This window comes from Lampris incognitus, chromosome 12 (assembly GCF_029633865.1).
Source record: "Lampris incognitus isolate fLamInc1 chromosome 12, fLamInc1.hap2, whole genome shotgun sequence".
Classification (NCBI taxonomy): Eukaryota; Metazoa; Chordata; class Actinopteri; order Lampriformes; family Lampridae; genus Lampris; species Lampris incognitus.
This window is the reverse complement of record NC_079222.1, coordinates 31,462,234-31,606,412: the sequence shown is the minus strand read 5'-3', so window position 1 is coordinate 31,606,412 and position 144,179 is coordinate 31,462,234. Positions and strand designations below refer to the sequence as shown.

Sequence of the window (144,179 nt, the reverse complement as noted above, 5' to 3'; positions counted from 1 at the left end):
CATCAACCTCGGCATGAAGTGAACTGCTTTGATTTCATTTCCTGGCTGTATCACCGGGTAGGAAACGCACATCCCGGGCGCCCGGCCTACCAACACGGGGATCGCCGGTTCGAATCCCCGTGTTACCGCCGGCTTGGTTAGGCGTTCCTACAGACACACTTGGCCGTGTCTGCGGGTGGGAAGCCGGATGTGGGTCTGTGTCCTGGTCGCTGCACTAGCGCCTCCTCTGGTCAGTCGGGGCGCCTGTTCGGGGGGGGGGGTAGCGTGATCCTCCCACGCGCTACATCCCCCTGGCGAAACTCCTCACTGTCAGGTGAAAAGAAGCAGCGGGCGACTCCACATGTATCAGAGGAGGCACGTGGTAGTCTGCAGCCCTCCCCGGATCAGCAGAGGGGGTGGAGCAGCGACCGGGACTGCTCGGAAGAGTGGGGTAATTGGGGGTCCGAATAAAGAAACGCCCTCTCAGACCACTAAGTTCCGCAGCTGGTTACTTGATGCCCCACAGTATTAAGATCCTCGTAGGGTCAAGACCACAACCTCTTGACCTTCTGCCTGTACGTCATGTCTTCATTGTCACGTTTGAGTCAAATCAGATTTATAGATGAGTCTCACCAGGCACCTCGCAGTTAAGAAACTTGCTGTTCATTTAAATTGCTGCTTAATTATTTTGCACATCTTCTATCTTTTCACTGCTGTATTTTGTGCACATAAAGTGATAGAAAATATTCATAATTTTGCAAATATATTCATCAAAACTATGTCTTAGGGGTTGCATTTTAATATTTCAATACTCTGAATTTCATGCACAAACAAATACTAGATTAAATGAGAACATTGTAGAAAATTCTACTGTAGTCCGTCTAAGCCTTATTACCAACGCCTCTATTGGTTTAACTTGCACGATTCTTCCATTCAGGTTCTGCTGTGCATGTACTATAAAAACAGTGCTTCTTTTCTCATTGGTCAGGAGGGTACTGTGCACGTCATCTACGGGTTTCTGGATCATTCAGTCTCCTCACTGGACCAACTGGACCTGTCTCAGATCCAGACTGGGGTGCAGAGGGTTTTAATGCTACGCCCTGACACTCCATCCCCATCACTGCCCCCAGACATAGAGATCCTGGAGGTCCTGGCTCCGAATGTCATCATACCAAGCCAGGAGACCACCTACTGGTGCTTTATCGTGGAGCTTCCTAAAAACATGCCCAAGAACCACATTGTCATGGTACAAACACTTAAAACCTAATGTCAAACATGTTCAAAATCATTTGATTTGATAAACTTCGAGCTAATTGATTTTCGTTTAACTCCATTCCGGTCTATTTAAAGATGCTCTGTGGGTGTGACTATCTGTGGCAGCATAATTGTGTGGGGAAAAAAAACAGGTGGAATAATTATTCTCGACTCACTCCCTTGGCTGCTGTCAGTATGAGTCAGCGGTAACCACAGGAAACGAGGCCATCGTGCACCACATGGAGGTATTTGAGTGTTCCCCAGAAATCCAGAATGTTCCACAGTACAGCGGCTCCTGCGATGACAAGATGAAGCCGGGCAAACTCAACCACTGTCGCCACGTGCTGGCTGCATGGGCCATGGGCGCTGAGGTACGGTACATGACAGAACACAATACAGATGTGCACGCAGATGGAGAGGGTCGGGGAGTTGGAGATGAACACAGATTTGGAGTGGTAGAGACGAACACAGACACACAAAACAGACAAACACCAGAAGAAAGTGGTGAAGCTACTGAAAGAATGAGAGAAAGTGGACTTCCTTTTTACGTCACCTTCTTGTGGTAGTATACCTATCATAAGTTATACCTGAGAGACACAACAATATTTCAAACAGCCATGCATGTATGCATGCAAACATAGATACAGGAACACACTCACTTTCACAGGCGCACAATCACATGCACAAATTATTTACGAGTACAGTGAGGTAGGTGAAGGACGCATGAGGCAGGAGGATGCTAGAGGCCCGAGCATAAGAGTCATCATAATTCATATTCCAATGCAGTTAAGCAACCCGCCAAAAGGAAAACCAGTCAGCTTACTAGCTAGCCAACTAGAGCGGGTCGTCTAGTAACCAGAGGGTTGCTGGTTCGATCCCCGGCTCCTGCGGAGAGCGTGTCAAAAGTGTCCTTGAGCAAGACACTGAACCCTTAACTGCTCCTGATGAGCGAGTTGGCGCCTTGCATGGCAGCCTCCGCCATCGGTGTATGAATGTGTGTGTGAATGGGTGAATGTGAGGCGTACACTGCGAGTGGTTGGTAGACCAGAAAAGTGCCGTATGAATACAGTCCATTTGCCATTTAAGCAAATCAGTTAGCCAGCCAACATATAGGCCAACCAAAAAACCAACCGGTGAAGAAATGGTCAACGAAGCCAGATAACAAAACAATACATGTAAACAGCCAGCCAGTCAATTGAGCGGCCAGCAAATTCAACCAGCAAGCATACAAAGAAAACAGTTAATCTGTTATGTAAAGCTATGGAAAGAGTGAATAGTCTCCATTTTGCTTTCTTATGTTGCCAACTGCATCACAACCAGCGTGGCTGCTCGTGGACTGAATTTCATGCCAGCCAAACCAAAACCAAGCAGGCTGCCTGGTGTGAGTTGTTAGGACAAGATGAGGTGGGAATTATGCAGGCCTCTTTCATCACCTCATAATGGTGTTGTTTCACTCTGCCTGGCACCACATTTTAACAGAAGCATGGCCTCACAGAAGACGGAGGGGCACAGGGAGAGAAAGAGCGAGAGAGAGAGAAATAGAACGAAAGAAACCGAAGGAACTGAGGGACAGAGAAAAGAGGGAGTGAATTTTTTTTTAATTTTGTAATTTTTGATCCACTTTATTAATGTCCGTGGGGAAATCCGTCTCTGCATTTAACCCATCCCAGCTGTGTAGCTAGCAGCAGTGGGAGGCCGCTGTGCAACGCCCGGGGACAAACTCCTGTTCTTGCCATGCCTCGGTCAGGGGCACAGACAGGAGTATTAACCCCAACATGCATGTCTTTTTGATGGTGGGGGAAACCGGAGCACCCGGAGAAACCCCACTGCAGACATGGGGAGAACATGCAAACTCCACACGGAGGAGGGCCTGGGATGAACCCCAAGGTTGGACGTTTGAACCCAGGACCTTTTTGCTGTGAGGTGACAGCGCTAACCACTGGGCCACCGTGCCACCCAATGAATACAGGAGTGTAAGAACAGTAATGTATTTCATTTTGGGCATAGTGAGAGAAGGAAACAACAAATGCAGAGAGAAGGAAAAGAGAGCGAGAAAGAGACAAAAACATAGAAACTAAAACCTCAAATACGGAAAACGGGATTATCTCGGAATTCTCTTTCATCCATACTGTCTACATCAGCAGAAATGGTTTGAGAGACATGTACGTAATAACCTAGAGGAAGTCAAACATGACAAAGAAAATCTAGATAGGGGACCATCAGGTCCAACGCCAGCTAAAGAATTGTTTTTTACTGGAATAAGAAAAACTTTGATTCAAATGTCAAAAAAATTGATCAGGGAAAAACCTCGGCACACAGTAAAGAAGCAGCATTATAGAATGATGGGCCAATTTCACATCTAACCATGTATATCCTCAGGTTCAACAACAGAAAACAGAATATTCAAGCCATTAGTGCACAGCCAAAATGCAGTGGATATAGCAGAAGTACTACATCTAGTAGAACATCTAGTAGAACACCTAGTATCACATCTAGTAGAACGTCTAGTAGAACATCTAGTAGAACACCTACTATCACATCTAGTAGAACATCTAGTAGAACACCTAGTAGAACACCTAGTAGAACATCTAGTAGAACACCTAGTATCACATCTAGTAGAACGTTTAGTAGAACGTCTAGTAGAACATCTAGTAGAACACCTAGTATCACATCTAGTAGAACATCTAGTAGAACACCTAGTAGAACATCTAGTAGAACACATAATAGAACACCTAGTATCACATATAGTAGAACACATAATAGAACTGTGTTTCTTAATTTGTGGGTCTGTGGGTCTTTTTAAAGAAAGACTTTCAGCGTGTGAAAGCTAACATGAGAATGTTAGATGTACTTTAAGGATGTAAAAGCTTTGTTTAGATTTGTAGCACCCGAGATCAGGATAAGCGGTTTGGATAATGGATGGATGTTTATGGTATAATATCCCTGTATTTTGCAATGCGATATTGTAACAATTTATACCATTTACGTACTTAGATGATTAGATTTAAATAAGAAAAAGCAAAGGTCACATAAAATAAATGCACTCACTGTTAATTACAAGAGCGATCTGGCACAACAAAGCAGTGTTTTGCTCAGAGAAACTGAATTCCCAGTTTTATTTGCGCTGTGGTAATGTATTTATACATTAGGTGTTATTCAGCTAACCTACATTAGATGTAAAAGTTTATTGTTGGCTGTATCGTAGGTAATCAATCAGACCGGCTCAGCATTAAAGGAAATTCATGTCATGACCTTTAACAAAAGACAAAGCCAGTCAAAGATGAGGCATAGAGTTGTACAGTACAGTAGGTCAGTGAGAAAATGAGTCAAACGAGTACATGAGCAGGTCTCTGAGACGGAAGACAAACACTGCAAGATTTTCTCCCCAACTCTTTCTCATCATAAAGCTTTCTCAGCTGCATCCAAGTGGTTGATGGCTGTTCTGCTTGGCCTGGTAATGTCTAGAGCACCATAGCTTGGCTCGGAAATTGCCCACTAAAGCCCTGATGCCCACCTCCACCTTGCCTCCCACGCCTTACATTAGCACTCTCCCAACTCCTGGCTTGAGCAATTCTCTTATGAAGGTGACTGTGGTGGTGGTGGTGGGGTAGACCTGCTTTCTGGTGCTAATCCCCTTGCTGATGGCTTCAGTTGTGGTCTGCAGGTCCTGATCGTGCCACCAATGAAAACATCCCTTTGCCAGATGTCCTCTTAGGTGACCTTCAACTCCATCTCCTTAGTGTATAACCCCTGGCTTTTGTGGCTACTGCTCTCCTTGTTCTTTCCTCTTTCTTCGTGGTCCAAACCTCCTCTATGAGCTTTGCCTCTTCTTCCCTAGAGTAGTGGCGATCCTGGATACCTTTCCCCAAGTTATTTACAGGCTTTTGAGTGATTGATGGAATCAGTTGTATCTGCTCAACCTGAGCTGAAATCTGACCGTCACCTTCCCTTTCTTGAGAACCAGAGAAAGGGACTTAGATGATTTGAAGCTCGTGTGCCAAAGCTGTCAGCTTCAGTAGTCCCTGCATGATCCATCAAGCACTCAGCACAAATAGAACTTTAGCGAGGTTCCAGTCATGAAGACTATCTTGTACATGCATGAGTCTGTAGTTATATTTCCCATTTGGCCCTACCATTCTCATCTCTCAAGCAGCGTCACACCTCCATCGTTAGCCTATCATCTTGCTGCTGTCTTTGTAAATGTTTCCTTTGCTGCCTTTAGTACGTTTGTACTGCTATTATGTACGCCCTTTCACCTCCCCTTCACTGCCTACTCCTTGCAGATCATCATTTTCATCTCTTCATCAGCCTTATCAATCTCAGCAGAAGTCATCAGCCACCACCACCGGTGTCTGGACTCCATTGGATTTATTATGTTGCTGCTCAGGGCTGATGCCTATCGATCAAAAAAAAAAAATCTTCCTGTGGAGTCTAAGCACCAAAGACTTTCTTGACTTAACTTAATTTCCACTAAATCGTCCATCCATCGCACCACTGTCCAAGCCGCTTATCCTAATCGGGGTCGCAGGGATGCTGCAGCCTATCCCAGCAGTCATTGGGCAGCAGGCAGAGAGACACCCTGGACAGGCCGCCAGTCCATCACAGGGCCGACACAGTCACACCTAGGGACAATTTATAGTATGGCCGAGTCACCTGACCTACATGTCTTTGGACTGTGGGAGGAATCCAGAGCACGTGGAGGAAACCCACGTGGACACGGGAAGAACATGCAACCTCCACACAGATGATGCCCCGGGATGACCCCCAAGGTTGGACAACCCTGGGGTTCGAACCCAGGCCCTTCTTTCTGTGAGGCGACCATGCTAACCACTGCGTCACCGTGCCATCCGCGCTAAATCATCTGTGATAGTAAACTTACCTTTACTTCTTTCACTATGTCCCCCCTGATGAAATGAAGTTGTCACAGTTGGGTCATCCATGAATGGTCTGATTGTTGGTTGCCTTACCCCAGACTATCTGAGAGTCCATAACACCACACTTCAGGAGACTTAACCAGCATCGTGCAATGACACTCACCAGCACTTTGATGTCACTGGGCCAGAGGAGTCCCACATCCAGAAGTTGTCATGATAGTCCAGGATGAGGCCTGGCACATTTAGGGGGACATGATGCTTCTTCAAATCAAGTTCTACTTGCTTGTGAGGAATCAAACCAAATGAACTAGAAAGATCAAACCATAAAAACTGCTGAATCCCCTTTTTCTTCTTGCCTCTGATACACCGAGTCACCAGTCTGGTGTTCTCCAAACAGCTAGGGACGCCTGGACAACCCTGTCCATGCACGAATGTGTCTTTATAGCTGCTACTCAGGAGGAAGGCTCACACTTGTTTTGCGGCACTGCTGGAGAAGGTCTTGCTGTCAACGCTGAGCAGGGAGCAAATTCAAAACTGCTCAGTGTTCTCGGAGTCCTCTTCTTTGGGGAGTCACATGAATCCGGCACATCTCATTTGCCATGGGAGCATCTCACTCCTCCAGATAATATCAGAGGCCTCCATGCTAGGTAGAGCAGCTTAGACCTCAGAAAGCTAAACCCACTGCTTAAATAAGGAGGTTTCATGCCAACAGCCATCCTCTGAAGATCACTTACTTATAAGTGGGTTGTGTTATTTGTAGAAAGTTATCCTCCACATGTTTCTATCGCTACGTTTAATGTGATTGGCCGTTGTACATTTCGTTTGTGTGTCACTTGTAGAGTCAGATCTTCTTGATGCCCCATTTTCAATTTCCTCCACACAGACAAATGTCAAAGCTTTGTGTTAGAGAGTCAGTAGGAAACAGACTAGAAAAATACTTTTTATCAAAACTGTGAGCTTGTATATATATATATATATATATATATATATATATATATATATATATATATATATATATATATATATGACACACTAATGACCCGTAGTCATTAGTGTGTATGTTCGTTTGCAGGCATTTTACTATCCTCCTGATGCAGGACTACCTCTGGGTGGGCCTGGATCTTCAAGGTTTCTCCGACTGGAGGTCCATTACCACAATCCCCTTCTGCTGTCTGGTATGCAGTCACACACACACACACACACACACACACACACACACACACACACACACACACACACACACACACACACACACACACACCTTTAAAGGTCCAATCTGTGATTTGTTTGGCCATATAAAATTGAGTTATTTACATAGTATATAATTATGAAATATGGGCTTGTTTTACTTCCATTTTTACAAACACCACCAATGTAATCAAACCATTTACAGCGTTTCAGGACCTTGTGTTTGGCTGTTGTTTAGCGTTAATTGTTGTATTGAAAGCCCTGTCAGACATTTTGGGAGGGATATCAGGTCCCAGTCCTGTGTTGTGTCATCAGGTAGCGGGTCTACTCTACCTTTAAACTCTTCATCACACATGTGCAGTCACACACTGGCATACAAACACACACACACACACACACACATCAGCAACTCCTCTCACTTTCTTCCCAGAGCCAAGGCCCAAGAGCATCACATGCTGCAGATCCATAACTTTAGGCCTAACTATACCATGCCACTGTATCGAACCCCATTGATATTCTTCTCTGTCCTCCACCTTCTCTCTCCGTCTGTCTGCCGCCTTCCGAACGAATACACAAATCCTGTATGTTTCTGGTGGACCTCTGCAAACATTTTGTTTGCCGTTATCTTTTCTGTTAAACCAAGTCATTTGTGTTGTGTAGCTCTTCTGCGTCCCCTTTTTTTCCCGTCAGTCTTTTTTCTGCCACCAGAAAACCTATTTCCTCTGCAGTTTAACGATGGCTGGATATCCCCATTTTCTTTAAAACTCTCAATTTGTTTTCCCTGCCTTCTTCCCCTTCTACCGCTGGCATCCACTTCTCTTCTCTCTTCTTTCCTCCCATCCTCCCATACATTACAAATGGTTCTGTTAGCCCACCTCTGGCAATGATAGAAAATAACATGGGGCGTCCGGGTAGCATGGCGGTCTATTCCGTTGCCTACCAACACGGGGATCGCCGGTTCGAATCCCCGTGTTACCTCCGGCTTGGTCGGGTGTCCCTATAGACACAATTGGCCGTGTCTGTGGGTGGGGGGATAATAAAAAAAGGTGTTTTCCACAGAACAATGTAGTTTTAACTTTGTCTTTCACAGAGCACAGTGCTCACACAACCAATGTTAACAAAGATGGGTTTTTTATGTTTACGTATACATATGTATGGGCCAACGAGGCCAGAATCCTAAAACCTAAAATGCCTCATTACCCCTTGATTACGTGACTGGAGGTCTGTGTTGCATATTTTCCCTTCAGGCCGGCAAGACTCATCAGGGATACGCTTGCTTTACACTCCAAGCCTGAGACGGTATGATGCAGGGATCATGGAGCTGGGTCTGGTCTATACTCCTGTTATGGCTGTCCCGCCCAAACAGCACAGCTTCCACCTCACCGGCTACTGCACATCCAAGTGCACACACACTGTAGGTACACTATTAGTGTGCAATGTAGTGCATGCACTCTATACTGTGGTTTAGCAATAAAAATGGCCTGTGAGACACTGGACACTGAATTTCTACTTTTTTTCTACTACTAGTACTACTACTACTACTACTAATAATTATTATTATTACTATTATTGTTTATCAATTATTACTACTAATTTCTATTAATTATTATTATTATTAATTGCTACTATTTACTTTTTTTAATTAGCCCCCACAGTAGAGCATGAAGACCTTATTTAGAAGTTGGATTGAAAAAGATTAAGAACTCTAGTCTTTCCTAGTCTGGATCCTACATACCAATAAATGTACCTAAACAATACACTCCTGAGTTCACATGAACCGTCAGTACACAATAACCAGATACATTTGAGTCAAAGTATAAAAGCTGTGGAAAAGCTAATTTTTGTAAAACGTGATCTTTTGCTTTGCTATTGTCCCATGAATATTATAAGAATGAGAATCAGAATGAGAATGAGAATCATCTTTATTTGGCCATGTATGTTGGCAGATAATGGAAATTGACTCCAGTTTAGTGACTCTCACAGTGTACTTAACATAGATTATATACATGGAATGAGTACATACAGGTGAAACAGGAAGTCAATAGTGCAGTGATGCAGAGTGCAAAGATGCTGAAATACTTACTTATTACTTACTTATACACATGAGGTAGGCGGACATGACAGAAAATGCATGTATACATACAATATACAATATAAACAGCGTGCTAAGATTTATCATGACAATGTTAAGTGTTCATAAGGGTGACAGCCTTTGGAAAGAAACTGTTTTTATATCTGGTTTTTTTGGGGTACAGTGCTTTGTAGCGCCCACCAGAGCGGAGGAGTTGGACCAGCTTGTGACCAGGGTGTGATGGGTCTGCAGTAATGTTGCCTGCTCATTTCCTGACTCCGGAGATGTATGTCTTGAATGGAGGGCAGGTTGGCACCGATGATTTTCTCTGCAGTCCTGACTGTCCGTTGTAGTCTGTCCCTGTCCTGTTTGGTGGCCGATCCAAACCAGACAGTGATGGATGTGCAGAGAACAGACTAAATTACTGCAGAGTAGAACTGCATCAGCAGTTCCTGAGGCAGGTGGAACTTTCTGTGCTGACAGAGAAAGTACATCCTCCGCTGGGCCTTTTTGATTATTGTATGTGCTGGACGCCCACCTTAGGTCCTGGGAGATTGTGGATCCCAGAAACCTGAAGGTATCCACAGCAGATACAATGCATTTAGGTATGGTGAGGGGGGCTGGGCAGTGTTCGGGGGGCTCCTCCTGAAGTTCACTGTCATACCCACAGTTTTGGATGTGTTCAGCTCCAGGTTATTATGCCCGCACCGGAGGGCCAGTTGTACAACCTCCCGTCGGTATCAGACTCGTCACTATCCTGGATGAGGCCGATGATTGTTGAGTCGTCTGCAAACTTCCGGAGTTTAACAGACAGGTCTTCTGAGAAGCAGTCGTTTGTGTAGAAGGAGAGCAGAGGGGGTAGCACATATCCCTGGGGGGCGCCAGAGCTGATTGTCTGGGTGCTGGATGTTATTTTCCCCAGCCTCACCCGCTGTCTCCTGTCTGTCAGGAAGTTTTTGATCCACTGACAAGCGGGGGCTGGTAGAGTGAGCTGGGTGAGTTTGGAGTGGGGGATGTCTGGGATAATGGGGTTGAACGCTGAGCTAAAGTCCACAAACAGGACCTTGCATATGTCCCTGGGGAGTTGAGGTGTTGCAAGATGTAGTGCAGTCCCATGATTACTGCATCATCCACTGATCTAGACAAACTGCAAGGGTCCAGTAGGGGGCCTGTAATGTCCTTCAGTTGGGCCAACACAAGTCTCTCAAAGGATTTCATCACCGCAGATGTCAGGGCGATGGACCTGTAGTCATTCAATCCTGAGTTACAGGGTTTCTTTGGGACCGGATGATAGTGGCACTTTTGACAAAGCTGCAATAATCTGTTGAAGATCAGTGTGAAGATGGGGGCCAGTTGGTCTGCACAGACTTTAAGGCAGGAGGATGACACACCATCCCGGCCTGGTGCCTTCCTGATCTTCTGTCTCTGGAAGAGCTGAAACACATCCTCTTCACAGATCCTGAGTACAGGTGGAGGGTCAGTGGGGGGGGGGGGGGTAAGTGGCTGGCAGGGGATGCAGTTGGCTGTATGATGTGGCTGGAGAGGGTGAGGGGTGTGAGAATGGGGCTTATCAAACCTGCAGTAAAACACATTCAGGTTGTCAGCCAGTTGATGGTTCTCTGTAGTGTGTGGGGGGGGGTCTCCTGTAGATGGTTATGTCCTGCAGACCTAGCCCCTTTCAGATACCCTGATCTCCTTTGTCAGTATTTCTGGCTTGATTGTACAGGATCCTATCTCCACTCCTGTAGGCCACTTCCTTGGCCTGACCAAGCTGCCTGAGTTTTGCTGTGAACCAGGGCTTACTGTTGTTAAATGTACAGCAGGTTTTGGTGGGCACACAAGTCTTCACAAAAGCTGATGTAAGATGTCACAGTGTCAGTAAGTTCATCCAGGTCTGTAGATGCAGCCTCAGAAACACCCCAGTCAGTGCAGTCGAGGCAGGCCCGGAGCTCCAGTTTTGACTCATCGGTCCATTTCCCGCAGTTTCAGCCACAGGCTTGGCAGATTTTAGCTACTGCCTGTAGGTTGGGAGAAGATGAATCAGACAGTGATCAGAGAATCCCAGGGCTGCACGGGGTACAGAGCGATGGGTGTCCTTTAATATTTCAGTAGTAACGATCCGGAGTGTTTTTGTCCCTGGTGGGACATTTAACATGCTGTCTGTACTTTGGCAGTTCGTGGCTGAGGTTCGCTCTGCTAAAAATCCCCAAGGACAATGAGAAGGGAGTCTGGATGTGTGCGCTCTGTTTATTATCTGGTCAGCCAGGTGTTTTAACGCCTCGCTCGCGAAGGCCTGGGGGTGCAATATAGACACCAGCCAGAATAAATGACCAACATTCCCGCGGTGAACAGAACGGTTTACAGTCAATGAAAATGGCCTCGAAGGGAGGGCCGCGTGATTTGTTCAACACCGCGGCAGCTGTACACCAACCTTTGTTTATACAGAAGCAGACCTCACCTCCCCACTTTCTCCCCATTAGCTCAATTTCACGAGCCGCACAGAGGAGCAGGAAGTGCGGCAGATGGAGTGAGCTGCCTGGAATACGCTCAGCAGGCCGGGTTTCAGTGAGGCACAGGGCTGCAGATCTGGAAAAGTCCACGTTGGTTCTGTTGAGGAGCAGCATTATTATATCTTGTTATATCTTATTTTATCTGACATAAGTATATATATATATATATATGCCTTATATACCGTTGCATTTTGGGGAGAGAAGTTGTGTACTTGTATGTGCACAATGCTAGCTCAATGGCTGGCTTGTACTGACACTGTCTATTACTGTCTGGCATCCCTGAAGCATAATGACTCCTGCTACCTGATGAGCAGCCACAGGAGTCATTATGCTCTGCACCCTCCCACCCCTCCAGTCTGCATATGGTTAGGGTGCAAACCACATTTTCCCCTGACTGCTAATTATTGTTACTATTTTATTCAGGATTAGACTGGTGGCCTTGTCCTAATCAGGGTGACACCATGGTTGTTTAACGAGACAGCACCTATTCATCACTATTGTGGGAGGGTGTTGGAAGGCCTGTGACGATGGTTGAATCAAGGGTTTCTTTTCATCATCAGTTCATATTTAGCATCTTCCTGTTTGTTTTTTTTCTGGAGGGAGGGGATGGGGCGAGGGCAATTGTACGTAGTACACGTTCATTCAAAACCCCGGATCCAGATTGAGGACAGATCTGGAACTCACACATTTCCAAACTAATAGTGTATGAAACCCTATATAGTGTTTGTAATTGTTCATTTTATCTGTGGATGACTGTAATATGTATCTATATAATCATTAAAATGTAGTTTGTGTTAGCTAACCGTCCCCCCCCCCCCCCACACACACACATACTCATCTCTTGAAGGCCTTGCCTCCGGGGGGAATCAATATCTTTGCGTCCCAGCTCCATACCCACTTGGCTGGGCGTGGCGTGAGGACCGTTCTGGTGAGGGAGGGGAGAGAAGTGGAGATCGTGCAGGAGGACCAACACTTCAGCACACATTACCAGGTAACTAATTGCTGGGCAGGATGTCCCAAAGGAAGAGCTAGATGAGATTACTGTAATTACTGTCACATGTTATGTCACTGGAATAATGATAATGCTCATGGCACGGTGGATATATTGTGCTACCTCAGAGCCTGCCGCTGCCACGGTTTAACGGCAACTGCTTCCTAGCTGGCACTGCAGCTTTTAAGATGGCGCACTGTCGCTGGAAATCTCAAACTTCTCTCTTTTTTAGGAGTCAGAAGAAAGAAGGATCTTGCAATCTAGCAATCATTTATGTTGAAAACATTTTATTAAAGGCCAGATCCCCAGATACATTTCTGTTGTTCCTATGTGCCTATTTTCAACCTGTTAAAAAGAGTAGGTTGGGCGTCTGGGTGGCGTGGCGGTCTACTCTGTTGCCTACCAACACGGGGATCACCGGTTCGAATCCCTGTGTTACCTCCGGCTTGGTGGGGCGTCCTTACTGACACAATTGGCTGTGGGTAGATGACCTGGTCACTGCACTAGTGCCCCCTCTGGTCGTTTGGGGCACCTTTTCAGGGGGGAGGGGGAACTGGGGAGAATAGCGTGATCCTCCCACGCGCTACGCCCCCCTGGAGAAACTCCTCGCTGTCGGGTGGAAAGAAGCGGCTGGCAACTCCACATGTATCTGAGGAGGCATGTGGTAGTCTGCAGCCCCCCCCCCCGCCTCGGCAAAGGGGGTGGAGCAGAGACCGGGATGGCTCGGTGGAGTGGGGTGATTGGCCAAGTACAATTGGGGTGAGAAATGGGGGGGGGGGGGGATCATATTCATTTGCCACGGTGGCGAAGTGGTTAGTGCGGTCGCCTCACAGCAAGAAGGTCCTGGGTTTGACCCTTGAGGTAGTCCAACCTTGAGGGTCGTCCCGGCCTGGCGGCCTGTCCAGGGTGTCTCCCGGCCTGCCGCCCAATGACTGCTGGGATAGGCTCCAGCATCCCCGCGACTCTGAGAGCAGGATAAGCGGTTCGGATAATGGATGGATGGGTGGCTTCATTTTGTCTGCTTTTCTTCTACAACATTTGGCTGCAAGCCGGGCTACCATAAAGCACCATTATGTGCATCACCCGGGCTTGATTTAAGAATACGCTAAGTAGTTTCAGTCTGTGTGACCGAGAATAGAATGTACTCCACCAACTGCAAATAACATCTGCTGTGACTTGTTCATGCTTCCTGAGGCAGATAAACACCACCCCAACTCTCCTACACACACATACTGAATAGAGGACAACATCTGTTTCAGTACCTGCTAACATCACGGGCAGCTGTTGATAGCAGATTAACTCGAGCGTGCGTATGAAACCTTGTTTAAAACATGCAGAGGCTCGCTGAAAATACGAGCACCGCATTAAAGTAATGTCAGAATACCATAGGCGTTTCACACCAAACTATTTACCCTAAACACTGCAAGGTAAATGTCAATTTCAATGTCTGATGCAGTGATTCTTGGGATAGGTCAGCAGAAGTCATCGTATGATGCATAAGAAATATTTATCAGGGAGTCCACACCGAAAGAGAGCTCACGTCTTCAGTGGTCCTGAATTTTATATTCTTGACATGTAAATATGAATAGTGTTTTGGTGTCTGTAGGACTTCTTCAAAAGACACCCTGACACTGCTCAGTTGACTCATGTGCCAAATCATATGTATTATGAATACAGTGATCATCCCCATTAGGTCTAGTATGAGGGTTTTAATGTGATGGATTTCTTTTCTGCAAAAAAAAGAGAAATAATTATAAAATGTAGTTAAACTTGATGTTTGACAGTCTACGACGTCCATTTACGGCATGGTGGCCCAGTGGTTAGCACTGTCGCCTCACAGCAAGAAGGTCCTGAGTTCAAACCCCAGGGTTGTCCAACCTTGGGGGTCATCTCAGGTCATCCTCTGCGTGGAGTTTGCATGTTCTCCCCGTGTCTGCGGTGGGTTTTCTCCGGGTGCTCCGGTTTCCCCCACCATCAAAAGAAACATGCATGTCAGGGTTTATACTCCTGTCTGACAGGGGCGTCAATTCACCAGAAGCCAAGGTATGGCAAAGTCAGATGACGTCACATCTGACATCACATGACATCAAATCAAGTCCCTCAAATTCTCATTCCAGCTCAACCATGTGGCTCTGTGCCGGTAGCTAGCTACAACCATTTATTTCATTTATACAGTCACATCCCCTAGACATTCCTCATCGCCCACAGCTGAATCTGTATCCCCCGCCACAGGTGTAACGCCTCGGCCCTGCTACAGATTACAATATGGCAAGTATGTATTATTGTTTTTCATGTTTTCAAAGTGAAACTTTTTTTCACATAATTAAAGATGGCTACTGAAAATAAAAAATGGTCACCGGTAAATGGACAAAACCCCCACTGGAGAAAACCACACAGTCAACAACTCATTTAAAACACTGAGAAATGTGTAATTGAAATATATTATTTCACACAGACCAGGCAGCCAAGGTATGCTGCCATACCTTGCCATACCCAATTGACGCCCCTGCTGTCTGAGTCCCTGGCTGAGGCAATGGGAAAAGAACTGGAGTTGGTCCCCAGGCGCAGCATGAAGGCGGCAGCCCACTGCTCCTAGCTACACAGATCACAGCCAGGATGGGTTAATTTGCACTAACTGAATTTCCCCAAGGGGATCAATAAAGGAAACTTAATTAATTGTCATTTCATTGCCAAGGTCGCACCCCTATAATTCCTCTGAATAATATCATAGTTTTGAGCCTTGCTCGAATTGTTTTAGTTGTAGCATTACAATACATCAGTTCATGTTCCCACATGTACAGAGAACATGCTAACAGGAAACAGAAAGTGTGTTTTTATTCGACTGATTGTTTGTTTTATGTTCCGTCATAGACAATCAGAGTTTTAAGGAAGATGGTGAATGTATTGCCTGTAAGTATGATTATGATTTTAATATGATTAAAAACATACACAGTCAAACAAAATGTGTGAGCCATGGCCTGTACTAGAAAGTTAAAACATATTATAAGTTTAATTTTACAACAATCAACGATACATGCAGACAAAGCATTGTATTCTATTGACTGATACTTTGGGCAACCGTAAAACTATTCCCGCTGGTCACAATGTACACAGATCTGATTCCAAATCGTTGAGAGTATGCATTACAATGTAAGTAGCATTACACAGACTGTGTAGTATTGCAAAAGCGAGTAGGCACTGAGATGGTAACATCAGTGCCGTACCAGTGATTTGCCTGCAAGCTAAATGCTTGCTAGCTAAATGCCTGCTAGCTAAATGCCTAATAGCTAAATGCCTGCTAACTAAAAGCCTGCTAGCTAGATAGTACAATACCACAGTAGGTGAGCTCCGCAAAGTACCCTTCTGTCCAACACTATACTGGCCAATGGCAGTCTTGAGAACTATTGTATCTGTAACCTTGAAAAACCTCAGTATTTTCAAATAAACCCAGAAAGTAATGTCAACTCTCTTCACTGCGTGTATGTTTCTGCCCTGCAGGGTGATGCCCTCGTAACACAATGCACCTACAACACAGAAGATAGGAATAAGCCTACAGTGGTAAGCAGCAAAAACAGCATTTCTTTCAGGTATTTCACCATACTTGCCCCTTGGCGATACAGTAAGAAACAAGGGATAGGCAGCATGATTGTTTCGTAGTTTATCCCTCAACCGAGGACTTTGTTTGCTCCTCTATGCAGCAACATCTGTTGCACTGATCTTCAAGCATACTCAGCCTGCACATGTTCATGGGGAGCTATGTTAGCAGGTTAACCCAAACCACAACCACATGGGAAGCATTTCCAGCTTGGGATCCATGGGACATAAACAAAAGTAGAAAACAAGAACTTTGTCCTCTTTCACATTTTAAAAACCATCTCCCCTCCCGGTGTCACAATTTCCATGAATCTCTTCATCCTCTCTTAACCTTTATCCTCTCGAACTCACAATCTCGCTCCCCTCTCTCTGCGCTAAATCTGTTTTCTTACTTATTCTCCTCTTTCCCTATCGTTCCCTATACTTCCCCAATGCTTTCAATCCATCTCTTCATCCTTTTCCTCACACCCTCCATGTATCTCCCCGTCTCTCTGTAGGGAGGATTTGGCATCATGGAGGAAATGTGTGTTAACTACATACACTACTACCCTCGCACTCAGCTGGAGCTCTGCAAGAGTCATGTCGACACCTCATACCTGCAGAAGTATTTCAGCTTCATAAACAGGTGGACCCATTAGTGCAAGCATGCATTCGCTTCACGTCTTTCTCTCTCTCTCTCTAGGATCTTTCATTTATTCTTCCCCCCTATTATTTCAGTGTCTGGATCTCTTTGCCTCAGTTCCTAGCTCTCTGCTTATCACTCCATCCCAGATACCACGTTGCCGACTGCACTTTGTCTCAGAAGCCAGGTACACTGTACTTGTACTGTACAATCCTGTGCTCATCCAAAACAAAATCAAAGGATATTGGGGGCGTCTGGGTGGCGTGGCGGTCTATTCCATTGCCTACCAACACGGGGATCGCCTGTTCGAATCCCCGTGTTACCTCCGTCTTGGTCGGGCGTCCCTACAGACGCAATTGGCCGTGTCTGTGGGTAGTAAGGCGGATGTGGGTATGTGTCCTGGTCGCTGCACTAGGGCCTCCTCTGGTCAGGCCTCCTCTGGTCGGGCCTCCTCTGGTCGGGCCTCCTCTGGTCGGGCCTCCTCTGGTCGGGACGCCTGTTCAAGGGGGAGGGGGAACTGGGGGGAATCGCATGATCCTCCCACACGCTACGCCCCCTGGCAAAACTTCTCAGTGTCAGGTGAAAAGAAGCGGCTGGTGACTCCACATGTATCGGAGGAGGCAGGTGGTGGTCCCCTCCCCGGATCGGCAGAGCGGGTGGAGCAGAGAGAGTGGGGTAATTGGCCAAGTACAGTTGGGGAGGGGAAAAAAGAACCCCCCCCGCCCAAAAGAAAGATATTTCCTAATTTTCCCTTTTTTCACCCGTCCTCCCTCTCAAACCTACTCTCTCACTTTGTACCCCAACCCCCTCTTTTTTCTCCTCCTTCTTCCCTCTTGTTTCCATCCTTCCATCTTTCTCTCTCTCTCCGTTTCTCCATCAAACTCCCTCTCTAGGTTCCAGGGTACCGATCAGTGTGTGTGTGCCGAGGTTAGCGTGACAGAGCAGTATTCAAAGCTACAGTGGGACTCATTCAGCGCTGAAGTCCTGGACTCGCTCTACAACACAGCACCCATCTCCATGCACTGCAACCAGTCTACTGCACGCCTCTTTCCTGTGAGTCCACAAGTACACACACACACACACACACACACACACACACACACACACACACACAAACATATTCTAGTATATTTCTCTATCCTTGTGGGGCCCCCTCATTGACTCCCATTCGTTTACATCCCTTCCCTAACCTTTAACTCTAACCTTAACCATGCAAACTACATGCCTAACCTTAACCCTTACCCTTACCCTCACCTAAACCTAACCCTAATTCTAAAACCAAGCACCAACCCTAAAAAAGTCCCTTTTCCTTGTGGGGTCAATAAAATGGCCCCACCAGGTAGGTGGTTTCTGGTTTTTCTATCCTGAAGGGGCTATTTGCCCCCCCACACACACACACATACACACAGCTTTAGCTCCCTATATTTGTGGGGACCCCTCACTGACCGACCCCGAGCCCCTAACCTTGAACAATTTAACCATCAGATTACACCCTTAACTCTTAGCCTAACCCAGTCCTAATTCTAACCTTAACCCTAAACCCATTTCTGATCCTAAAATGTCCTCTCTTAGGGCAAGGACCCTCATTTTCCCATACCTGTGGACTATATGGTCCTCACAAATATAGGAATATGAACCATGCACACACACTCAAACTCTCTCTCTCTCTCACACACACACACACACACACACTCTCTCTCTACAGGATCGAGCATGACAGAATGGTTACAAGCCCAACATGTACAAGGTTGATCAAGGTTCCCTTTGTTAGATCAGAAACCAAAAGCTTGATCAAAACATCAGCCTGATTAATATGTGGGCGCATGCCAGAACAAGATAGCAAAACAAACGAGATGTTGAGTAAGCGCTTTCAGACTCTGCCTACCGGCTTGATGAAGATTAATAGTCTACATTCAACTCCATTTCGGCAGTTAAGCAAACAAAGTTAACACGCAAATTCATCAGTGCAGACTTAGACAGATGACCGTCACACAGCCGGTGGGTGGAGGCAGGGTATCCAGAGGATGCAGAGCCCCCATACGGATGGCCCGCTCTTGCTCTACACAGACTCGGCTGTGACTGCCAACACTTCACCCTTGCCTCCTTTTCCGGTCAACGACCTGTTTCAGTCAGCAAGCGAGGTTAGGATGAGATATATTGGGTATGTTCAAATACATTTGACATTTGTACCACAGTAAAATCCGAGGTTGGTCTGGGTCGTTGTAACAGACGAACAGCACGTCCGTTGTACAAGGCTGTACGTCCAGTAAACATGAGGGCGAAGTTTCAACTTCATTTGTCGTACATGAAAGTAAGGTTACACTTATTCTCATAATGAAATGCTTGTTTCGTTGGCTCAACACACAACTTGGAAATAAAAGTTCTTACAACAGTAATTGAGAAAGGCGTCCGGGTAGTGTAGCGGTCTATTCCGCTGCCTACCAACATGGGGATCGCCGGTTCGAATCCCCGTGTTACCTCCGGCTTGGTCGGGCGTCCCTACAGACACAACTGGCCATGTCTGCGGGTGGGAAGCCGGATGTGGGTATGTGTCCTGGTCGCTGCACTAGCGCCCCCTCTGGTCGGTCGGGGCGCCTGTTCTGGGGGGAATAGCGTGATCCTGGCGACTCCACACGTATCGGAGGAGGCATGTGGTAGTCCGCAGCCCTGCCTGGATCGACGGCTGGGGTGGAGCAGCGACCGGGACGGCTCGGAGGAGCGGGGTAATTGGCCGGGTACAGTTGGGGAGAAAAAGGGGGACAATGTTAAAAAAAAAAAGCACTTGAGAAATTGGCCAGGAGCTGGCAAACGGCAGCCGTACACAGTCAGCATGTCAGCAAACATCCCTCATGACTGCTTCCCCAGGGTGTGTGGGACCATCAGCCTCTACCAGCGGTCACCTCGGTGCTCCAGAAACCCCGGTACCCCTGTGAGGGTGGACAACTCCCTGTGGGCAAACCCAGCCAGCCCACTTTGTCCCTCGTCCGGGCCAAACCAGGAGCCTGAGCCGTGATTCAGGCCCCTGGGAGAAAACCACTGAGAATCCTCCTTTGGGTTGGTGCTTGGAGAAATGAAGATGCGCCTAATTTTTCTGTCTGGCTTTCTAACATTGACCGTAATGATGCTGTGCGCATATTAGGAAATGTCTGCCTCTGTGTTTTCGTACACTAAAGTCAATGTTATACGTGAATACCCTCAACGGGAAACTTACTGATGTGCTAGAGATTAGCAACATTGCTAACGGTGGGGGGCTAGCATGAAATGGCGGCAAGATCAGCGGCCTTATTAGGACGGTCCGCGGTTACAAAGACAGCCGCCTCACAGGAAGCCGTCGAGTTCATTCCCACGGGTCCTGCCTGCCCAGCTGTTATAAATGCTCTTCACATGTATACGAGGTTCATAAGTAGCAAATGAGCTAAATCAACCAACAAATAAATAAACTCATGGGAAAACTGCCTGTATTGTAGCAACATTTCTACGTAATTCACGTTAACAGAGCTTGATTTTACCCCCCTGCATCGTCAGCCATGCTACCTCCTCCTAATCTCAAAACAAATACACCTTGATTAAGGAATATTAAGACAACTTAGCAAATTCAGCTTGTTATTTAACTCTTGTTTATGACTATTTACGTTCTAGACGTGTGTTTAGCCTCTGCTTTGCCTCGTACCCGGATCTCACACCCTGTTGTTCCTCGTCTCTACTTCTGTTTCTAATTTCTCTGTGCCGGTCAATAAATGTGTCACCAAAACAGAAAGCGTTTCAATGTGAATTTATTCAAAAATTGATTGTTTTTTGAACACGAGGGAAAACTGACACATCTATTGTCAAATATGTCCAACAGCCTTCCCTGAGTCATTTTGTTATTTGAAGTAATCACGGTTTTAAGGCAATAGTTACAAAGTTAGAACAACATATTTAAAAAGGGCAGCATTCACAACCAATCCTCCTGTCCGTTAAGACTACCAGCGCTCGTCTTGACGCATGCTCAATAATCCAGGTAAGAAAACCAGAGACGGTTGAATCAGTTCGTCTGGACTCAACGTGTATTGACAGAAACGTTTCATCACTCATCTAAGTGACCTCTTCAGTCTAAACTGACTGCAGGTACCCCCACCCTTATGAGCAATACAGTTACATAAAGACCGAAACCAACGACCAGTTTCATATGCAAATATGGGTGTGACCAATAATTAGAGTTTCGATGGCCATGGGTACTATTCACAGAGGATTTGGGAATGTTTTCAATCACAGCATTGTAAAGAATGGCACAACACAAGAGAGCTAAGGGCCCTGACCCACCAGGCCGACGGTTGGCCATTGGCCGATGGTGGGCTGTTGGTGAGCGTCTGTGACCCTAGTTTTTGTGGTATGTCCTGCACCATCGGCACTAGTTGGACCCCTGTTGGCAGCTTTTCAGCCGATTCAGCATGTTGACTCGGTGGAGCCCGTCAGTGAGAGAGATCACTCTGATTGGCTGCTCAGCTTAGTGAATCAGTACTATGCTAATGAATCAGGGCCATCGGCTGTAGTCTTTGCAGTGTGTTCAAGTGCTACTTTTTGGCCCAGACGGCGGGCGACATGAGGCAACGCAACAGTCGGCCTTCATCGCCGCTAGTCAGTTTGGTGTGTCTGGGCCCTAACATGTCAGGCCAGGACTCCGTAGTCTACACCCATCTACAGACCAGTGGTCACTCTTCCAAGGATGAGGATGTGCACATCCTTGATAGAGAGGAACGCAGGTTTGAACAGGGAGTCAAAGAGGCCATCTATGTGAAGAGGGAACGACCATCCCTGAATTGAGGGGGGGGCTAAGAGTACATCTGCCACCATCTTACAATGCTGTGATTGCAAACATTCCCAAATCCTCTGTGAATAGTACACATGGCCATGCAAACTCTAGGTAATGGTCACGCCTATTTGCATATGAAACCGGTTGTTGGTTTCCGTCGTTATGCCACTGTATTGTTCATAATGGTGGGGGTACCTGCAGTCAGTTTAGGCTGAAGAGGTCACTTACAGATGAGTAATGAAACGTTTCTGTCGATAAACGTTGTACCCAGATGAACTGGTTCAACCTTCTTTCACTATCAACTCTTATTTGGACTTGTATAAAACCTTTTTTTTTATTTGTTTCACATTATTCATATATATCAGATTAGAAGACTAAACAACCCCTGAAAAACATTTAAATGACTAATGGGCTTTCGGCCTGGGGGACTCGATCTTTCTAAAATAGCTGGCTAACATTTTGTGCAGACCTTGCATCAAAACTTTGTAGCCATTTATACTTGCTGCACCCAACAGCTATTCGTATTGTGTATTACAGGTTCAAGAATTATTATGAAGTGTATTAAGCGGATGTACACATGTGAGATTTTAACTCTTATTCATCTCCTGTTCAACGTGTCCAGGGTGGGAGCTATATTTTCTACTTAGCTCACATTTGAGCAGCTGGCGGGGACAGTTAACACAAAGAATTTACATTTAACAGCATCCTTAATCAAATAGCCTCCGTGCTTCGACACTGGCTCCGCAGATATAAATCAAAGCAATGAGTTTCTGTCTGTGATGCGTCTGTGATATCTTAGTCCAAATCTCTCTGCTGAACATGTTAAGCGGAGACAAACCATTTTTCATTATCAGAGTAATTTAAATATATCATGTATCCACTGATAAACCAGGGCAAGCCTTTTTCATACAGCTTTCTCACAAAAATGAACCATTTTATTCAACATGTTTCATACAAGCAATCTGATTGGTCAAGGAGATGGAGACGATTACCATGGTGCATGACAGTAGAAAAATAGCTCTGTTGTTTTTTATTCTCCACTTTACTTCATGTGTACTACCTTGCATGAAACGGAAACTACCAAAGTGTTGGTAGCCATTGCACTAAACAGTGCTCCTGCAAGTAAAACGACAGAAGTGTGTATTTTGCTCTTAATAAAGCAGATTAAAACACAATGGCTTACACGTTGCACCCATTGTACAACATTCTCCATATTTTACTTTTTTTAAATATCATCTGTTAGTTGTATAAAAAAAAAGAAGCTTATTAAGACTCAGTTAGAAGAGAATTTGCTAATGGTGGATTAGCGCTGCACCGGACGAGTCATTAATTACCCCCATGCTCGAGCCGGGTCCAAATGTATTTAACACCTCCTTCACATGCTGTTTGTGTACTTACGTTTGATGGACACAGTTTAAGGTGCTTCCAAACGCTTGCCCATAGTCTATCCATTAATGGTGGCATAAAAAAAAAAATAGTGTTTTGGAAAAGGATTTTTGTAAAAACATACCTAGACAAACAATTTCTGTAAGACAAATGTTAACATTAATGACAGCATTTCTACAACCGATCTCGGAGTGGATATGTAAACATGACGGCCGTGACCCATGGGTCAAATTCCATGTTTGTGCAAACCTACATGGCCAATAAACATGATTCTGATTTGGTTAACAGCCAGTAAGACAAAATACAACAGATTCTTATTCACGCCTCAAAAATCTAAGAAAGGCAGAGGTTAAATAGTAAATCACAAATCACCGTTTTTCAGCTTGCATGATTTTTCTTCTGGATTTCAGAATAGTGGTAGTGGATTAACAAAGAGAGGCTAAATTTGACCACACCTTCATGTCAAACTTTCTGCCACCTCTAAGCCTTATTCACAGACTGGACGTGTGCTCTCTAACATGCGTAGATCCCCTTGATACGCTGGTTCTCAGGATCGAAGGGGGACTTGAGGTGGGCCTTGGCCTTGTAGCTCACCCCCATCCTCTCCAGGGTGAAGTCGCCGCTCTTAATAAAAGCAGGACTCACCTAATAAAGACAGAGATGTGGGGATAGGAAAAGGGGGGGGGGACAGGAGGAATTTGAAAGATGGAGAGCAACAGAGAGAGAGAGAGAGAGAGAGAGAGAGAGAGAGAGAGAGAGAGAGAGAGAGAGAGAGAGAGAGAGAGAGAGAGAGAGAGAGAGAGAGAGAGAGAGAGAGAGAGAGAGAGAGAGAGAGACAAAAGAGGTAGAAGGGAAATGGGAGTAGTATTGGGGCAGAAATGGATTGAGACGGAGGAGATAAAACAGAGTGGGAAAATTAAATGACCACTTAATCAACATACTTGGTAACATTACTGTCCCACTAGACAGACATGTCAGGAGTGGATTTTATGGCGTTCATATCTGGAATGAACAGCAAAACAGAACAGACTGGCAAAGAGGTTATAAAATGCTGGAAGCAATTCGTCCATGAGTCATTGTCAGCTCCCTCGTAACCAAGAAATCTAATTTTCCGACTGACACTTCTTCCCTCCATCCCACTCTCTGCCTCCTTCTCTTTCTCGCTGTTCTCTGTCTTTCTCTCTCCCTCTTTCTATAGGGGGGGCGGGGGTTGGTATCATAAAGATGTGTGTTTACTACATACATGATACCCTTGTAGTCAACTGGAACCCCCCCCCACCCACCCACCCACCCCCTTTCTCTCATACACACCACACACACACCTTTCTCTCACTTTGCTTTCACTAATTACTTAGCTGCGGGCTGATGCAGGCCACAGTGATCCTATGCTCTCTACACCACTAATACCCCTAACAGCTTTATCCAAGCACAGTTAGTTACATCAATGACGTAACTGCCACAGTCATTCCAGCCTAAGAAACCAACATCCACAATATATGATGCTAAATGCTACAGCAAAACCTCGGTGATTAGCATAACGTCTTTGCTAAAAAGGGATCAGAAGATAAAGACAGAAGAGACTGGAAGCCAAGGAAGATGGAATGGAGGAAGTTCTGCTGTGTGTTTGAGGAACGGGTCAAGAGGTTTTGGATGTAGGGTGGAAACTGACTAAAAAATTTTACACAAATACACAAGTAGACACACTGACAACTACAGGGAGTGTGTGCATGATGTGGCCGTCCCTTGAAATAAGGTTCCTTGAAACTGTCTCAACTGACATGCAAGGTCACAACACTTGTAAGATGAAGCCCTCTTCCTGTGACCTTGATATATTTCCCACTAGATACCTCAAGGAACTATTTGATTTGGTCTATCCTTAGCAATAATCAACAGGATGCTCATCTCTGGAACTGGCCCCACCTTCTTGAATCAGATTAGATTCATTCTTTTTTTGTCCCCTATAGAGAAAATTTACTTTCCACAGTCTGTACACAAATAACACTCAAAACGGTGTAAACAAACAAGAATAGCACAATACAAGTCTGTTACAGTGTGCCAGGCTATTTAAGGCAGTGATAGATGAGGGCACAAAACTTCTCCCAAAGCGTGTTTTCTTGCAAAGTGGTTGTCTCTATCTGTGGCCAGAGGGGGTTACAGGAGTCACGTGCTATGGTCAGTGCTCTACGAGTGGTGGTAGTGTCGAGGGCTGGTAGGTTGGGGGTGTCTCCCCACATATCTTGATATGTTAGTGATTTTCAGGAACTTGTTTCTATTGGTGCGGGTGAGCATGGTGAAATAGCACATAGCGCAGTATGGGATGGGTTTAATAATACTTCCTTACAGAAGGAGCAGGGGGTGGGGTTTGACCGAGACAGCCCTAAGTTTGCGGATGGCAATGAGTCTTTGTTGGCAGCGTGTATGGATGTCTGTGATGTGGTGATTTAAGCTTGGTTTATTGTCTGGGATGATGCCGAGGTACTTAAAGCTCTCCACCATCTCCATCGGCTGACCACTGTGGGGCAATGAAGGGTGGTGAATTTATTGTGGGTATCAAAGATGATCTCCTTCATCTTGGTGATGTTCAGGAGGAGGTGACTGTCTGTACACCACTGGGTGAAGTGGGTAATGGGTTGTTGGTAGGCTGTGACTGAGTCCCTTTCTGTGAGGAGGGCGAATATGACTGTGTCATCAGAATATTTGAAGTATTTTATAATGGAGGAGGGGCTATGACAGTCATTGGTGTAGTGTAGAGTTTGTGTATACTAGAAAGGGACTCAGAACACAGCCTTGAGGGGATCCAGTGTTGACGGTGGTGATGGGGGTTGTAGTGCTACCCACCCTGACTCCCTGGGGTTTGTTATTGAGGAAACTGCGGATGAGGAGAGGTGGAACATGGAGACGGTGGAGTTTGTTGATCATCAGATGCCGTTGAATGGTGTTAAAGGTGGAGCTAAAATCTATGAAGAGGACCCTAGCATAGTGGTCAGGGGAATCCAGGGGTTGGAGGAGTGTGAAGAAGGCATGCCACAGTGTCCCTCTTTTGGCCTTGTAAGTGAACTTGTAGGGATTCAGCTGTGGGCTAACAACTGGGAGTATGGCATTCAGTGCCAGTTTCTCGCAATGATGGAAGTAAGTGCTACTGGTCTGTAGTGATTCAGTTCAGAGGTGGGTTTTCTTGGGGACAGGAATGATGGTAGATGTCCTCCAGAGAGTGGGGATGTTTGCAGTCTGGACTCTACACTAAAATGGAGAACAGGGGAGAGCTCCAAGGCACAGCTCTTGAGCATCCTTCCTGTGATCCTATCTGGGCTGGGGGACTTGCCAGCTTTACACCTCAAGAGCTGATGGTAGACGTCAACATCTGTGAAAGGGACAGAATGTGACTGCTCAGGGATGGGTAGGCTTTCAAGCAATCTCTCATGCTCAGTGGAGCAGTTGAGAGTGTCAGACCTGACATAGAAATAGTTCAGGTCTCTAGTGAACAAGGTGGGGTCAGTAGGTGTAGGAGTGCTGGTTTTTGAAGTTGACCCAGTGAGTGTTCTTACCTTCCGAAAGATATGCCTGGTATTCATGCTGCTAAATTCTGTTTTAATTTGTCCTTACATGCAACTTTTGCTTTCTTGATTTCATTTTTCACAGAGTGGTTAATGGCTCCGAGAGAAAGCCAGTCCTCGTGATGGAATGCTTGCTGTTTTTTCCTTAAGCCTAAGTTTTTTATTTGAGGAGTCATCCACAGTCTGGCTTGAACAAAATGCCATTGTTCAACCACTTATTGAAAAAAAACCTTCATTAGTCTTTAATTTCCAAAGCAATTACAGACCAACTTACAAACTTCTTTTTCTGTCTGAGGTCCTGAATAAAATGAAATAACGTGCTGACTGCTTTTATGAATGAAAACGCGTCATTAGAAAAGTTTAAATCTGGCTTAAGAGAGCTCCATATCACGTAAACCTGTTATGATCAGTAGAGGCGACCCAAATGCAGACACAGACAATGGAATTACGTAATGTAAAGGGGTTCATTATAGGAATAACAGGGGATGAGAATGGCAGGCAAGGCAGAAAGTAGAGACGCGATGGCAAATGGCAGAGGTAAACTGAGTTGAATGGTGGATGGCAAAGCTGAGCTGAGCATGATAGACAGATAAGAAAGTGAGCATGGCTGACAGAGGATAAGCAGGCAGGCAGGCAGGCATGCAGGCAGGCTGGCAGGGGAACCAGAGAGTAGTGATCCTGGAAGCACAAGGAGACACAGTAAATACAGGTAAAGCAAACAACACAAAGAAAAACTCTAAAATACAATTACAGCGTGACCAAGAATGAGAGACTACCACAGTGGTTGAAACAACGATCTGGTAATGAGTGGATGGAAAACTGTAGCTATACTGTTGAGTTGATGAGTTGATGGAAGGCAACATCCAGCTGAGTTCCTCTGGGCCATATTCTTCCAAGTCCATCAGGTACTGGTACCCACGGTGGCATACATCCAACAGCCACCAGACAGTGTAGGCTAGTTGGTCATCAATGATCCAGGTGGGAGGAGGGGAACAGCCAGAGGGCACAATGGACTGATAGAAACTGGGACTGGTTTCAACTGGGAGACATGTAAGGTGGTATGAATTTTCATGGAGGGAGGCAATTTGAGTTTAACAGCAGAGGGATTGATGCTAACGTCTATTTCATAAGGTCCAATATAATAGGGTGTACATTTTCTGGATTCGGTCAGTAACGGGATGTTTTTAACAGAAAGCCACATTTCTGAACTGGCTGGTAGTTGGGTGCTGGAGTCTGGTAACCATCAGTGATGCACTGGTTGTGGTCGGCTGAGCATATCAGAGTGGAGCGGGGATCCTTCCACATCTTGCAACAGCGGCAAAGACAGGCCTGGACCGAGGGTATGGCAATTTCATCCTCCTGAGCAGGAAACAGGTGTGGCTGATAACCCAGGGAGCATTCAAAAGGTGACATGCCTGTTGCAGCACTGGGCAAGGAATTGTGAGTATACTCAATCCAGGGAAGATCATTACTCCAGGAGGAGGGGTTCCAGGTTGTGACACAACGGAGCATAGCTCCCAGGCCCTGCTTGGCCCACTCCGACTGTCAACTGGTCTGCAGATTGTAACCTGATGAGACTCACAGTTGCTCCGAGTGCCTAAGAGAATGCCTTCCATACCTGGCATATAAATTGCCCACAGTCAAGAGATGAAATCAGCTGGGATCCTGTGAAGATGGACAACATTTTGGACAAGGAGGTCAGTGGGTTCTGAGGCTGTGGGAAGTTTGGGTAGGGTCACGAAATATACAGTCTTGGAAAATCAGGCTACAATGGTGAGTATGACAGTGTTACTTTGAGATTGTGGAAGGCCAGTTACAAAGTTGAGATCAACGTGGCTCTGTGGTCGATTTGGGACTGGAAGAGGACAGAGTAGGACGTTGGATGGCTGGTGAGATGACTTACTGCGAGCACATATAGCATGAAGCGAGCATGAAGGCATGGGTATCATTGTCCATGGAAGGCCACCAGAATGCCTTTTAAGAAGGGACAAGGTTTGGCTGATACCAGGGTGACAAGCAAACCTGAAGGTGTGAACCCATTGAAGGACCTGTGAGTTGATGAAATCAGGTACAAAAAGACAGTTATCGGGGCTGCTTTCTGGATCCAGTTGAGTCTTTTGAGTTTCCTTGATGAGGGACACAATTTCCCAGGCCACTGCGGCCACCACGCACAACGAGGGAAGGATGGTATCTGGTTTAGATGGATTGTTGTTGGGGACAAACTGTTGGGAGAGGGCATTGGGCTTGATGTTTCTGGAACTGGCTCGGTAAGTGAGAGTGAAACTGAATGGTCTGAAGAACAGCCCCAATGGGTCTGTCAGGAATTAAGTCGTTTGGCCTTCTGGATGTAGGCCAGGTTCTTGTGATCCGTCTAAACGATGAATGGGTGTTCTGCTCCCTCCTGCCAGTATCTCCATTCCTTCAAGATGAGCCTAACTCTTAGCCGTCCCCTGTTCCCAACATCATAGTTCTGCTCAGTGGGGGACAATCAGTGGGAGAAGAATGCACAGGGGTGGAGTTTATGGTTAGAAGCTGAGCGCTGGGAAAGAACAGCTCCAACCCCTGTATCTGAGGCATCAGCCTACACAGTGAACTGACGTGAGGGGTCTAGTTGGATGAGAGCAGGTACAGGAGCAAAGTGTCTCTTTAGTTTGGGGAAGGCAGGGGTCCAGGAAAAAGAGTTAGCTGAAGAAGTGAGTTTGGTAAGAGAAGAGGCGCATTCACATGGCTATAGACTCTGATGAACTTTCTATAAAAATTAGCAAAGCCCAGAAACCACTGAAGTTGTTTCAGGGATGTGGGTATGGGCCAGTCTGCCACTGAATGAATCTTCCCGGATCTGCCTTCATCTACCCACTCTCAATGATGTATCCTAAAACTGTAATGTCTAGAGAGATTAAAAAATTTAAGTTGCCTGAGTCACCCCAAGCCACTAACTCATCTTTGACTTAATCACATACCCCGTTGAGAAACACCCACTGAGGTGAAGCATCATTCCAACCTGAATCTGCAGCTATGGTCCTAAACTCAGCTGAATATTCAGCTACACTGTGGAAACCCTGACGTAGAAAGAGGAGGCATTTGGTAGCGTCCCTACCATTAACAGGGTGAAAAGGTGACTGACTATCCCACACAGCTGATGCCCAGGCTAAACCATTCCCCCTAAGTATCAGAATCAGAATCAGAATACTTTAACCCGATGATATAAGATGTTTTTGCCTTATTGGTTATGTAGGCAGAGGGTTGTTGCTCGACCACTAGGGAACACTGGATCAGAAAAGACCCGCACGTTCCCAAGTCTCCAGCATAGCTCTCTGGCGCTGGGATGGGAGATTCTTTGGGCTGGAGAGCTAGCTGGGCTGAAGGTTGTATCAGAGCAGGGGGGCTAGCCGGGGCTTTGGGGACTGGACAGGAAAGATGTGTGGAAACCTGGTTGATCTGGGCCAAGTTGGTGACTTGAGGGCTTCCAAGACTGAAGGGCCTGCTCGTGTTGTCCCATGAGGGCGCTCTGGGTGGCGACAGCTTGGCGGAAGTGCTCCGAGTCTGCTGGGTCTATGCTGGCCAGAACATTCTCTTATGATTAGTAGAGGCAGACCTCTACTAATCGCAGACACAGACAATGGAATTATAGGAATAATGGGGAAAGAGAATAGCAGGCACAGCAGAAAGTAGCGAGGCAATGACAGATGGCAGAGCTGGACTGAGCTGAATGATGGATGGCAAAGCTGAGCTGAGCAGGAGAGACGAACGAAGAAGTCAGCGTGGTGGGAAGAGGATAAGCAAGCAGGCGAGGCACGCAGGCAGGCAAGCAGGCAGGCAGGGGAACCAGAGAGTGATGAACCTGGAAGCCCAAGGATACACGGTAAATACAGGTAATGCAAAAAACATGAGCAATAACTCTAAATATACAATTGCAGAGCAGTTGAGAACAAGAGGCTACCACAGTGGTTGAAACAACGACCTGGTGATGTGTGAATGAGCCGCAAATCAGGAGTCAGCTTGAGAGTACCAGGAAAGGAAGCCACGTCCACAACACATACACAGAGACAGATAGGGGGAAACAGGAGACACCAGGAAAAACGGAAACTCATAGAAACATAGGGGAAACAATTGGAGAAACGGCCAGGGCTGTGACAACACAGCTCTTCTTAAGTTAGTGAATGATTTGCTTTAAGCCGCTGATGTGGGGAACTCTTCAGTTTTAGTTTTTTTAGACTTTGGTGCTGCCTTTGGTACTGTTGACCAACATATTTTGATTGAATAGCTTAAACAATGGGTTGGCATTTCTGGGACTGTTTTAGATTGGCTTTTTTTTTCTTCTCTTATCCGAAAGGAAAAAAAAAACTTTTAGTGCAACCATTGGTGATTCTGGATCATCTCCATAAAATATGACTCATGATGTATCTCAAGGGTCTGATCATGCTAGTTTTATTTGGTATCCATGTGTCGCCACTGAGACACATAATTTGTTAACAAATATCAATCGAATATAATATTTCCATCGTTATGCTGATGATACACTGTTCTACCTCTCAATGAATAAAAAAATAACTTGAAACTTCTAAACAGTGAATGCTCAAAAATATCAAATCATTGGTTCCTGTGTATATTAATGTTTTAATAATGTCAATTAGGACAACTGTCCTCAAATGTTACCCTAAATTGTAGTAATCTTGTTTGTTAAGACTGTGGTACAGTCTTGTTTATTACTATTTCGGAGAGTCTCTAAAATTTTTTTTTTTTTTACCCCTAAGGAACATGGAAACTGTTATTCATGCCTTAACCTCATCACATGTTGATGATTTGAAACACACGATAAGATTATTCCTTATCTTCCAGTTTAGTTTGACCCAGCAAAGTCTATCTAGATTAGAGCTCGTCCAAAATATCCATATAATATAAAGACAGAAAGGCGGGCAAAATTTGGGTTACATCTATGAGTTTAAACGGGTAAAGTGTGAGGTTCTCACCACTCCTCCATCAGGGTTACGAATATATCCATATCCAACTGTCTTGTCAATGAAGAAGCCGTAGTCAGAACGCCGCAGATGACCAACAGGAACACCGTTACGGAAGATCGCCTCCAGACCAAACATTGGAACTTTCCTGGCAGTCGCAGAGAAAAAGAAAGTAAGAGAATAATCCACTTTGCAGTTATTTGTTTAAAATAAACTGCCCTCATGATATATTCAACAAAAAAAAAGACCATGTCTCTCAGCGGATTTGACAGTTAAAATTTGTTTTTTCTTTCTTCATAAGGAAAACACACATTATGAACAACTCCCCTGATTTGCCTAAGTAATATGGGGGCATGAAAGACACTATGTGAAGTAGGCAACACACATGGGCCCAGTGTATTACATTAATAAAACAGTAGGTGAATAGAAAGGTGACATGCCAGCATTAGCCAACTACCCCCTTGTGACAGGCTGGGGTGTAGTGTTTTACTAAAACACTGCTGCCTTCAGCTCCCCCACGCCACCATCACTGTCCTCTTCATCTACGCCCCTTTCACTATCCTGCTTCAAAATTTAAGTGAGTGTAGACAGGCTGAAAAAGTGCTTATTTACTCTTTGATAACGACTTTCCATCATTATTTAGACTACAATACCTCAGACACCGAAGGAAATGTTCAGACATCTCAGCAAAGCTGTGGTGTCTGTTTGGGCCTATGTTCACTGAACAATACAAAACCTTTTAACTGACGCTACAGTATTTATAGACTTTACTTTACTCCATTCAAATTCAAGTTAGCTAAGTAAGCTTGAGGATACAAGAAACCGGACTAAGTGGGATGCTGAGGAAGGCACAGTAGGATATGAACAAACGTTTGTAAAGTGGATAAAAACCCTGGGGATTTCTATGAGACTTGAGCGTTTGTATCGTGCATTTAAAGTTTGAGCATTTGGTAGCCTGGAAAATGGCACAAGGGAACGTCATACCGAATCCTTGGTTTTGGTGGATGGCACTTTATTGGTGCCATAAGCTACCATTCAGCTGCTACTCCAAACCAGGGTCTCTATTCCACCTCTGTTCTACAGCCTCAATTCATTACCAGGTTACAGTCACCCTCAAATTCACGCCCTTTGGAGGATCTTGCAACTGTTATTTTCTTGTTCCCCTGTCTTGTCAAGGTTGTGACATAGTTTATGATCTTTTGATTAGAAACATACCATAGAAATAAAGTTAATGCTAATGTCCTATACTAAAACTTGGAAAGAAATAATCTCTCAAGACATTTACAGGTTAATAACTTGCACCTCATACATGGCGTTACTGATCTATTGTAACTGCACAGCGAAAAAAAATGGATGAAATTAAAATCGCAGAGCCTCAGAAGACATTTAAAAAAGTGGAGACGTAAGTTGGGCAAAGCATCTGAAAGAATTCGCTGCAAAAAGCATTTTTCATTTTCCCTTTGTGGTGCCTTCTGAAAACAACCCGTATGCCTGTTTTAGTCAGTAAGATCAAAACCTGTCATGTTTTTTTCTAAATTCGATCTCGCTTTCTACTGCTAAAACATGCCCATAAGCCAAGTCCTTTACTGACTCCTCGATGGTGAAGCAGACGATGCGTCTCTTAAGCCCCTCCTCCTTCTGTTTCTCTAGCCTATCACGGCCCTGGAACGGGATGGCCGTCTTCATTTTACAGGTGAAGGCCAGCCCCGCCTCAAGGGGCGTGTCATCTGGGCGAAGATCAGCATGCCAGTGTCTGTACCCTGATAGAGAGGGGCAGAAATGGACAAAAGGAGAAACATGGAGATGAGATTTTGGAAGACGAGCGACCAGTATCTGGAAGCTGATGGGGATCCAAATAAAGAACAAAGAGATTCTGGGAGGGAAAAAAAACCTGCTTGTGATTACTTGTGTATTAAGTGTATGATGTTAGCGTAAACTGCAGAGTTTATAAACTTGTTCCTCTTGTCTGCAAAACGTATTAAAATCTTTCCTTTTTTTAAGCAAAATGTTTTGGGAAATTTTCAAAATGTTGACTGTTCATTAGCTTTCAATTCTCTGTGCTGAATTTGAACCGATTATTCAACTGTGCATGGCACCTGTACAGTGGAAGAACTGTGGACTAAATTGGAGGACACTGCAGAAATGTGCATATCACATAAATAAAACATAACAAATAACGTAAATAACGTAATATAATGTACAATGAATGCATAATGTAAAGTGAGTGGAGCAGTGAATGGTGAATGTAGTGTACATATAGGTTTGCACAGAGTGAAGTAGTGTAAATAGGGGTTACTACATATGGAGTTAGGAGAATATGGTTTAAAGATAAATTACTGATGCAGGAAGTCACTTTTAACAATCTCCAACAGAAAACCTTGAGTGTGTATGTGCACGTGCAGGATTTTCACTGCCTGTCTATCAAATATGCAGTCAGCTAATGTAACTTTAGCCGCTGCCCAAATAGAATAAGTCTTAACCACACCTAAAATTCTTATACAGGAAGTCCACGGGTTAAGAACGAGGTCCGTTTATGTATATATAAAATCGAGTAAGTCAAGTAGATTATTTATGAGACAGTGCAAGCCTGTTTCAGGCCATAAGCAATCAGCTGTAGTTTTATTGACAACTGATGATTGCTTATGGCATGAAACAGGTTTGTACTGTCTCATAAACAATTTACTTGACCCACTGGATTATTTTGCTCCTTATTTGTTGAGCACTTTCCCTACAGTTGAGTGTTTCTTTTAACAAAGTTTTGTGTGTGTGTGTGTGTGTGTGTGTATATATATATATATATATATATATATATATATGCCTCTTTTTTTTTTGGGATCCCCCCCTATCTGGACAATTACCCCACTCCTCCAAGCAGTTTCGGTCGCTGCTCCACCCCCTCTGCTGATACGGGGAGGGCTGCAGACTACCACATGCCTCCTCCGATACATGTGGAGTCACCAGCCACTTCTTTTCACCTGACAGTGAGGAGCTTCACCAGGGGGATGTAGCGCATGGGAGGATCACGCTATTCTCCCCAGTTCCCCCTCCGCCCCCGAACAGGCGCCCCGACCTACCAGAGGAGGCGCTAGTGCAGCGACCAGGACACATACCCACATCCGGCTCCCCACCCACAGACACGGCCAATTGTGTGTGTAGGGACTCCCGACCAAGCCGGGGGTAGCACAGGGATTCGAATCGATGATCCTCATGTTGGTAGGCAACGGAATAGACTGCTACGCTATCCGGACGCCCAATTTTCTAAATATATTTAGCGATTAATTTTCTCAATGATAATGGGGTAAAAGAACATTCTGAGCTGGGTCGGTTTGTTATTTTGTATTTTTCAAACAATAACACTACCTTTTTCTATGCTAAGTGAGTCAATGGCCCTGTAGCCTGAGTTGATGATGCCGTGCTTGGCACCAGCAGCCATGACAGCATGGTAGACTGGAAGACAGGAGGCTTTGGGTATGTGCAACTCCCAACCAAGCTCCCCAACGAACGACAGACGCATGGCTCGCACCTGCAGAGAGAGAGAGAGAGAGAGAGAGAAAGAGAGAGAGAAAGAGAGAGAAGAGAGAAGAGACAGAGAGAGAGGAGACAGAGAGAGGAGAGAGAGAGTAGAGACAGATGAGAGACAGAGAGAGGAGAGAGAGGAGACAGAGAGGGGGGAGAGGGAGGGGAGAGAGAGGAGAGAAAACTGAACCTTCCAGACAGTGAAAGAGCAATGCCTCTTCTAAGTGCTCAGTAGCTCAAGTACACACACACACACACACACACACACACACACACACACACACACACACACAACACGAGGCCCATCTTGAAGGATAGGATCTACCCGTTATCCGTTTTAATGACAGCCGCAGTTTTGTCCTCCGTGCAGAGAAAGAGCAGAGGGCAAGAGAGAGGACAGAGATATGAGAATGATAAAAGAGGTGGGAAAGACACAAGCGGGGGGTGTGATCAGGAGCATGCTGTGTAAAAAAGACACAAGAGCACTGGACTCTTAAGTCAGCTGTAAAGGAAGTGTTCCAAAGACAAAAGGGCAGGGTCCAGAAAATGGGGGGGGGGGGGGCGACAAGGAAGATAGAAAGCTGAGTGTGAATAGAGAAGAGGATAGTAAAGACAGAGGAATAAAAAGGGTCTGAGACGAAAGGAGAGAAGACAAGTTCAGTGGAAAACCTGGAGCGGAGTGCTAGGTAAGCTACAGTATACACAGTGAGGGAATCAAACGATAAGAAGTTGTGGTTGGAACCAGTTGTGGAAGAAGTATTCAGAACTTTTACTTAAGTAAAAGTAGCAACACCACAGTGTGAAAATACTTTGTTACAAGTAAAAGTCCTGCATTCAAAATCCTACTTAAGTATAGTACAAAAGTATTAGCATCAACATATACTTAAAGTAGTAAAAGTAAAAATACTCATTATGCAGGATGGCCCATTTCAGAGTCACATATATTATTGGATGATAATTACTGATACAATAATGTGTTCATCACATTAATGTTGCAGCTGGTAAACGTGGAGCTAATTTCAATTACTTCATATACTGCTGGGTAGCTCCGCTTATAAAAATGTATTATTAATAGTTGATTTATACTTTGTTTTAATAATCTAAATCTGCAAATTAACTAGTAATTAAAGCGGTGAAATGTAATGGAGTAAAAAGTACCATATTTCCCTCTGATATGTAGTGGAGTAAAAGTATAAAGTAGCAGAAAATGGAAATACTCAAGTAAAGTACAAGTACCTCAAAGTTGTACTTAAGTACAGTGCTTGAGTAAATGTACTTAGTTACATTCCACCATTGGTTGGAACGAATTAAAAAATAGTGGAGAGGAGAGTTGAAAAGGATGACAGAAAGGACAGGAAGTGGAGAAAGCAAAAAAAAGAAAAGAAAAGGGGGGGACAAAAAAGAACATGGGAGAGCAGAGAAAGGACACTGAAGACGGAGAGAGATAAACATATCAGTCTAACTCTCAGACACGTTCCCCTGTGGGTGCTGTGTCAGCCACACCATCTGGCCAGCGAGGCCTCCGTCCTGCACATATGCACCTCACTGCACCCTGCAGAGCACGGCATAACAACACCTCCACCTCCTCACCGTATGCACACCTCCACATGTGGTGACCATGAACTCACACACACATCAGCAGGTACCCAAAATGATGTGTGAACGATTGTGTCTCTGTCTGTGTGTATGTGTATATGTGTATATGTGTATATGTGTGTGTGTGTGTGTGTGTGTGTGTGTGTGTGTGTGTGTGTGTGTGTGTGTGTTTGTGTGTGTTTACTTACATATCTGACCATATCCAAGATATGTGTGTGATAATATGTATGTGTGCCTGTGTGGGTGTATATACTACATGTATGTATGGGTGTGTGCGATAGAGTACGAGAGAGAGAGAGAGAGAGAGAGAGAGAGAGAGAGTGAGGGAGAGAGAGAGCATGAGGGAGAGAGAGAGTGAGGGAGAGGGAGGGAGGGTGAGTGAGGGAGGGAGGGAGAGAGAGAGTGAGGGAGAGAGAGAGAGAGAGAGAGAGGAATGGAGGGAGGAGAGGAGAGGAGAGGAGAGGAACAGAGATAACGATCGACAGCAAGAGACGGATAGTAATGAGCTATGAGAGGAGCAGAGGGCAGAGAGGGAGAGAGAGAGAACTCTGTTCTCACAGCAGTGCATCCATTAAAACATCACCCGCACACAGCCAGCTACCAGCTGGAACACAGCACACACACACACACACACACACACACACACACACACACACACACACACACAAACACACAAATGCAGAAAACTGGATTGCATAAATACACGCACGGGCATGGAGATCCTGCACCCACAGAAAAAAAAAACTTGCAAAAACATACAGACACAAAGCCAGACACATGGACGCACACAGACCTGACTGTGAAGTGAGGTGTACTCACCACAATGACTAAAGCCTCCACAGAGCACTGCACAGTTCTAACAGCCACACAGAAAATACACGTGGATACGTATGGCTGTGCATAATTGCGGGTGCATGTGCATGTCTGTGTATATGAATGTGTGTGAAGGTCTGAGTCTTTGCCTCGAGCCAGCGTAGGACTTTGCTCAGATACTGATGCTGAATACATTACCACCGCTCCACAATGCACTGTGAAACTGGAAAACACAGATCTTCAGATCTTCACGATCTTATCAGTCTCAAAATCTACAACTCAACCAAGGTTTGCACAACAACAGCAGTAGAAACTGGTTACAGTCATGGACCGAGAAACAACAGTGGTAGAGACTACGGTTCTGCTCATGGACCGAGAAACAACAGCGGTAGAGACTGTGGTTCAGGACATGGACCGAGAAACAACAGCAGTAGACACCGTGGTTCCGGTCACGGACCGAGAAACAACAGCGGTAGAGACTGTGGTTCAGGTCATGGACCCAGAAACAACAGCGGTAGAAACTGTGGTTCAGGTCATGGACCCAGAAACGACAGCGGTAGAGACTGTGGTTCAGGTCATGGACCGAGAAACAACAGCGGTAGAAACTGTGGTTCAGGTCATGGACCCAGAAACAACAGCGGTAGAGACTGTGGTTCAGGTCATGGACCCAGAAACAACAGCGGTAGAGACTGTGGTTCCGGGCATGGACCGAGAAACAACAGCGGTAGAAGCTGTGGTTCAGGTCATGAACCGAGAAACAACAGCAGTAGACACCGTGGTTCCGGTCACGGACCGAGAAACAACAGCGGTAGAGACTGTGGTTCCGGTCATAGGACGAGAAACAACAGCGGTAGAGACTGTGGTTCAGGTCATGGACCGAGAAAAAACAGCGGTAGAGACTGTGGTTCCGGTCATGGACCGAGAAACAACAGTGGTAGAGACTGTGGTTAAGGTCATGAACCGAGAAACAACAGCGGTAGAGACTGTGGTTCAGGTCATGAACCGAGAAAAAACAGCGGTAGAGACTTCGGTTAAGGTCATGGACCGAGAAACAACAGCGGTAGAGACTGTGGTTCCGGTCATGGACCGAGAAACAACAGCGGTAGAGACTGTGGTTAAGGTCATGGACCGAGAAAAAACAGCGGTAGAGACTTCGGTTAAGGTCATGGACCGAGAAACAACAGCGGTAGAGACTGTGGTTCCGGTCATGGACCGAGAAACAACAGCGGTAGAGACTGTGGTTAAGGTCATGGACCGAGAAACAACAGCGGTAGAGACTGTGGTTCCGGTCATGGACCGAGAAACAACAGTGGTAGAGACTGTGGTTAAGGTCATGAACCGAGAAACAACAGCGGTAGAGACTGTGGTTCAGGTCATGAACCGAGAAAAAACAGCGGTAGAGACTTCGGTTAAGGTCATGGACCGAGAAACAACAGCGGTAGAGACTGTGGTTCCGGTCATGGACCGAGAAACAACAGCGGTAGAGACTGTGGTTAAGGTCATGGACCGAGAAAAAACAGCGGTAGAGACTTCGGTTAAGGTCATGGACCGAGAAACAACAGCGGTAGAGACTGTGGTTCCGGTCATGGACCGAGAAACAACAGCGGTAGAGACTGTGGTTAAGGTCATGGACCGAGAAACAACAGCGGTAGAGACTGTGGTTCCGGTCATGGACCGAGAAACAACAGTGGTAGAGACTGTGGTTAAGGTCATGAACCGAGAAACAACAGCGGTAGAGACTGTGGTTCAGGTCATGGACCCAGAAAAAACAGCGGTAGAGACTTCGGTTAAGGTCATGGACCGAGAAACAACAGCGGTAGAGACTGTGGTTCCGGTCATGGACCGAGAAACAACAGCGGTAGAGACTGTGGTTAAGGTCATGAACCGAGAAACAACAGCGGTAGAGACTGTGGTTCAGGTCATGAACCGAGAAAAAACAGCGGTAGAGACTTCGGTTCAGGTCATGAACCGAGAAACAACAGCGGTAGAGACTGTGGTTCAGGTCATGAACCGAGAAAAAACAGCGGTAGAGACTTCGGTTAAGGTCATGGACCGAGAAACAACAGCGGTAGAGACTGTGGTTCCGGTCATGGACTGAGAAACAACAGCGGTAGAGACTGTGGTTAAGGTCATGAACCGAGAAACAACAGCGGTAGAGACTGTGGTTCAGGTCATGAACCGAGAAAAAACAGCGGTAGAGACTTCGGTTCAGGTCATGGACTGAGAAACAACAGCGGTAGAGACTGCGGTTCAGGTCATGGACTGAGAAACAACAGCGGTAGAGACTTCGGTTCAGGTCATGGACCCAGAAACAACAGCGGTAGAGACTGCGGTTAAGGTCATGAACCGAGAAACAACAGCGGTAGAAGCTGTGGTTCAGGTCATGGACCCAGAAACAACAGCGGTAGAGACTGTGGTTCAGGTCATGGACCCAGAAACAACAGCGGTAGAGACTGTGGTTCAGGTCATGGACCCAGAAACAACAGCGGTAGAGACTGTGGTTCAGGTCATGGACCCAGAAACTGTGGAGGCTGTGGTGAGAAAAGTGAGAGGAAGAAAAATGGAAATTGAAAATGTCCACAAAAAAAGTAAATAGTTAAAACGTCACATATTAGTAAGTCATAAGGATGCCCTGAGACATGCCATCTGTCACACACACACAGACACACACATCTCAGAGTGAACATTTGAAATAACAAACCTGGTTTCATTCAACAGCATGTGATTTGCATATACCAATTTTTAATTAACAAACTCATTATTTAGCCAAAGTTGACAAATGCACCATACCCAATTTCTGCAGAAATGTGAAATGCACTCTGTGAGCGAGTGTGTGTGTGTGTGTGTGTGTGTGTGTGTGTGTATTCCCACCTGATGTCCTGCAGCACTGACTACTTTGTGCGTAGAAAATGGGAAGGCTTCATTGCTCAGGTCTGTGTCCAGCACCTCTTGAAGTACATCACGACTGCACATACACAACACAAAAACACACCAAAGTAAGACACTCCACAAGTATACAGTGATTCTCATCTGCATCTCTCAAGGTATTTTGCTCTTTACTACATCATGCCCAATACTGAAGAGGAAGTATGTAATCCTCCATCACTGGTCTGGGTGAACAGAGAGACTTTCCCACCAACACGGTGCCGGGGCCTAATCCAGAAGTGGTTCCATGCATTTCCAACGAAAAAAGACCAGTACCCAAAAGCTGGCGCCGGCATGGCTCCCCAAAATTGCTGGTCCGAAAGTTGCAACCACTGACGTTAGTAGCTATGGGAGGGGCTGCCGCAAGAAATTCGCCGCCATTTTGATAAAACATAGGCGAAAGCAGCAGCAGCAGCGAGAGGCTTCTCAAAAGCAGCGAACTAAACGTACATTTATAAAAAGCAAGAAAAGCAAATGAGTTCGGGGATACCGGAGCCTATCCCAGCAGTCATTGGGCGGCAGACGGGGAGACACCCTGGACAGGCCTCCAGGCCATCACACACACACACACACACACACACACACACACTCATTCCTAGGGACAATTTAGTATGGCCAGCTCACCTGACCTACATGTCTTTGGACTGTGGGAGGAAACCGGAGGCCCCAGAGGAAACCCACGCAGACACGGGGAGAACATGCAAACTCCACACAGAGGACGACCCGGGACAACCCCCAAGGTTGGACTACCCCGGGGCTCGAACCCAAGACCTTCTTGCTGTGAGTTGACCGCACTAACCACTGCACCACTGTACCGTCTAATTAAGAAATTAATCATCAAATATAAATAGACAAACTCGATTTATTCAGTGGGGTTTGAGCCAAATCACACTTTACTTTTTAAGTCCTGTTGAAGAGCTTTAGCTTTAGCAAACTAGAAAAAAACCAGTCTGATAAGGAACCACATCACTCTCACCATCACACATACACACGCACAACAGGCTTACATAAAGATGACTCAACGACAAAAAAGACTAACTTTAGCTTGTCTGACTTGCACACTAGCATTCTTTCTATGTGTGTAGGCAGGTACAAAATGCAGTGTGCGAGGGTGTTTCTGCAGGATATATTGGTAACAGCATAGCATGCAGAAGATGGTGAAAACTGTTTAAGGTCATGGATTTGTCAACCCGTTTCTGTAATGTACTATTGATGTGCACTGAACACGTACTCACGTGTATTGATGTGCGTCATTACATACGCAGGTGTACACACACATAATAATAATAATAATGATGATGATAATAATAATCATCATCATCATCATTACATTTCTATAGCGCTTTTCTAGACACCCAAAGCGCTTCACATTGAAGGGGGTAACTCACTTCAACCACCACCAATGTGTAGCACCACCTGGGTGATGCACGGCAGCCATTTTGTGCCAGAACGCTCACCACACATCAGCTTGAGTTGGAGAGGGAGGAATCACTGAGCCAATTACATGGGGGGATGATTAGGTTGCCAGATGGAGAGAGCCAGATTGGGAATTTTGCCAGGACACCGGGGAACCCCCTACTCTTCGGGATAAGTGCCATGGGATCTTTAATGACCACAGTGAGTCAGGACCTCGGTTTAACGTCTCATCCGAAGGACGGCATCTCCTACAACAGTGTCCCCGTCACTGCACTGGGGCATTGGGATTTGATATTTGTTTTTTGTTTTTTATTCAGATCAGAGGGAAGACTGCCCCTTACTGGCCCACCAACACCACTTCGGCAGCAACTCAGTTTTCCTGGGACGTCTCCCATCCAAGTACTAGCCAAGCCCACACCTGCTTAGCTTCCCTCATTTGGCAGAGCCGGGGTACATGTTGGTACGGCTGCCGGCATATGCTACCTTGATGGAAAGACAAACATTTCTCTGAGGCTCATCTCTAAGTTCCTTCATCCTTATGCATTGTCTTGTTCACTGAACTGAAAAGTCCAACAGCCAGGCCAGCTTCATACACATACTAAGTGAATATGTGCATATGTGGGTGTAAATGTGGATGTCTATGTGTAAGCGTGGGCAGGGTCCGGTTACCACTCTGTCTTGCCACTTAAGCTGTAGACCGAAGGTTTGCGTGTGTGCATGCACGCATATGAAAAATATGCACAAATGCAAATATACAAACATACCCACAGAGCTGCTCTATTACAGAACAACAATTTGTTTCATGTTTCACAAATGTGGTTCATATTCACACCAAAAGCCACATTTCGCTATTTGAAATTAGTTACCCAATTGTTGAGTGGCCACAAATCGGTTGTGTAACTGGTGTAACTTTGTCTTCAAAATTTAAAATGGAACAAAACAACAACAACAAATCACAAGATTGTAAATTCATTCAAATTCCAGTTTTCCACGGAGCAGACTCAAACATGATGAGCTGACCATTATTAAATTAATATTTGGAGTTGGCCGAAATCATAACACACAGAAAACAGACATATTCACAACATGAGTGTAATTCCAATCGGATTAGATCAGATCAGATCAGAAACTAACGATCCTTGTGGGGATATCTGTAGTTGGCAGCAACAGGAAATAGATTAAGTACAGACAAAAATAGTGCTGTATGCAATGCACCAAATAGGATTACAGCATTCAAGAGGAACAAAGAGTTATCTTTGTTGACAAAAGGAAATATGTCTGACTTTCTTTATACGTGTTTGTTTGTATGCCGGTATCTATCATTCTGGCTATCTTTGTATATATGTATGTGAGGAATTTAAAGACGGCTTACATTTAAACGCTATTTTCTGGTTTGATGTCTATTATGAAAATAAAAAAGAAGGACAACCTTGAAGGGGAGCTGGGAAGGGGGATGAAGAGAACGTGAGCGATGATGTTAGCACGACAACTGAACGCTTCAAGCAATGCAGAAAGACCAAAACAAAGAAAAGAAAAGTTACAAGAAAACAAAATGAAGAATGCCTGGAGGAGGGTGGTGAGAAACAAATACAGCCTACACTGAGGGAACAGATCCAACCCTAAAGCTTGCGAGGAGGAACTAAAAGTGTTCAGAGGTTGAGAGCAGTCAATGTAAAGGTGGCCTATGACCATCTCTGTTAACTGAAGAACAAAGGCACTATTGTTGGAAGCAAGAACATCGAGAAATGCTCTAAAACTATAAACTCTCACAAGTCAGAATTCTGTATTTTAAAAATTATTGTAAATAATCTCTAGTCTTTGGATAGAATGAACACAGACACTATTGATGAGTGAGGGTAAAACATAAAAGGGAAATACCATGACATTTTGAATTTCTGTTTGTGTATTTTTTGACAGACAGACATAGATGGACAGACAGAAGAATCACAGGCAGACAGACAGAAAGAAAAGGACAGGCAGACAGATCATTCAAATTATGGCGCTAAATGGAAGAAAATGTGTTTGGATAAGAGAGGAGCAAAACACTGAAGATGCCCACTTTGTGGTGAAACTGAAAAGAAAAATTCAAAAACCACAGGCCAAGCAACACTTTGATGATTATTAGATTCCCATTTACATAATCTATTCTTGAAATATCAATGAAACACCTTTTACCATCTATTCTCTCATTTAATAGGCTATATCTTATGTAGAAGGCGCGATCAGAAAGGGACTGGAGACTGCAAGGTGGTGACAGGGGAGAACGTAGCTAGGCAACATCGGATGGTGGTCTGTAGGATGACTTTGGAGACCAAGGAGAGGAAGAGGGTGAAGGCAGAGACAAGGATCAAATGGTGGAAGTTGAAGAAGGAAGACTGTTGTGTGGAGTTCAGGCAGGAGTTAAGACAGGCACCGGGTGATAGTGAAGAGTTATCAGATGGCTGGGCAACTACTGCAAAAATAGTGACGGAGAACGCTAGGAAGGTACTTGGTGTGACATCTGGACAGAGGAAGGAAGACATGGAGATTTGGTGGTGGAATGAGGAAGTACAGCAAAGTATACAGAGGAAGAGGTTGGCAAAAGAGAAGTGGGATAATCAGAGAGATGAAGAAAGTGGACAGGAGTACAAGGACATGCGGCGTAAAGCAAAGAGAGAGGTGGCAAAGACAAAGGAAAAGGCATATGGTGAGTCATAGACACTACGGAATGAGAAAAGGACTTCTACCGATTGGCTCGACAGAGGGACCGAGCTGGGAAGGATGTGCTGCAAGTTAGAGCGATCAAGGACAGAGATGGAAATGTGCTGGCAAGCGAGGAGACTGAGTTGAGAAGGTGGAAAGAGCACTTTGAGGGGCTGATGAATGAAGAAATGGGAGAGAGAGAGAAGATTCGATGATGTGGAAATAGTAAATCAGGAAGTGCAGTGGATTAGCAATGAGGAAGTGAGGGCAGCTATGAAGAGGATGAAGAGTGGAAAGGCGGTTGGTCCAGATGACATACCTGTGGAGGCATGGAGATGTTTAGGAGAGATGGCAGTCGAGTTTTTAACTACAACGTTACCATGTTACAATTTCATTTAGTAGATGCTTTTCATCCAAAGTGACGTACAACTAACAGTTAATACAACACAAACAAGGATCTAGTCAGGAGGCGACGACGCAAATAAGTGCCAATAAACTAGGTTCAAGTCCGATAGGACATAGGTTTCAACAGGCAGTACACAAAGACAATGCATATGGTGCATAGAAGCAATTTTTTTATATCAATACGTACATTAAGGTTTTGAATTTGATGTGGGCAGCAACTGGGAGCCAGTGGAGGGATATGAACAGTGGAGTGACGTGTATTTTTAGGGTTGGTTGAAGACCAGACACGCCACCGCATTCTGGATCATTTGCAGAGGTTTGAAAGTACATGCAGGGAGACCTGCCAGTAAGGCGTTGCAGTAGTCAATGCGTGATATTAGAAGATACTGTGCCAGGAGTTGTGCTGCATGCTCAGACAGGTAGGGTCTAATTTTCCTGATGTTGTACAGGGCAAATTGGCATGACCAAGCAATCGAGGCCACATGAACCTTAAAGGTTAATTAGTCATCAATCATGTCACCCAGGTTTCGAAGAGACTTTGTGGGCATGAGTTGGGTTGATCCAAGCTGGATATTGCTCTGTTGTGGTAAGGATGGACTGGCTGGGATGACAAGGAGCTCAGTCTTAGATAGGTTAAGATGAAGGTGGTGTTCTTTCATCCATGCAGAGATATCAGCAAGGCAGGACAATATCCGTTCCGAGACTGTGAGATCATCAGGCGGGAATGATAGGAAGAGCTGGGTATCGTCAGCATAGCAATGGTATGAGAAACCATGGTAGCAGATGATTGCACCAAGTGAGGTGGTGTATATTGAGAAGAGAAGGGGACCAAGCACTGAACCTTGAGGTACCCCTGTGGATAAGCCGTGCAGTTTGGACAGATTCGATTGTTTAACTCAACCTTGGAAAGTGAGAGGATACCTGAAGAGTGGAGAAGAAGTATACTGGTCCCGGTTTTCAAGACTAAGGGTGATGTGCAGAGCTGTAGTAACTGCAGAGGTATAATAGATCAGCCACAGCATTAAGATATGGGAAAGGGTAATGGAAGCTAGGTTAAGAGGAGAGGTGATGATTAGCAAGCAGCAGTATGGTTTCATGTCATGAAAGAGCACCACAGATGCGATGTTTGCTTTGAGACTGTTGATGGAGAAGAATAGAGAAGGTCAAGAGTTACACTGTGTCTTTGTGGATTTAGAGAAAGTATATGACAGTGTGCTGAGAGAGGAGGTGTGGATGGGACAGGATTGGCAGAGAAATATGTAGGAGTGCTGCAGGATATGTAGGAGGGCAGTGTGACAGTCGTGAGGTGTGAAGTTGGAATGACAGATGAGTTCAAAGTGGAGGTGGGATTACATCAAGGATCGGCTCTGAGCCCTTTCTTGTTTGCAGTGGTGATGGACAGGGTGACGGATGAGATCAGATATGAGACTTCGTGGACTATGATGTTCGCCGATGACATTGTGATCTGTAGCGAGAGCAGGGAATAGGTTGAGGGGAGCCTGGAGATGTGGAGCTATGCACTGGAGAGAAGAGGAATGAAAGTCGGTACGAGAAAGATGGAACACATATGCATGAACATGAGCGAGGACAGCAGAATGGTGAAGATGCAAGGAGCAGAGGTGACAAAGGCATATGAGTTTAAATACTTGGGGTTAACTGTTCAAAGTAAAGGGGAGTGCAGAAGAGAGGTGAAGAAGAGAGTGCAGGAAGGGTGGAGTGGGTGGAGAAGAGTGTCAGGAGTGATTTGTGACAGAAGGGTACCAGTAAGAGTTAAAGGGAAGGTTTACAAGATTGCAGTGAGACCAGCTATGTTATATGGTTTGGAGACAGTAGCACTGATGAAAAGACACGAGGCAGAGCTGGAGGTGGCAGAGTTGAAGATGCTAAGATTTTCATTGGGAGTGATGAAGAAGGACAGGATTAGGAATGAGTATATTAGAGGGGCAGCTCAGGTTGGACGGTTTGGATACAAAGTAAGAGCGGCAAGATTGAGATGGTTTGGACATGTGTGGAGGAGGGACACTGGGTATATTGGGAGAAGGATGCTGAATATGGAGCTGCCAGGGAAGAGGAAAAGAGGAAGGCCAAAGAGGAGGTTTATGGATGTGGAGAGAGAGGACATGCACGTGGCTGGCGTGACAGAAAGATGCAGAGGACAGGAAGAGATGGAAATGGATGACCCACTGTGTTGACCCCCAACGGGAGCAGCCGGAAGTAGTAGTAGTAGTTGTAGTAGTAGACTCTAATTTAATGGGCTGTTTTGTCGTGTTAATAGTAGTAGTGACTTTTGACATGTGGACAAATTAATTTTGACATGTTATTCGCCAAACCATGAAACTGTAAGGGGCAAAATAAATTTTATAATATATTTCATAATGTAATCCTAAGAACAAAGAGTTGCCTCCTTCACTGCTCCTGTCTTCTCCCCTGCTCTTTGGCCTTGCTGCTTTCCTTCTCAGGGTTCCCACTCTTTTCAGGACCTCATTTTCCAGGAATTTTCAATGACATTTTCCATGACTTTTTCTTGGACTAAAGTGAAAAATGAAAAGTCATATTATTCAATATTAGGTATCAGTGGAAGCCTCACTACAAACACTACGGATGGACAGATGCACAAACTGACTGACTTTCTCTCTCTCTCTCTTGCTTGCTCTCTCTCTCTCTCTCCCTCTCTCTCTCTCTCTCTCTCTCTCTCTCTCTCTCTCTCTCTCTCTCTCTCTCTCTCTCTCTCTCTCTCTCTCTCTCTCTCTCTCTCTCTCTCTCTCACACACACACACACACACACACACACACACACGCATGCACACACCATTCCTCAAACAATTAGCATTCGATCATTCAGTCTTAACTGAAATAACACATTTTGTAACATTACATCTCTCACTGAGTCGGGAATGGAGACAGTGAACTTGGGGTACATTAATGCGGATACAACATCGTGACTTTGAAAACTTGCCAATCTTGCCTCAGCCTCGCGATGCCAGCCTAAATCTCGCAAGCTTGGTCCAGTTCACTACGAGATATTAGTCTGGAAGGATCCACTGAGAATCGATTGTGCCTGGCAACCGGAAGCTGGACAAATTGGTGGACTATGGGGAACGTTTTAGATGATGATGACAATGAGCAGTGGTGTGCTTTGAAACTGACAACAAATGGCTGCGCTAGGAAAGGTTAGCATTGATGCTGCCATAGAATTAGTTTTATCAAAGAGGAGAATTGCACACAGACATAACTATCTACTCGGACCGACCTGCTAGCCGTAGTGGGTTTAATAGCAGACCAGCAGGTTGGTAAATGTGGCATGCCGATTCAATGTCATGGGGTTTGCGGCTCTGACTGATTATAAAGGCTGATTCAAGTGGCTGCAAAGTCATTTTGATCTCCACCCACTAATGACATCCCTAACACAAAGGAATGCCTATTGAGCCTTGCCAGACCACAATGAGCAAAGCAAAATTTGTGTGCTGGCTTTGCAAGGCCAATTCTTCCTTTCCTCACCTTTTGGGTCCCTGGATGCTGATCATTCCCATGTCCTCTGAGTGGTCTGTCAGGTGGCAGTTGAAACCTTGGTCCTGTAAAACTGTTCTAATGTGGTTCCAGTTGTGCTCGGCTACACCGCCTCCTATCGCCAAGTAGTATGCCTCACCTGAAGGGCAGGAGAGAAAGCGAAAAACAGCAAGTGATGAAAAGGTTAATGGACAGAGATAGACAGACCGCCAGACACACACACACCCTTACCATTGGACTCTGGTGCCAAGGGCAGGTTTGCAGCACCTGGCTCCAGTCGGCTTACAGTCAGATCTGCCTCAGCTCCGCCCCTCTTATTCAGCATACAGGTATATACCGTAGAGCCTGAAATAAAAATATTTTTTAAGGTCACTATCATTTTATGGCACACCAGTCATTTGCAGCCAGCCTTAATGGGATCTCAATGATTAGAGGAAAAAAAAAAAAACAAAAACAAAAAAGAAAAAAAAATGGATTCTCAATGAGGACTGGGAATCTCATCTCATCTCATCATCAGTCACTTCGGGTTGTGGTGGCAGCAAGCTAAGTAGGGCAGTCCAGATGTCCCTCTCCCCAGCAACACTCTCCAGCTCCTCCTTGGGGATCCCAAGGCATTCCCAGGCCAGATTGGACATGTAGTCCCTCCAGCGAGTTCTGGGTCTACCTCGGGGTCTCCTCCCCATTGGAAGTGCCCAAAAGACCTCCAAAAGAAGATGCCCTGGAGGCATCCTAATCAGAACCACCTCAGCTGGCTTCTTCAGACGCTAAGGAGCAGCGGCTCTACTCCGAGCTCCTCGCTCTATCTCTAAGGCTGAGTCCAGACACCCTACAGAGGAAACTCATTTCAGCCGCTTGTAGCCACAATCTCACCCTTTCGGTCACCACCCACAGCTCATGACCATAGATGAGGGTTGGAACGAAGATTGACTGGTAAATTGAGAGCTTTGCCTGCCGGCTCAGCTCCCTCTTCACCACAACGGTCCGGTACGACGTCCGCATTACTGCTGATGCTGCTCCAATCTGCCTGTCAATCTCCCGCTCCATCCTACCCTCAATCGTGAACAAGACCCCAGGATACTTGAACTCCTTCACTTGAGGCAACAACTCATCCCCAACCCGGAGGGAACAATCCATCATTTTCCATTAGAGAACCATGGCCTCAGACTTGGAGGTGCTGACTCTCATCCCGGCCATTTCACACTCAGCTGCAAACCGCCCCAGTGTGCACTGGAGGTCACGTTCTGATGAAGCCAACAAAACCACATCATCTGTGAAGAGCAGAGATGCAATTCTGAGGTTCCCGAAATGGACACAATCCTCGCCTTGGCTGCGCCTTGAGATCCTGTCCATGAATATCACAAACAGAATCGGAGACAAGGGACAACCCTGGTGGAGTCCAACACCCATCTTTTTATATCTTTTTAAATAGTACACTTGAGCTATCAGAACATGAACGCTGACCATGTAAAATTACCGACCTACCAGAGGAGGCGCTAGTGCAGTGACCAAGACACATACCCACATCCAGCTTCCCACCTGCAGACACGGCCAATTTGTGTCTGCAGGGACGCCCGACCAAGCCACAGGTAACATGGGGATTCGAACCAGCGATCTCTGTGTTGGTAGGCAACAGAATAGACTGCCAGGCTACCCGGACACCCCCAGAACTATATGTTTATTCTGAAGCAAGTATGGCCCGTGTCATTATATTTAGTATGGAGATGCAGTATTTTGAGATGAGGGAAGGCAGAAAATAGGAGAGCGAGAGTAAGAGACCAAAATTTCTTAGTGTGACCAGAAGAGTAAATTCTCAATTTACATGTGTATTTGCATCACTTTGAGTCCATTGAAATAACTGTCCTTTAATTTAGTTTAATGTCAGTCTGCCTATGCATTAGTGTGAGCATATTTGTTCTTTTGTGTGCACATACACAAATACCCTTTCTTAGTTGTTCCTGGCTTGGAAGTGGGTAGGCATACCTGGCTTCTTGTTAACGTCAGCTGTGAACAGCCAATCAGCCGCCTTCTTGGCATCCGGTCCAGTAAGGTAAAACTTGCCAAAGTAGGACATGTCAAACACCGCCACACTGTGTCGACAGGTCAGGCACTCGTTTTTAATCTATGACATAAGCAGCCACCCGCCCACGTGCACGAAAACATACACACACGCACACACACACACACACACACACACACCCATGCACTCATACACACAGAGGGAGAATTTAGAGTTAATGACGGGGATCTGTTTTTGTGTGTTTATTTTAAGATGTTAATTGGTTAAGTGTTCTTCTGAAAATAGGTTTGTTCCCCTTGAAAATGTTGGTGTCAAGTCCATCTGCATATGACCGTTTAATGTCCATTTAATAATAATAATATGGCATTTGGAGTCTTTATCGGCCTTGGTTTGTGTTTTTTTTTTGTTTTTGTTTTTTTGCACAACTTTTTGCAGTTGTGGTTTGTAGTTGTAGGGTTGGAGGTAATTTTGATTCACATACATAGACATAATTTTTGACCAATTCCAAAATTGCTTTAATTGTAAAAGCTTTGATTTTTTTTTTGGGGGGGGGGGGGGGGATTTTGAGATACTTTATTGATCCACGTGGGGAAATTATGCTCTTCATTTAACCCATCCTAACTGTGTAGCTAGCAGCAGTGGGCAGCCGCCATGCAGCACCCGGGGACCAACTTCAGTTCTTCTTTCCATTGCCTTGCTCAGGGGCACAGACAGGAGTACTAACTCTAACATGCATGTCTTTTTGATTGTGGGAGGAAACCCGAGCACCCGGAGAAAACCCACCACAGACACGGGGAGAACATGCAAATTACACACAGAATATGACCTGGGATGACCCTCACGGTTGGACAACCCCGGGGTTCGAACACAGGACCTTCTTGCTGTGAGGCGACAGCACTCACCACTGGGCCAGCGTGCTGCCAATACTGATATTGATTTGATATTCATAGTGCAATACAGTGCACTTACAGGAACGCTGTCAGTGCATTTACATCATCGTGTTATTCTCTGGTGGTCTGATCAACAAGTTCAAATGATATTTCCATTCTATTTAGATGTCCATAGCTGTGAGGAATAGTTTCCAGCTGTAGAGGGCCACCACTGCTAAATGAATGATGCTGTCTGTGTGCCCTTTACTTTACCCATAACCAGCTCCGGAGACAATCTGAGGACGTGGCATGTGGAGGACTTCAGCACACAGAAAAACACATGCACACATGAGACTCTTACCACATCGTGATGCGGCGGGAAGCCAAACGTGTACTCTTTACCCAGCAGACTGTTGTATTTGTAGTTAACATTTTTCTCGGTGTCATATGCCCCATAGTAGTCATAGTTTAGCACCTGCAGACAAACAAACACAGACACAAAGAAGGAGTCAGTATGCAGTAAGAACCACCTTACTGTGCAGAGCAAGGCACTTGTAAAAAGTACAGGATAGAAAAGTTTCACCAGCGCATACAGAGACAGTGAGGGGGACACTGTGTGGGTGTTGTGTGTGTTGTGTGTGTGTGGGGGGGGGGGCAGGGAGGAGTTTCTAACATTTGGCAAGATGTTGTCTTGTTAAACCATTATTGGTGGTCTCTCATTGGCACCAAACCTGATCCACCGAGAACAGTGAGATATTTCCTCCTTAATTTGTAGTCATTGAGTCAGTGTGTGGACATTAATAAATTATTCAGTCCTGTACGACTGTGTCTCACAGGAGCAGGTCCATCTTTGTTGAACCAGCCGGGTCTCTCCCAACCATGTCTTTCTTGAAATACACAGCCGCTCTCTGTCAGCACCTAAAACAGAGAGAGACAGACAGAAAGACAGACAGACAGACAGACAGACAGACAGACAGACAGACAGACAGACAGACAGAGAATATGAATTTTTAAAACAAGTCTTTATTTAACAAAAAAAAATTATCAAAAGAAACCCTTGATATATTTTTAACAACATAAACAATAGTTGTCAAATTACAAACAAGCACTCAACATACATCTTTAACAGTCCAAATAATATTTCAACAATAATAATTCAACAACAGTTTAACACATGAAAAAAAGACCCCTTTTATCTGAGCTCTGCAGCAAAAAAAAAGAAGCTCATCCTGTGTGGTTGAACACAGCAGCCTTTTATAACACCAAATGGTTGTGAGTTTGTGCAGACACTTCATTGCTTTGTAATAATCAAAATCTAAAATCTACACTTATCCTGGCCTTGACCATCCAAGTAAACAACAGAGAGAGAGAGTGAGAGAGAGAGAGAAATCTTCCCATTAAAAATGTAATACTAAAGGATCAGTTGTTCAGATAGAATGTGTTCCAAAGTAAACTTGTCCGCCAAAGTTCTCCACCGAAAAATTTGATCACAAGCATGTTTCTCTAAGTTTAAGATTATTATTAATGTATTATTGTCCTTAAGTTGTAGAAGAAGATACATTCTAAGATACTGAATACATTACTGTGTTCCTTAACTATATAAATATATATATATATATGTCCCATTTGTCAAATTTTCAGCAACTGAAAAAAACATCTTTTTCTCCAAACTGAACAAAATGGGTCAGTTTCCCCTTATTAATGCAATTATTAATGATTAATATTATTATTAATCATTAATAATAATTATTAATTATTAAGCACTCTGGTTATCAATACAAAACACTATATAAATGTAATCTACTATTATTACTATTATTATCATTATTATTATTATTATTATTATATTTTCCAAAATATATACAAGGTTGACACGGTTGTAGGGTTATGTGACCTTTTTTGCACATGACAATGGTAATTTTAAATTATACTAAAGTTGAAATGTCTCAGAACATTGACATGGACACAAAGAAATCTCAATAATCCAACACTCATGTCAGTGCTGTATATAACAACCTGTAGTGCTCTGATTTTTTATTTTTCATTTTCTCAAAATAACTGTTCTCTTATGCGTAACAATTTACTCTGCAGGCCAGCATAATAGCAGAACTAAATGGTCAAGATGACAGTGAAGTTGGGCGCATCCGGGTAGCGTAGTGGTCTATTCCGTTGCCTAACAACACGGGATCACTGGTTCGAATCGCCACGTTACCTCCGGCTTGGTCGGGCGTCCCTCCAGACACAATTGACCGTGTCTGCGGGTGGTGATGTGTCCTGGTCGCTGCACTAGCGCCTCCTCTGGTCGGCCGGGGCACCTATGAGGGAAGGAGGGGGAACTGGGGGGAATAGCGTGATCCTCTCACGCTCTACATCCCCCTGGTGAAACTCCTGTCAGGTGAAAAGAAGCGGCTGGCGACTCCACATGTATCGGAGGAGACATGTGGTAGTCTTCAGCCCTCCCTGGATCGGCAGAGGGGGTGGAGCAGCGACCGGGACGGCTTGGAAGAGTGGGGTAATTGGCCGGGTACAAATGGGGAGAAAAAGGGGGAATATTCCAACAACAAAAAAAAGGATAACAGTGAAGTTGACCAAATATTTAAGAGACATCTGATTTCTGGTCACAGTGCTAAAATGGGGTAGGACATCATGTTGACTTGCAGTGTTTCTGGTTTTGCACGCCACATCTACCAGGTTCTTGGATTGCCATTTAATTTTTGTCAGTCTTTAAAGAGAGGTTGATGACAAGGACTTTAACCACAATCTAAGTTCAAATTGCTGCATCCACCCCACTTTTTATTCATAGACTTGAGGGAGATGTGTGTAGGGAGAAAAAAAAAGCTTTTTAAACTACTCACTATCCTCTTCATTGAACTGACAGTCGCCCACATGGGAAGGTAGGTTCTGCTATGTTCTCCTCCCAGCAGGCAGCTGCACCCTTCCAAAACTTCCCACACCGTGCTATATTTACCCTGCATGCTTCCAGGACGGATAAAAAGTGCAGGTCTGTGGTGTCACAGATGGCTTGTTTATGCTCCAAAAACACTGCTTACTCCTTAAGAGTAGACCATCTTATTATGTGAAGTTTTCCCCGAGAGATTAAAACCTTAAATAGCCCTCACTATAGTTAGCATTTCCCTATTACATATTATCCTGAAGATGAGTCCAGAGCCAAGATCTTGAGCAGGAGCTCATTTGCAGAGATAATGAAAACACTTTCCGTGGTTTTCGTCTTCCCCCCTCCATCCTCTCTTAAGTCGTATTAGTCTAAGGAGGCTGGTTGTAAAGGTCTTTACAGCAAAGAGACTGACCCCATGCCACAGGGACTATGTCGTGAGCATATCTGAAGCATCTCGACTTCAGAAATCAGTTATTTGTGTCCCAGAATAACTGAATCACTTCATCTGGACACAAGGTTTAGTGGGAGAAACATGGCAGGGTGCGCAATATCCCTTTTAGCTTTTAACATGATGATAGAATTGACCATAAAGGCATTAAAATGGATGGGGAGGGGGCGTCCGGTAGCATAGCGGTCCAGTCCATCGCCTACCAACATGGGGATCGCTGGTTCGAATCCCCGTGTTACCGCCGGCTTGGTCGAGCGTCCCTACATGGTTGCTGCACTAGCAAGTCAGTCGGGGTGCCTGGTCGGGGGAGAGGGGGAACTGGGGGGAATAGCGTGATCCTCTCACGCGCTACGTCCCCCTGGTGAGACTCCTCACTCTCAGCTGAAAAGAAGCGGCTGGTGACTCCACATGTACCGGAAGAGGAACGTGGTAGTCTGCAGCCCTTCCCGGATCGGCAGAGGGGCTGGAGCAGCGACCAGGACAGCTTGGAGAGCGGGGTTATTGGCCAGGTACAATTGGGGAGAAAAAGGGTGGGGGAAAAATGGATGGGGAGGAGGCAGCAGGGAGATCTGTGCCTCCAGCCTGTTAGTGTATTTATGGGTGATATGGCTTTGGTGACTGGCACAGCACCTTGTATCAAGAGGTTCTTGGACCGCATGTTGGATATTCTAGAATCTTGGATTACAATGAAAGATGAACTAAACAAATCTAGGGGTACTTCAAATGTTAATGGCAAAGCTGGGAGAGGGGATGTTTTACAGTAATAAGGAGGCAATTCCATAGTAGAGAAGCCTGTAAAAAGCTTAAGAATATGGTATGATGGGATGTTAAATGACAAGGAGCAGATTCAAAAGATAAGGCAGGAGTTCATAAAAGGCCATTATTTATTTTTATTTTTTTTTTATTTTGATTTTGATATACTTCATTACGGGGGACCAACTCCAGTTCATCTCGCCACGCCTTGGTCAGGGGCACAGACAGGAAGTATTAACCCTCCTAACATACATGTCTTTTTGATGGTGGGGGAAACTGGAGCACCCGGAGGAACCCCACCACAGACACAGGGAGAACATGCAAACTCTACACAGAGGATGACCTGGAATGACCTCTCCAAGGTTGGACTACCCCGGGGTTCGAACCTGGGACCTTCTTCCTGTGAGGCAACAGTGCTAACCACTGGGCCACTGTGCCACCATCATTGAGGCCAAAGCTACAAGGATAGAAAAAGTTGTGGTGCTTGCAGTTTGGTTCACTGCTTTGGTTAGTGTAGTCCATGAGAGTATGGGATTTTCTTATGCTGCAACATGAAAACTAGAAGATGGCTAGTTTATATATTGGCAGCATGGTGGCCCAGTGGTTAGCACTGTTGCCTCACAGCAAGAAGGTCCTGGGTTCAAACCCCAGGCCAGGTTCCAGGTCCTTTCTGTGTGGAGTTTGCATGTTCTCCCCATGTCTGTGTGGGTTTTCTCCGGGTGCTCCAGTTTCCTCCCACCATCAAAAAGACATGCATGTTAGGGTTACTACCCCTGTCTGTGCCCCTGACCGAGGCAATGGAAAGAAGAACTGGAGTTGGTCCCCGGGCGCTGTAGCGGCCCACTGCTCCTAGCTACACAGCTAGGATGGGTTAAATGCAGACAGTGAATTTCGGTATATGTATGTACAATGACAAATAAAGTGTCTCCTGTCTACTACTATATTGTGAAATGGATAAGAGCCCCATGTTGCCCCCAGCAGTGTGGCATTATATGGGAAAGGGCCATAGAATTACAGATATCTAGTCTGACTGAAGAGTCACAACATTCAAAGCTAAGAACGGAGATGACATTTGCTGAGTCCAAAGTTGTAATGACGAGGAATTCAGCTGCAAAAATATCAGCAGGGCGGAGATGGGACCTTAGCGAAGCCATTTAGCAGGCAAAGGGATAATGCAGGGGAGGTACTACAAGGGAGGGGTGGCTTAGGTTGGGCATTGGACAGTCATTATGGAGTACAGAAACTGTAAGGGAGATGATAATGACTATAAATCAAATATATAGACAGTATCCAAAGTAATTCAGGGTAAGTGGATGAATTTACAAACTAGCGGAAAAACTTAGCTCAAGAGAAATATAGAGTTTGAAGGCCCACCAAATTAAATTAATTATAGTATGTGATGAACAGCATGTGATGAGATTGGGCAACATAAGCTTGTGTACTTTGGGAAGGAGGTAGTGAAGCAAAAAAAGCACTTGCTGAGGCAAACTATTATTATTATTCTTATTATTATTATTATTAGTTGCCTAGAGACATTAACACAATATAGGGTTTGACATAGCCATTTGCCTGTTAGTCTAACAGTAGTTTCTAAAATAGTTTGACCAGCAAATATCAATTTTCAGCAGCCTGCCTGACCAGTGACTTGCCTCTGATATATCTTATATATAAGCTATCTCCATGATCCAAACCGCCCATACTTACTCAGGGTGGCAGGGATGCTGCCTATCCCAGCAGTCATTGGGCGGAGACACCCCGGACATGCCGCTAGGCCATCACAGGGCCCACACACACACACACACACACACACACTCACACCTAGGGACAATTTAGTTCATCTGATTCACCTGACCTACATGTCTTTGGACTGTGGGAGGAAACCGGAGCCCCCGGAGGAAACCCACGCAGACACGGGGAGAACATGCAAACTCCACACAGAGGACGACCCAGGACGACCCCGAAGGTCGGACTACCCTGGGGCTCAAACCCAGGACCTTCTTGCTGTGAGGCGACCGCGCTAACCACTGCGCCACCGTGCCGCCCCTATATAAGCTATATATTATGTAAAATTGCATTAAAGAGACACGTTCTCCTTTATGTTAATTGTGACCAATAATATATCACGATGTTACAAATACAGAAGAGTTAGCTAGCATGTTAGTTAAACTCGGCTATTCAGCCTTCATATTTGTTAAAGCTGGGGTAGGCAACTTTTTTTCAGTGTTATTTGGGGAAAAAATTCACATCTCTCTCACAGCTATAAGTAATTCAAATGTTGTGACAGAAAATCAAGCCTCTGTCTTTAACCCTGCATCTTTTTTCAGGCTCTCAGCATCTCACCTGAGTTCCCCTTATTGGCTGAGGCTCAACCTCTCCCATTAGGCCTAAACCAATCAGGGTGTCTCTCTATGACGTGGTGGTCTCACTGCACACGTGCACAGCCATTTTTCTCCCCCTCACCCCTTTTCTCCCCAACTGTATCCGGCCAATTAACCCACTCTGCCGAGCCATCTCAATTTCTGCTCCAACCACCTCTGCTGATCCGGGGAGGGCTGCAGACTACCACATGCCTCCTCCCATACATGTGGAGTCACCAGCCGCTTCTTTTCACCTGACAGTGAGGAGTTTCGCCAGGGGGACGTAGCGTGTGGGAGGATCACGCTATTCCCCCTACTTCCCCCTCCCTCATGAACAGGTGCCCTGACCGACCAGAGGAGGTGCTAGTGCAGTGACCAGGACACATACCCACATCCAGCTTCCCACCCGCAGACACGGCCAATTGTGTCTGTAGGGATGCCCGACTAAGCCAGAGGTAACACGGGGATTTGAACCGGCGATCCCCGTGTTGGTAGGCAACAGAATAGACCGCTACGCTACCTGGATGCCAGCTGCTATACATTTTATTCTCCATGGCACACAGATGTTGGACAGAGATCATCAAGCACCGTGCTTGAGATTTGGACATATTCATATACTTCACCTATAAGTAAACAAGGTGGTAGAAATGACTGTCCTTCATTACATTATTGTTCTTTGTTTTTTTTTTAAGATAAAATGAAAATTCATTACCAGTCTGACCTTCGTATCACAGTCAGTGATTTCATAATTTATTTTTGTATTGAATTAAATTCCTATGAATTACGGTGTTCAAAATTACAGAATAAATGGACAAAATTCCAGGACAAAATTCCAGGCCAGGAAATCTAAAAGCTCCCCGTCCCACGTGGCCAGTGGTAAACTGACCTGAATGTCAACCCCTCCAATGTAATACCGACTAATGAAATGATGGTATGTAATGAAGATAAATGACTGCAGCATCCGCCTACTTTCATGGTTTATGCTCATCATGCTAAACTATCCTTTATGCTCAGCTAGCTGTGCCTTTAGTGCAGGCTACTGTAGATGGCACAGCAGCTGTGCCTGTCCAACAAGACAGCTGATTTACAAATTATAATCCACATTGACACTTGTACATTGTTCTCAATACCAAGCAAGGGAGTGGAGAGCAAATCGAAGGATTACAGAGTCAAGGTCAGGCCGGTAAGCTGTTCATCTGATCCTGAGGAATGGCCACCAATTGATTTTCATTTACAGGATTGCATCTCTTTTAAGAGGTTAAAGAGCGAGTAAACCTATACCACTATTGTGTTTGCTATTATTTAAGGTTAGAAAAAAACATCTATAATTGCTTTGGCTGATTTGGGACCAAGTGATGTGAGCATAAAAGGATACATTTAATAAATTAATTAATTAGCCGGCATTGACAATAGTCAATACTTTTGTCAATGCCGGCTCATAAGCAGACTTAAATCAAACGGACCAATCCTTAATTTTATTATCTGCAGTTGTGTTTATCCTGCTATGCTTAAACTGGGTGCACATAACAGGACTTTACCAAACCTGGATTAAAACGGTGGGAGACCACACACAGGTTTTCTGTCTATCAGTCATCGGAACACACACATTAGACAATCTGGGCAAAGATGACACATGACACATTTAACGATTACACCAACGGTAACTTACAGTCCCGTTTCTCAGAACCGTTGGCCGGTGGTGACGCAACACTTTGGATACCAACTGCCATTAAAAATCGAAGAAGATGAAAAAGACTAGCGGAAACTCTTCTGATTTTAGAGCTGACCAAATATTGAGGTTGACACATCTCCTCAGGTTTGTTGTGTCCGTTGTTTTGTGGAAAAAATAGGAAAAAATTAAAATTGGTATTGTTTGGAGTTCTGAAATGGCAACTTCCCAGTCAGCCTGGCTCTCATTGGCTGTTGTGAGTTTCCGTTCCAGATTAAATATTGTTCCTGTCACTCTACAGGATTTCCATTCGTAAAGATAAAACCTGTTTGGTATTATCAGGGCAACCCCGGCTGGGTTGTGAGGCGATCAGGAGGCTAAAGACTGAATCTTAAACCCCTGACACGACAGGACCATCTGCAAAGATAGTCATGAGCAGCCTCAACATGCCCCCCCCCCTTCCCCGATGAACTAGAAGTACAAATCAGGCCTAAAATTGAGCAATTACCCTCTGGTGTGCAGCAGGCTTCCCATCATTTGGTTTGAAGATCAGCACTTAAAAGTTTTTCAAGATTATCAAACTCACGAAAGTGGTTTGGAGTTTAGTGACTCTTTAAAGTAGATCTGGGAGTACCTGGGGAATCCTGCAAATTACCAAATGCTGGGAGGATTTGTTTTAAGATTTGGGTATACTTTTTTTTTTTGGTCCCCCTTTTTCTCCTCATTTGTATCTGGCCAATTACCCCACTCTTCCGAGCCGCCCCAGTCGTTGCTCCACCCCCTCTGCCCGATTGGGGGAGGGCTGCAGACTACCACACACCTCCACCGATACATGTGGAGTCGCCGCTTCTTTTCACCTGACAGTAAGGAGTTTCGCCAGGGGGACGTAACGCATGGGAGGATCACTCTACCCCCCCCCCCCAGTTCCCCCTCCCCCCTGAACAAACGCCCCGACCGACCAGAGGAAGCGCTAGACTGCAGTGACCAGGACACATACCCACATCTGGCTTCCCACCCGCAGACACGGCCAATTGTGTATGTAGGGACGCCCGACCAAGCCGATACACGGAGACTCGAACCGGGATCCCCGTGTTGTTAGGCAACGGAATAGACTGCTACGCTACCCGGATGCCCAGCCAATCATATTTTAATGGGTTGTGATGGGCGGGACTTTTTTTGATGTTCCATGATCTACCAGGCGTCAATGAATACCTGTATTTGTGAAAGTGGTTGGTGACGTAGGAAAGCGCGGTCACCAGATATCAAGTTAAACATCCGAGTACACTGTAGGGGTTAAAATATTATAAAGTTGAGCAGATATTTTTGGTGCTTCTGTTCTTCGCAGAAAGTTGAACCAGTTCGTCTGGACACAACGTTTAGTGTTTTGGGTCACATACGTCACTGAAAGCCTTGTGTATCGGGGTCATGATTCACTAATGAAAACTACATTGTGTGCCATCACTGACACACAACATGTTTGAGAGAATACTACATCGGCACCTACAATACTAGGATTTACGAGCAAAGGGGAGGGAAATAGGGGTGGCACGGTGGCGTTAGCGCCGACGCCTCACAGCAAAAAGATCCTGGGTTCAAGCCCCGGGGTAGTCCAACCTTGGTGGGTCATGCCAGGTCGTCCTCTGTGTGGAGTTTGCATGTTCTCCCTGTGTCTGCGTGGGTTTACTCCGGGGGCTCCGGTTTCCTCCCACAGTCCAAAGACATGTAGGTCAGGTGAATCGGCCGTGCTAAATTGTCCCTAGGTATGAATGTGTGTGTGTGTGTGTGTGTTGACCCTGTGATGGCCTGGCGGCCTGTCCAGGGTGTCTCCCCGCCTGCCGCCCAATGAGTCCTCGAATAGGCTCCATCATCCCCGCGACCCTGAGAGCAGGATAAGCGGTTCAGTTAATGGATGGATGGATGGATGGGTGGATGGATGGGGGGGGGGGAATAGAAAAGTAAATGAAGCTTTCAAAAACAAATTGATTATTAAAGCAGAAAATAGGACGTAAAGCCGATTTAGTCGTAGCAGAGAGTGATTAACATGTATTCTGCTCTATTCTGTTCTAGCGTTAGCCATCCACAAAGCCCCCCAAGCAGTGGGCCTTTAGAATTGAGTATATTCAGATGAAAATGCATCCAATTATTGCATTTTAATTTTCCTCCAATACATGCATCTCCGCTGTCAAAATGGCAATTAATCTAAGCTGCATTTGAATATTCATAATGCACATTTGCTGACAATAGTGAAGCGTAAATTGAATATCTGACATTTCCTTTTTAAAGTCATGTCCTGCAAGGTTGATACTGACACAATTTATTTTGTTTCACATTTGAGAATCCATACGCAATGAAACAAACGCTCATTTATCAATGCTACATTTAAGTCGTAAATCAACATCAAATATTACTACTGCAGTTGCATTTTCATGCTTGTTCTGCTCATCGGTTGGTAAAAAATTAAATGTTAATTCAATTTGGAATGAGTCGAGAGTGCCACTGATTGCAACTGCATTTTCATGCCGACTCTTGCGTGACTGAATTCACATGAAAGCACAAATCCAGCCTCCTCACTAGGCCAACTTAAAACTGTATACACCCATCCATCATCTGAACCGCTTATTCTGCTCTCAGGGTCGCGGGGATGCTGCAGCCCATCCCAGCAGTCACTGGGCGGCAGGCGGGGAGACACCCTGGACAGGCCGCCAGTCCACCTTTGGGCCGACACACACACACATTCACACCTAGGGACAATGTAGAACAGCCGATTCCCCTGACCTACATGTCTTTGGGCTGTAGGAGGAAACCGGAGCCCCCAGAGGAAACCCACGCAGACACTAAGAGAACATGCAAACTCCACAAAGAGGACCGGGAGGACCCACCAAGGTTGGACTACCCCGGGGCTCGAACCCAGGACCTTCTTGCTGTGAGGCGACCGTGCTGACCACTGTGCCACCGTGCCACCCAACTGTATATATCTAACATCAAAATGTAATAACTGAATCGAATTTTCATTTGATTAAAGTCAATTCTAAACTTATATCCCAGGCTGCACCACAGACATTAGCAGAGTTTCACTAAAAGATCATAAATCTATGAACATGCAGATTTTGAAATTTTAGATAGTAAAGCAGAGGTCAAGCACCAAGACAGCAGCCTTGAATAAATACCGGGAGCTTTTATAATTAACACATGGTTCGCTTTTCAGGGGCTTTAAATCACAAACTCTAAAATAGTAATTAAAATCATGAGCACATGCACAAATTCTTCTTATTGTGATGGTTATAGCTGTATATATTTCTATTTGCAGCATAATTACAGATGTGATCTAGCTGCACAGCGTGGCGTCTGCGCTACTGTTAATTAACATAATGTCAACACAGCTGCATAATTCTACAAATAAGCTGTCTTAGAACTACACAATCACATGTTGATTTCATCTGTCTTAGCATTAGCCATCCATTATCCAAGCCGCTTATCCCAATTAGGGTGGCGGGGATGCTGGAGCCTATCCCAGCAGTCATTGGGCGGCAGGCGGGGAGACACCCTGGACAGGCTGCCAGTCCATCGCGGGGCCGACACAAACATTCACACCTAGGGACAATTTAGTGTGGCTGATTCACCTGACCTACATGTCTTTGGACTGTGGGAGGAAACCGGAGCCCCCAGAGGAAACCCACGCAGACACGGGGAGAACATGCAAACTCCACACAGAGGAGGCCCCGGGACTACCCCCCTGGTCGGACAACCCCGGGGCTCGAACCCAGGACCTTCTTGCTGTGAGGCGACCACGCTAACCACTGCGCCGCCGTAGCGCCTCATTAACTTAATAAACACAGTCAATAACTCGAGCTAGCACACGAACTGTACAGCCATTAGCCTAGCATAGAGCTCCAGAGCAATAAGCTGAAAAGTGAAACAAGTGACCGGCATGTGTAGCCTACATTCACCTGACAACTAAACAACGCTTTCCTTCCACAGAACAATCGGAAAGAAAATGGCATTGGGGGAAACTGTCTTGGCATTGCTGGCTCAATAATCAATTAATTTGCAATAACACAAACTCTGAAAGAGATACACGTTGCAGAACTCTGTGTGTGTTTGTGAGTATGTACACACAATTGCCTTTTTCTGCAGATACTGTTTCGCTTTATCATCGTGGTTACAAAATTGCTTGCCTGTCTCTATTTTGGTTAATCTGTCACACGTGGACAGCTCCACAAATGTGCATGATATGTCGGTGAGAACAAAGAGCACAGTAGCGACACAGAGGAAAAGAAAGAGACTGGAAAATTGTGCTACATGAATAGAGGAGCAGAAAATTGTGTTAGTGGGATGTCAGGAAGAGAGAATGTCAGATTAGAAAAAGATGAGTGAAGTAAGACAGGCGTGGGTAGAGGCAGAGGGAAAGGGAGCAGAATGAATGGATAGAAGAGGAGGAGGACACGTCGGTAAGGGAGGAGCAGGGTGAGTCATGGAGGCCAGGGCTGCTGCCCAAAACTTGTATGAGTTTGGGAAGTGAACAACGACAACTGGTCGGGGTGAATGACCATACAGACATAGTCTATTTTCAGATACCTAAATAAACTGCATCCAAAACTTTTCCGTGTTAATAGGAAAGATTCTCGGAAGCGAAAACATAAATGTCTGCCCCCCTTTTTCTCCCCACTTGTGTATTTGGCCAAATAATTACCCCATTCTTCCAAGCCGTCCCGGTCGCTTCTCCACCCCCACTGCCGAGTCACCAGCTGCTTCTTTTCACCTGACAGTGAGGAGTTTTGCCAGGGGGACGTGGCACGTGGGAGGATCACGCTACTCCCCCCCGCAGTCCCCCCTGAACAGGTGCCCCGACCGACCAGAGGAGGTGCTAGTGCAGCGACCAGGACACATACCAACATCCGGCTTCCCACCCGCAGACACGGCCAATTGTGTCTGTAGGGACGCCCGACCAAGCCGGAGGTAACACGGGGATTCGACCCGGAGATCCCCGTGTTGGTAGGCAAAGGAACAGACCGCTACGCCCCCTGGATGCCCCACCTTCACATCATTTTGGAGGGCTTTGCAACACTGTGCACCAAGCCCAGCTGGTATGAACAAACACACCCATGAAGATGGACTCATGTGATACTTGATATTTGGTGCAGTCCGTCCGTACATATTATGCTCCTCTGGAGAAATCAGATGAAAAGATGTGGTTGGCAACCACTCCCCAACCACTGTGCATGCTGTGCAGAGGCAGGACTTCAGGAGGTGATGAGATTGGGCGTATTACATCGTGGGGAAAGGCGGGGGAACGTTTGAAAACAACAAATAAGTCAGTAAACTGCAGTTTAGCTGTGGTCGGTTTGACAACGAATGCAGCGAAATAAGAGCGGCCCGGCTAATCTCCATTTGAAACGATCCAGTCTAACATGTTTCTGTTGAAGAGCCGGCATCCGGTTTACCTGATGGAAGGGGTCCTTCCTCATGTTCCTGCTGGCGAGGGGCTCGTCAAAGGGGAAGACGACAGAGTAGTTCTTGGCATAGGACTCATGGCTCCTCTCTCTGATCCAGCGGTTATCAGACGTCAGCGAGTTATGGAAACGCCTGCGACAGGTGGGAAGAAAAAATATTCCAAACGATTAATTAGCCAAGTTGATTACAAGAATATGAGTCGGTTAGACATACATTGAGTTTTCAGTTTATTTAATATTAATCAGTATTCTGTTAGCTGTTACAACTCATAAAAATGCAGAGATGGAAAACTCAAACAATGCCTCTGTATAGAGTGTGTGTGTGTGTGTGTGTGTGTGTGTGTGTGTGTGTGTGTGTGTGTGTGTGTGTGTGTGTGTGTGTGTATGCACCTAATGTCATATCCATACATATCCTTTTCCGGTCGCCCTCCTATGATCCAATGAGCCAGCTCCTTACCACAGCCTCCTCCCAGCATCATCCCTGCAAAAACACACAAACACAATTTTAGTATGCATACAACAATGACGTGAAAAAGACCACAGCACAGACTGATATACATAAACTACATCCAACATCTACATAGAAACCTTATACAAAAAAGACCAGAACATCCATGCTGATACTCACTATTTCCAGTGTTAAATGAGAACACCCAGTTGTTAATCTGCATCTCAGTTCATTGATGGTTAGCATAGTTAATATTTACATAGAAACCATGTTTACAGTGCTACCTGTATAGACAGAGACAACTTCCCTGTCTTGTTTTATTCTTTCTTGGTCTTATAATTCCCATGGTGCATTTTGCAAGCAACCACCAGCTTCACATGCACACACAGGCTATGTACAGTGAGACTCAGGCCAGTATTTACCATGCACCTGAGCAACGTTTTGTGCTCACCAGGACAATGAAATTGGGATTTTCATTATTCTCCCTCTCATTGTGTTTCACGTGTGAGGTGGAAAGATAAAACAGAATGATTTTTAGAAACATGCTATTGTCCTGCACTGTCTTGATGCAGTGTCGTGAAGAAGATAATAATAATAACAATGCTCCAATGCTACACTTTCAATGACTTTCACTGTTGCAAGCAAGAGCAATAAAACATAATTTGTATAATGGAAACAGCAGTAAATATGGATAACATATAGTATGTGGGTGTGCAAGATTGCATTTCACCCAGGCTGATTATGGCAGGAATGTGCAAAGCAGGAATTTTTTTTTTTTTGTGGATTTATTTCCCCCCTTTTCTCCCCAGTTGTACCTGCCCAATTACCCCACTCTTCCGAGCCATCCCTACCCCGGTCTCTGCTCCACCCCCTCGGACGATCCGGGGGGGGCTTCAGACTACCACATACCTCCTCCGATACATGTGAAGTCGCCAGCCGCTTCTTTTCACCGGACAGTGAGGAGTTTCACCAGGGGGGCATAGCGTGTGGGAGGATCGCGCTATTCCCCCCAGTTCAACCCCCACCAACCAGAGGAGGCGCTAGTGCAGCGACCAGGACACATACCCACACCCAGCATTCCCACCTGCAGACACGGCCAATTGTGTCTGTAGGGACGCCCGACCAAGTCGATGTTTGGAGAACCATCTACTCCAAACTCAACTTCAGCCTGTCTTTTTTTTTTCAATTTTTAATTTTTATCTCAAGCATATTTGCAAGACTGCCATAGTGCCCCTTTTATTGTCATCCACATGTTCTCTATTTTTGGCTGACTCCAAAGACAAGGCTATCACCATGGCAATGTTTCTACATGAAATTGTTGATTAGCCCTAAATCATTTCAAACGAGGGGATTGGTATATTTCTAATAATAATAATAACAATAATAATAATAATATTTTTGTACGACAAAAGCCTAGTGTGTCACACTGCTGATGTGTGTAGTGCAGCCACAGCCTGTCAGCTTCATGTGATTGATTGATTTGGTTCTGTATGAAAGGTGAATAAAAAACAAAACAAAACAGAAAACATGTTGAAATTCATCCCTTCTCATTGGCCCGCATCCCAAGATTCAATCAAGATTCAGTGGTTTATTTGTCACATGCTTTGCATACAAGTACAATAAGCACTGAAATGATTGGCAAATTGAGAAGTGAGCAACACAAGAGAAAAGGGAACAACAATGTCAAGAAAACTGAAAAACATTAAATTAAATTAAATGTTGAGTATACAGAAGGTATACCCTGATAAATATCTCTGTATAAAGTGCAGTTACTATAGAAATAAATATGTGTGCAAATAGTCTGAATGTGTACAGTGTGAGCATCTCAGGCAAAGTGGCCAAGTGTAGTGTGGTCGTGGTAGTGTTACGAATGTAATTATGTTGTGCTTATTATCCTCGTGGCCTTGGGGAGGAAACTCCTCTGAGTCTCTGTGTTGGCCTTGTGGCTGCGGAGGCGTCTGCCTGACCACGCCGGCTTAATCAGTCCATTATTGGGATGATGGAAATCCCTAATAATCCTTTTAGCCCTGGTCCAGCACTGCCAGGTGTATAAGTCCTATGGGGGGGGGGGGGGTGAATGTACTCTCAGCCGACCATACCACTCTCTCACGTTTGGTCTTAAGAGGTATAGTTCCCATACCAGACGGTGAGGCACCCTGCCAGGATGCTCTCCATGGCACCAGAGTGAAAGGTTTTCTAGATGTGTTGGGACATACTGAACTTCTTCAGTTGCCGCAGGTGATAAAGACGCTGCCTCGTCTTCCTCATGAAAGTGTCTGTGTGAAGTGTCCATGTTAGATCCTCAGTGATGAATGTTTTGTTCCAGTGGCCCATTTCTCATCAGGTTGTCCTGGTTCCCCAACATCTGAAGCAGATACGGGCAACATCCGAGCCAATATGACTCTATATCCGTGTTACTCTCGCTCATGTCTGAGCCACGGATTCTTATTGGATACTCGTCTCAACCAGGGTTTGAACCCCTCATCTCCGGCAGGAACACCAGCACTAATAGCCACACACATTTAGAGTGAAAATTATCAGCATCTTCAGAGAGTTGGTGGTAACTTAAGCACATTTATAAAGGGTGTCACACCCAGATTTTCCAGTGGCCATGGGCAGCAATGATTCTAGCTGGGTGATTATTTCATATAAAAAATAAATTGGCGCTATTTAACTCTATAAATATTCAGGGTTTGAAAACCTCTGTCCAGTACAGCCACTGTTCATGGAACCGATGTCAGAAACAGACGCTTTTTAAACAGTCGTGCAAAAACATCCATAAATTTATGCGACAATATTGCTATGGCACTGTAACTTGCAATGCTATCGTGGGTTTAAGTTGCTCGTGTAGCACGCATCTATTCACATAAATAATCTATGAAAATCGTCAGGTCAAAGACATTTTTGTGCTGACTTCACAAAAAACTGACTGCACATTTATGTTTCGGAGAATGGATCCTACAGGCACCGGTTCTTGTGCTCACAACTGAGTGCAACAATTAAGCCCTACTACTATCAGGTTGGCTCTCTTTGCCTAGGGATGAGTTTTGTTAACTGTGCAGGATGCCACACAAACTTTACCTGTATTTTCAATTTGTTTTTGACATATTTAATTATTTCATCCTTTTTCAAAAACATATGGATAACTTTTCCAATGCTTTCCAATGCAAACGCCCCCCCCCACCCATCCCCCTTTTTCTCCCCAATTGCAACTGGCCAATTTACATCACTCTTCCGAGCCGTCCCGGTTCCGAGCAGCCACCGGGACGGCTGCAGACTACCACATGCCTCCTCCGATACATGTGGAGTCCCCAGCTGCTTCTTTTCACCTGACAGTGAGGAGTTTCGCCAGGGAGACGTAGCGCGTGGGAGAATCACGCTATTCCCCCCAGAACAGGCACCCCTGACCGACCAGAGGAGGCGCTAGTGCAGTGACCAGGACACATACCCACATGCGGCTTCCCACCTGCAGACAATCGTGGCCAATTGTGTGACCAAGCCGGAAGTAACGCAGGGATTCTAACCGGTGATCCCCCTGTTGGTAGACAATGGAATAGACTGCCACTCCACCCAAATGCCCCAGAAATGAATATTTTAATTGTGCAGGATGCCACACAAACTTTTCAACAACTGTGTTTTCAATTGTTTTTTCACATATTCAATTATTTCATCCTTTTTCAAAAACATGGATAACTTTTCCAATGCTTTCCAATGCAAACTCAAGATTGTTTTCCCTAACACAATTCCAAACACTTCTTCCAGCTCCCCTCACCCTTGGAAGACCACTGCTGCCTGACAGCCAGAAATGGCATGTTAACATGGCCAGCATTACCTGTCAGGCTGCAAGTCACTTGTCACTCTTGTCTAAACTAACTGACACAGAGACAGACAGAATATGATGGGCGTTATCTGGCTTTCAGGAGAAGTTGACCATGCAGAGGTGGATTTATACAATTTAGTAAATCAAAATTATTTAAGTATGACCAACAACCTGGGACCAATTCTGACTGGCTTGTTTAGTCTGGTATTTATTTTTCTTCATGCAAGATCAGCGAAATGGGATGAAGCACGGCCTTCAAGATCATACTGCTCAACCAATGGCAAGACTAGGCAAGCCCTTTTTTTTCCTCTCAAATATTACACCTTTAAAATCCAAGGAAGAAAGAACATTGGCAATAAATCAAGACTATAAAGAACCAAGATCTTCTTCCAGATGAACAAATACGACAGGTGACTTTGTTCTGATTAAGTCATTAAAGAGGAAGAGGGAATGACAAAGGCTAAAGCCTCCCTTTTCTCTGAAAGATGCTAAGCTGGAGGACTGTGCATATCCCACCGGTTCAAAGAGGAGAAATGAAAAGCTAAAAGAGCGGTGGAAACAGAAGACAAACTGTGCAGGGCACTTTCTCCTCTTGACAAGATGTAGGTCAGAAGACCAAAACAAAATGTCTGACCCTCCTCTCATCCTTGGATTCTGCCCCTAAGGAGCTTGACCTCACCAGCCCCAAACGATGACTGCCACATCCTGTTAATATCTGAATAACACGGGCGATCCCATTTTCTATCTGTCCATCTGTCCGGTAAAAAAATAACACTGGGCTAATGAGTGGATGCCTTTTGGCGACCCCCTTGTGTTGAGTTGCTCTAAATGGCATCATATATGTACTGTATATATATATATATATATATATATATATATATGTGTGTGTGTGTGTGTGTGTGTGATACATGTGTTGAGAGAATATCAACACGCAGCAGCACAACCATCATGTCCTTGTATTCCTCCCTCATCCCTCTCTTTCCAGCCCTCTTGGCATGCCCTCTCTGTGTCTTATTGCCTCACTCGTCTGCTGGAGCTGTCGCTCTAGGCAAAGCCTGGGCTGGCACTCAAATGGAGGGAAGATTAGGAGGAGGGATAGAGAGAAAGGAGGAGAGAATGGGAGAAATGATGGAGTCCTCTCAACACAATGTTGAAACTACCAGCAAGGGATCATTTCCGCTCCCTGTGTGAGAAGATGGCGGCGCGAATTCGAGTTTGCGGCAGCCCCACCCAGTACCGCCCCTGCAGTGTCTTTGTCCACAGCTGCGTTTAAGCTTGTGTCTTCGTTTGATGACTGGGAGAGCTGCCACTGGATCGGCTGGGGGAGCCTGGTCTGCTGCGTCCGGTGGGCCCAAGGACCACCTCCCTGCCCGGAGCTGTGCCCAAGGAGGAAGCACCGAGGGCGGTCTGACGGGACGCAGAAGTGGGGCAGGCTAAGCTAACTGCTAGCCCATGCAGACCGGCAGTTCCGACGGACATCCTGGCTGGTGTTCGTTCCTTTGGACAGTCCATCCACCGCTTATCCTGCTCTCAGGGTCGCGGGGATGCTGTAGCCTATCCCAGCAGTCATTGGCCTGCAGGCGGGGAGGCCATCACAGGGCCCCCCCCCCCCACACACACACATATTCACACCTAGAGAGAATTTAGTACGGCCGATTCACCTGACCTACATGTCTTTGGACTGTGGGAGGAAACCGGAGCCCCCGGAGGAAACCCACGCAGAAACGGGGAGAACATGCAAACTTCACACAGAGGACGACCCGGGACGACCCACCAAGGTTGGGCTACCCCAGGGCTCGAACTTAGGACCTTCTTGCTGTGGGGCGACCGCGCTAACCACTGCGCCACCGTGCCGCCCCCTTGGACAGTGATTTTTTTTTAATTTTAGTTTAGATACATGTGTTAGTATGTGAGTTGTTGAAGCTCTTATAGGGTTTGGATATGTGTTTTTGTCTTTGTGCTGTGCTGCTGTGGGCTGGGGGGAAACGATGAAATGAAACCACAAATAAAGTGTTCCTGGATAAAGTGTTCGCGAAGGGATGTGACATTGGTAAATCTCACCCAGGATATTCCTGCTGGTGTGTGTGCAAATGAAATCTCTCTCCCACTCATTTCATCCATCTTTCTGAACTTACTCTCTCCCTGTTTCACCTCCCCTTTCCCTCTTTCAACATCTCTTTTTTGTTGTTCTCCTCTGTACCATAAATGGTTACTCTAAGCTATCCTTTCTAATTAGCAATCAATCCCTCTCCCCAGCACTCCACTCCTCTTCTATTCTCCTTCTCTCGCTCTAAAATTCTACTCGCTCTCTCCCCTGACATTTATAGACCGCCAGTGATTCAGAGCCTTCTTTCAAAGAGAACACACTTACACCCACTGTCCTTTTACCATCCCTCCATCCATCCCCCTTCGGCTTTTATCTACCATGATAGGTAGTCTTTGTCAGGCTCCAACCCTGTGCCTATTCTCCTTTATCCGTCCTTACCTCCTTTAACCTTCAATCTATCCCTCCTTTCTACCCCCCGCATCCTACCATTCCCTTCTTTTCTCTCTCTGGGACGAGAAGTGAGGGATGGGTGTCGTGCTGCTGCATGCAGAACTGACTCAAACCTGCAAAAAGAGTGAAATCACTGGGGCCTAAATAATCTCATATCTAGTTATGACTGCATGAAATATCCCCAATTGATTATGGTTTATTGTATGAAGCAAAGCAGCTATTTTAATATCTGATCAAGATTTTTTTTTTCTATTTTGTGCATAATCATGACAAAGAAAGGTAATAGGCCCAGCTCAGTATTGAGAGCAGCACCAAAATGCTAATAAACACAGCCAACTACTTCCTCAAGGGCATTATGTCCTTCGTCTAGTAGTATGGGGTAGGATAGTTGCTATGTAGAAGTTATTGTTGCCAGGCAACATAAACAAATTCTGCAGCTAAGGTGAGTTTTTGATTGCTTAGCAACCAAAGCTGGGTTCAGGAAATAGCGTTAAAGGTAGAGTGAATAGGGCCGCTCTGATGGCTGAGCAGAATAAACCGCCGTTCTTGGAACCCGCTCGTCATGTGGCTGGGAGGTTCGTATCCCAGACTCGCCGTAACCGGTCACGGCCAGAGCGTCCACGGGGTAAGGCGTTCATTAGGCCACCCTTACCCGAGGGATAGTGGGTGGAGATCGGTGTAGTGTTCGGGAACTCGTCGTTCTCCAGCGACCCCTCTGGCCCATCCGGGCGCCTGCAGCCAAGCGACCCAAAGCATTCTCCCTACGCCTCCTTCTCGGCCTGAAGGTGATGCAATCCATGCGAGGCTTCAGTGTGTAAAATAGCGAGAGCAGCCGACACCAGTTTGAAGGAAGCTGGTGTTACGACTATCTCCTTCCTGTGGCAACGTGAGCCAGGGGAGTTATTCGACAAGAGTTCCGGCCATATGCCATTGGGTTAATCGTGTGGGATAAGGGGAAAAACTACAAATAAATTAAAAAAAGAAAAAAACAAGATAGAGTGAATAGGATTCTAAACACAGGTTTCTAAACACATCATTCAAAGTTAGCCCCCCCCCCCCGGCTCAAGGACACCAGAAGGACACGCCCCCTGACCGCAGTGTCAAGGACACATGCCAGCGTACAGGCCAACTCCGCGTCGCTCTTCATCCCCATCCTCTCCTTCAGTGCTCGCCAGCGGGTGAAAGCCAACCGCATAGAGTCCCGCTGCCCAAAGGTTAACCTCCAGAAACATCCCATACACAGCAAAATAAAACAATACAGGCAGAGGACAGGGTCCCTGCAGATACAGACACCGCCACACACGCCCAGTGGGTCATAAGTGATGATTGAGAGGGATTATTTTTGCATCAGTCTATACATTGATTTTTAGGAAAATCCTACTCAGTCTACCTTTATTAAGGCTTAATCCAGTTCCAAACCAGTGCACTACGCTTCTTTTTTTTTCCAATGTGATTCTGTCAGCTTCCACTTGGGCCCTATGGCCTCTTAATCATCATCAAAAACAGCTAAACAACCTTGCCCTGTGTGTGTGTGTGTGTGTGTGTGTGTGTGTGTGTGTGTGTGTGTTTGTGTAAGGATCAATAAGGCAGAGTGTAAAAACGACTGAATAGGAGACCATGTCCCTGCTGCAGGAAGAGAGGAGTGGGGAGAATGAGGGAAAAAGATGAGAGAATGAGGTGAGGGACAGGTGTTAAATTAGGAAACGGGGCAAGGGAGGACGATGAGGCAAGGACAAAACAGGGAACAGTGGGCTTCAAGGATCAAGTCCCTGCTGTGTGGGGATTGGTGGCATTGAAAGCGAGAGAGAGAGGGAGAGAGAGGGAGAGAGAGAGGGAGAGAGAGAGGGAGAGAGAGAGAGAGAGAGAGAGTGTGTGTGTGTGTGTGTGTGTAGTGTGTGGTGTGAGAAAGACAAGCATCAGCCAGGGGGTAAGTGTTTGGCCAGTTCTTGCTGTGCCGTCACAGTGGGATATTCTTGTCGTAATTATCAAGTCACTGTCACCAGCGGTGCTACCAGCTCCTAGCTCACTGTGCCAAGGTCCAGGCCGGATACAAAGACACAGAGACTACTGGGTAGACTACTGGAACTTCTGTTCTACTACATTCCAAGGACGCAAATTTTGAATGTCTGGCATGCAACCTTTCTGAAGCAATACCAATTTCAGCTTGCACACTGGTGCCATACCGCAACTTAAACAATAACGAAAAGCTGTAAAAAGCTGTCATGAAGACCTTCTCCACTCAACACCCTTCTCCACTCAACACCCTGGCCGCCGATCCGCTTTTCTTGACAATGAGAGGAACCATAAGGGTGATGTTTCAGAAAAACATTTCGGTGACAAGGATATTGAGTGAGCTCTTGTAAAGATTGCTCAGCTTTGTGAAAGAAACCGGGATAGTGACCGACTAGGACAGGGCGGACGACTGGCTAGCAAGAGCACGAGAGGGAGACAAACGGTTCCACTGGAGAACCAGATGTTCTTGTGTCGGGAGAAAAGTGGCAGGTTGTGATAAGACTACAACCTTAACGTCAAGGCTCAGGTAAAGAAAGGCTGTAAACGGATCAAATTAAATCTAGCCCGTTTCAGATACACGGGAAAATACATGTTCACTGGGGCAGCCAAGATGTACTCTCGCGTGACTTCCTGTTTGACGAGATGGTCACGGGCCAACTACACCATACTGAAACCAGTACAGTCTTTGTATAAACAGACAGGTAAAAGTCTAGCGGAAAAACCAAATTATTTCCAAAATTGTGCAATCCCAGGGAAATATAGCCTCCTAAACCACAGAAAGTTGAATCAGTTCATCTCGACACAACCTTTATTGCGAGAGAAATGCTTCAGCACTCATCTAAGTGAGCTCTTCACATAGATGGAACGACCATCCCTGAACTGAGACGGGGGGGTTAAAGAGTACATCTGTCACCATCTTACAGTGCTGTGATTGCAAACATTCCCAAATCCTCTGTGAATAGTACACATGACCATTGAAACTGTAGTTAATGCTCACACCCATATCTGCATATGAAACTGGTCATTGGTTTTGGTCGTTATGCCACTGTATTGTTTATAAGGGTGGGGATACCTGCAGTCAGTTGAGACTGAAGAGGTCACTTAGATGAGAGATGACACGTATCTGACAATAAACATTGCATCCACATGAACTGATTCAACGTTCTTTGATTTTCTTACCTGGATTATTGAGCATGCATAATGACATAGCCTCCTAAACTGGGAAAACCTGATCAGGCATGTAAATGTGTGCCTTATCTACAAACATTCCAGTGTGGGAAGATGGCGGCGCGAACTCATGTTTGCGGTGGCCTCAACCAGTACCATCCATACAGTCTTTGTCCACGTCTGCATCTAAGCTTGTGTCTTCGTTTGATGGCTGGGAGAGCTAACATTGGATCGGCTGAGAGAGCTTGGTCTGCTGCGTCCTGTGGGCCCAGGGACCATGGCCCTGCCCGGAGCTGTGCCCGAAGAGGAAACAACAATGGCGGTCTGACAGGGATGCAGAAGTGGGGCAGGCTAAGCTAACTGCTAGCTCACGGCCCTGCCCGAGAGGAAACACCGAGGCGGTCTGGCGGCGGACTCCCCATCCACTGTGCAGTGTTTTGTCTACGTCTGTGTTTGTGTCGTCGTGTGGAGTGCGGGGGAGTTGTGTCAAAGGTGTCTGGCTGGGAGAGGTGGCGTTGGATCGGCTGAGGGAGCCTGGTCTACTGCATCCAATGGGCCCAAGGACCACGGCCCTGCCTGGAGTTGCGCCCGAAGAGGAAACACTGAGGGCAGGCTGGCAGGACGAGGAAGTGGGGCAGGCTAAGCTAACTGCTAGCTCGAGCAGACCAGCAGTTCCGACAGTCACCCTGGCTGGCGTTCGTTCTCTGGACGGTGGAGTTTTTGGAATGTGTTGCACTGGGTCAACTGTGTTGTTGGCTGTTTGTGTTTGTTTGTTTGTTTGTCTGTTTGGTTTTTTTGCTTTGTCATCTGTTCTTGTTTTTGGTGGAGCTGTTTTTAAAGGGTTTTGGATATGTGTTTTTGTCTTTTGTGTTGCACTGCCGTGGGCTGGGGAAACGGAATTCTGTTTCTTTTGTGTACGTAGTGCGTGAGATGAAATGACAAATAAATTGTTCCTGATTCCTGAAAATCATACATGGTATGCCCCCCCCCCCACCACCACCACTCACATATTTTGCTAGCACGAGAACAAACTCATATTGGATCAGGAGAGGCGTTACAAGAGGGGACTGCATTATTCCACTTAGGAGAAGTGTCTTTAGTCCGTCTGTCAGGGCCTCACAAGAGTGGGACTCAACACATACCTGCCATTTAGTCCTCGTTTAAAACAGTGGCTCACCGATAGTCGAATCTGTCAGCACTAGAAACCACTTCCTCTCTGCTGCTGCCACTTTGTAACGTCAGTCTGCCTGCAACACTTGTCTTTTTGTTTCTCCAAACACTGGACTTGCATGCGCTGTTTGCCGTGGCTTGTTTTTTGTGTTGTAGCTCTCTCAGTGTGATGCACGTGTTGTTTCCCATGTGCTGTGTGTATTTCTTGCATCATGTCCGACATGCCTCTGCACTGCCTGCATGCTTCCACTAATATTTGCTTAACGCTTCTTCATGTTGTCCTGTTGCGTGCTATGCTTCTGCAGGCTACTGCTCGCACGCTTCAACTAATACTTGCTTGACGTTGATTAATGCAGCCCTGTTGCTTCTTCATGAACTACATGCTCCTGTGCTGCACGCTTCATCTGTATTCACTTGACGCTGCTTAGCGCTGTGCTGTCAGTGTTGTCACGCCACATCAGCTGTATTAACACTAACATCCCCTCATGCGACACGGCAGTTTCATTCATGTTTTGTCATGAGTTCCTGCTTGCACGCCATGCCAGTAGTTGTGTTTTTAGCTTTACCTTTTTCCCATTCTTGTTTTTTGTTTTGTTTTTTTGTTTGTTTTTTTTACTTTTAGGGCGCATATTGTAACATCTGGCTACAGACTACTTGTGAAAATTAGCCTTTGGCTAACTCTGGCATATTTACAGCAATGTTCATTAATGTGCACTGTCCCAGTCGACTAAAGAAAGGAAGGAGGGAAAAAGGAAAAAAGGAAAAAAGAAAGAAAGGAAGAAAGAAAGGAAGGAAAAATAAAGAAAGGAAGGAAGGGAGGGAGGAAGGGAGGAAAAATAAAGCAAGAAAGAAAGAAAGGAAGGAAGGAAGAAAGGAAGGAAGGAAGGAAGGATGGCAGGAAGGCAGGAAGGAAGGAAGGAAGGAAGGGAAGAAAGAAAGAAAGAAAGGAAGGAAGGAAGGAAGGAAGGAAGGAAGGAAGGAAGGAAGGAAGGAAGGAAGGAAGGAAGGAAGGAAGGAAGGAAGGAAGGAAGGAAGGGAGGAAGGAAGGGAGGAAGAAAGGGAGGAAGAAAGAAAGAAAGAAAGAAAGAGGGAGTGCACACTCCAGCAGATGAGAAGAAAAGAAAATAGAGAGAGACAGAGAGAGAGACGGAGAGCAAGAGAGAGAGAGACAGAGAGAAAGACAGAGCGAGAGAAAGAGAGCAAGATAGAGAGAGAGAGAGAGAGAGAGAGAGAGAGAGAGAGAGAGAGAGAGAGAGAGAGGCCATCAGTGATTAGTAAAGAGCTGGCATCAGACTCTGTCAGATAGTTCTGGGGCAGCATGCTCTGATGTGGGCTGCATCTTGGGGAGAGGAGAGAGAGCGGGAGAGCGAGTGTGTGTCTGAGAGGAAGAGAATGACGAGAGGAAGAGAATGACGAGAGGAAGAGAATGACGAGAGGAAGAGAATGATGCAGGGTGAGAACAAGAGAGGTAGAGTCTGTGCTGGCGTAGCTGACACAGATACATGGTTATGCATCACGGCCCTGCCACTCTCTGATGCCCTGAGCCTGCTCAGGCCGACGGTGGCGTCTGACCCGGTGTTCAGCTGCTCTGTCTGCTTCTCATCTGTCTGTTAGCACCGACGGCTTGACTCACTCCTCCATCTATCTGTCTTCCTACCCCCCCCCCCATTTCTGACCACTGAGATACTCCAGCCCCCCCCCCCCCCCCCCGTCTCATCACAGTTTAACTCATCTGTGCGTGTATAATTTGAATAACTTGGGGGCACTGCTGTGTGTGTGTGTGTGTGTGTGTGTGTGTGTGTGTGTGTGTGTGTGTGTGTGTGTGTGTGTGTGTGTCCATGAATCCAGTGAAAAGGGAAGAGCACTCCATTATTCATGTGTACCCTGAGAGGGTCCACAGAGATTGGTGAGGGATAGGTCAGAACAGGAGAAAAACACCATCCCGTCTCTCTTTCTCCCCTCTCACTTCCGGATTCTTCTACAGGTCCACTGTAATCTGTTTTGTATCCACACTTTATTTGGAAGAGTCCTATGACCCATTTGCCTTTCCGCTCCATTGGTCCCTTGAGGGCTGAGTAGATGTCAAGGCATGCCGTTTTTTATTGAGCCGATAAATTCACAGGCTTTTTCTGTTTTTCTGTGCGCCACATCTGTTTAAAAACTGTAACACTTTTCAGGCAGAGAGTAATCTACCAACTGCAGGAGGGAGGAGATGGCAGTTATGTGGCAAATTAGTGCGATGAACGTTTGGTAAACTGATAAACTGGGATTTGGATCCAAAATATTACAAAAATATTATCAAAATATGATCAGAAATCTGGAACACTTTTGTCATTTCATTTCATGCACTTGCACGTATCTCCGTCCAGAGAACGAACGCCAGCCAGGATGACTGTCAGAACTGCCGGTCTGCATGGGCTAGCAGTTAGCTTAGCTTGCCCCCGCTTCCGTGTCCTGTCAGACCGCCCTCGATGTTTCCTCTTTGGGCACAGCTCCGGTCAGGGCCGTGGTCCCTGGGCCCAGAGGATGCAGCAGACCAAGCTCTCCCAGCCGATCCAGCGCCAGCTCTCCCAGCCATCAAACCAAGACAAAACTTAGATGCAGATGTGGACGAAGACACTGCACGGACGGTACTGGGTGAGGCCGCCGCAAACGTGAATTTGCGCCGCCATCTTCCCACACCGGAAGCAGAAAATTATCATACCATCAAAGATGTGAAACTATTTGATTTCATGACTGCATGATATTGTAGCCATGTCCTCATTTACTTTCCTCACTTAAACCTGCAGACTTCAGCCAATTATTTTGTTCTTCTAACTCCCTAATCTCCACACACACACACACACACACACACACACACATGCAAGCACTCACACACAAACATATACACAACCACACAAATACGCAACCACACAAACACAAATACATACAAATACATACACATAAACACAAAAACACACACAAACACACACAATCACACACACACACAAACACATACAAACACACACACACACACACACACACACACACACACACACACACACACAACCTATAAATTATATTGTTGGGACTTCATAGTTAAAACACATTTTAACACACCTTTGAGGTGCACTTCCTGTGTTGACAACCACGTTAAGAGGAATGTGAAGCAGGGCTGAAATAATGCTGCTAAACCACCTGAACTCACACAGCTGATCACCGCTGATGAGGAGGCAGCAGCCGAGGAAGACTCCACCAGAACCTCTACCTCTCTTTAACTGCGTTGCTGTCACTTAAATGTGTCATCCTAGTCGTTCATCCGCCCACTCATCCCTCCATCACTTACCGGCACTGTTGAAGCCGCACCCCAGGAAGAAGCCTCTGACCTCTGGAGCCTCCCCCATCAGAGGCTTGTGGTCTGCCGTGAACGACTCTACGGAAAAAACACAAGGCATACTTTAAAAGTAAGCTCACCAGACAGAGATTTTCCCCTAGTAAAAATACAATCATACAACTGGTCTCCAGGTCCCTCCAGGGTCCTAGTGAAGAGTTTGTGAAGCCCTGACTGAGACTGCAGCTGTCTGAGGCCTGTGTCAGTAAACTTTACTTAACTTTACAAACTCAAGCTCGCAGAAATGATCATTCATTCATTTCAGCAAAGTCTTTTCATCTCCTGTCCACACCTCACTCACCCCTCACTCACACCTCACTCACCCCTCACTCACACCTCACTCATCCCTCACTCACCCCTCACTCACCCCTCACTCACACCTCACTCATCCCTCACTCACACCTCACTCACACCTCACTCAACCCTCACACACCCCTCACTCACACCTCACTCAACCCTCACACACCCCTCACTCACACCTCACTCACCCCTCACTCACACCTCACTCACCCCTCACTCACACCTCACTCACACCTCACTCAACCCTCACACACCCCTCACTCACACTTCACTCATACCTCACTCACCCCTCACTCACCCCTCACTCACCCCTCACTCACCCCTCACTCACCCCTCACTCATACCTCACTCACCCCTCACTCACCCCTCACTCACACCTCACTCATACCTCACTCACCCCTCACTCACCCCTCACTCACCCCTCACTCACCCCTCACTCATACCTCACTCACCCCTCACACACCCCTCACTCACACTTCACTCATACCTCACTCACCCCTCACTCATACCTCACTCACCCCTCACTCACCCCTCACTCACACCTCACTCACCCCTCACTCATACCTCACTCACACCTCACTCATACCTCACTCACACCTCACTCACACCTCACTCAACCCTCACACACCCCTCACTCACCCCTCACTCACACCTCACTCACACCTCACTCAACCCTCACACACCCCTCACTCACACCTCACTCATACCTCACTCATACCTCACTCACCCCTCACTCACACCTCACTCACACGTCACTCACCCCTCACTCACCCCTCACTCACCCCTCACTCACGCCTCACTCATACCTCACTCACACCTCACTCACCCCTCATTCACACCTCACTCACACCTCATTCATACCTCACTCATACCTCACTCACCCCTCACTCACCCCTCACTCGCACCTCACTCACACCACATTCATACCTCACTCACACCTCACTCACACCTCACTCACCCCTCACTCATACCTCTCTCACACCTCACTCACAACTCGCTCATACTTCACTCACCCCTCACACACACCTCACTCACCCCTCACTCACACCTCACTCATACCTCATTCATACCTCACTCACCTCACTCACCTCACTCACACCTCACTCATACCTCACTCACACCTCACTCACACCTCACTCATACCTCACTCACACCTCACTCACACCTCACTCATACCTCACTCATACCTCACTCACACCTCACTCACACCTCACTCACACCTCACTCATACCTCACTCACACCTCACTCACACCTCATTCATACCTCACTCACCTCACTCACCTCACTCACACCTCACTCATACCTCACTCACACCTCACTCACACCTCACTCACACCTCATTCATACCTCACTCACCTCACTCACCTCACTCACACCTCACTCATACCTCACTCACACCTCACTCACACCTCACTCATACCTCACTCACCCCTCACTCACCCCTCACTCACACCTCACTCACACCTCATTCATACCTCACTCACCCCTCACTCACACCTCACTCACACCTCAATCACCCCTCACTCACACCTCACTCATACCTCATTCATACCTCACTCACACCTCAATCACCCCTCACTCACACCTCATTCATACCTCACTCACCCCTCACTCACCCCTCACTCACCCCTCACTCACACCTCACTCACACCTCACTCATACCTCACTCATCCCTCACTCACCCCTCACTCACACCTCACTCACCCCTCACTCACCCCTCACTCACACCTCACTCACCCCTCACTCACACCTCACTCAGACCTCACTCACCCCTCACTCACACCTCACTCACACCTCACTCACCCCTCACTCACCCCTCACTCACACCTCACTCACCCCTCACTCACACCTCACTCAGACCTCACTCACCCCTCACTCACACCTCACTCATCCCTCACTCACACCTCACTCACCCCTCACTCACCCCTCACTCACACCTCACTCACCCCTCACTCACACCTCACTCACCCCTCACTCATACCTCACTCACCCCTCACTCATACCTCACTCACCCCTCACTCACCCCTCACTCATACCTCACTCACACCTCACTCACCCCTCACTCACACCTCATTCATACCTCACTCACCCCTCACTCACCCCTCACTCACACCTCACTCACACCTCATTCATACCTCACTCACACCTCACTCACACCTCACTCACCCCTCACTCATACCTCACTCACACCTCACTCACAACTCACTCATACTTCACTCACCCCTCACTCACCCCTCACTCACACCTCACTCATACCTCATTCATACCTCACTCACACCTCATTCATACCTCACTCACCTCACTCACCTCACTCACCCCTCACTCATACCTCACTCACACCTCACTCATACCTCACTCACACCTCACTCATACCTCACTCACACCTCACTCACACCTCACTCACACCTCAATCACCCCTCACTCACACCTCACTCATACCTCATTCATACCTCACTCACACCTCAATCACCCCTCACTCACACCTCATTCATACCTCACTCACCCCTCACTCACCCCTCACTCACCCCTCACTCACACCTCACTCACACCTCATTCATACCTCACTCACACCTCACTCACACCTCACTCATACCTCACTCATCCCTCACTCACCCCTCACTCACACCTCACTCACCCCTCACTCACCCCTCACTCACACCTCACTCACCCCTCACTCACACCTCACTCAGACCTCACTCACCCCTCACTCACACCTCACTCACACCTCACTCACCCCTCACTCACCCCTCACTCACACCTCACTCACCCCTCACTCACACCTCACTCAGACCTCACTCACCCCTCACTCACACCTCACTCATCCCTCACTCACACCTCACTCACCCCTCACTCACCCCTCACTCATACCTCACTCACCCCTCACTCACACCTCACTCACCCCTCACTCATACCTCACTCACCCCTCACTCATACCTCACTCACCCCTCACTCACACCTCACTCACCCCTCACTCATACCTCACTCACACCTCACTCACCCCTCACTCACACCTCATTCATACCTCACTCATACCTCACTCACCCCTCACTCACCCCTCACTCACACCTCACTCACACCTCATTCATACCTCACTCACACCTCACTCACACCTCACTCACCCCTCACTCATACCTCACTCACACCTCACTCATACTTCACTCACCCCTCACTCACACCTCACTCACCCCTCACTCACACCTCACTCATACGTCATTCATACCTCACTCACACCTCACTCACACCTCATTCATACCTCACTCACCTCACTCACCTCACTCACACCTCACTCATACCTCACTCACACCTCACTCACACCTCACTCATACCTCACTCACCCCTCACTCACACCTCACTCACACCTCACTCATACCTCACTCACACCTCACTCATACCTCACTCATACCTCACTCATACCTCACTCACACCTCACTCACACCTCACTCACACCTCACTCACCCCTCACTCACACCTCACTCATACGTCATTCATACCTCACTCACACCTCACTCACACCTCATTCATACCTCACTCACCTCACTCACCTCACTCACACCTCACTCATACCTCACTCACACCTCACTCACACCTCACTCATACCTCACTCACCCCTCACTCACACCTCACTCACACCTCACTCATACCTCACTCACACCTCACTCATACCTCACTCATACCTCACTCATACCTCACTCACACCTCACTCACACCTCACTCATACCTCACTCACCCCTCACTCACACCTCACTCATACGTCATTCATACCTCACTCACACCTCACTCACACCTCATTCATACCTCACTCACCTCACTCACCTCACTCACACCTCACTCATACCTCACTCACACCTCACTCACACCTCACTCATACCTCACTCACCCCTCACTCACACCTCACTCACACCTCACTCATACCTCACTCACACCTCACTCACACCTCACTCATACCTCACTCACACCTCACTCATACCTCACTCACACCTCACTCATACCTCACTCACCCCTCACTCACACCTCACTCATACCTCACTCATACCTCACTCATACCTCACTCACACCTCACTCATACCTCACTCACACCTCACTCATACCTCACTCACACCTCACTCATACCTCACTCACACCTCACTCACACCTCACTCACACCTCACTCATACCTCACTCACACCTCACTCATACCTCACTCACACCTCACTCATACCTCACTCACACCTCACTCACACCTCACTCATACCTCAGGCAGCACAGCCCCAGAAACACACACATGATGCTCATGTTTATTTTTATTTTCAGGCAAAGGGAAAAATCAATTTAAGAGATTTTCCAAAAACATAGAGATATTGTCAAGGTTAGGTAGATTTCCCCAAAGCTGCTGCTACGTGACTAAACACGCACGCACGCACGCGCACACACACACACGCGCGCGCACACACACACACACACACACACACACACACACACACACACACACACACACACAAACATACACATGCACACTCACCATACACACACATGCACTTACCATACACAAACAACCACACACACAAACACACATGCACACGCACACAAACACACACAACCACAGACAACCACACACACACAAACACAAACACACACACACGTACACACACACGTACACACACATACACATACATACACACACATACACACACATAACTACAAACAAACACACATACACACAAACACACATAACCACAAACACACAAACACACACATACACACACACACACAAACACACATGCTAGAGTGCTCGCTCTACCAACAAGTTGCAGGTTTTAGCATGTCAGACACCTCCATGCTTAGCAGTACACCATGTAAACCCAACAGTCAGAATGAAACACACTGTTAGTCTCACAGCAGGGAGACGCTGTGCTCACAGCGCAACGTCTCCATCCCCCCAAGTCTTTTCACTTCTCCTATCATCCTACCTCTCCCTACATGTCTACATGTCACAGCCTTTACTGTTTTTGGATTCCTTTATGTCTATGTCAGTCCTCATCTCTGACTTCCTCCTTGTCTTCATCTGCTTCAGTCTCTCCTGTTCCTCTTATTTCTTTGTTTATTTCACCATTCCGCTTTTATTCTCATCTGTATGTGGGCATGTGTGTGTGTGCGTGTGTGTGTGTGTGTGTGTGTGTGTGTGTGTGTGTGTGTGTGTGTGTGCGTGCGTGTGCGTGTGTGTGTGTGAGCGTCATTGAAGAAGATAAAAGATATCAACGCGGAACAGGGCTGTGATGATGAAAAATCAAGTCCAATACTGCAACTTATCAGACAGATCATCAACACAGCTTCAGACTCACTCGCACAATTATTTCTGCAACGTGACAGTCTGGGTAGAGGCATTGACACACAGTGAATCAAACATATTTTTAGCTTGTTCCTGTAATTCATTTTGGAATCAGAATAACTTTGATAAATAAAGTAAGTTTGCACAGCATCTTAACCCTAACACAAACCTACGCAGACCATTTACAACCATAAGATCACAAGAAATGGTCAAGTTGAAGTAATTCTAGCAATAGAAACTTTTATTTCTCATATTTATTTTACAGCTCTAGAATGCAGATGGGAGGAGTATGGCACTGGGTCCGGAGCTTTACGCAGGGATGTGCACTGTGGTGCAGAAGTTGTGAATGCGATCAGTGAGAGGGTTTAGAAGGATATGTAAGTAAGAGTTTGTGTATGTAGAGTTTGATGAAAGGTAGCGGCTGAGGGGGAAAAGCTATTCTTGTGCCTAGTTGTACTGTCCAGAATCCCTCTCCAGACAGGAGAGCGTGGATTATGTGATTATGTGAGGTTAAGAGAGGTTGGAGTATATTTTGCTCAGCCAATACCTGAGCTTTGTGTCCGAGGTCATGGATGTGTGGGCAAGTAACAGCGGATGAGCTTCATTCAGCACTACTGGATGATGCACCATAATCTGTCTCTGTCCCGTGACCTGACTGGCATGAACCACACTGCTATAATGCCTGTGTATAAATGGGCCATCGTTGTCTGCTCAGGTTAAATTTCTTTAATCCAGGAACCCCCAAAGGAGTTTGTGGTTCCGTGGATTTTCGCATGACTGACTGCTAAGCTACTGATGTTAAAGATTCAGTCAAATGTAAATCATGTGTTGCAATCTTTTTTTCTTTTTTTTGGGGGGGGGGGTTCCTCTTTTTTCTCTCCAATTGTACTTGGCCAAATACCCCACCCTTCCGAGCCACCCCAGTCGTTGCTTCACCCCATCTGCAGATCTAGAGAGGGCTGCAGACTACCACATGCCTCCTCCAATACATGTGGAGTCACCAGCTGCTTCTTTTCACCGGACAGTGAGGAGTTTCGCCGGGGGATGTAGCACGTGGGAGGATCACGCTATTCCCCCCAGTTCCCCGACCGACCAGAGGAGGCACTAGTGCAGTGACCAGGACACATATACCCACATCCGGCTTTCCACCCACAGACACGGCCAATTGTGTTTGTAGGGATGCCTGACCAAGCCAGAGGTAACACGGGGATTCGAACAGGCAATCCCTGTGTTGGTATGCAATCTTTTCTGTTATGTGATGTGCTACGTAACTTAGGATGGCAAAAAATTAAAATATTGTAACTTTTGACAGCAGTGGCATCTGCCATTGTCATAGTTAGCATAATTTGCCGGTGTCATCTGATTTTACCGTCCTGCTCTCACCCACAATATTGACTTCCGGTTTGCCATCTGCCGTTTACCGGACTCCACGTGAATGCACCATTACAGAGGAGCGTATTTAACCAACTGTCTGGTGAACAGAGGCTACACACCCTCAACCTATGAGAACCGACTGTGCTCAGAGAGGGCGCACTCAAACAGCTCCACAAAACGTCAAAGGGTATAGCTGAGGCTAAAGAAATGACTCTCGTAATAGTATTCCACAATAAAAGCTTCCTGAATGAACTTTCCAAGATTGAATTGACTATTTAAGGGGGGAGCAGATGGGGAGTGGGGTGAGAAGGCATCACTGGGAGTGGGGTGAGAAGGCATCACTGAGTTGTAGAACCCTCAGCACTTCAGAGCACCATGTTTTGATTTCGCTGTACTGGGAAACCAGCTGCTCATCTTCCTGTAAGTATGCCATTTCCTCAGTGTCCTGCATGAGTCTTAGTGTTGTACTGCCAGCAAGTCCCAGGAGCTTTACAGAGGTCCTTACAACATTAAAAGGGTCCTTCTAAGATTTACTGCTGACTGATGAGGTCTGATACTATCAGTTTGGAGAGCCTGGTCCATAGAAGCCCAGGTATGACTGAACTCTGAGCATAAGACCATGAACAGGAACCTGTATAAGGTTCCCCGGCTATCAAGCAACTGTCTGATGAATTGAAGGCTCATGTCGATTACATCCTCCATGGCTTTGTAAGATAACTGCAAGGGGTCTAGCAGGGGGGAGTGTGGTTTTACAGATGTGCTAAGCAATATTAGCTGCCTTTTCACTGGGATAATGAAGTTGGCCTTTCATGGTGTACCTTGGTGAAAGGGGCATTTGCATCTACAGTAAAAACCCTCAAACCCAAATCCTCTAAAAACCAACCAGTTTGGTTCGAGCACTTTTGAACATTTGGCTAATATGAACAGTTTACTGACAAATATTTATACATAGTTCATTTTGTTGTTTAACGCATTCTTTGTTAAATTTGTCAAAAAAGATTTGGATTTAGAGGAATGGCACTTAAACAAGCTGCTTGAGCGAGTAGAGAAATGCCACATGATGGAAATTTGATGTCACAAATGTGTCTTTCAGTAGGCACAGCAACTCCAAGGCATCAACCACACTCATCTGCAGTGATCAGGTCGCTGAGCAGCAAAAAGAAATTACGATTTCATTTCAGCACATCTGTGGTTGGGGCAGAACAAGTTTCTCAAAGATCATAATGAGCACATAGGTCAGGGAACCAGGAATTTAAAAAGATGACCCCTGGATTGTTGGAGAGTGGAACATTTGTAGTCCTTTTGAAACAGGTGGAAATGGAGCAAAGGCCTAGCGTTGATCAGCTCTGTACTTTAACGTGGCCGAGGAGACAAAGTCCAGGCCAGAAACTGTCTGTCTGTTGAAGAGTATATTGACATCACACTTATTGAGCATAGTTGGAAGGGAGGCAGGCAGAATGGAGGGCTGAGAAGATCTGAGCAATTGACAGAAAGATTGAAGACAGTGTACCAGGAGGGAGGAGGTAATCGGGAGATGAGTGGTGAAACTGGGTTATGGAAGGCAGAACTGATGGGGTGGAAGCACCCAAATTACCCTTCAGTATATACAATCTAGAGGACTCAATGAGATTGTTCCATAACTGAAAGACATCCATGGCTGTGTGTTTGGAGAGATCTTCCTCTTGGACTTGGTGATTTCTTGAACATTATTCCGCATTGACTCGTTAGCTTGAAAATGTTTTCGAATGCCATGTCCACACTAACCAGGAGTAAAGGGAAAACGCTGTTTTCATGTATAAATGGGTTAAACGTCTGAGATCCTTTTGTGAAAATTTCACAATCCACATGGAAACAGCAAAACAACAGAAAAACACTTAAAGACCATACCGGCGTTTTTGTAACCCACTCACTATATAACTGCATATACTCTATATTACTCCCAGTTGAAAAGATTTCGGTGGTCGAAAAAAGATGTGGCTTAATATGGGTGGAAGGCCAAAACTATGGAAAAAACGATGTTTTCAAATGTATCTGTGTTAGTGGGGACATGGCATGAATCTCTTAGAAAAACTCTGATTTGCAACTCTGATTCCAATCTCCAGTCTGCAGTTGACCTCTTTGTAAAGGTTTTTATCTTTAATAATGTAGGTTTGCTCCTTTTCCCAGCAGAAATGCCTGAGCTTTGCTGTGAGCCAGGGCTTGCCGATGCTTTATTTAACCTGGGTCAATGTGGGGAGGTAGATGTCGTCATACAAACTTTTGTGCTAAATTACAGTGCCCGTGGATTCATCCAGGCTGCTGCAGCATTTCTCGGGACAATCAACTCTTCACAGTTAAAGAAGCCATGTAACTGTTGTGTGGCTGTGATGGTCCATCCTTCCACTTTGGTGACAACAAGTTTGACAGATTTCAATTTCTGCCTGTAGGTAAGGGTAAGATGAGGCATAGTGCAATCTGAAAATCTCAGAGCCACACAGAGGAGAAGGATTATGTATTTATATATACAGCTGATGATCGCTTATGGCATGAAACAGGCTTGTACTGTCTCATAAAGAATTGACTTGACTAACTGGATTATTCTGCTCCTTATTTGTTGAGCACTTTCCCTACCGCTGTGTTTTACAAAGTTTTATATATATATATATATATATATATATATATATATATATATACACTCACTGGCCACTTTATTAGGTACACCTTGCTAGTACCGGGTTGGACCCCCTTTTGCCTTCAGAACTGCCTTAATCCTTCGTGGCATAGATTCAACAAGGTACTGGAAACATTCCTCAGAGAGTTTGGTCCATATTGACATGATAGCATCACGCAGTTGCTGCAGATTTGTCGGCTGCACATCCATGATGCAAATCTCCCGGTCCACCACATCCCAAAGGTGCTCTATTGGATTGAGATCTGGTGACTGTGGAGGCCATTTGAGTACAGTGAACTCATTGTCATGTTCAAGAAACCAGTCTGAGATGATTCGAGCTTTATGACATGGCGCGTTATCCTGCTGGAAGTAGCCATCAGAAGATGGGAACACTGTGGTCACAAAGAGATGGACATGGTCAGCAACAATACTCAGGTAGGCTGTGGCGTTGACACGATGCTCAATTGGTACTAAGGGGCCCAAAGTGTGCCAAGAAAATATCCCCCACACCATTACACCACCACCACCAGCCTGAACCGTTGATACAAGGCAGGATGGATCCATGCTTTCATGTTGTTGACGCCAAATTCTGACCCTACCATCCGAATGTCGCAGCAGAAATCGAGACTCATCAGACCAGGCAACGTTTTTCCAATCTTCTATTGTCCAATTTTGGTGAGCCTGTGCGAATTGTAGCCTCAGTTTCCTGTTCTTAGCTGACAGGAGTAGCACCCGGTGTGGTCTTCTGCTGCTGTAGTCCATCTGCCTCAAGGTTCGACGTGTTGTGCGTTCAGAGATGCTCTTCTGCATACCTCGGTTGTAATGAGTGGTTATTTGAGTTACTGTTGCCTTTCTATCAGCTCGAACCAGTCTGGCCATTCTCCTCTGACCTCTGGCATCAACAAGGCATTTTCACCCACAGAACTGCCGCTCACTGGATATTTTCTCTTTTTCGGACCATTCTCTGAAAACCCTAGAGATGGTTGTGCGTGAAAATCCCAGTAGATCAGCAGTTTCTGAAATACTCAGACAGCCCGTCTGGCACCAACAACCATGCCACGTTCAAAGTCACTTAAATCACCTTTCTTCCCCATTCTGATGCTCGGTTTGAACTGCAGCAGATTGTCTTGACCATGTCTATATGCCTAAATGCATTGAGTTGCTGCCATGTGATTGGCTGATTAGAAATTTGCGTTAACGAGCAGTTGGACAGGTGTGCCTAATAAAGTGGCCGGTGTGTGTGTGTGTGTGTGTGTGTGTGTGTGTGTGTGTGTGTGTGTGTGTGTGTGTGTGCGCGTGTGTATGCATATATATATATATATTACACATACACATATATACATTTATACATATGTGTGTGTGTGTATATATGTATATATATATACACACACACACACGTATATGTATGCATATGTGTGTATATATGTGTGTGTGTATGTGTGTATATATTTATATATAGACATATATACACACACACACACACACACACACATATATATATATATATATATATATATATATATATATACACAAGTCTGACAAGACGCACCAGCGGTTCCGATAACATCGAGGGCGGTCTGGCAGCCGCCTCGCCCAGCCTCAACTGTGTTTTTAGTGATGTTGTGTGGAGTGGAGGGAGGTGTGTCGAAGGTGTCCAGCTGGGACAGCTGGCATTGGATCGCCTGAGGGAGCTTGGTCTTCTGCGTCCGATGAGCTCAAGGACCACGGTCCTACCCGGAGCTGCACCCGAAGAGGAAACACCAAGAGCGTTCTGACAGGATGCGGAAGCAGGGCAGGCTAAGCTAACTGCTAGCCCATGCAGACCGGCAGTTCCCACAGTCATCCTGGCCGGTGTTCGTTCTCTTGGACAGTGTTTTTGTTTTTTGTCTAGTTTGGATATATGTGTTAGTTTGGATATATGTGTTCTTGTAGTTCTTGTTGTTTTTGGATGTGTATTTTTGTCTTTGTGTTACGCTGCTGTGGGCTGGGGGAAATGATGTTTCATTTCTTTTCGTGTGCGCAAGTGCATGAAATGAAATGACAAATAAAGTGTTCCTGATTCATACATATATATATATATATATATATATATGTGTGTGTGTGTGTGTGTGTGTGTGTCCTTTACAGTGGTGTAACACTGATCAAGCTTTCTTCATTCTATAAAGGGCACATAAATTGCTGTCTAATTGCTGTTACTGATTCAACTTTGCTTTTTAAAAGTAACAAAAAAAAAGGTTAGCTAAGAGTCTGGGCTCTTTGTTTCAACTGTCATTACCCCTTCAGCAAACCTCCGCTTCGTGTCACGTACACTGGCTTATTGGAGGACACAGGCTAAAAGGGTCAAAATCCCAGGCAGAATAAAAAATAGATCTGAAGTTAATGAAACGGACTCCAGGTCAGGAGAAGGTTACTTCAGCGGTATTTTGACATAATTAGATCAGCATTCAAGATCTTCATAACGGTGCCGTTTCCCGGGTCTGGTTCTGGAAGCCGGACAACTGCAGCAGGGCTTCATCTGGAATCAGCTCACACGGCCAGGTCTCAGTGAAGCAGAAAATGGACGAGGGAGGAAATTCCTCTTTTACGGTGTTGTGCAGCAGTTGTGGCTCCACCAGATTGTTGAGAGAAGACGGATTTGCGAGAAATATTCCGAACTGAGGTGTGCATAATCCTTTCTGCCAGAAGCATACAAACCATGCTGGCTGAAACGACCTCTCTAATACTCTGTGGTTTTCCTCTTGAAGAAGGGACGCTTCTTTAGTCACAGGAAAAGAACACTTTTAGGGTGAGGGCTCTTCAAAATTTGGCGCGGGGGAGCTACGGGAAGTTTGAATAAATTTATCTGGACTTCCTGAGGTTTTTTTGTCATTGTTGTTATTGTCGTTTAACTGTGGAAGAAGCCGTGTGTGTGTGTGTGTGTGTGTGTGTGTGTGTGTGTGTGTGCATACCGGGGCCACAGACAGTAGACTTGATGCCAGTCTGCTCCAGAGCAGGGACTCTGTTGATGGCTCCCTCAATGTGCTGCATGAACACATCCCAGTCCAGGTCAAACAGGCTGAATGCAAATTTATCAGACACCTGCGAAACAAACAAAAACAACAAGGAAAAGCAGCAGAAACTGTTATTTTCGCCTCAGATCTCAATGTACACACAAAAAAGAAAAATACAAAAACACAAAAATGAAATGTTGTCAGTGCTTTGATAAAATAATAATAAGAGTCCATCCATCCATGCCATTTATCCCGATCAGGGTGGCGGGGATGCTGGAGCCTATCTCAGCAGTCACTGGGCGGCAGGCGGGGAGACACCCTGGACAGGCCGCCAGTCCACTAAGACAGGCGGCCATTCACACCTAAGGACAATTTAGTACGGCGGATTCACCTGATCTACAGGTCTTTGGACTGTGGGAGGAAACCGGAGCACCCGGAGGAAACCCACACAGACAAGGGAAGAACATGCAAACTCCACACAGAGGACGCCCCGGGACTACCCCCCTGGTCGGACAACCCCGGGGCTCGAACCCAGGACCTTCTTGCTGTGAGGGGACCGCGCTAACCACTGCGCCACCATGCCACCCTCTAAAACTCATTTTAGATACAAATATATGCAATTTTAGGAGAATTCAGGGAGCGGCAGGTCTGTATGTTTTTTTTCTTTTCACAAAGTTTAAACTTTGACCGTTTTGGTTGTTGTATTTAGGAAACACACGCACACACACTCAGTCAGGCTGAGTCTCTTTTGTTCAGGTGCAACGATATTGATTCAGGATCAAACACATTTCTTCTCTTTTGGATCGAGTCCGCATTTGAATGAAAATTCGAATGAAGCACCAAAATTCCGCCTTGAGTATAAGCAGCTGTGTTCTTTCCCCCTAGACGCTGTTCTCTTTTCCCCCCTCAATCCTCTCAAATCCATAAATCCTGCTCATTGTTACTCCGTAAGCATCCTTTATTTTTTTCTTCCATCACTTGGTTAATTCTGCTTTCTGCTCTTTGCCGTTCCCCGTCTGCCTCATACTGATCCAGAAACTGATCCAGAAACTGATGCAGAAACATCAAAGCCATCATCGACCCCATGAAGACGAGACAGAAGCAGGCTCAGTGCAAAGATACCCAGCAGAATATACAAATACTGACACCCAAACAACTGATGTGTGTACTCGCAGCAGAAAAATACAGACAACACAAGAGGAGAGAGCCCAGCAGGCAGATGGACAGATCTGCAAATGCTCAGCTAGGAAGGCCAGCAGCCTGATATTATCAGGACTAAATGTCTTTGCAAACTGCTTTTATATATATATATAGTATATACACACACACACATACATACATACATACATATATACACACACACACATATACACATATATATACACACCCACACACACACACATCTGAGACCAGCTCAGTGGTGTCCTAATCAACATTCGTCATTTTTGGCAAGTCACTTTTCCAGTGGCTTCATAATAGTGAAGGATCAGTAACGTTTTCAGTGGAGTACAAAAACTACAGAGGTTAGTTGGCTACAAATAGTTTCTTATTATTTTATCCTGAGAGCACCGCTATGATGTATTTCAGCGCAGTCAGATGATTTTTTTATAGTACTGCCCTACTTGAAAACATCACCGCCGCTTATCTGAAGCCCATTCTCCAACATGGACAGGATGAGTAGTGGCAATTTTCCCTCATGAGTATGTGGAGGAAGAGCACCAACAAATACAACTGTATAAAGAGAGTGAAGTATTTAGCTGTTGAAATTAGTTTTTTTTGTTTTTTGTTTTTTTTGGGGGGGGGGCTATACCATGCTTCTTTTTGTTTTGTTTTGTTTTTTGCCCTTTTTTCTCCCAAATTGTCCTTGGCCAACTACCCCAATCTTCCGAGGCGTCCCGGTCGCTGCTCCACCCGCTCTGTCGATCCAGGGAGGGCTGCAGACTACCACATGTCTTCTCTGATACATGTGGAGTCGCCAGCTGCTTCTTTTCACCTGACAGCTACATCCCCCTGGTGAAACTCCTCACTGTCAGGTGAAAAGAAGCAGCTGGCGACTTCACATATATATCAGAGGAGGCGTGTGGTAGTCTGCTGCCCTCCCCGGCTTGGCAGAGAGGGGGTGGAGTAGCGACCGGGGCGGTTCAGAAGAGTGGGGTAATTGGCCGGATACAATTGGGGAGAAAAAAGGGGGGATTGGAGAGGGGGGGGGGATCACAGCTGCATTGGTCTAAGTGACAAAATATTGGATACAGGAGGTTTGAAGAAACATCGCCTGGTCTGATGAATCCTGGTTCCTAATTTTTTGTGCTGATGGCAAAACTAAGGTCCATCCACGCATCCATCATGCTATGTTGCAGGATGGTGGTGGTGGTGGTGGTGCAATGTAAAGATGCTTGTATACATGGTGCATATCGGGGTCCTTGATTAATAGTTAAGCAACATTTGACTGGCACCGACTATGTGAACGTCATTGTCAGTCAAGTCCATCCATTCATGGCCGCAGTGTAATCCAGCTTTGAACTTGGTTTTATTCCCAAAAACCAAAGGCAATCATATCAAATGACAATTGGTTTAGCTTTACATATTGGCATTTCAAGTCTAGATCTCATACAATATCTGTGGGATGAGAGGGGATAAGCTACTTGGAGATCCACTGCCAGGGTCACCTGCATGCTGTGTTGAATTACATCCATTCTGATGTCAAAACAAGGAGCAACCCCATAGGAAGGTATCCATTTGTCCATGCAGTGTATAATTCCTGTTTCATTTTAAGACTATTGATTATAAAGAGACGACTTCTTTCTTCTTCTTCTTCTAGGGGAGATAGTGGCACAAAGTCCCGTTAGCAGCAGCCTCACCCAGTACCGTCCATGCAGGGTCTTTGTCCACATCTGCATCTAAGTTTGTCTTCGTTTGATGGCTGGGAGAGCTTGGTCTGCCGCATCCTGTGGGCCCAGGGACCATGGTCCTGCCTGGAGCTGTGCCCAAAGAGGAAACACCCAGGGTGGTCTGACAGGATGCGGAAGTGGGGCAGGCTAAGCTAACTGCTAGCCCATGCAGAACGGCAGTTCCGACAGCTCCTGGACAGTGATTTTTTTTTTTTTTTTTTAGTTGAGATATAAGTATTAGTTTGGATGTGTACCAATACAGATAATATAACAGGGTGTTTGCAGGCATGGGAGTTAAATTTAACACTTTTTATGACTTTTTAGGGAAAAATATAAAGAAATTTCATACTAATTTTTAGAAAAATCATGTGGAAAGGTTTCACTCGACACGTGGCACAAGTCAGGGCATTTCTAGGATTTGTTTTTTCAATGGGGTAGCACGAGGAGGCTATAATTTGTTGAGAGGGGCTAACTTAATGTCTTCTACATATTTATTTGTGTACAGCCAGCTCCATGAATGTGAGATAAGTGAGAATATTTTTCGACAATTTGGCTCATTATTTTCTGAGCACTGCATAGCCTGCCAATGACAAAGTGAGAGTCTGAACTTGACTTCTTGTTCACTGTGACGACACACATCTGAAGTGCAGAGTTGATTAAGACAAAGAGACATTATTGATTACTGCACTGTGCACTATATTAATTTCATTCTCCTTCCAATGGGAGAATATATGCCAACGTGGTGCTACCATTAAGACATGACCTGAGGAAGGTCATTTCCCTTTCTTTTCTTTCCAAGACATATTTCTCTCTCTCCCTCTCTGTCTGTCTCTCTCTGTCTGTCTGTTTGTCTCTGTCTTTCTGTCTGTCTGTCTCTCTGTCTGTCTGTCTGTCCGTCTCTCTCTCACTCTCTCTCTCTCTTGCTCTCTCTCTGTCTGTCTGTCTGTCTGTCTGTCTGTCTGTCTGTCTGTCTGTTTGTCTCTGTCTTTCTGTCTGCCGTCTCTCTCTCACTCTCTCTCTCTCACTTGCTCTCTCTCTCTCTTGTCTGTCCGTCTGTCTGTCTGTCTGTTTGTCTCTGTCTTTCTGTGTGTCCGTCTCTCTCTCACTCTCTCTCTCGCTCTCTCTCTGTCTGTCTGTCTGTCTGTCTGTCTGTCTGTCTGTCTGTCTGTCTGTCTGTCTGTCTGTCTGTCTGTTTGTCTCTGTCTTTCTGTCTGTCTGTCTGTCTGTCTCTCTCCGTCTGTCTGTCTGTCTGTCTGTCTGTCTGTCTGTCTGTCTGTCTGTCTGTCTGTCTGTCTGTCTGTCTCTCTGTCAAACTGTCTCTCTCTCTTGCTCTCTCTCATTCTCTCTATCTGTGTGTGTCTCTCTCTCTGTCTGTTTGTCTGTCTGTCCGTCTCTCTCTCTCTCTCTCTCTCTCTCTGTCTGTGTCTGTCTGTGTCTGTGTGTTTGTCTGTCTCTGTCTGTCTGTCTGTCTGTCTGTCTGTCTGTCTCTCTGTCTGTCTCTCTCTCTATCTGTGTGTGTGCGTCTCTCTCTCTGTCTGTCTGTCCATCTCTCTGTCTTTCTGTCTCTGTCTCTCTCTCTCTGTCTCCCTCTCTCTTGCTTACCCATCGATATTGAAGGTTAAGTGCAAAGGTTAAGTATCTCAGAAGTGTGCGCCACAACAGTTCTTAGCCCAAGTGCAGCTCAGTGAAATGATTTATATTCTGAGTCATTCTTTGCAAACTGTAGCACGACTCACAGTGGTTGCACGAGTAAATCCATGTCCTGTAAAGCGTTCAAATTTGTTTTATCTCTCATCCCTTTTAGAATAACCATCAAACAGCAGACGGACCCAGTGAACAGAGTTATAGTCACTGCACCTTCCCTATAGCTCCAACTAGCGCTGCACCATTTGGTGCAAAAGTCATATTGTGATTATTGTGGACAATATTGCGATATAATAAACATGTATGCTTATATAGATAATACATTTTCCCCCTTTTTCTCCCCAATTGTATCTGGCCAATTATCCCCACTCTTCTGAGCCGTCCCGGTTGCTGCTCCACTCCTTCTGCCGATCCGGGGAGGGCTGCAGACTACCACATGCCTCCTTTGATACATGTGGAGTCACCAGCTGTGTCTTTTCACCTGACAGTGAGGAGTTTCACCAGGGGGACGTAGCGTGTGGGAGGATCACGCTATTCCCTGCAGTTCCCCCTCCTCCCCAAACTGGCGCCCCGACCGATCAGAGGAGGCGACCAGGACACATACAGACACGGCCAATTGTGTCTGTAAGGACGCCCGACCAAACCAGAGGTAACACAGGGATTCGAACCAGAGATCCCCGTGTTGATAGGCCAAATAATACAAATTTGTCGAGTTGCCGCGACATTTACACAGTACCTCTTTCTGCTCAATGTCACTGACCTTGAACCCAAAATATCGCCATACAACAGAGGTTGCTTTTTTTTTTTGCCAGCAGTTCATCAGCGTTAAGCTGCTTGTTGTCATGAGTATCCATTTTTTCCTTCTTTCTGGTCTGCACTCGGCACACCGGATAGTCATGTGACCGTAGACTGCACACGCCTCACTGGCTAAACAGAGACCGACTGGTCATCTCTTAATTATGGGCGTAGATATGCAGACTGCAAACAAACAGACATTCACACGCGCACATTTTATTTAATTAAACTGCTACATTTTGCGGTTATATAATTGCACAGGCTGACAACGCCATTGTGATTAGATTAACTGTGCAGCACTAGTTTGAACCCTTACATCTGTGTTCCTACTGCATGAACACATATGGGAGCTACAAGCCAAGTGTGCATTTGCAAGATGTTACTAGTAATCTGCTTTTCTTTGTGTGCCATGGACAATTTACTTGCAGTATCTTCATGGTTCTCATTTCCTGGTAAATCTGAGATGTGTGTATTGTTTCTATGTGCTTAGTCAGTGTGTCTCCACACTGTTTCAACACCATGAACTCCGGACCGTACCTTTACCGTGTTACTAACCCCTCCTATTTATTATTTACCAATTACCTCTTGGCCACATTTTCAGGAAATTTGGCATTCAAATTCACTGCTATGCTGATGACACCCAACTTTATCTATCCACCAGGCCTACCTCCACTCTTCCACCCACTTCCCTTTCTGGCTGCTTACTAGAAATTAAACCCTGGTTTTCATACCACTTCCTCAAACTTAATATTGATAAAACCGAGGTCCTCTTAGTAGGTGCTAAATCTACTTTGGCTAAACCTGATAGTTTTTCTCTAACTATTGACAACTCTATAGTTCCTCCATCGCCTCAGGTTAAGAGTCTGGGTGTCATCCTGGACAGCACATTATCTTGTGAAGCCCAAATCAACAATGTTACTCGGTCTGCATATTTTCATCTACACAATATTAACCATCTGCACCCGTCACTTACACCTAAAAGCACCACCATGCTCACTCACGCCCTAGTTACATCCTGTACTGACTACTGTAATTCTATCCTATTTGGTCTTCCCCTCAAGTGTCTTCATAAGCTTCAGTTGATCCAGAACTCAGCTGCCCGTATCATCACCAGAACTCCTTCCATAGATCACATCACTCCTGTTCTTCAGCAGCTCCACTGGCTCCCTGTTAAATACCGTATTGACTTTAAGATCCTGCTCCTCACCTTTAAGGCCCTTAATAACCTAGCTCCTTCCTAATCTTACTGAACTCCTTCATATCCACACACCCTCCTGCACTCTCAGATCCTCTTCTGCTCTCCAACTCACTACACCATCGGCCCGCTTGACTACCATGGGGTCTCGAGCCTTCAGTCGTTCTGCCCCCCGCCAATGGAGCCCTCTCCCACAAGACATTCACAACACTGACTCTCTTTCAGCCTTCAAATCCCATCTCAGAACATACCTTTTCAAACTGACATATTCAGTCTGATCCACACTTCACTGAGTTTTGTGCAGATGATGATTTTATGCTTATCTGTGGTGTTAACTTGTTATTGTCTACCCTGCTTAGTTTTGATTTTATGTTATCTGGTACAGTGCTGCTTGTTTTTTGTTTTTTTTTACTGTGTTCTGTAAGGTGTCCTTGAGTGCTCTGAAAGGTGCCCACAAATAAAATATATTATTATTAGTACTTTGTAAAGACATTTTATGATTTGGGCAGAGGTTCACAGATGTGCCAAAATCCCAAAGAGAGATGTGTGTGTGTGTGTGTGTGTGTGTGTGTGTGTGTGTGTGTGTGTGTGTGTGTGTGTGTGTGTGTGTGTGTGTGTGTGTGTGTGTGTGTGTGTGTGTGTGTGTGTGTGTGTGTGAGAATATTTATTTCCAGAACAAATACAACACCTAGAAATGACTGAGAGATTAATAAAAAGAAAAAAAAACACAGTCTAACACATACACACACACACACACACACACACAGTCTGATAAAACTGCATGCTGTGTAATCTAAAGCTAAAATGCTATGATAAAAAGACCGCAAAATAAAGAGAATTTCTGATCCTGCTCGAACTTTAAAAGAATGAACTTGGCCTTGGGATGCTTGACAGGCCACCCAACCCCTCCACCCCAGCCCCCATTGATAACCTAACCTAGCCAAGAGTTTTTTTTCCAAAGAATCTAACCCCCCCCCTTTTTTTCTCCCGAATTGTATCCGGCCAATTGCCCCACTCTTCCAAGCCGTCCCGGTCGCTGCTCCACCCCCTCTGCTGATCCGAGGAGGGCTGCAGACTACCACATGCCTCCTCCGATACACGTGGAGTCGCCAGCCACTTCTTTTCACCTGACCGTGAGGAGATTCGCCAGGGGTAGGTAGCACGTGGGAGGATCACGCTATTCCCCCAAGTTACCCCTCCCCTCCCCGAACAGGTGCCCCGCCCGACCAGAGGAGGCGCTAGTGCAGCGACCAGGACACATACCCACATCCAGCTTCCCACCCACAGACAGAGTCAATTGTGTCTGTAGGGACGACCAACCAAATCGGAGGCAACCCAGGGACTCGAACCACTGATCCCTGTGTTAGTAGGCAACGGAATAGACCGCGACGCTACCCGGATGCCCCCGAATCTAATTTTAAATTAATAGAGGCCAAAAAAATAAAACATTTTGCAGGAGCTGAAGACAGTTAAAGAGTCAGACGCAGTCATTCATAAATGTAGGTTACCTCATCCCAGAAGATGGGGTTTTGTTCGTATCCACCCACAGACAGAGCATCCCCTTGGAGGCGCAGGTACACTGATGCATCATGGTCCCTGACATTGGGCATGTTCTGAACAGAGAGAAGATCCAGGCGGAAGCATTAACGATCAAATCTTGAACAGAACTGACATATACTGTCATAGAAGCCAACAGTCACAAAAAACAATACTCTTAAATCATGCAAGTAATTACTTTAAACAAGGCAATGAAACCGTTTTACGTTGTGCCAAATGGCACCAACTGGCAAAACTTCAAATGAGGCTAGAGAGGTTTTATTAAGGCAAGTCAAAGCTTTCATGAGTTAAGGCCACAACAGTATTTTTGATCGACGCAGGTGTGAACAGTAAAACCCTCCTTCCAGCCCAGCACTGAGAACATTCATGCACAGCACATCATTTCAATAAAGGTATCTGATAAATATTTATGCGACAACCACGTTGTATGTTTTATATAAATGTCATCACGATTGCATTTCTTTGAGAACCCCAGATGGCTGTTTCAGTCCAAATGCAAATACCAGTGAACAAGCTGACATTTTGAAAATGGCTCACAACACATAAAAGCCAAGCTGCACCTCTCCTCTGCTCTCTCCTCTGCTGTGCAGACTAAGGTCTTGCAGCTAGCCCCAAGTGATAGGTGTATGCAAAACAAAGCCCGACGCCGAGCGCCGGACTGAGATACGGACCCACACCTAAGCACGGGCTAAATACGGACACTGGCCACAGACATGTGTATATGCAACCACTGTGCAGCAATAATTAATCACTCTTTAATCATCCCCGCATCAATCTTGCTGCATCGCTGTGCTCCCACCAACTCTCGCAGCCCCTCAGCCGCACAGGGCGCATCTGCCCACACGCCGCCACATGGCCAGGGTGAGATGTCTGACCTGACAGGTTGTGCAGCCTCGAGGGGACAGATTTTCAGATTGTATTTGTGTGTGTGTGCATAATAGAGCAGTAATGCTGGCTAAGCTGCTCTAAAACTGCCCGGGACGGGGGAAGCTCTGACAGCGCGGCTGAACCGCCGGCCTCCGGAGCATGCACACAGCAACACACGTGTGCAGCAAAACATGATAACAATTAACGGATCTCAGATATGCATCTCTACGTACTACACCAATTACCAAACCCCATGCTCACATGTTTCTCTCTCTCTCTCTCTCTCACTCCCCCTCCCTCTCTCTCTTGCTTGCTCTCTCTCTCCTCTCTCTTTCTCTCTATCTCTTGCGCTCTCTCCCTTTCTCTCACTCCCTCTCGCGCTCTCTCTCCCCGCTATCTTTCCCCCTCTCTCTTGCTCTCTCCTCCCTTCTCGCTCTCTCACACTCTCTCCTGCTCTCCCCTCCTCTCCCCCTCCCTCTCTCTCATCTCCCCTCTCTCTCTCTCTCCCTCTCTCCCCTTCTCTCTCTATCTCTTGCTCTCTCCCCCCTCTCTCTCACTCCCTCTCGTACTCTCCCTCTCTTGCGCTCTCTCTCTCCCTCTATCTTCCCCCTCTCTCTTGCTCTCTCCTCCCCTTCTCTCTCTCTCTCTTGCGCTCTCCCCTCCGCTCTCTCTCTCTCTCGCTCTCCCCCTCTCTCTCTCCCCCCTCCCCGTCCCTCTCTCTCACTCTCTCTCCCTCTCCCCCTCTCTCTCATTCCCCCCCTCTCCCCCATCCCTCTCTCTTGCTCTCTCCCTCTCTCTCTCTCTCTCCCTCTCCCTCAGACCTTGGACAACACTGGGACTATGGTATCATAGTGCCCCCTGCTGGTCGAATCTATACCTGGCTTTGAGAAATCATGTTTGACAGGTTCTACATTCTTGCGGGGAATACTTAATAAGATGATATTTATTTAATAAAAAATATTTTAGAAAAGGCATAAGACACTTGTATTACTAGTTTGAAATGCCAAAAACTTTGCTTTTCTTCCAGCATGTAAGCAAACAACCTCTGAAGTGTTGCCTTCTATGCAAAAAGGATAAATCTATCACAATCCATTGTCTAGCCTACTTAACCTCCTCAAAAATGTAAATGATATGACTGCTACAGCTACCTTAAATTCCTACACAAGGACCAAACACAGATGACCTTGACTTTGAAATGGGAACTGAAATGTAGACACATCGTGAATTGGAGTTAGCCCCACATGGCAGTGTAAATACAAGTTTTACTACACAGATTTTTTAAAATGTGGTAAAATAACTTTGGAAGCAATCAGTAAAAATGAATAACTGACAGATCACAGAGGAATGTGACCATTCACAATTTCCCAATATTTAAATGAAAACAATAAAGCTTCTGTTTCCTTTTTTTTTAAATGTAAACACACATTGTAACACTTCCTTAAATATTGTTATAAAACAAAAAAAGAACACTACAAGGCACACTCAAAATTAAAATTAATAAATTAAATTAAAATTACATTAAATTAATCAATCAAAATCAAAATTAATTAAAATTTGATTAAAAATCAAAATTAAATTCATTACTGGACTCTGCACACACATGCTAAAACACAGATATAATGATGTATAATGATAGTTTCTCAGATTGTATGGCATCCAACCATCATTTGGGACAAGACTGGGAGTTTTACTACAGCTGTCCTGAAAATCTTTAGACTTTATTTTTTTCAGTAAGTGATGCTCCAGATGATATGAATAAGAAAAGCAGCCCTGCCCACTAACAGCTTGCTAACAGGAGTGATGGAAACGTGCACGGTTAACTGGGTCCTGCTGTTAGTGTTGGTCTCTGTGCATGCTCGATGTTGGTGTTAATGTTGGTGTAATGGAGCGCAGGGTTTGAACCTACCTGTATGCCGTCGATTCTCTCTGTCACTACATAGGCATGGTGCATGGCTATGAGAGGCACTTTGACTCCCGCCATGTCCCCAAGTTTGGTGGCCCACACGCCTGCATCGAACACAGACACACATACACATTCAACACACAGTCACAGGGCATAATCTCCAAACTAATGCCTTTTTACCAGATACCCTTTAAATGGAATTTAAGGGATAGCTAGTATATCAAGAAAAAAAATTAAATGGTTGTGATATGCCGGAGAAACTTGACTAAATCCATGAATTATATTAAAAAAAATATAACTCTTCTTATTTTTTGATTTTTTTTCCCCTCTTTTTCTCCCCAGTTGTACTTGGCCAGTTACCCCGCTCTTCCGAGCCATCCCGGTCGCTACTCCACCCCCTTCTGCCGGTCCGGGGAGGGCTGCAGATTACCACATGCCTCCTCCCATACATGTGGAGTCGCCAGCTGCTTCTTTTCACCTGACAGTGAGGAGTTTCACCAGGGGGAGGATCCCACTATTCCCCTTAGTTCCTCCTCCCCCCTGAACAGGAGCCCCCACTGACCAGAGGAGGCACTAGTGCAGCGACCAGGACACATACCCACATCCGGCTTCCCACCCGCAGACACAGCCAATTGTGTCTGTAGGGACGCCCAACAAAGCTGGCGGTAACACGGGGATTCAAACCGGCGATCCCCGTGTTGGTAGGCAATGGAATAGACCGCTACACCACCCGAACACCTGACATATAACTTATTTTAAACGCAGAGCAATGAAACCTTGTGCAGTAATACACAGATAAATCAATGTACACATGCACACCAGTGCTTTCTTTTTCACATATAAACCCACATGTACATCAACATGTACATGTACATACACACAGATCTGCACTCATTTGTGTGACATGAGTTTCAGAATGAAAGTGCTCATCACAGATCCAGACTGATTACAGAGTACTGTCCATGACAGGACTATGTTGAAGATGGTTAGCTATTCATCAGCACTTCAGTCATGAGTCACTTCTCAAAAGCAGACATTAACTCTGGAGCCACCAGGTACCGACTGCACAATCCTGGCCAGAGGAAGAACAGCCAATCTGTACCCGAGTGCAAGGATTTAATAGTAAGGATCAATACCAATACAACAGCTTAAAGCACAGCAGTGGTAAGGAAAACAAGTTTAAGAAGAACCATCTATCTCTCAGATGACTCCACCTGACTTTGCAGGGTTTTTATCAGTTTTGCTGGCCTTTTTCCAAGGTTACTTTCCTGCTGTTATTCATCTGCCATTTATTTTCAATAGGTGAAATTAACTAGATAAGAAACGCTTTTAATTACTGCAGTGGGTCCTATTTCACCTTCAGAATGAACTGATCTTATATGAATGTGACCTGCACAGTTGACTACGCAGGGTGTCTCGATGGTCCCGTGTGCGGTTTCAACTGCCCTGACCCTCTTCACCCCAAGGTCATCTGTCCGCACCTGGATACCAGTTACGGGGCAGTTCTCGATCACCTGATTTAACAAAGGGAAGACAAGTGTCTTTATGCATGCGCAGTAATGCAGGTAAGAACTTAGTAGGTATTATTATCAGGTATTACTTTGCAATTCACGGTTTCCCTCAAATGGCCCTTTCTGCGTAAAATGTAGTCTATCTCTGTACTTCTACCTCCACACCTTGTAGGTTACTGTGTGGTCTTCCCTTTTTTGAAATACGTATTAACAGTAGCCATATCATTCCCTGCAGCAAAACCAGCTATTAACTCCCCACCTGCATTTCTCATTCTTAACCCTAATTTTCCCATGACATCCTCGTCACCACCATTTCCTTCTTCCGTGTGTCAATTCAAGTCTGCTCCAATTAAAACTATTTCATCCCCTGGTATGTCTGCCATTACACTGTCCAGTTGTCTCCGGATATTCACCTTTTCTTCCTCATCACAACCCACCTGTGGTACGTACCTCTACTACTACTTCTGGCTGCTCCCGTTAGGGGTCGCCACAGTGGATCATCCATTCCCATCTCTTCCTGTCCTCTGCATCTTCCTCTGTCACAACAGCCAACTGCATGTCCTCCCTCACCACATCCATAAACCTCCTTGTTGGCCTTCCTCTTCACCTCTTCCCTGGCAGCTCCATATTCAGTATCCTTCTCCCAATATACCCAGCATCTCTCCTCCACACATGTCCAAGCCATCTCAATCTCGCCTCTCTTGCTTTGTCTCCAAACCGTCCAACCTGAGCTGTCCCTCTAATATACTCGTTCCTAATCCTGTCCTTCTTCATCACCCCCATTGAAAATCTTAGCATCTTCAACTCTGCCACCTCCAGCTCCACCTCCTGTCTTTTCGTCAGTGCAACTGTCTCCACACCACGTAGCATAGCTGGTCTCACAACCATCTTGTGAATGTTCCCTTTAACTCTTGCTGGCACCCTTCTGTCACAAATCACTCCTGACGCTCTTCTCCACCCACTCCACACTGCTTGCGCTCTCTTCTTCACCTCTCTTCTGCACTCCCTGGTACTTTGGACAGTTGACCCCAAGTATTTAAACTCATATGCCTTCATCACCTCTACTCCTTGCATCCTCACTATTTCTCTGTCCTCCCTCTCATTCACGCATATGTATTTCATCTTGCTCCTATTGACTTTCATTCCTCTTCTCTCCAGTGCATACCTCCACCTCTCCAGGCTCTTCTCAACCTGTTCCCTACTCGAGCTACAGATTGCAATGTCATCTGCAAACATCATAGTCCACGGAGACTCCTGCCTGATCTCATCTGTCAACCTGTCCATCACCACTGCAAACAAGAAAGGGCTAAGAGCAGATCCTTGATGTTATCCCACCTCCACCTTGAACCCATCTGTCATTCCAACCACACACCTCACCACTGTCACACTTCCATCATACATATCCTACACCACTCCTACATACTTCTCTGCCACTCCCAACTTCCTCATACAATACCACACCTCCTCTCTCGGCACCCTGTCGTATGCTTTCTCTAAATCTACAAAGACACAGTGTAACTCCTTCTGACCTTCTCTATACTTCTCCATCAACATTCTCAAAGCAAACATCACATCTGTGGTGCTCTTTCTTGGCATGAAACCATACTGTTGCTCTCTAATCATCAACTCTCCTCTTAACCTAGCTTCTATTACTCTTTCCCATATCTTCATGCTGTGGCTGATCAACTTTATACCTCTGTAGTTACTACACTTCTGCACATCACCCTTATTCTTGAAAATTGGTACCAGTATGCTTCTTCTCCACTCCTCAGGCATCCTCTCACTTTCCAAGATTTTGTTAAACAACTTAGTTAAAAACCCCACTGCCATCTCTCCTAAACATCTCCATACCTCCACAGGCATGCCATCAGGACCAACCGCCTTTCCACTCTTCATCCTCTTCATAGCTGCCCTCACTTCCTCCTTACTAATCCACCGCACTTCCTGATTCACTATCCCTACATCAACCAACCTTCCTTCTCTCTCATTTTCTTCATTCATCAGACCCTCAAAGTACTCCTTACACCTTCTCAGCACACTCTCCTCACTTGACAGTCAACACATTTCATCTCTATCCTTGATCGCTCTAACCTGCAGCACATCCTTCCCAGCTCGGTCCCTCTGTCTAGCCAATCAGTACAAGTCCTTTTCTCCTTCCTTAGTGTGTAACCTCTCATACAACTCACCATACGCCTTTTCCTTTGCCTGCGCCACCTCTCTCTTCACTTTATGCTGTATCTCCTTGTACTCCTGTCTACCTTCTTCTTCTCTGACTACCCCACTTCTTTGCCAACCTCTTCCTCTGTATACTTTGCTGTACTTCCTCATTCCACCACCAAGTCTCCTTGTCTCCCTTTCTCTGTCCTGATGACCCACCAAGTACCTTCCTAGCTGTCCCCCTCACTATTTCTGCAGTGGTTGCCCAGCCATCCGGCAACTCTTCACTACCACCTAGTGCCTGTCTTAACTCCTCCCTAAACTCCACACAACAGTCTTCCTTCTTCAACTTCCACCATTTGATCCTTGGCTCTGCCTTCACTCTCTTCCTCTTCTTGATCTCCAAGAAGATACGCAAGAAGTTCATACGCACCACAGGTGCACATGGACTTATTATATTTGCCAGCTGTCCACATAAATCCAACCTCATCCAAATCAGCCTATCGGATTCCTTCTTTCTGTTGTATCTCTCCATCTAGAATTATTCCCACACCATCCTTTTTACTGTCTGTCCCATGGTAGTAGATCTTATAATCTCCTCCAATCTCTCTTGCCTTGCTTCCTTTCCACTCTGTCTCCTGTCACTCTGCTGTTCAGATAATACTCCTAAGTTTAGCGAAACCAATCTTACATGAAATGTTATGAAATGATCTTTACCCGCTTGAGCTGCATAATATTCAGCATATTTCCACTAGCAGAACAAAGCATTAGTGTAAATCACCGGCCAAACAAGAGAAACTCGGTGATCAGGCCATTAACCGATTCACATTACCGTGGCTCCTCTGGCTGACGCAGCTCTGGTGAGGGTGGTGCATGTACCCGCTGGGTCCATGGTGCCATCTTTGGGCACATACAGAGTACCATACAAGTCGTCAACGTTCATCAGAGGGTATAGGTCCTTGGTCTCCGCAGGAGAAAGGACATGGGACTCGATGCCATAAACTTTACCGAGCTAGAAGATACAGAAAATGGTAAGGACCAATTTTACACAACAATATTAAAAACCATCCATTCATCTTTAATAAATGACAGCTCTAAACAGATACACATTATATCGATCCTAAAATAGAAGAAAGCAGCAAAAAAAAAATCAGTGGTCAATAAACCAACAACTGAATTAACTGTATACATTTACAATCTATTTAAGAATTTAACTGCAGTTTCATTCTGTACTTTATTTCATAAACATCCATCCATATATTCATCCATCTGCTCATTAATGTACTACATCCATGCTTCTTCTTTTCCCAATGAATATCAACCAGCATTTTCTGTTGCCCGTCCATACCGACATGAGGCGCTTGTACTCATCCAGTCTCTGTTTGTTGGACGCAATGAAAAGGCCTCCGTTCTGGATCCAGCCAGTGCTGAGACCCGTCTCCTCCTCCAGGTCTTTGCTGATCACATTTCTGGTATGGGCTAAGAGCTCCACCTCAACGTCACTGGGGCGCAGCTGCCAAAGCAAGCCTATAGGGATCACACACGCACACACACACAGTCCGTGTTGGTTGTTCAAATGCAAATGTGTTCAAAAAAGAAGGCATATGAGTTCACGCACATGCGGGCAATAAAACACAGACACGACGGTCCTCTAGACACCATGTAGATACAAACACACAGACTCACACCATCTGTATGTGAAGGAGTGGACACCCACATGCATGCTGACGACATTGTCTTGAGGGAAATGCAGAGGAAGTGGCTCATATATTGTCACAGGCAGTGGTGAAAGTAACAAAGTGGCTTAGTGACTCCTATCCAGCTTTGAAAGTGGATAAAACAGTGGCCACGTTTTTTTTTGGGGGGGGGGGGGTTGTTACAAATAAACACAAAATTGACTACTCCAACAACTGCTCAAAGAATCAAAAGTGTGTCTGAGTTTAAAGTGACAAGATATATGTTGCCCATAACTATATTTTGCTAGTTGACTGGACTTTTATGCAGCTCTAGTTGGATTTGGTCTTAGATGATCTAATTCAAGATGCAGGGCAGCCGACTCACACCGTTATTCTTCATTATTTTGTGTAAGTTGACCAAAGAAAAGCATTTGCAAAAACCGGGCCAGGAATAAAACCTGAAGACATTAATGTGTTTGTTTTTGTTTTTTTTCATTAAATCTTGAATTTCATTCACATGTCATGTCTATGTGGCGAATAAAGATTCACAAAGGAGCTGCGCACCACCCATGCAAACCAGAACTTGTGAGAACTTCTCTGAGGTCCAGCTAGATTAAAGGCTAGTTTACCCCACAAACATCAATTTACACTTTGAATGAATGTCGGTTAAGAAAAAATAAATAGACCCCCCCCCCTTTTTCTCCCCAATTGTACCCAGCCAATTAGCCCACTCTTCCGAGCCGTCCCGGTTGCTGGTCCACCCCCTCGGCCGATCCGGGGAGGGCTGCAGACTACCACATGCCTCCTCCCATACATGTGGAGTCGCCAGCCACTTCTTTTCACCTGACAGTGAGGAGTTTCGCCAGGGGGACGTAGCACATGGGAGGATCACGCTATTCCCCCTAGTTCCCCCTCCCCCCCAAACAGGCGTCCCGACCGACCAGAGGAGGCGCTAGTGCAGCAACCAGGATACATCCGGCTTCCCACCCACAGACACAGCCAATTGTGTTTGTAGGAACGCCCGACCAATCAGCAGGTAACATGGGGATTCGAACCAGCGATCCCTGTGTTGGCAGGCAACGAAATAGACCACCACGCCACCCAGACGCCCGCAAGAAAAAATATTTTACCCAAGAATCCCTGAAACACATTGCTTCTGCATTAACCAGGCTCTGGTCATCTCCCAGCTAGACTACGGCAACTCCTTCCTTGTCGGCACCCAGTGCTCACTGCCATCCACACACACTAAGTTACCTGCCGTGTGCCACGTGGTGCCAGCGGTCAGTCTGTCTCTTTCCAGCAGGACCACGTTTGTCATACCCATTTTAGCCAGGTGGTAAACAGTCTGACAGCCCAGGCTGCCCCCTCCGATCACCACTGCATCTGCTGACCTACAACAGAAGACATGTGAACAAAACATGGGTGCAAATAAATGTTTCTGTGGCGAGCTGCAATCTACCGCCAACCTATTGCAGAATAAGGTATTTAATGCACAATTCATTCCAATTATACACTGGGTATTTCTATGAGCCTTTATCACTAATGACTGCAATTAATAACTATTTCAAACTGCAGAAAGTTATTTTCAAATCTTTATTTCCATCAAAACCAGTTTCTGAGTATAATCCAGGAAAAGATAAGGGTCAAAGACTCAGGAGCAGAGAATATTGAGACGATCAACGATATCATTGATTTTGATCATTATTCATTCAACAAATAATCATGTTATCCTATTTATGATGGGCTGAAATAAAAAATCATGTGGGAAAAAGCACTTTCTCGCTGCTGCTGTCATGTGAAAACTTCTTTGAGCGCACATTAGTGAGATGAACGTAACGTTCTCCAAGTTTATGGCACAAAGTGTGTGAAGGCAATTTGCCTGCTATATAATCATATATATGATAACTGATTAACTTGTAATCTTTGATCTAATCTGTAATCTTTGTAATCCTGTAGTTAACATATCTGCCTGAAAGGATGTGATCAATATAATCAATCTCCACTTGAGGTAAATTGATTGGATAAAACTTTGTGCTTTAATTCTGGTCCTGATGGATGAATCCAAACAAAACATCCTCCTGTCAACACATTCTTCTTCTTCTTCTTCTTCTTCTTCATCTTCTTTTTCTTTTTATATATCTTTTTCTTCTTCTTCATTGTTTTTACCCCTGTGCTCATCTAGTGCACCGTGTGTCTTAGTGTGTGTGCTAGAACATGATACACATGATATGGGTACCTGTTTTTCTTACTGTGCGATATAGTTTCACTGGTGGTCATAGAACGCTTTGGACACCTTTAAGAGACAAGAACTACGCACATCAATCATTTTTCTTTGGGAAATCAATTCAACACATCTTGTTGATGATGTGGTCCTTGCTACTGAATATAATCTTATCTAGTGAAGTTTCAGGAGCAGGACCACTTCTCAACCCCCCCCCCCCTCCTAGCATTCCTATAAATACCCACCTAACACCAATATGGGGATCGCTAGTTTGAATCCCCGTGTTACCTCCAGCTTGGTCAGGCGTCCCTCCAGACACAATTGGCCGTGTCTGTGGGTGGGAAGCCGGATGTGGGTATGTATCCTGGTCGCTGCACTAGCGCCTCCTCTGGTCGGTCAGGGCGCGGGGAGGGGGAACTGGGGGGAATAGCGTGATCCTCCCACGCGCTACATCCCCCTGGCGAATCTCCTCACTGTCAGGTGAAAAGAAGCAGTTGGCGACTCCACATGTATCGGAGGAGGTATGTGGTAGTCTGCAGCCCTCCCTGGATCGGCAGAGGGGGCGGAGCAGCAACCAGGACGGCTCGGAGGAGTGGGGTAATTGGCCAAATACAATTGGGAGAAAAAGGGGGGGGGGGATCCCACCTAACCTTCACCATCTCTTCTGCTCTCTTATTCTGCATCCCCTCCACCCCCACCCTATTTCTCTCTGTTTCTTCCTCTCCTTCCTCCCCTTCGTAGAGCCCTGGGGGGGGGGGGGACTGTCGTTGTCCACATGCTACAGTGGATTCCCTACAAACCTTCCCCACAACACAGTCAGTAAGCAGGAGAACTACAAGAACTACACAAATCAATCATCTTTCTTGAATAACTCATTTCAACAGATCGTGTTGATGGTGTGGTCCTTGCTGGTGAAAGTCGTATTAACTCATTTTAGTGTATGTCTTTAATAAATATAATGATTCATTTTTTTGTTCAGGCTGGTCTTGAGAAAAGTTAGATCAGCTAGACTTGCATTGCTGAGTGTAAGTCTAACCAATCGAAAAACTCCTTGCAACCACTTTTCTCTTCCCACACCCTCCTGTGGGGCTGCAGCTACCCCATACTGGGGGTAAAACGGCCTAATGCATGAACTCACCCATAGTGCCAGTGACCTTTGGGCCCTGGTGATAATATTTATATATATATATATATATATATATATATATATATATATATATATATATATATATATATATATATACTTTAATGATCCCCGTTGGGAAATTACGCTCTGCATTTAACCCATGCTAGCTGTGTAGCTAGGAGCAGTGGGCAGCCACCGTGCAGCACCCAGGGACCACCACCAGTTCTTCTTGCCATCCCTCGGTCAGGGGCACAGACAGGAGTATTAACCCTAACTTGCATGTCTTTTTTGATGGTGGGGGAAACCGGAGCCCCCGGAGAAAACCCACCGCAGGCATGGGGAGAACATGCAAACTCCACACAGAGGACGACCTGGGACGACCCCCAAGGTTGGACAACACTGGGGTTCGAACGCGGCAGCGCTAACCACTGCACCACCATGCCGCCAATACATACATCTTAATATCAAATATCACAGGCATTGTATGATGAATTTATGTTTTAAATTCTAAGGTATTTTTATGGCATCTAATTTTGTCTCTTAAAGGTGTCCAAAGCTTTTCATGACCACTAGTGGAACTACACAGCACAGTAAGAAACCCATATCATGTGTATTATGTTCTTCTAGCACACACACTAAGATGCACGTGCACTAGATGAGCACGGGGATAAAAACAATAAAGAAGAAGAAAAAGATGTAGAAGAAGAAAAGGAAGAAAAAGAAAAAAAGGATGAAGAAGACGACAACAACGTGTTGACAGGAGGATGCTTTGTTTGGATTCATCTATCATGTCCAGAATTAAAGCACACATTTTTATCCAATCAATTTAACTCAAGTGGAGATAGATTATAGTGATCACAACCTTCCAGGCAGATATGATAACTATAAAGCATTATAAAACTCATTGCCATCACTTTAAACTAAGCTGAGTTTTGTTTTTGTTTGTTTTGGGGTTTTTTTTTTCATTTTATTTTGATGACCATCAAACTTATATGTGTAGACTTAATAAATGAATATAATAATGCTATTGCCATACTGGGACTACTCAGTGACAATAACTCCATCGCAGCCTATCAACACTCCATTTCTCATTTTACACAATGGTGTATGGACAACTACCTTCAACTGAATGTAGGCAAGACAAAAGAACTAGTCATTAACATACCAAACACACCGCTCGCTGGAGTGAACCCCATCTCCATCCACAGCAAGGCAGTAGAACAGGTTAACAACTTCAATTATCTTGGACTCACTTTAGACAGTAAACTCAGCTTTGAGCAACACATCACTGATATCTATAAACGATCCCAGCAGAGACTCCACATCATCCGCAAGCTCAGATCACCTTCTGTTGCCCCCCTCCTCCCCCACCTCCTGTTGTTACCTTACAAAAGCATAATCCAACCCATCCTGCTGCACTGTTCCCCCGGTTTCTATAGACCCTCTTATGACCTACGTCACGCATAGTATGCGTGCGCACTTTGGCAGCAAAAGAGGCAACTTCTCCGTCTCCAGTCAGTGCAGAGTGCAAGTGGATTTTTGATCGACTGATATTTACATTTTTAAAATGTCATCTTGTTGTGTTGTGGGTTGCCAGAACAGGTCTAGCAAAACTAAAGATATTCCATCGGGGAAAAGACCGTTCAATGCAAACAGGTGAAGATTGTGGCTACAAGCAATAAAACGAGTCTAGATAAATACATAAGTGTCTATCATAACAAAAAGAAGTTATACTGTAGCATAAATAAGAGGTTATAGCATACAATTGTATGGTCGCAAATAATAAAATCCATTTTTTGCTGCCAAAATGTGCGCGCATACTAAATCACATGATCACTGTTTACCAACTGTAAAAGGGTCTATACCATGCTGACCATCTCCAACAAAAACACTCTTACCAGGATCACACATGCTGCCTCCACGGTCCCCTACACCCAACCTCTCAGCCATGAACGACAGAGCATCACACACCTTGCACTCACAATAGTGAATGACACCGATCACCCCCTCAATCCATATTTCACACTACTGCCATCGGGCCGCAGATGCAGAATTCTGAAATAGAGAAGAGCTCGCTTTGGCAGAATCGTTGTCCCTTCTGCCATAGCAGCACTACACAAACTGCCTCGCCGACCTAGCATAGAGCCAGACTTATCTGTGAGTGAATGTTACGTGTTTTTGAAAGTTATGTGTTTATGTATCTGTATGTATATCTGTACGTTGCAGTGCAGTTATCTGTATGTTCCTGTGCATGTACTGGCCGTGAAAACAAATTTCTTTCAGGACAATAAAGACTTCCTCTTCTTCTTTTGGCTTGTTCCCTGTTTCCCAGGGGTCACCACAGCAGATTTGATGGTTTCCATCAGTACCCTGTCAGGGCACTGCACCGCACAGCACCGATGGCAGCCTTGTCAAGCCACATAATGATTTGGCAAAAATTGACATCGGATGCCCTCCCTGACACAACCACAAATCCTTTGGACAGGGGCATGGGTAAAGCGCTGGATGCAGGACAATGAAGACTCTATCAATGTAATGAAATGTAACGAAAGCATTAGAAAATCAAAGGTAAATAAATTGATTAAATAAATGAATACATTGACTTGAAAGGTCAATTGTGCTGTAACAAAATATCATCTGCTTTTAACCCTTCAAATGGGAAATTGAAAAGAGATTATGGGTTACAATAACACAGTTTAGCATTGTCTAAGTTACATTTTTAATGACAGTAGGCTGATCAAAGAAAGTTGAATCAGTTCATCTGGACACGTTTATTGAGAGAAACGTTTAAGTGACCTCTTCAGTCTCAACTGACTGCAGGTACCCCCACCCTTATAAACAATACAGTGGCATAATGACCGAAACGAACGATCGGTGTCATATGCAAATAGGCGTGACAATAAATTTGCATATGAAATTGATCGTTGATACTGGGTTATACGCCCCCTCAACCATTAAGATCTGCAGATGGAGCCCTGCTGGTTATTCCCAGGTCTGGGTTTGTCACAAAGGGTGAACGGGCTTTTGCTCTTAGAGCCCCCACACAATGGACCTCTCCTCCTGTTGAACTAAGACTAACCAAGTCTCTAGCTTCTTTTAAATCTCGTCTTAAAACTTTTGTGAAAGCTTTTACAAATGTTTGATATTTGTTTTTTTATTTATTCATACTGTTTTTATTTTTATTCCTACTTATTTGGTCTTATTCTTATTTTTGCCTTGTCTGGTTTTATTTCTTTGTAAAGCCACATTGTAGCATTGTTTTAGAAAAGTGCTATATAAATAAAGTTATTATTATTAAATGCAAACAATGCAACTTTTAAAACATTCAGAATAAAAGCTGTGCAGATATTTTATGAGGTTGGCAATATGTTCAACATGTTTGCTAGACCTCAAGGACACAAATAAAGTGTTTTGGGGAGAAACTTTGAACGTAAGCAAAAGCCAAGATGTTTACAAGGAAAACTCAATTGAATACCTTACATTTTTATTTCAAATGCTCTTACAGCCCTACGAAATGTTAATGTTAATAGATTGAAAATTCATCATCTGGCCCTGATGAACTTCCACCAATCACCATCCAGCTAATCATCAGTACAGTCACCCACTCACCTGGGTAAAGGTTTAGTGGGTCCAGCAGAGCCTCCGTCCTCTTGTTTGAGCGTCCGCTCATAGGGAACATCCTTCTCTTTAGTAAATTCTGAGCTGTAGGACCGACTGCTTGCCTGGCACGAGGGGGAGGGAGGGGGACGCACTGCTGACACCACCCTCCATACTGTTCTCCCTACGGAGGCCATGCCCCCTGTTAGAAGAATACACAAAAGTACAGAGTGAATGTGTGTGCAAGAATATTTGTCTGTACAATTATAATTTACAGCAATTTAAAACAAAAGCAAACATATTAATAAACCAGCAACCACTGACCGGCAAAAGTGGTGAGTCCAGAGCTGCCAAATTACAATCAAAATCAATCCAAAAGCCATACAGTGAGCTTCTGACCACTCATCTTGGATTTCTCTAATGCTGTCATTGGTTGGAATGGGCAATGGCGAGAAGTGCTTCTTTGGAAAGTATTGGAATAAGTTTGGATATTTTCAACCATGGATCGAGCACTTCAGACTTTAAGAAATAGCAAAGCTGTCCAAATCAGCAATAGGAACTAATGTCATTGTCTCTGCCACAGAGTATATTCTGGCTTGCCCAAGAACGTATTTTCCCCCTTTTTCTCCCCAACTGTACTTGGCCAATTACCCTATTGTCCGAGCCGCCCCGGTTGCTGCTCCACGCCCTCTGCCGATCCGGGGAGGGCTGCAGACTACCAAATGCCTCCCCGATATAGGTGGAGTCGCCAGCCGCTTCTTTTCACCTGACAGTGAGGAGTTTCACCAGGGGGGCGGTCTCAAGTTATAGGTGCTAAATGAATTGACTCAACTCATTGTACAACGTATTTGGTGATACTACGGAGAGCTACACTGTGTGTATCAAGCACAGGATGTCTTCTATGAAGGTATTTCGTAATCATCTCGGTGAAGCGTTGCAGAGAAACTGGAGTACAAACGCTCACAAAGACTTTGCGGAGACGCGGCCACACCCACTTCCAAAACCTCAAGAGTGTGTCAATAGTCAATGCAAGTCTACACACAACATTATATTACTCATGTAATGGGAAGGGGTATCTGGCAGCAAGACACCACAAACAGTAGTGGGGATTGAACAGCTGCCAAAATATACACAGGCACAAAACAGAGTGAAAGATAAAACACCAAGCATTGAACAGAACAAAATGTGGCGGATATACCCAAGGTTTTTACACTCTGTGTCCTTCTTTTGCTTATTTTCGCTGTTTATATTTCTGATTTCTTTGACTTTGACTATCAGTTGATAGGCAAACACTTACACACATCAGCCAGTGATGTACTCGGGATGTATGCTGAACAGGATGTCGAGCTGTGTTTCTTTACAACTTTAACCTGTCGAATTCAGTAGTCACATAACGCTTAATAACTTGCACAGTTAAAATATACGTTTTTATATATTGTGGCGAGACACAAATGAGGGTAGATTCACCAGGGGGCTGCTGCTCCTTTAAGGCAGACGTTCAGCGTGCTGACGTAGGCACTGCTTAGAGTGAGGGGGGGAGCCATGTTTGTAGCAACCTAGCGGTTAGCTGGTTGCCATGAGAGATGGTGCTGTATCTGTGTCGTTTTGTGTGGCGAGTAAACAGAATTGACTCGACTCGATCTCTCCGTCTCCTCATTCCTGCACTCCCACAATATATATACCCCCCCTTTTTTTCTCCCCAATCGTATCCGGCCAATTACCCCACTCTTCCGAGCCGTCCCGGTTGCTGCTCCACCCCCTCTGCCGATCCAGGAAGGGCTGCAGACTTACCACATGTCTCCTCCGATACGTGTTGAGTCGCCAACCGCTTCTTTTCACCGGACAGTGAGGAGTTTCGCCAGGGGGACGTATCGCGTGGGAGGATCTCGCTATTCCCCCTAGTTACCCCCCCCCCGAACAGGCACCCTGACCGACCAGAGAAAGCGCTAGTGCAGTGACAAGGACAGATACCCACATCCGGCGGATCATGAAGGCTCCAATATGGCGGCCACGCAGGCGCAAAGCGGCGACACACAGCAGCGGCCAATGAGGTGTGGCTGGCTGCCCCGATTAGCAGAGCCCTAGAAAGAGAGAGTTACGTCAACTCCGTAGACGTCAATGGGCCGCAGCAAAGGCGGATCATGGGAACCCCGGATAGTTCCAAACAGTGCGCATAAAATGTGTGTCACGTTGGAATATGTCTATATCTATATATAAATGTAAAAATATGAAAATATTGGTTAGTAGTGTAAACTACTAATAAGACACGTTAGCCCCTAGCTAACGGGCCTGACCCTTTAGCCGAGCGGTTAGTGTGTCGCCTTGTGATGCAGCACACGCCGTATCGAATCCCGCACCGGGCAACAAAATAACTGGTTACAGTAGTTACCAGAAATCGCGGCTAAGCGGCTCATTTTTAAATGACCCGCCAAGCTTCGTTTGGAACTATTCGGCGGCTACATGAACCACGTGACCCTCTCGCGTTCTGACCCCCTCGTTGACGCAGCTCTCTCTTTCTAGGGCTCTGCCGATTAGGTATGACGAAAAAACATTAGTGCAAACTCTCCCGGAAGCCATAGGCTGTGGTTGGAAAAGAAAATCGCGTTACCATGAAAGTCTATCAGAGCAATTAGTCGATTTTCAACCAGATTGAAACGGCTCCAAAGGGGCGGTACTCCACGGAACACGACTTGACGCTGATTGGACCATTGGTATGCAGAGGCAGGACAAACTGTCTAGAAAAGTCACGGCTAGTGCAACGCAATGGTAGACAATGACAGAAAAAACGTTTCCCCCATTCTCCTTGGGTTTTGCGTATCGCCCTAAGGAACAAACCGCCCCTGGCCTTGACTTGAATATTAACGTTTCAACAAGAGGAAACTGAACCACCCCAGTCTCGAACCACCGGCTGCAAGTGTCTTGAGGCAAGTTGCTTCTGTGAGGCTCAACGTGAAGAACTCTAGTCTGGCTACGCTCTGTGCGCTTTGCTTCTCCATAGAAAGGACTGGTGCGGTTCATCCTTTACGGAGCTGAATTGAACACATCGAATAAAACACTGAAAAATCAGGTCTATTTATTTGAGCCTGCGAGTCAATTCGCCGGGTAAAATTTGTCCACCTGGGGATCTGCAGCTCATCCACCCTGACGTCTCTTACCAATAGAAACGACTGAACTCACGATGAGAACGCAGAAGGATTTCAGTTTAGTGGGTGTTATAGGAAACTAGCTTAAGACGCGTACATAAGCTGCTGTTTCTGGCAGGGGGGGTTGTTAGTACTAATTCATTTTATGACAGTCGCTCACTGAAATGTAAGCCATTTGACACGTAGGTTGTCAAGCGTAGTGCCGTTGCATAATAACGTTGCACAGTGGGCATAATAACGCTGCACAGTGGCACACTGCATTTCCAGAGTAAAAATAACACATGCAGTCTCTTAAGCGTAGCGTGCACTTGCACGAGCGGTGAAATGCAGCGATGAAACGAATCCGGTCAATTGTCCCCAAAAAAGAAACCCTATCAAATGCAGCACAGCAACGCTTCAAACTTGCAAGAGAGGCTGGGACATGCACGAAGTGCAGTCCACCCAGACCGATGGATGATGACACGTGTACTTACAGCGTTTCTCAGATCCGTTTACGGCGAAAAGTAAACCGGGAAGACTCTCTCGCCCCACTTCCGACACGAGTTGAGAGTAAGTCACAAGCAGCTGGAAAATGGCCGAATAGGTTTTTTTTAGTAGAGAGAGAGAGAGAGAGAGAGAGAGAGAGAGAGAGAGAGAGAGAGAGAGAGAGAGAGAGAGAGAGAGAGAGAGAGTGAAGGGGGGGTGAAGAACCGAGGCAGTCAGCTGAACAGATATGGGACACACGACCACTCCCGCGGAGTCATTAGTTATCTAACGATAACAAGGTATGACATAGTGAACCAGACACCAATGAATGAAGCGACAAATAACGACATGTAGACCTCATGAACACCTACAAAACGTCCAAAACACGTTTCTCTTCAGCACCCCACATAAGCGTGTTTAAGCTGTCAGTCATATTGCATGCATGAGTCTCTGCAATATGAACACTTTAATTTGCGAGAGCACAATCGTTATGTGACATAGCGGCATCCCCATAGTCCTGTTTCTGCAGGATCAGAAGAACTTCTGCAGGATCAGGTGCACAGAGGTACTGTAGGCGTATTAGGAATAGACACTGATTAGACTCGTGCAGAATCCATACAGGAAACTTTGGTCAGGGCTTACTTTTTTTTTTTTTTTTTTTTTTTTTTTTGGGGGGGGGGACATATTGTTACGGACTAGTCGGGTCTAGGGGTTAAGGGTTAAACACGCAATACTAGTCCTAACCAGGAGCGTCCCTAACCTGGAGTGTGTAGAAAAGATGGAAACTTGTTTGGGATGCCTTTCTAGACGTATTCGACAAATAACGAAGTTCGACTTGCGCCTGAGACCAAATCTGCGATGACTCGGCTGCTGCTAAACGTGCATCACTAACCTCAATGTGATGAAGATTTCGGGCAAGATGTGAGTATGTGATCTTTCAAAAATCAACCAAATAATCTTTCAAGCAAATGGTTTGTGCACCCCCCCCCCCCCATAAGTGCTGCCTATAAGGTGTGGAGCTGGGTGACAGGGCTCATGCACTTCACATGCAAACACACACATGTAGCATGACTCCAGTGGGCAGCTTGTATTGTTGGACACAATAGTTGTGTTGAGGCCTGTCACTGGATCCAGCGGTTCTTGTCATGGGTGATTTAATGCTGCCTTTGAGGAGTCACCCGTCCACTCGAGATTCCTAAACACAGAGGCCAGTAAGCTGAACTCCCCCCCCCCCCGTCTGTCTGCAGCCTGGCTGCAGAGGCTGGTTGTGTGTGTGCACGTGTTAATTTTACTTTATCCCTAATTCTTTCTTGCCTGATCCCCCGCCGCAGCAGCGCCTGAGCGCGTTCACCTGTTCTCACCTGTTTTGTCAAAGTGAGCTGAAGATGATTTCAAATGTCCGTTTCAAAGGTCTTTGTTTCCCAACACTGAGGCACCACTTGGCACATGCGTGGTGGTTTTACAGCGTTATGGCTGTGATAAGTCAGTGATGGTGAAGAGATGAAAGACAGAGAACAAAGGAGAAACCTACACAGGGAAAACAGTAGACTGATTTACTGTCTTCGCCTTATCTCCTCTTTTTTCACCTTTACTTTTATTTAGATAAACTGAGGTGTGTTAATATGTGTAGCGTACGGTACCGTGAGGAGGTGTTAGCTGCTGCTGCTGTGTGTGTGTGTGTGTGTGTGTGTGTGTGTGTGTGTGTGTGTGTGTGTGTGTGTGTGTGTGTGTGTGTGTGTGTGTGTGTGTGTGTGTCGGGGGTAGCAGCTGCTGCTGCTGCAGAGCTCAGACCAGAGATCAAACCAAACAGAAGTGACACATCACCACAGCTGACATCTGACATACACACAACATCTGTCCCCACATCCAGTTTGTGTTATTAATACACACACACACACACACACACACACACACACACACACACACACACACACACACACATATATATATATATATATGCTCATCCCAATTGGGGTCGCGGGATGCTGGAGCCTATCCCAGCAGTAATTGGGCGGCAGGTGGGGAGACACCCTGGACAGGCCGACAGGTCAAGACAATAAATAAATAAATAAATAAATAAATAAATAGGTGTGTCCGTGTGGCGCGGCGGTCTATTCCGTTGCGTACAAACACGGGGATCGCCGGTTCGAATCCCTGTGTTGGTCGGGCGTCCTATAGACACAATTGGCCTTGTCTGCGGGTGGGGAGCCAGTTGTGGGTATGTGACCTGGTCGCTGCACTAGCGCCTCCTCTGGTTGATCGGGGCGCTGTTCGGGGGTAGGGGGAACTGAAAGGGGGGTAGAGTGATTCTCCCACGCGCTACGTCCCCCTGGTGAAACTCCTCACTGTCAGGTGAAAAGAAGCGGCCGGCGACTCCACATGTATCGGAGGAGGCATGTGGTAGTCTGCAGCCCTCCTCGGATTGGCAAAGGGGGTGGAGCAGCAACAGGCAACAGGGACGGCTCGGAAGAGGGAAAGAGACAAAAAGGTGGGAAATTAAAATAAATAAATATATATACTATATATATATTTATTCGCCGCATCCGGGACGCGAACCCGTGGCTCTCACACCGCAAGCGATAACGTTAACCAGTCGACTAAAATAGTTGACTCCTTAGTGAAGGACCAACTTATCCATGCACGTTACTATATATATATATTTAAATATGAGTGACGCGACGCGCACTCAGATCAGATGGGTGAGTTCATAGAAGGAGATTAAATTAACAGTAACGACGCCAGCATTCTGATAACCTGAAACTTCAGCTCATCGTGGATTAATATGAGAGGGTTTGTCTTCAAGGGGGTCATTTGCCGTCCATTTCACTAGTTATCAGTCTTTTGATCACCTCCATTTACCCTTGTGGCGTTAGACGCAGCTTGCCTATCACTGCACAGCTGAAATCCCGCGCAGCTTTATCTCAGGTCACCATATGAGTTTTGCAACAGCCATCTATCTTCTCTCGAAAACACATAATTGGCGTGTCCCAACGGTGTTTTTTTGACCTTACATTTTGAACATTGAAACTTGAACATTGCCTCTCGCACACAACTTAACCGCAGTGCGACAACTACGCAAAGGTTTGGACAAACAAGCAAACAGAAAGGATCAAACATTCACATGGCGGTGGACCCGCGTCCCTCCACAACAACCGGCGCAGGAGTCTCTCCACAGCATGGCACGGTTCCACAGGCCGGCCCCAGAAAGCCCCACCCCCAGCCAGCAGCCAATCAGACGCCTCGCCGGACGGCCCGGTCACGAGAGCGGGATCTCGCCAGTTCATACAGCCCTGAACAGGCCCGAGCTCCCTCACCGGCCGCTGAGTCACAGCCTGCGCACGCAGGTTCGCGGGGCGCAGGGCTTTCCGTGTTCCTCCCTACTGCGCTGCTCGCGGCTCACATTACCGGCGCTGAGAGGAAAGGTAACATTATTTAACCTGTATGGGGTCGTGAACGGGAGGTTCTATATAACAGACGATCACTGACGTCACTGTGAACCGCTCCTGGATGAATGTTTGGCTCTGTGGTGTGTTGGAGAATAAACCCATCAATCAATCAGTCAATCAATCAGTCGATCAATCAATCAATCAAGTTGCATTTTATTTGGTGCTTTTCTGGCTGCATTCAATTTACCCACCTTTGACTTTAGAAGTAGTTTTTATATATCATAAGCATTAATCTGAGAATAAAACTTCCCAGTTTACATTACAATAAATAGAAAAAAACAGATATAAATATCCACTACTACTACTACTACTACTTTCAGCTGCTCCCATTAGGGGGCGCCACAGCGGATCATCCATTTCCATCTCTTCCTGTCCTCTGCATCTTCCTCTGTCACGCCAGCCACCTGCATGTCCTCCCTCACCACATCCATAAACCTCCTCTTTGGTCTTCCTCTTTTCCTCTTCCCTGGTACCTCCATATTCAGAATCCTTCTCCCAATATACCCAGCATCTCTCCTCCACACATGTCCACACCATCTCAGTCTTGCCTCTCTTGCTTCGTCTCCAACTCCTCCAACCTGAGCTGTCCCTCTGATATACTCGTTCCTAATCCTGTCCGTCTTCGTCACTCCCAGTGACAATCTTAGCATCTTCAACTCTGCCACCTCCAGCTCCACCTCCTGTCTTTTCGTCAGTGCCACTGTCTCCAAACCATACAACATAGCTGGTCTCACAACCATCTTGTAAACCTTCCCTTTAACTCTTGCTGGTACCCTTCTGACACTCTTCTCCCCCAACTCCACCCTGCCTGCACTCTCTTCACCTCCCTTCTGTACTCCATTACATTGAACAGTTGCCCTCAAGTATCTAAACTCATACACCTTTGTCACCTCTACTCCTTCCATCCTCACCAGTCCACTTTTCTCCCTCTTGTTCAGGCATAGGTATTCCATCTTGCTCCTACTGACGTTCATTCCTCTTCTCTCCAGTGCATACCTCCACCTCTCCAGGCTCTCCTCAACCTGCACCCTACTCTCACTACAGATCACAATGTCATCCGCAAACATCATAGTCCACGAAGACTCCTGCCTGATCTTGTCCGTCAACCTGTCCATCACCATTGCAAACAAGAAAGGGCTCAGAGCCGATCCTCAATCTAATCCCACCTCCACCTTGAACCCATCTGTCATTCCAACCGCACACCTCACCACTGTCAAACTGCCCTCATACATATCCTGCACCACTCCTACATACTTCTCTGCCACTCCCAACTCCCTCATACAATACCACACCTCCTCTCTCGGCACCCTGTCGTATGCTTTCTCTACATCCACAAAGACACAGTGTAACTCCTTCTGGCCTTCTCTATACTTCTCCATCAAAACTCTCAAAGCAAACATCACATCTGTGGTGCTCTTTCGTGGCATGAACCCATGCTGCTGCTGGCTAATTGCTTTGCTAGAGAATACGATATAAATATAGGAGGCTTCAAGTGGGAAATTCCAAATCAAACCGTTTGCTGTAATGACGTGTTTGTATTTGGTTTTCATTTTGTAATGGTGATCACTAACTAAAGGTTATTGACCCTACACCGGAGGCCATTCCTTTTTATTTACCAAGTGCAGATGTGTGTTACATGTTTGTTCTCTCATTGCAGTGTACATAATTATGTGCCCCGGCCACCGGGTAGAAAATGAGTCAACATGGTTTTAGCAACAAGGTGCTTTAAGAGTTGGACCGTGTCATATAAGATAAGGATGGTTTATGTGTAAGGTGCATTCTGGGGCAGACCCATGGCCAGGCCACTGAGCACACAAAACATCCTCCCTGAGACCGAGTTTGACAAGCTGATCAGACTATTTTTGGTTGTGCAAACCGACTGTGTCGTCATCAGGTGGCTGGCTGGCCTCAGATGACCCTGCAGGCGCAGCAGCTGGATGTACCGGTCCTGGGCCGTTCACGCATCTAGTTTTGAAGGCGGTTGGCCTCTACCGCCAAAACCTCTGACACGACTGCGGAGACGACTCGTGGTAGAGAAATTGACGTTCAATATTCTGGCAATGGCTGTAGTGGACATTACTGCAACACCGGCTTCAGGATCTCTCTCAGCAATCGTGCAAAACAAGATGAAATAAGGAAAATAAGATGGACTGTATACACATTCATTTTGTGTTATAATTAAGTCGAAGAATTCTACTTGCAGAGCCCATAGGATGAAAAAATATCTGATTATTTACTTCAACTCGTGATAAATAGGGGCAACAAAGGAGTTGAATCAAGTCCAGCTGCACTTGATTCAACTCCTTTGGATAACCATGACCTGGATGAATGAGAACATTCACAGAGAACATAAGTGTTGCATTTAAATGTTTGCTTAGCGTAGACGTCCAACTCATGACGAGGAGCTGCCACAATGCCATGGTGTCTTTTCAAAGAACTTAGTTGCAAACAACGAATAGCCGTGCACTACTGCCTGCACAAAGTACTATAGAAATAATCTGCTGTGCTACCCCCTTAAGGGGAAATTGGGTAATATAGCAACCTTGGGCAGCACATTGGCACAGCGGTTAGCGCTGTTGCCTCACAGCAAGAAGGTCCAGGGTTCGAACCCCAGGCCGTCCCAGGTCCTTTTCTGTGTGGAGTTTGCATGTTCTCCCCATGTCTGCGGCGGGTTCTCTCCTGGTGCTCCGGTTTCCTCCCACCATCCAAAAGACATGCATGTTAGGGGTTGATACTTCTGTCTGTGCCCCTGAGCAAGGCAATAGGAAGAAATAAATGGGGTTGGGCGCTGCACGGCAGCTGCCCGCTGCTCCTACACAATAGGATGAGTTAAATGCAGAGAAATTTCATTTGTATGTATGTATAAAATGACTAATAAAGAGTATTCCCTCCTATTCTCTGTAAAGGTCACTAAAGAGTTTAAACGTCATCTCATTAGGGATCAAAAAGTGTTTGTTTACATTCAAGTCGTCCTATACACCATAAGGTTTTATTGTATTTCACAGTCCCTCAACTATAATATTGAAATCAAGTGTAGCTGAGACCTGAAATGCATGTTGCTTCATATATGCATGCATGCGTGTGTGTTTGTGTGTGTGTGTGTGTGTGTGTGTGTGTGTTGGGGGCGCTAACACAAGTGTCTTTTTGCATGCTCAGTAACCCAGGTAGGAGAATCCCAGAAACTTGAATCGTGTTTCTTTGACCAATACAAGCTTTTGTCCAAGGACAGGATGTTGTGTTGCTGTTAAGCCCACTGAGGCAAATTTGTAATTTGTGATATTGGGCTATACAAATAAAATTGATTTGATTTGATTTGATTTAACAATATGGTGAACTTTCAATTTTGTATTTTTTTATTATTATTATTGAGAATGCAACCAAACCAAACAAAAAGGAATTTCCCACAAAACACATTAAAACAATGGAGATTGAAGAGGTTTAAAAAGGTAGATTTTATTGACATTTGAGCACAGAATACTTCTCCCTCAATCTGACATCCACTTTTAAAAGACAAGCCTCCTGAACGACCGTTTGCTGCTCGAATGTGTTCTTCAACAGTGACATCAAACATGTAATACTCCGTCAGCTCTTTGGCTGAGAAGCCATTGCACTTCTATTTTACGTTGTACTGCTCAATACTGTCAATCACATCGACAAAGACTTGACGAATAAATTAAGACACGTGTAGTAGAAAAAGATACAGATAATAACAGACAGAAAACATGAAAACATGAAACTAGGCCATCATAAATGTAATGCGAAATCAAATGAATGGCGTGTCTTTATGCATGCTCAGTAATCCATGTTAGGAAATCACAGAAAGTCGGACCGGTTCATCTGGAAGCAACGTTTACTGACCCTGAACTGGGAGGGGGGCTAAGAGTACATTTGTCGACATCTTACAATGCTGTGATTGCAAACATGCCCAAATCCTCTATGTAAATCTAGTTCATGGTCATCTCAATTTGCATGTGTAACCGATGGTTGGTTTCGCTCATCTTTATGCATGCTGGTTAAAAAAAATTTTTTTTAAATCAAAGAAGGTTGAATCAGTTCCTCTGGACCCAACGTTGGGTCCAGAGGAACTGATTCAACCTTCTTTGAGTTGAGTTTATGGTCACGTCAATTTGCATATGAAACCGCTCGTTGGTTTCGGTCGTCTTCGTGCATGCTGAATAATCCAGGTAAGAAAATCGAAGAAGGTTGAATCAGTTATCTGGACACAACGTTGGGTCCAGAGGAACTGATTCAACCTTCTTTGAGTTGAGTTTATGGTCACGTCAGTTTGCATATGAAACCGATCATTGGTTTGGGTCGTTATGCAGCTGTGTTGTTTATAAGGGTGGGGATACCTGCAGTCAGTTTAGACTGAAGAGGCCACGTAGATGAGTGATGAAGTGTTGTGTCCAGATGAACAGATTCGTTCAACTTTCTGTGGAGTGAATGAAGCGTGTACCTTGTTAGTCAAATGTTGTGATTTACAAAGTGTGCTTGACAGCAAGCACCTGCCATGTTGAAGTGTTCAGTAAGGCACCGATTTCCAGTCGTTATGGTGCTGTTTGGAGAAGGGTAATTGTAGTGACACTGTGGCCCCAAAACTGCAAATGTCAAAAGGACAAAAAAAGCAACGCGGGAACGGGAACCGAACCCATTCGCAACACTTTAAAAGGTCACCCACTATTTAATTATTTTTTTTGCCTTCACGTGATGCCAGATACAGAGGCCGTAAATCATCTACACACGTGAAATAGTCATTACTGCTTACAACTTTGTGTGTTGGGAAATGTTGAATTCCCAGGGGAGGTCATATGAATGTTGTGTTATGTGTTCAAACAAATTTCTAAATTGAAGACTTACCCTAACGTCAAATGTTCAGTCAAAATTCATCCCGACCCTCCGTCTGACAAGAGGGGAACTGATGAGCTTCTTCACGTGCAAAAACACAAGTGCTAGTGAGGTGAGTGAGCCATTGGTAATTTACCGCCCCTGGTATTGCAGTTAAAGGGGAAAGGTATCCCATTTTCAACCTTGGGGGGCATCACGTATACAATACCTGCCAATGTTGTCTGTATCACCGTAGTCCACCTGAGCAAAGTGACTTACTTCCGCCATCATATGACGTCAGATTTTCTTAGAAGAACCACAGCTCTGATTGGCTGAGGCGTTTGTTTGCTAATCTCCTGGGGAAACTGGCGTAGTGCATACTGGGACATGTAGGCAACGACTAGGCATTTAGACCAATTCCTCAGTCGAGACGAGTTGTCATAGTTTTGAAAGACTAGATAGACCACCAGCACTTACTGGACACAAAATTCCCCTTAAAGAAATAAGACGCTAGAATGGACTTAATGGAGTCTACGTATAAAGATGTAACATTAAATATGGTAATTTTGCCTGGAAAAAAAGTAGTAACTGGACAACTACTGGATTGAACAATCATAAAACCTCTAAATCTGCCCCACCTGAATTGTAAGAACAGATATAATGATTTAGCCAGGTACGGGCGCAGAGGGAAATGACGGTAATAATAAATAAAGAACCAGGCTTTCGTCCAGTCTAGCCAGGAATAATGAGCAGTGCAGATACTGGAGCCTCTTGGTCAGTGGTAGACATGTTAACAAAATAAAAGTCCTCGAAAAGGTGCTTCCTAAATCCTTTTCTCAAAAAAGTACTAATGGTGGGCCATTCTGAACATGAAATTTACCCTCAGAAACCACATATTCCAAATACATAATATATCTCAAGTCCTACACGTAATTGGTCGGAACATCAAAAATGTTCAGGACAGGCTTACATTATTTTCCGTAGGGTGAATTTTCCCGCTGAAGCACTTTTGGTTGTGTCTAGTGTGCAAGCGAATCCCAAGCACACCTGAAGAAAACCAAACATTTCAACGACTAAGTCAAGAGTACAAGTTTGACAACACTAACACACGTCCAGGCACGCAGTGGCGAAAGGTTTATAAGTCCCAAAATACGGCCTCAATGCATATAGTTCCTCACATGGGGGTTTCTCAAATGATCTTATCACGAATCTCATCTTCAGCAACGGAGGTACAAAGGCGTTTCGAGAAACCCAGTCCGGATCGATTAGCATACAGCAGGTCAATAATGGCTGACGCCCAATGACCTGAAATAACATTTGACGACTCTTAACTCTTTTCAGCAGTTTTCCCTGACCTTGTGACCCTTGAGCTTTGAACTCGTTACGGACTGACCGGCGGCCTCCTGTCTCTTAAAGTTCATCCCTGTAGGCGCTTGCCAGCATCTCTGACGGAGGCGCAACACCTTTCAGTGTCTTGTGGGAGCCCCTCCAATCAGTGCGCACTGAGTCATCGTCCCATAACGTCGACGTTTCCGTGTCACTTACCCACTGAGGGTCACCGGCGTAATGACACGGCTGGACCAGCAGAGGGCGCGTGCTGTAGGCTTGCAGGTTTCTGTTCGGGAAGTGGGATTTGTAGTCCTCGCTGAATGCAAAGCAAGAATAGTGACAGAAAGCACATCAATTCGACTTGATTGTTTTGAAACATTGAAAAAGACATTAGTTTCTTAAAAATCACTGAGGATGTCATGATAAAAACAGCGCCCCACTTCCAACTATAATAATCCTTGAATTACACAGGCAACCTGGTTGTTCTAAGCATTAAGTGCAACAGGATCCACATGTGGTGTGTAGCTCTTGAGCATTGTTGATGGATGAGTCAAGCGTATCAAACTGGAAACACAGATGTGATCGAGAGCGGGGCAGATGGAAAAAAGCATGGCGAAATGGAAAGAACTCGGTTCCCAGTCGAGCCAGTTTTCAACACATGACGAAGCGCTCGCAGATTGCCAAGCCTTCTGATGTGCAGGCCCTTTTCCCAAAAGCGGATTGCTCCTACAAAGGAGCATTTCATGTTATACAGTCACTACTCTGTGTGGGCCCTTATTCCCTCTGCTGAATCTGTAGGCCATGGTTTCCAGTGGTATAGCTTTTCACACCACTTTTTGGTACCTTTCTTATGCATGACTTTTCTAAGCCCATAAGTCCATCTGACAGGGCATTATGGCTCTGACCCTTATATACATTAAGTCAAAACTGGTTCATTCTATTTCAGGTCTGTAAAGTTTCTACACAACAGATTGGAAGTGTAGTTATATTTGTGTTTTCATATGTGTGTAATCGGTTAGCGAACAAAACTGTCTCCTGTGAGTAAAAGTTCACAGAGATGATAATCAGTATGAGAAGACCAATGTAAATAGGGGACGTAATATTCTGCTAAAGTGGTTCTAGCTCTGAGAGATCCTAACTTAACCGTTATCACAATCTTGTTGCACTGCATTGTTGTACAGCAAGACACACGCATGGGATTCCACACTGACAGTCAACAAAGATACTTAAGCTGTTCCATGCACATCCATACTGCATACCAGGTACTAAAGATACTGCATACCAAGTACTAAAGATGCTGCATACCAGGTACTAAAGATGCTGCATACCAGGTACTAAAGATACTATAAACCAAGTACTAAAGATGCTGCATACCAGGTACTAAAGATACTGCATACCAGGTACTAAAGATGCTGCATACCAAGTACTAAAGATATTTCATACTAGGTATGAAAGATACTGCATACCAAGTACTAAAGATGCTGCATACCAGGTACTAAAGATATTGCATACCAAGTACTAAAGATGCTGCATACCAGGTACTAAAGATATTGCACACCAGGGACTAAAGATACTGCATAGCAAGTACTAAAAATACTGCATACCAGGTACTAAAGATACTGCACACCATGTACTAAAAATACTGCATATCAGGTACTAAAAATACTACATAGCAGGTACTAAAAATACTGCATACCAGGTACTAAAGATACTGCATACCAAGTACTAAAAATACTGCATATCAGGAACTAAAGATACTGCTTATCAGGAACTAAAGATACTGCATACCAGGGACTAAAGATACTGCATACCAGGAACTAGCTGGAAAACCCTGAACAGGGAGAGGGGTCTTTTTAAGGCTAAAAAATGTACTGTCACAAAGGTGCAAAGCAAATCACAGATCTTGAATGCGAATAACAAATTATTTTCCCCCATACTACATACTAGCATGGAAGGTGTGAGCCTGGAGTGTGACATAAAAAGTGGCTAAGCGAGAAAACACATCATTACTTTTTGAATTTTACAGACATGCTGTAACATTGGTATTGATCCTGTTTGATCCCTGCAAGCCGAAGAGTGACTGATCATAAAGTTGACCATACAGGACCAAAAATACATTTTAGTGTGCATTCATTCCAAGTTGTTCCAGATGAAAGCCATAAATGATCCCCAAAATGTAATACAGTAATAAAGATTAAGGTATACATTTCTATAAATACATAGAGTAGTACATCAACAGATAAATACAAGCAGAGGTAGGCGGTGTTGCCCGGGGAAAATGTTCTCACCAGAACAACCAGCACGATCTGATCTTTATGATATAATCGATGATGAGATATAGGATAATTTATGATATGATACATGTGATAAATGAATGGCGAATAAACGAATCTTATTAACAAAAATGATCACGTCGTAATTTTCAAGCCATTCATCAAGCTTTTTTGCCAATGTCTGTATTAATCGCCGCAAATCCGCCGCCACAAATCCACCGCCGCCACAAATCACCACAAAATAAACTCAAAGTTGCAAATAAATCAAAATTTTTACTTGGTTTTTGAAATATTTTTCAAACTGTGCAATCCTTGGAAAGTGCTGATTCTAAAGACACCTCTCTTTTTGTTCTACAGTGGGTATTTCTGGAGTTTTAAGCGAACATACACTACCGTTCAAAAGTTTGGGATCACCCAAACAATTTTGTGTTTTCCATGAAAAGTCACACTTATTCACCACCATATGTTGTGAAATGAATAGAAAATAGAGTCAAGACATTGACAAGGTTAGAAATAATGATTTGTATTTGAAATAAGATTTTTTTACATCAAACTTTGCTTTCGTCAAAGAATCCTCCATTTGCAGCAATTACAGCATTGCAGACCTTTGGCATTCTAGCTGTTAATTTGTTGAGGTAATCTGGAGAAATTGCACCCCACGCTTCCAGAAGCAGCTCCCACAAGTTGGATTGGTTGGATGGGCACTTCTTTGAGCAGATTGAGTTTCTGGAGCATCACATTTGTGGGGTCAATTAAACGCTCAAAATGGCCAGAAAAAGAGAACTTTCATCTGAAACTCGACAGTCTATTCTTGTTCTTAGAAATGAAGGCTATTCCATGCGAGAAATTGCTAAGAAATTGAAGATTTCCTACACCGGTGTGTACTACTCCCTTCAGAGGACAGCACAAACAGGCTCTAACCAGAGTAGAAAAAGAAGTGGGAGGCCGCGTTGCACAACTGAGCAAGAAGATAAGTACATTAGAGTCTCTAGTTTGAGAAACAGACGCCTCACAGGTCCCCAACTGGCATCTTCATTAAATAGTACCTGTTAGAGCCTGTTTGTGCTGTCCTCTGAAGGGAGTAGTACACACCGGTGTAGGAAATCTTCAATTTCTTAGCAATTTCTCGCATGGAATAGCCTTCATTTCTAAGAACAAGAATAGACTGTCGAGTTTCAGATGAAAGTTCTCTTTTTCTGGCCATTTTGAGCGTTTAATTGACCCCACAAATGTGATGCTCCAGAAACTCAATCTGCTCAAAGAAGTGCCCATCCAACCAATCCAACTTGTGGGAGCTGCTTCTGGAAGCGTGGGGTGCAATTTCTCCAGATTACCTCAACAAATTAACAGCTAGAATGCCAAAGGTCTGCAATGCTGTAATTGCTGCAAATGGAGGATTCTTTGACGAAAGCAAAGTTTGATGTAAAAAAAAATCTTATTTCAAATACAAATCATTATTTCTAACCTTGTCAATGTCTTGACTCTATTTTCTATTCATTTCACAACATATGGTGGTGAATAAGTGTGACTTTTCATGGAAAACACGAAATTGTTTGGGTGATCCCAAACTTTTGAACGGTAGTGTACAAACATACACCCTTGCTTTATATATACATACACACACACACACACACACACACACACACACATAGATAGATAGATAGATAGATAGATAGATAGATAGATAGATAGATAGATAGATAGATAGATAGATAGATAGATAGATAGATAGATAGATAGATAGATAGATAGATAGATAGATAGATAGATAGATAGATAGATAGATAGATAGATAGATAGATAGATAGATAGATAGATAGATAGATAGATAGATAGATAGATAGATAGATAGAAGATGACAATACTATTAAACATGACACCTGATTTGACAATGTTTAGCACCTACCAAACACTGATATGAATGAGTACACTTGTTGCACACTAGAGTATCAAACCAAATTGTCGGAAATTACTTTTTCTATTACCTTTGTAACATGGCAGGAGCAATATTGGAGTCAACAATGCATTTCACATGAATTTTTCACGGATGCAAAGAACTGGCAAAACGTGGATGCAAAATGCGTGGTTCACCCTTAGGTTTCAACTGCCCTAAGATAATAATAATAATAACAATAAAAAAAGTAATTTCATATAAATCTGTTTTATGTTCTAGTGTGTGACAAATGTTCTTACTCATGGACTTTGATTTCTTGCTCTTTGCCAGCACCTAAAGCAATTGTAGTTGCGTAGGGGACAACAAATGTCTTTCTGATCAACATATTTCCCTTTCTGGTGAAGACCTACAGAGTACCACCAGTAGTTTATGCAAATTATCTTTTCTTCTATACTCTTGAGGTGAATAAAGAATCGCAATAGTGGACGAAAAGAAAATGAAGGGGCGTCTGGGTGGCCCGGTGGTCTATTCCATGGCCTATCAACATGGGGATCGCTGGTTTGAATCCCCCATGTTACCTCCGGCTTGGTCAGGTGTCCCTACGGACACAATTGGCCATGCCTGCGGGTGGGAAGCCAGATGTGGGTATGTGTCCTGGTCGCTGCACTAGCGCCTTCTCTGGTCGGTCGGGGCGCCTGTTCGGGGGGAGGGGGAACTGGGGGGAATAGCGTGATCCCCCCACGAGCTACGTCCCCCTGGTGAAACTCCTCACTGTCAGGTGAAAAGAAGAAGCTGGCAACTCCACCACATGTAATGGAGGAGGCATGTGGTAGTCTGCAGCCCTCCCCAGATCAGAAGGGGGGTGCAGCCGCGACCAGGGTGGCTCGGAAGAGTGGGGTATTTGACCAAGTACAATTGGGGAGAAAAAGGGGGGGGGGTGTAATGGAAAAAAGGAGCTGTGATGTCTGGGCTGCAGGCCTGTTTTGGGTTTTGAGACAGTTTTAGTTGCAGCACAGCGCAGAGCAAGATCGATGAAATCCAAAAAACAAATTTCCATTTATGGTTCAACCCCGAGTGAACTTTAAGCAGACTTACAAGTAGATTTCACAGCACTTTTGTCAGACCGATGGGGTTGTCTTGTGTGTTATTAAGTTGGTCTGGCGGCCACAATGCCTAAAAGATTTGTGGCTGCCCAGACTGGCTGTATACAGCCTCTAACTACACAGGGAGAAATGGTGCTATGAAAAATGTGCGCAACACAAGTAGAAAAATTATCAGAATGACGAAAGACCTGTTTTGATACGTGGCGACATAGTACTTCCGGTTGACAAGCACGGCAAACTCACAGGCAGAAAAATCGGAGGAACATCTGCAAATTATAGAGAAACTGAACAGAGAGCTGCAGATGTGGAGCCACATCTTTAGCAATACCTCTTTATTCCACAGCCTCTCAACTCCCTGGGCTACATGTACTGTGTATATGTTCAGAACTACCATGAGAAAATATAGTTAGGAGTTGTAAGGTCAGTTTTAATTTAGTCTCAGCAGAACAGAAAAGTGCAGAGCACATCTCAGTAGAGAGCAGTGTTGTTTTTGTAACAGTGGAAGGTTAAGATGCCTCCAAATCCCCCCCCCCCCCATTTTCTCCCCAATTGCATCCGGCCAATTATCCCACTCTTCCGAGCCCCCCTGGTCACTGGTTCATCCCCTCTGCCGATCCAGGAAGGGCTGCAGACTACCACATGCCTCCTCCGATACATGTGGAGTCGCCAGCCGCTTCTTTTCACCTGACAGTGAGGCGTTTCACCAGGGGGATTTAGCATGTGGGAGGACCATGCTATTGTCCCAATTCCCCCTTCACCCTAAAAAGGTGCCCCGACCACCCAGAGGAGGCGCTAGTGCAGCATCCAGGACACATACCCACATCCGGCTTCCCACCAGAAGACACGGACAATTGTGTCTGTAGGGACGCCCCACCAAGCCAGAGGTAACATGGGGATTTGAACCGGCGATCCCCGTATTGGTAGGAAATGGAATAGACCGCCATGCCACCTGGACGCCCCTTAGTCCTCCAAATATTAACAAAGCACAATACCTGCACGGACAGGTAGTTAATTTCACTTGGCGAATTTTTCCTGGGAAGCCCCCTTTCAGATCATCCACTACGATAAGGGACATTAGTCATGATAGACCGCTTCTTGTTCTGTGAACACTTTCGAAACTTCAAGTCTTTGTTTACACTAACCTAGAAAAGATGGCTGGTGAGCTACATTATTCGGATATATTGGTATTTTTCATAATCTGCCAGCATTCACACAACTTTCAGCTGCTTCTTTCGTGATGTCATTAGCGTAGTACGTGTGTGTGTGTGTGTGTGTGTGTGTGTGTGTGTGTGTGTGTGTGTGTGTGTGTGTGTGTGTGTGTGTGTGTGTGTGTGTGTGTAAAAGTATACAACACGTACTTGGGGTGCTTGTCATACATAATAGGTAAGAACTCATCGACGGGCAGCATCCTGGACAGCGGCTCGGCGTTGAGCAGCTTCTGGGCTCCTTGAAGGGAGATGGCGTAAGACAGGGTCCAGTAGGAGTACTCAGCCACCACCAGATTTCGAACATTCTCCACATTCTTCTCATTACCGGGATTCACCTGCTTCCTGCCCAGGTATCTATGGCAACAACAAGCATTGCATAATAATAATAAAAAAAGATGATGATGATGATGATGATGATGATGAAAATAACTTAATAATAATAGTAATTCAGTAATAATAAAACCATAATAATGATAATAATAATAACAATAACAATAATAATAATTCTCTTTAACAACTTCTGAGTCTTTGCAGCCAAAACTTGTTGGCTATTGTAAAATAAAAGCACCTTCTCCTTTTTCCCTTATTCCTTCTGCAAACATAGCTTAATGCTTTTGTGGCTCACTCCGACCATTTCTCCCTACTCGTCCCTTTGACATAAAAGTCCTAAAACACCAAGAAGAAACGTTCAAATTGGTCATCTAAAGATCACCCCTAGAATTATTATTCATGTAGGCCCGCCTATAATATGCTTTTCACCTGAAGACGAAGCATAGTACGCACCTCTGGGAATTTAACCTACGGTATCATAGCTGCTCACACGTGACAATAAAGCTGCTGCAGGAGGGAAACTTTGGGTTACATGTGATCGCTGTCCCTCCTTTTAAATACACTTCGTCACCCCCAATCCAATCCAAACCGTAGTGTGGCCAAATTGGTGTCTACTTTCTCAGCCATTTCCTCAAGCTGGATTTGTGGAACAAGTATCTGTTGTAAAACCTGAAGCTTTTAGAAACATAAATACATGATCACATATATGAACACACAAAAACACAGAGGCACAGATACTCCCCTCCTGCCAATCTGGGGAGGGCTGCAGACGACCACATGCCTCCTCCCATACACGTGGCGCCGCCAGCCGCTTCTTTTCACCTGACAGTGAGGAGTTTCGCCAGGGGGACGTAGTATGCAGAACTACTACTACTGCTGCTGCTCCCATTAGGGGTCGCCACAGCGGATCATCCTTTTCCATCTCTTCCTGTCCTCTGCATCTTCCTCTGTCACACCAGCCACCTGCATGTCCTCCCTCACCACCTCCATAAACCTCCTCTTTGGCCTTCCTCTTTTAGCCTCTTTTAGCCATGTTGCACACAGAAGGATTACGCTACCCCCCCGTTCCCCCTCCCTCCCAAACAGGTGCCCCGACCGACCAGAGGAGGTGCTAGTGCAGCGACCAGGACACATACCCACATCCGGCATTCCCACCCGCAGACACGGCCAATCCGGAGGTAACACCGGGATTCAAACCAGCTATGCCCGTGTTGGTAGGCAATGGACTAGACCGCTATACTACCCGGACGCCCCAGGCAGAGATACTGAACCGAAGCCGAAACACACATACATGCAAACCTGATCGCCCTCATCCTTACATGATATCCCAGTCCAGCTCCACCAGCTCTATTTCCTCCATCAGTCTGAGGACTCGCCGCTTGAAGTTGGCCTGGAAACGGACATCATCTTCAAACACCAAAGCCTTATCCATCTGCAAGTCGACCATCTGAGACAGAGAGGGGGCAGATAACAGGACAGCAAGGGACAGAGCATGAGAAAAATTTTTTTTGCATGGTAGCACATGATGTGTGGGTGGCAAACAATCGGAAATGGAAGGGTGGAGGAAGATGGACAGCCGTTGAAGAACGCTGACTACATCCGTTGTCATTCATTTTGTTATCAGCTGCATTAAAACACCTTTATTTACATGGTGCTCATCTATATATGCATGCACACGGAGTGTTAATGCACTTTTGCAGGTGAATATGTGTTTTTTTACCTCCTTCCAAATGAAGTAGTGACTGAGGAAGCAGCCAACCTCCCCTTTGGTCAGCGTGCGCCCAGAGAAAGGATCATAGTAGCCTGGCAGCAGATCCACACCCAGGAGTTTGATATCGCTGCTGTTCAGGGCACTGCAACACAAAAACTCATGCACGTGCACACACACACACACACACACACACGCACACGCACACACATGCATGATTACATGCACATTCAGGCTTATAGTACAGCACATATGTAAAGGTAGTCACACTATAAACATCTTTATTTACATTCAAATTAGAGTTTAAAGACTAAGACTATTGTGGCTGTGTGGGTGGGGCTTGTTAGCACCAGTGGGGGTGGAGCTTGTTAGCACCAGTGGGGTTGGGGCTTGTTAGCACCAGTGGGGGTGGAGCTTGTTAGCACCAGTGGGGTTGGGGCTTGTTAGCACCAGTGGGGGTGGAGCTTGTTAGCACCAGTGGAGGTGGGGCTTGTTAGCACCAGTGGGGGTGGAGCTTGTTAACACCAGTGGGGGTGGAGCTTGTTAGCACCAGTGGGGGTGGAGCTTGTTAACACCAGTGGGGGTGGAGCTTGTTAACACCAGTGGGGGTGGAGCTTGTTAGCACCAGTGGAGGTAGGGCTTGTTAGCACCAGTGGGGGTGGAGCTTGTTAACACCAGTGGGGGTGGGGCTTGTTAGCACCAGTGAAAGTGGGGAGGAGGACACACCTGAGTCAAGTTGGCCTGATTGTGCAGCCTTTACCCTCCCCACTGAGCCACCACTGGGCAGAGTCCTGGACCAGCATGGCAGCCGGAGCACCACCGCCACACCAGGTGGAGGCGAATATGCACAGCAGGTTGGCGCGGACGGAGAGAGAGGATGAAGGAGAGCCGGAGCAGACTGATGCCGTGAGGGAGCGTTTGGTCGTGGGCACGGGCAGTTGGTTCCCACGTATGGAGAGGATGGCGTGCCAGGCGAGGCCGCTGCTGGCTGGCTGGCTGGCTGGCTGGCTGATACTGCGAGGGAGCAGGGCCAGGGCCGGAAAGGAGGGGTGCAAGGTGTGCCAGGGAAGAGCGGGGAAAGCTCTCCTGGCCAGCCATATTTATGTGGGACTCTGGCTACTCTACATATGGCCTGTATGAGCTGTAATAAATATATCTGTTTTTTTTTTCCTCTCTCTTTTTCTCCCCAGTTGTATACAGCCAATTATCCCTCTCTCCTGAGCCATCCTGGCCGCTGCTCCACCCCCTCTGCTGATCCAGGGAGGGCTGCAGACTACCACATGCCTCCTCCAAAATGTGTGGGGTTGCCAGCTGTGAGGATTACGCTATTCCCACCAGCCTCCTCCCCAGAGGAGGCGCTAGTGCAGCGACCAGGAGACATACCCACATCCGGCTTCCCACCTGCACACATGGCTAATTGGGTCTGTAGGGACGCCCGACCGAGCCGGAGGTAACACGGGGATTCGAACTGCCGATCCTCGTGTCGACAGACAACAGAATAGACCGCTACGCTACCTGGACACCGATATATCTGATTTTAAAGACATCTTCCTCGGTCCGTCTGTCCAAGCCCCCTCATGGCACCAGACTTGCCACAACTATCAACTAGTCTTTGAGTCAGTGTATCAATCAGTCAACTAATTAATGTCGTCTCTCCACTGCACTCAGTCGGTGAATTTTCTTTATCTCTAACCCCCTTTTTTTGCCCTCTCCATCCTTTCCTCTTCAGCATCTTCTGCTTTGATATTGATCGCTCCCTCACTCTCGGTCTGTCCCATGCAGACTAATGCTAACCCACACGGCACAGAACACTTCTCATCCCTGGCAGTCAATTCCTGTCAGAGCACCGAATCTTTTCCTGTGACAATACTCACTTCCCGTCCACAGCGTCGACCACCTTGACATCAATCTCCAGCTCGTTGAGCGAGAACAACATCCGGTCTCTGCGATCGGGACGGCGACGCAGGTTTATCAGATATATCTGAAGGGTGAAGGTTAAATGTACGTTAGGTCAAAGAGCAAGTATGTAGCTGTGGCCTTCATCATCTGTGCCATGATTTGTAAGTTGAGAGTGGTGTTTAGCCTGTTTCCGCTCACCCACATTTAAAGAAAGGATAAATAAAAGGGGTGTAGATGAAGAGGACAGTGATGGAGGTGTGTGTGTGTGTGGGGGGGGGTGGCTGAAGGTGGCAGTGTTGTAGTAGAACATCTCACCCCAACTTATCACAGGAGAGAGCATAGTTGGCGGCTTTTTTTTTTTTAAATTTCCCCCCCCTTTTTTCTCCCCAATCGCATCCGGCCAATTACATCACACTTTCGAGCCGTCCCGATCGCTGCTCCACCCCCTCTGATGATCCGGGGAGGGCCGCAGACTGCCACATGGCTCCTCCGATACATGTGGAGTCGCCAGCCGCTTCTTTTCACCTGACACTGAGGAGTTTCACCAGGGGGGTGTAGTGCGTGGGAGGATCACGCAATTCCCCCCTAGTTCCCCCTCCCCCTCAAACAGGCGCCCCGGCTGACCAGAGGAGGCGCTAGTGCAGTAGCCAGGACACATACCCACATCTGGCTTCCCACCCGCAGACACGGCCAATTATGTCTGTAGGGACGCCCGACCAAGCCGGAGGAAACACGGGGATTCAAACCGGCGAGCCCCATGTTGGTAGGCAACGGAATAGACCGCTACACTACCCGGACGGCCCTGGTTGGCTGCTTTTACTGGACTTTTTACTGGTGGGGGCCGTGTCGCTACCAGCCTACACAATACGGGCCACAGGTGTCTCTGATCTCCCCATATGACGTCAGTAAAATGGCGGGGCGAGGGTTAATCTGAATGTGCATGTTACTCCGAAAGAACGACGAAGCATGGATTCTCTCCCTCCACCTAGTCAAGTGATGCGTTGTCTTTTTTTGTTGGATCTACTACCAGGCCAATCAAGTTTACCATCCAAAGGAAAACCCAACATGCACTACTACACTACTGCACCACTAACTTTATTGCCTTTGACACTCTTCTAACTTTCATTCCCCTAAAGACTGAGAGCTAAACCAACTTTCATCTGCCGCACCCTCATTTGCACCCATTCAGCTGCCCAGTAAAACCGCATTTTAACACTGGTGGCCGCTGAGCTCCCCTGCCAACGCAGCTGAAGGTCAAGTGCTTTGCTCATTTGAGTAATAGTTGCCGTTGCCTTCTACTTCACCAGAGCCCATAAGAGGACTGGGAATAAAATGTCCATTGTGGTAAAAGAAAATGTATCTGTCTCCTGAGAAGAAAAAAGGTCCTCAATTATGTCATGCCCCTAAGCATTTTCAATTATTATTCAAAGGAATTATTGAAGATTGTTAATCCCTTTATTCCTCGTAGGCTGTTTTCGGATATCAATGCGGACTATGGTAAATCATTATTTGATTCTCTCCCTCTCTCTCGCTCTCTTGCACTTTTAAGTATATTTGTTTCAAAACTATGAATTTTTTTCGTGGCCTGAAAGAATGTACATAAATGCTGCTCGGATGATGGAAACTAACTTCAGCCCAAGGGTATGATATATGGAAGCAGAACTTGTATAGTGGCTATGCAACTATTTCGTTTTTTTAGAAGTAGTTAGATTACGAGTGGTATATCATATTAACCCAACAGAACCCAGAATGCCCTCGGAATGTTCTCGGAATGTTCTTGGAATGTTCTTAGAATGTTCCATATAACGTCACCTCCAATAAGTCGGCCAACCCAGATTTTTATGACCCCAATAACCCCCAATAAACGCATTTTAAAACTCTGAGGGGAAAAAAGAGGATCAAGAATAAGGCAGTCTTACAACTGAAAACGTTCACTTGAACATTTTGATTGGTGCAAAATCTGAGACTTGTGCAGAAACTATGAAGTATTTTACAACAAGTTGACATCAATTGGATATCTTTTGCCATATCATGTGTGATCGATTAACAAAATATAAGGAAACATGTGTAAATTGTGATTGAATTTGCCCCTGCCAGGTAAACAAGGGGGGGGGGGGTTCTCACCTCATCAAAGCCCATGAGGTCTCTCTGTTTCGGGAAGACATGTACGTAGCGGGAGGCGTACATAGGAGGGCCGTCAACTAATTTGATGGAGAGGTGTTGTAAGTTAGAAATATGAATGTAACTTAAATGTATACATAAAAACAAATTATTACAACATTTGGAACCGAAAGAAGGACAGTTGATATGTCAAGGACAACGGATAAATGAATAAGAGGTGTTAGTTGCCTTTCCTTTTCTATATCATGAAAAAAAAAATCTTATTTAACTTCTGACTATTTTTCTGTGATCAGTGTATACCGAACAACAGTTAAAAAAAATTAATTGTAGAAAAATAATGGGTTTAGAATACGAGCTTACTCATGGACTCGATGTGGAGATGGACAAAGTTGAGCCGGTCGTCTTCTAAGGTGTGGTGGGGTTTGGCTGGGGTGTTCAGGTAGCCATAGCGCACCTTGTTAAGCAAATAAATCTGTATCTCTGAAAAGCACCAAAGTGTATTAATGAACAAAGAACTTACCAATAAATAAACAATGGATGATTCAATCAACAAACATATAAATAAATAAACAAATTGAAGGAATGGATGGATGGATGGATGGATGGATGGATGGATGGATGGATGGATGGATGGATGGATGGATGGATGGATGGATGGATGGATGGATGAATGAATGAGACCTCAGCAGTGCGACATACTGGAATTTCCCCTATAGGGCTGTCAATAAATGACTCCAAACCCAGAATTCTACATATCAATGGCTGCAAGTGTACAAACACTTCAATCTATGATGAAGTACATTTGTGTGTGGGCATAAAAAGATGTGTACATGCATTCGTTTGTGGTACCAACTTGTGTTCATGTGTGCCTACATGTCTGTCTGTCTTTCTGTCTGTCTCTTTGAGTGACTCCAAAGCATGGGTATGAATGCAGTTATACCTGCGGCTCGGCAAGAGAAAGCAAACACTATAATGTCGTCATAGGGCCAGGAGTAGTCCTGGTGAGGGGGGTAGAACGCCAGTTGCTTCATGCCTTCCTTCCTTAAGTCAAGCAGTATGGTGGAGTGGACCATTGGTACTGGGAAGCAGCCTAGTCTGTGACGGTAGCGGGTAGGGAAATACTCCGCTGTTCGACGATAATATCCCTGATGGGGGGAATGGATGGGGGGACACATGTGTTACAGATGTGAAAATGTTATTTTCTTTTATTAACAGAGTTCAAACTGAGTTAATGGGAAGGGCTTGTTGCACATAGCTTTATAATTCTCTCCAGGAGTGGTTTCAATCTGTTCACTGGATATTAGCTTTCAGTTTGAAGACTTTTCGCCATTCCTCCGGACGGCTTCCTCGACCCTGCTGCTGGGTGGAGTACCTCAGTATTTCTCCCCATAGTAGCGCCACACCTCTTTTCTAGAGGACCTGAGTGGGGACAGCCGCCCGGAGCGGCGTTCTTGTGGTGCATTCTAAACGGGACATCGCCCACCCGAGCCACCTCCACTTCCCCTGACCTGGGCCGGAGAGATGACCCAGGCTGTGACCGCTACTACTCCCCTTCTGCCCCGCTTTGCTGGCACTGCACCAGGGTGCCGTGCTGGGGGGACCGCCATGGTAGTGATGTTATGGCAGCATTATGAGCGGTGGACAAATGATACCTTAACCCCTCCGTTTGGAGACTGTTGTTCTGGTTTAACACATAGCCTCCTTGACTCCTTCAAACCATTCGTCCTCTCTGTCTCGTATGGGTACGCCCTGGTCCCCAAAACTGAGGTTCGAGGGATCCAGGTAGCATAGGGTTCTATTCTGTTGCCTACCAACATGGGGCTCGCCAGTTCGAATTCCCGTGTTACCTCCAGCTTGGTCGGGCGTCCCTACAGACACAATTGGCCGTGTCTGCGTCTGGGTGGCGTGGCGGTCTATTCCGTTAACTACCAACGCCGGGATCGCCGGTTCAAATCCCCATGTTAACTCCGTCTTGGTCGAGCGTCCCAATTGGCCGTTTCTGCCGTTGGGGAGCCAGATGTGGGTATGTGTCCTGGTCGCTGCACTAGCGCCTACTCTGGTCGGTCGGGGCGCCTGTTAGGGGGCTGAGGGGAATAGCGTGATCCTCCCACGCGCTACGTCCCCCGGGCGAAACTCCTCACTGTCAGGTGAAAAGAAGCGGCTGGCGACTCCACGTGTATCGGAGGAGGCATGTGGTAGTCTGCAGCCCTCCCCGGATCGGCAGAGGGGGTGGAGCAGTGACTGGGATGGCTCGGAAGAGTGGGGTAACTGGCCGCACACAACTTGGGGAGAAAAAGGCGGGAAAAATCCAAGAAAAAAAAAAACTGTGGTTCTTTTCTTGTAAATGAGTGTAAAGCCCCGAGTCCCGTCCCGAGTGGTTCGCGCTCCTGTGTCGTGCCACGAGTCTGGGTAGCGGCTGCTTGGGTCTCACTTCTGTACAACTCAGTACACTCCTCGCGACACGTTACTGCATAGACCGCATCGCAGCGTTGTTGTTTTAGCATGCATGCCTTTGGGAGGACTAGGATCTTCTCAGCGTCTCGCCAGGTCTGAGAAACAGTGATGTCACGCCTGGCGCGGATCATCCAAACCAGTTCGGAGACCCCTGCCACATATGGAACGACCACAGGGTTGCATCTGGGTTTGGTGACCTGCTTTTTTTTTTTTTTTTGCAGGTCTTTTTTTATGTTCTCTGGATCTGGTGCTTGTTTCGGTGAAACCCACAGGCTTTTACAGCTTGTTTAATGTGTCCATCATGTTCAGAGTGAGCCAAAAGACTGAACGGCTGTCCCCACTCGGGTCCTCTTTCAGAAGGAGGCATGGCAATACCACGGGGATGAAGAATGAAGATTCTCGACCCGGTGCCAGAAGAGAAGAAGCCCCCCGAACGAACGGCAAATGTCTTCAGACTGAAAGCTAACATCCAGTGAGCTGATTTAAACCTCTGCTGGATATTTTACCACCTGGATGAATACGCAAAGGCTCCATCCCTCAACGGCACGGCAGGTTTCACCATGCAACTGAATAAAAAAATACATTTCCCCACACAGAAGCTTTCCATGTCCCAATGTTCATCGACATATTTAAGAGAGCTTGACATAT

The 144,179-nt window shown here is 45.7% G+C and overlaps 3 protein-coding genes across 3 annotated transcripts in view; 1 reads left to right on the top strand and 2 right to left on the bottom strand.

The window, feature by feature from the left end:
* The window catches only part of dbh (dopamine beta-hydroxylase (dopamine beta-monooxygenase)), a 34,053-nt gene extending 13,964 nt beyond the window's left edge, over window positions 1–20,089 (top strand). The window contains exons 3-12 of the mRNA XM_056290457.1: window positions 968–1,225; window positions 1,428–1,604; window positions 7,180–7,282; window positions 8,543–8,709; window positions 12,724–12,867; window positions 15,739–15,777; window positions 16,366–16,425; window positions 16,959–17,086; window positions 17,977–18,136; window positions 19,949–20,089. Coding sequence (XP_056146432.1) covers window positions 968–1,225; window positions 1,428–1,604; window positions 7,180–7,282; window positions 8,543–8,709; window positions 12,724–12,867; window positions 15,739–15,777; window positions 16,366–16,425; window positions 16,959–17,086; window positions 17,977–18,136; window positions 19,949–20,089 — 1,377 coding nt within the window. The remainder of the gene's footprint in view (window positions 1–967; window positions 1,226–1,427; window positions 1,605–7,179; window positions 7,283–8,542; window positions 8,710–12,723; window positions 12,868–15,738; window positions 15,778–16,365; window positions 16,426–16,958; window positions 17,087–17,976; window positions 18,137–19,948) is intronic.
* A 3,363-nt stretch (window positions 20,090–23,452) lies between these two features.
* On the bottom strand, window positions 23,453–119,107 carry sardh (sarcosine dehydrogenase). Its single transcript, XM_056290933.1, has 22 exons — window positions 118,951–119,107; window positions 115,347–115,536; window positions 109,645–109,781; window positions 108,063–108,241; window positions 107,547–107,726; window positions 104,437–104,560; window positions 103,050–103,150; window positions 100,228–100,332; window positions 92,156–92,285; window positions 79,533–79,619; window positions 65,483–65,573; window positions 65,084–65,225; window positions 52,354–52,437; window positions 51,881–51,994; window positions 50,614–50,752; window positions 48,865–48,978; window positions 48,625–48,772; window positions 40,570–40,663; window positions 35,134–35,296; window positions 33,365–33,533; window positions 31,786–31,921; window positions 23,453–23,906 (listed from the first exon to the last, which is right to left on the bottom strand). The coding sequence occupies exons 2-22, from the start codon at window positions 115,529–115,531 to the stop codon at window positions 23,775–23,777; spliced, it is 2,754 nt and encodes a 917-aa protein (XP_056146908.1). The 5' UTR covers window positions 115,532–115,536; window positions 118,951–119,107; the 3' UTR covers window positions 23,453–23,774.
* Window positions 119,108–125,827: 6,720 nt separating this feature from the next.
* The window catches only part of cercam (cerebral endothelial cell adhesion molecule), a 31,095-nt gene continuing 12,743 nt past the window's right edge, over window positions 125,828–144,179 (bottom strand). Inside the window, exons 4-11 of the mRNA XM_056290456.1 lie at window positions 142,018–142,222; window positions 141,438–141,557; window positions 141,081–141,157; window positions 138,932–139,038; window positions 137,070–137,202; window positions 136,669–136,796; window positions 135,170–135,373; window positions 125,828–128,857 (exon numbers count right to left, since the gene is read on the bottom strand). Of these exons, the coding sequence (XP_056146431.1) occupies window positions 128,623–128,857; window positions 135,170–135,373; window positions 136,669–136,796; window positions 137,070–137,202; window positions 138,932–139,038; window positions 141,081–141,157; window positions 141,438–141,557; window positions 142,018–142,222 (1,209 nt within the window). The 3' untranslated portion in view covers window positions 125,828–128,622. The remainder of the gene's footprint in view (window positions 128,858–135,169; window positions 135,374–136,668; window positions 136,797–137,069; window positions 137,203–138,931; window positions 139,039–141,080; window positions 141,158–141,437; window positions 141,558–142,017; window positions 142,223–144,179) is intronic.

Excerpts from the sequence above, each read along its gene's own strand:
- sardh (XM_056290933.1), bottom strand. The coding sequence starts at position 115,531 with ATGGCCTCCGTAGGGAGAACAGTATGGAGGGTGGTGTCAGCAGTGCGT. Across the intron at positions 31,922-33,364 it reads GTCTGCTTCACCATCGAGGA|GAAAGTTCCAATGTTTGGTC; the intron begins GTCAGTAAAGGA and ends TGCGACTGCCAG. Across the intron at positions 23,907-31,785 it reads GTAACCCTGATGGAGGAGTG|GTGAGTCCTGCTTTTATTAA; the intron begins GTGAGAACCTCA and ends TGTCTTTATTAG.